This window comes from Patagioenas fasciata, chromosome W (genome assembly GCF_037038585.1).
Source record: "Patagioenas fasciata isolate bPatFas1 chromosome W, bPatFas1.hap1, whole genome shotgun sequence".
In the NCBI taxonomy this organism is placed as follows: domain Eukaryota; kingdom Metazoa; phylum Chordata; class Aves; order Columbiformes; family Columbidae; genus Patagioenas; species Patagioenas fasciata.
The window spans coordinates 3,323,661-3,445,556 of record NC_092559.1 but is presented as its reverse complement, the minus strand read 5'-3'; the positions used below and the strand labels follow the sequence as shown (position 1 = coordinate 3,445,556).

At 43.5% G+C, this 121,896-nt stretch overlaps 1 protein-coding gene across 1 annotated transcript; it reads right to left on the bottom strand.

Moving 5' to 3' along the window:
- Nucleotides 1–445: 445 nt before the first annotated feature.
- On the bottom strand, nt 446–84,874 carry LOC136114593 (zinc finger protein 462-like). Its single transcript, XM_065859973.2, has 12 exons — nt 84,630–84,874; nt 78,689–84,135; nt 74,916–75,080; nt 73,206–73,477; nt 64,962–65,080; nt 51,525–51,716; nt 25,377–25,638; nt 21,704–21,840; nt 14,125–14,348; nt 10,328–10,454; nt 8,513–8,627; nt 446–2,781 (listed from the first exon to the last, which is right to left on the bottom strand). The coding sequence occupies exons 1-12, from the start codon at nt 84,847–84,849 to the stop codon at nt 2,583–2,585; spliced, it is 7,479 nt and encodes a 2,492-aa protein (XP_065716045.1). The 5' UTR covers nt 84,850–84,874; the 3' UTR covers nt 446–2,582.
- Nucleotides 84,875–121,896: the final 37,022 nt, after the last annotated feature.

Here is a 121,896-nt window from a genome sequence, read left to right as displayed (position 1 = left end):
ATGAGTCAATGCTAAGGGAATTAGGCTTATCACTTAGCATGACTGACCATGTTTCATTCTCATCATTGCCTCCCTTATCATGTCAATCAGGTTTGTGGTTCTGTATGTTCTTGTTTATGGTTTCCTCCTTGTCTTATTATTCCTTTTTGTGCTGAAAAGATCTTTGACCTAATGGAGCAGATGCTCTCTCCGTCCACATACCCTTACAGTTTATATTAATTTCCTTTTTTTAAAAAAAGAACAAACCTTTCAAGCACAACACTTCAACATTCTCCTCCTGTTCCCCATCAGAAATCAGTAATTTAAAAGTCAGGAAACACCAAGTGCTGAAGCCAATGGGTTAGCATTTTGCTATTTATTTCCTTCTGCCAAACTCTGAAAAATTCCTTTGTATAAATTAAACAATGAAAAAAAAGTTATTTTCAATTCTATATCATTACAGTCAACATAACAATGCATCTAAAATGTGTATCCACAATATATCAGGTATACATTTTTAGGAAAAGGAAAGAAAAGTCTTTCTGGGATTGTTAAAAGGATTATGGTCTCATATTTTTATTAACAAGTTAGCAAAAAAAAATCCAGTGCATTACAATATTTACATGTCATTTGAAAAACAAAGTAGTGATTAAAGCATGTCACAATTGTTTCATTTTATTCATTTTTGATAACTATTACAAACACTCAATCCAGGTATGAAACTTTTTAAAGACGTTTGAAATGAGGCCAATTATAAATCAAATGCAGGCACAAAAAAAATACTTTTCCCTTCAGTGTGTTTTCTACATGATACTCCCTCCCTCTTCCAAAAAAAGCAACTCTCCACAAAACAAAACCAAAAAATCCTGCAAACCCACAACTGACGAATCTTTAAAAGCAAAACACTATGCTTCTCAAATAGCACTAATTCAACAAATGCAATTTTTGCCATCAATTTTATTTGAAGCTGTCTAGGGCAACATTTCCTCAGCAGCTTCTTTACCCCTCCCCAACAAACAAACAAACAAACAAACAAAAAAAACCCAAACAAGACAAAGACACATGCATTTCTAAAACTAGGTTTTAGTCAAGTATTTCCTACTTTTTGGAAAGAAGTTCTTTGTTCAAAATCAGAACATACCATGGGTACTGGATCCTGTATTCCTTATTCAGGCAAAATTGCTGTTGAATCGAGTAGGATTTCCATCAAAGAAAAAGTGCAGGATCAGTCACAAGGTATGTAGATTCCTATTCATTCTATACTGCTCCCCTCATGTTAAAAGCTAAGGAGTAGGGGGAAAGATTAGCAACTCCTGTTAGCGCTCTCCAGAATCAATGTAGTATGTAACTATTTCACTTCTGCTTGAAAAAAGATACAAGAATTGACATCATTCTCTCCCACTATACCGAAACAAAAAAAGTACACCCACTCACCCCACAAACTGGGGAGAGTGGGGGTGGGGGGGAAGAGATTATGACACCAATCTTGACAGAAAGTACTGGTGTGAGATAAATAGATGCTCATTGGAAAACTGACAGAATAATTAGGAGGACCGATGGTTTTGGCCCATAAGCTACATAGCTATGCTGTTAGTTTGGTTCTTTAGTTTAAAAAAAAAATTTTTTTTTTAATGCTAAACACAGAAATAACAAGTTTTATATTCACAGGAATTATTTTCCCTGTCCCCTTCCCCTTTGGAAAAAAATAACACCACCACTCATTTTGCATGAGAAAGTTAATTGTGTCATTTTTGCAACAGTTCCAGCTGATAAGAAATAAACATATGTCAAACAAAACCACACAGTCAGTCACATTAAATTCTATCAAATACTAGAACTGTAGTTGAATACTAACAAACAGCTTACCTGGAATAAAGGATGGCAATTCACAAAACATTATCTAGAAATTAAAGACTCTCTCATTATTTATTTATTTATTTATTTATAAAAATCACAGTATTTTAAGAAATAAAATCCACAGTGGGATTTTAAGCACAATTTGTTTTCCTTTCTTTAAAATTTTGTTTCTTCCTCCTTTCAACACCTTGCCTAGCAGTTTCTCTACTTTAATCATAATGACAACAGGCAGTACTAACAAATGCAGATATGTTCCTCTGTAATTTTGAGGTATTAGGAAACAGGTAGCTGTTTTAAGTAAAGCAGTTTCTGACTTGGTTTTGGTTTATTTTCTAAAGCAGTTGCATTTGGTCTGGAAAATCATAATATATTGAAATTTGCATGTTGAAAAGTTACATCACTCCCCCCAACCATGCTCATTATGCTTCTGTTTGTAAACAGTACAAGTCTCTACTGCAAAGCACATTGTGTAATGTAGAGATGCAAGGAGTTTCATTAGTCCAATATGAATGTAACTTCCCATTGTCAAGATCCAGAAGAAAAGATGCAGTGATATAATGGAATAACTTATTCCATAATTTAAATAACTTTAATATACACATATTCACATAGGTACCAGTGCTTTGAAATATAGATCATTCATTACTAAAAGTAGCTTTGTTTCTTCCTTCTGCCCACCCCACCTGCCCATCCCTTCCCATTCACCACTGTTCAAGCAAGTTGATTAAAATCACACCAATTTTTATTCATTTTTTGGCCTTTGAGGTCTCTTGGAGAGGTTTGTCAGCAGCTACAACACTGACTGTAGTTTCACTGTTGTTGAAGACCACCACCATTTTATTAGTGTTTCCCTTTTCTTCTCCTGTCAGTGTATTAACAGTTTTTTCTGTGTTCTCCTTCAGTTTTCTGTCCTCTCCGGTCCCTTGCTTACTTTCATTCAGAGCCCTGAAAATCCAAGCAGCAGAAAATGGAAACCTTTACAATCCAAACATGCTTTGGATACAAGGGAATAGGGAGAGTACTTCTCCCAATCAGTAAACAAACCAATAAATATTACTAAAGCTTGCAACATTTCAAGTATTTTTATTTAAACAGACAAGAAATAATACTTTCTCTTATCCTTTATCCCTCCACAGCCTAGCTACAATATTGCATTGAAACATCTTCCATATGCTGGAAGACAGTCCTGGCTGAGATCTTGTCTTTGAAGAAACTCTGGTCAGCAAAGACAGCCTAGAACCTGGGCAGAATCAAGGAAGACTATAAAGCCCTGGAGGTGGAAATGAAAAATATTGGTGCCCAAGTTATTTTTTTCCTTCATTTTACCAGTTGGAGGAAAGGGGGCAGCCAGAAATAGATGTATAATGCACATCAACTCCTGGCTTCGTGGCGGGTGTTGTCATGAAGGTTTTGGCTTTTATGACAATGGGACATTCTTTGATGACTATAATCTGTTAGGGAGGGATGGAATCCACTTGTCTAGAAGAGGCAAGGGAATCTTTGGCAGCAGGCTGGACAACTTGGTGAGGTAGACTTTAAACTGAAGGACTTGGGGGAGCAGGGTCCAAAGTGGCAATGCTCACACCATTGCAACCAACTGGCAAATAAGCCAGGCCAATCAGAGCAGTGACAAATGTTCCTTAGCTGCCTCCCAAGATGAGAACCAGAGGGCCAACCACCTCAAAGGTGTGTAAGGCTATGGTGGATCCTCTTGCACCCCTCCTGGGAAACCTGCATGCTCAATTACTTCTATGAAATGCCTGTATACCAATGCATGCAGCATGGGGAATAAACAGGAAGAATTAGAGATATGTGTGCTGTCGCAGGGCCATGATGTCATTGAAATTACAGAGACATGATGGGATAGCTTGCATGACTGGAATGCTGTCATGGATGGTTATGTACTTTTTTGGGAAAGTCAGGCCAGCAGGGTGAGTTGGTGGAGTTGCTCTTTACATGAGAGAGCAACTGGAATGTATTGAGCTCTCTGGGGGGATGAAGAATGAGTCAAGAGCTTATGGGTAAGAATTAAGGGGCAGGCTAATATGGGCGACGCCGTTGTGTGTGTTTACTACAGGCCACCTGATCAGGAAGAAGAAGTCGATGAGGTCTTCTACAGACAGCTGAAAGTAGACTCACGATCACAGGCCCTGATTCTCATGGGGGACTTCAACCACCCTGATATCTGCTGCAAAGACAACACAGCTAGACACACATAGTCCAGGAGGTTCCTGCAGATCATTGACAATAACTTTTTGACACAGGTGGTAGAGGAGGCAACAAGGAGAGATGTGCTGCTGAACCTTGTACTAACAAACAAAGAAGGACTGGTTGGAGATGTGAAGGTTGGGGGCAGCCTTGGCTGCAGTGACCATGAGATGGTGAAGCTCAGGATCCTGCAAGGAGGAAGAAGAGCAATAAATAAGATTACAGTCATGGACTTCAAGAGCGCTAACTTTGGCCTCTGCAAGGTCCTACTTGGAGGAATCCCATGGGATAGGGCTCTAGAAGGCAGGGGGTTCCAGGAGAGCTGGTCAATATTCAAGCATCACTTCCCCCAAGCTCAAGATTGGTGCATCCCTATGAGCAAAAAGTCAAGCAAAAAGAGCAGAAGACCTGCATGGATGAGCAAGGAGCTTCTGACAAAACTCAAATGGAGGAAGGAAGTTCATGGAAAAGAGACAGGCCACTTGGGAGGAATATAGGAACATTGTTAGAGTATGTGGGGAAGCGGTGAAGAAGGCTAAGCTCCACTTGGAAGTAAATGTGGCCAGGGATGTCAAGGACAACAAGAAGGGCTTCTTCAAGTACCTAGCAGCAAAAGGAAAATTAGGGAAAATGTGGGCCCACTGCTGAATGAGGTGGGTGCCACGTTGGTGGAGGATACAGAGAAGACTGAGCTACCGAATGCTGCCTTTGTTTAATTCTTTACAACTAAGGCGGGCCCTCAGGAATCCCAGACCCTGGAGGTAAGAGAAAGTCTGGAGAAAGGAAGTCTTTCCCTTGTCTGAGGAGGATCAGGTCAGAGATCATTTAGGGAAACTGGACATCCACAAATCCGTGGGCCCCAATGGGATGCACCCACGAGTGCTGAGAGAGCTGGCAGATGTTCTTGCTAAGCCACTCTCCATCACCTTTGAAAGGTCATGGAGAACAGGAGAGGTGCCTGAGGACTGGAGGAAAGCCAGTGTCACTCCAATATTCAAAAAGGGCAAGAAGGATGACCCAGGAAACTACAGGCCAGTCAGTCTCCCCTCCGTCCCTGGAAAGGTGATGGAACAACTCATTCTGGATGTCATCTCGAAGCATGTGGAGGAAAATAAGGTTGTCAGGAGTAGTCGGTATGGATTCACCAAGGGGAAATCATGCTTGACCAACCTGAGAGCCTTCTATGATGGCATGACTGGCTGGGCAGATGAGGAGAGAGCAATGGATGTTGTCTACCTTGACTTCAGCAAGGCTTTTGACATTGTTTTGCACAACATCCTCATAGGTAAGCTCAGGAAGTGTGGGTTGGATGACTGCAGAGTGAGATGGATTGAGAACTGGCTGGATGGCAGAGCTCAGGGTTGTGATGAACTGTGCAGAGTCTAGTTGGAGGCCTGCAGATAGTGGTGTTCCTCAGGGGTCAGTACTGGGTCTAGTCTTGTTCAACCTGTTCATCAACAACCTGGATGAAGAGACTGAGTGCACCCTCAGCAAGTTTGCTGATGATACCAAACTGGAAGGAGAGGTTGATACACCAGAAGGTCGTGCTGCCATTCAACAAGATCTGGACAGGCTGAAGGACTGGGCAGAGAAGAAACTGATGAAATTAAATAAGGGCAAGTGTAGGGCCCATCACCTGGGGAGGAATAACCCCAGGCACCAGTACAGGTTAGGGGTTGACCTGCTGGAAAGCAGCATTGCAGAGAAGGACCTGGGAGTCCTGGTGGACAACAGGCTGACCATGAGCCAGCAATGTGCCCTTGTGGCCAAGAAGGCCAATGGAATCCTGGGGTGCATTAAGAAGAGTGTGGCCAGCAGGTCAAGGAAGGTTATCCTCCCCCCCTACTCTGCCCTGGTGAGACTGCATCTGGAGTACTGTGTCCAGTTCTGGGCTCCTCAGTTTAAGAAAGACAAGGAATGACTGGAGAGTATCTAGCAGAGAGCTACAAAGATGATTAGGGTCTGGAGCATCTTTCTTATGAGGAAAAGCTGAAAGCGCTCGGTCTGTTCAGCTTGGAGAAAAGACTGAGAGGGGATCTTATTTATGCTTATTAATATCTTAAGGGTGGGTATCAAGAGAATGCGACCAGACTCTTCAGTGATGCCCAATGACAAGGTAATCAGCACAAACTGAAAGATAGGAAGTGCCATCTGAATATGAGGAGAAACTTCTTTACTTTGAGGGTGACAGAGCACAGGCTGCCCAGAGAGGCTGTGGAGTCTCCTTCTGGTGATACAAACAAGTGCCTGGATGCATTCCTGTGCAATCTGCTCTAGGTCTATCTGCTTTAGCAGGGGAGTTGGACCTCCAGAGATCCCTTTCAACATAAACCATTCTGTGATTCTGTTGAAAAGATCTTTGTCAAGAGAAGGAAAATTAATGTCTCAGACATGCCTATTATTTCACAGCATGGACTGATATTTATTAGTATGAAAGGAAAAGATCTTTGCTATTAACTTCTCCATGTGCTTTTTGGGGAGCACACTTATTGAGATTTTCCTTCACTTGAAGCCCTTATAACTTCTCTGTACATAATTCTTTGCACTGCAACTCCAATTTTAGTTTAAAGCATGCTAGAAAGAAATAATAAGGAAGAGAAAAAGCCAAAAGAAACCCATATTCCATATAATTTGCTGCCATTTCCATGTTGCTTTCCTGGCAAGCAAACATCAACAACAGACACAAGTAATGTTAATTTTGGACCAACAAACTGCTACTCACCCTCAAATGAAGTTTAAGCCTTAGGATCATAGCACAGAACATTTATGTGCTACATTTGGATTTGATCACGCTAGATTTTAACTCCCAAACAGAGGGAATTTCTGGAAGGATCTGTATTCTGGAAATGACCATCTGTAGATAAAGGTTTCTTTCAGTTTGAGGTCTGCTCTAGACCTCAAGCTGGAAGGGTGTTTGAACATACAGATATATTCAGGTACAGGTTTAAAAACAACCATTACCTTGTGGATTCCTGGGTCAAATAGGATGGACAGAAGCATCTATTAGTTTGGTGCAAAAGGAATTGCAGTTTTTGCATTGTTGAAATTTGCCATTTGGTATTGGAATACATTCTTAAATAAATGTGGTTATGTTATACATAACTTCAATGTGCCTTTCTTGCTTTGTTTTTTTTTTTTTTTTTGGTTACTGACTTATTACTTGCTGTTTATTTTATATTTCTTTTAGACTATGAAATAGTGTCAGACAAAAAGCCAATTCAAGCAATTTTCTTATTCAAGTTCAAAATGGAGACAACTTGCAACATCAACAATGCATTTGACCCACGAACTGCTAACGAACAGTGCAGTCATGGTTCAAGAAGTTTTGCAAAGGAGACAAGAGCCTTGAAGATGAGGAGCATAGTGGCCAGCCATGGGAAGTTGACAATGACCAAATGAAAGCAATCATCGAAGCTGATCCTCACAACTACACAAGAAGTTGCCAAAGAACTCAATGTTGACCATTCTATGGTTGTTCGGCATTTGAAGCAAATTGGAAAGGTGAAAAAGCTCCATAAGTGGGTGCCTCATGAGGTGACTGAAAATAAAAAAAATCATTTTGAAGTGTCATCTTCTACTCAACAACAATGAACCATTTCTTGATCGGATTGTGACATGCGAAAAAAAGTGGATTGTATACGGCAACCAGTGATGACCAGCTCAGCGGTTGGACTGAGAAGAACCTCCAAAGCACTTCCCAAAGCCAAACTTGCAGTAAAAAAAGGTCATGATCACTGTTTGGTGGTCTGCTGCTGGTCTGATCCACTACAGCTTTCTGAATCCCAGCAAAACCATTACATCTGAGAAATATGCTCAGCAAATCCATGAGATGCACCGAAAACTGCAATGCCTGCAGCCAGCATTGGTCAACAGAAAGGGCCCAATTCTTCTCCATGACGATGCCCGACCGTATGTCACACAACCAGTGCTTCAAAAGTTGAACAAATTGGGCTACGAAGTTTTAACTCATACACCATATTCACCTGACCTCTTGCCAACCGACTACCACTTCTTCAAGCATCTCGACAACTTTTCACAGGGAAAATGCTTCCACAACCAGCAGGATGCAGAAAAAGCTTTCCAAGAGTTTGTTGAATCCTGAAGCACATATTTTTACACTACAGGAATAAACAAACTCATTGGCAAAACTGTGTTGACTGTAATGGTTCTTATTTTGATTAATAAAGATGTGTTTGAGCCTAGTTACAGTGATTTAAAATTCACAGTCCAGTCAAAACCACAATTACTTTTGCACCAACCTAGTTGTTGAGTAAATGCATCTCATAATTGCATCCAACAATGTTTGTGTTATGCAGAATTCTTCCCTTTTTAGAATAATCTGTCATATTCCCATGTTTGCTTTCATTACAGGTTTCTTGGGTGGGGAAGGGAGGAATGGGTGGGGAGATGCACAAAGATCAACTGTTACATTTAGCAGTTATGCAAAGGAGTCTGCAAACCAACTTACATGCCATGCCTCAGCACATGTCGTTCCCACTCAGAGCTCTCTGTAAATGATCGACCACAGAACTCACATGGAAAGCGCTTCTCTGGAGCTCTACTGTCAGGATACACGATGGTCTCTGGGAGAGAACAATATTATCTGCACATTCATGAGCATCAGGGCAAGAAGGGACCTTTATGATTATACTATGATCTTCCCTGCTGCCCTTCAGGGAGGAAAAATGTCCTGAAGATGATTTTCCTTTAAAAAGTAGGTATTTCTGAAACTGTTCTCCCTATCCTAAAAATGCAAGGTGTGAAAGTTCTATAACCACCACTATGAGAAAAGGTCAATTAACTACAATATGGAAAGGGGAGAGGGGAATAGGACTTTCAAAATAATGGAGTGCTTCCCACTTAGACACCTACATAAAGAGCCAAGGTTTTGTATTGTACTTAAAAGGAAACTGAGGTTCTCTGAAGTGACCAGGATTTCAAGAAGGCACAGAGCCATCCTGAAAAGTCACAACACACATTGCAGCTGAAAAATCCTATCCTTCATTTTAAGTCTGTTATATCTATTTGTAGAGATGTTTTATTGCTCTCTGTATTTAAAAAAGCTTGGAAATTCAATATTGGGTTTGTATTATTTTCTCTCATTATTAGTATTATTAGTAAAGCTTTTTTTTAACTTTCAAACTTGTAAATCTCTCTCCCTTTTCCTCCTATTCCCTTTCCTTAGTGGGGAGGGTGAGGGTTAATAGAGAGCATCTGCCATGCTTTCTTGTTGCCCTGCAATAAATGGTGACAAGAAGGGAATAGGTAAACATGGCAGTATGCTTTTAGTTTTAAGTTCATAGAAATTTGGCAGCCTGCAGCCAGCATCAGGAGGTTAAATGACCCCTGTAACCTGATGATTAGGTATGACAAAGCTCACTGCAGTTATGAGTCCAAATCAAGCTCTTTTTACTGTTGAACAAGAATTGCAAACATATTGCATTTGATTCATGAAGTCATGCACTATAGAGCAGACTGTGAGAATACATAGAGTATTCTAGTCAGGACCAGATTTTTGCAATAAAATGATTTTAATATTAAAGGCAAAAAAAACCCCAAACAAGCACAAAAACACACACAACCCCCCCACAGTCCAATTTACCAAGAACTACCTTTCTTTATCCCTACTCAGCTAACCATCTGAACAATAAACACATGAATAAGACTTACTAAACTCAGTGGGATTATTCATAGATGTGAATTTAGGCACAAATGTAAAGTACACAGTTGGAACAGTGATTTGGAGGTAAGGAATGGAACTACCCTAGCTTCAGAGTTGCCAATCAAAGTGATGGCAAAAAGGTCATCTCTCACGAAGAAGAGGGAAGGAATGCTTTGTAAGTGCTGGGCAGACAGTGGGCAGACAATTGCCCCAAAATAAACTTGACCACTGAACTGTATCCCTCACTGGTATAATGTGGAGCAACAAAGCTGAACATGGGTTTCCAACACAGAATAATCTGAAAGCCAACTAAAATACTCCATTTATGTATTTTTCTAAGCCCTCATAGATGTTATCTGCACAGACACAGATGTTACTAGTATTTTCTCATAACATTTTTATTTGTAGCATGATTTAGTTTTCTTAAACTGAAATCTTGTCATAAGCATTAGAAACACAGAATTCCTCCAGGAAGTGTCTTGATAAAAGCTCCATTTTGCCCATACTGACAAGCTTCCATGACTTAAGGAATCTGCTGTTGAGTCAACAGTTGATCTTGCTTGATGGAACTGTCAGGGTCCATTACAGTATCCAACAAAAAAGGAAAAGCACTATACTGACCTCTCCTTTCAGTTTTGCAGCTTAACTCTTTTTCTTCCTCATCACTGCTGGAGCTCTCTGTTTTTCCCTTCATTCGTTCCAGCTGATCCAAGTTAACCCATCCAACCAGCTCAAAATTACGACTCACCTTAAAAGAAATGGTATTGTCAGCAATAAACATGATCATCAACTATTAAAAAAAACAATCCACCAACAAAGATATAGGCTGAAATGGAAATTTATCAGGCACCCAGTCAAATTAATAATTGTTTCTCCTTCAAACACAATTACATTCACTGTTAATGATTCTTCTTTCCTCTTTCATACTAAATTTCTCCATTTTGCTTCTCAAAATGATCCTATTATTTGAGAAACTTCCCTCATTTTGAGGTATAGGAAGTAAAAAAATCCAAGCAATGCTAAGCACTCTGTTGTATCCCACCTTTCAAGGGAGTGTAAAACCAATAGGATCAAACATCACTATTGCACAGCATAACTGCAGAAAAATCCTTTGTGAATGTTTCATTCAGCTTCATGTGTGAAAAGATGGACCTGAATGACCACTTTGACAGACAGAGCCCAAGTCATCGACTGTTCTTATGGACATTTGGGGATGGGGGCCATGGAATGGGGGACTAGCTGCCCTGGTGTGGGTTCTCCACAGACTTGAGTCCCTTTGAGAGTATCTGCTCCACCATGGAGCACCTCCTACTCCTCTGTTGTTTCCCCCAATTCCCTCCTCCTCTCAATTTCCTCATTCTCTCTGCATTCCCACCTACTCTCTCCATCATTTTCTGCCATTTTTTAAGTATGTTTTCACAGAGGCACCACCAGCTTAACTCATGGGCTCATCTTTGGCCAGTGGTGGGTCCATTATGGAGCTGGCTGAAACCATCTCTGTCCGGCACAGGGCAGACCTTGAACTTTCTCCACAGAGGCCACCCCTGCAGCATTTCCCTTCCCGCTCCCCCACTACAAAAATCTTGCCACATCCACCCAATACAAGCATATAACTTAAGGCAGTACATATTGTGAGATCAGGACCTGCCCTGTGCCAGACAGAGCCAATTCTAGTCAGCTCTGCAATGGGCCCACAGCTGGCTAAAGCTGAGCCAATCAGTAAAGACAGTGGTGCCTCTATGATAGCATATTTAAGAAAGGGTAAAACACTGCATGACAGTGTGAGGAATGAGGAAAAAAAAAAGTGTGAGAAACAACCCTGTAGACACCAAGACCAGAGAAGAAGGAGGGGGAGGAGGTTCTCCAGGCACTAGAGCAGAGATTCCCCTGCAGCCTGTGGAGAAGACCACACCAGAGCAGGTGGATATTACCTGAAGGAACTGCAGCCCATGCAGAAGCAGATTCTCCTGACAGGAACTGCAGCTTGTGGAGAAGACCCATGCTAGAGCAGTTTGTGAAGGACTGTGTTCCCTATGGGAGGGACCCTATGCTGGAGCTGAGGAAAAGTGTGAGGAGGAAGGAGCAGCAGAGAATAACTGTTATGAAATTACTGCAACCACCATTCCCCATATCCCCTGCACCACTCAGGGTGGGTGAAGAAGATAGTGGAGCTGCAAAGGAAGGAATGAAGTTGAGCTTGGGAAAAATAGGTTGGGGGGGAGAGAAGGTGTTTAAGGTTATTTGTCTTTGTTTCTCACCATCCAACTCTGTTTTAATTATAAAAAAATTAATTTTCCCCAATTCAAGTCTGTTTTGCCTCTGACAGTAATTGGTAAGTGATCTCCCTGTCTTTGTCTTGACCCATGAGGAGCTTTTTCACCATATTTTCTCCCTGTACTGGTTTTGGCTGGGACAGAATTAATTTTCTTCATAGTAGCTTGTATGGGGCTATGTTTTGGATTTGTGCTGAAAACAATGTTGATAACACAGGGATGTTTTAAATATTGCTGAGCAATGCTTACACAGAGTCAAGGCCTCCTTTGCTTCTCATGCTGCCCTGCCAGTGTGCAGGCTGGGGGTGCACAAGAAGTTGGGAGAGGACACAGCTGGGACAGATAACCCCAGCTGATCAAAGGGATATCCCGCACCATATGACATCATGCTCAGCAATAAAAGGTTTGGGAAGATGAAGGAAGAGGGGGATGTTTGGACTTATGGCATTTTGTCTTCCCCATTTACTGTTATGCATGATGGAGCCCTGCTTTCCTGGAGATGGCTGAACATCTGTCTGCTGATGGGAAGCAGTGAATGAATTCCTTAGTTTGCTTTGCTTGTGTGTGTGGTTTTTGCTCTCCCTATTAAACTGTATCTCAAGCCACAATTTTTCTCATCTACCCTTCTGATTCTCTCCCCCATCCCAGTGCAGAGGGAGCAAGCGAACAGCTGTGTGGGGTTTAGCTGCCCACTGGGGTTAAATCACAACACTCCCCCTGTCCTATATGAGGAGGGGGAGTGAGACAGTGACCGAGTGGGCCTTTCCCTGCCAACCAAGATCAACTCACCACATAGTGGTATATCAGCAAATAGTGAGCTACCCTAAATTCAGCAGTGCATTAGTATCATGTTCCTGGAACTGACAGCTGTGTTGAGGTGCTCTGACTTAACAAGTTACCTATGAGATTTAAGCAAAGGTGGACACATGCATGGCACTTACTGTGACTCAGTTTATGCACAGAAACTCTTTAAGATGTAGTAAGCCAATTGTGTACCTGAGCCCAGAGAGTGGGCACAAATTGGTCAGATAACATTTAGAAATGATTAAAGAAAGATGGGAGGAAAATAACCCTTACTACTGGGAGTAATCACTTCAGGTTTTTATTGGAGAGAAGAGAGACCCAAGTAGAGGGAAAATCTGCCCATCCTGATGCACTCAGTCAGAGGAGTGGAGAATAGTGCTTCTTGGATCTCCTAGGACCCTTACTGTGGTCACTGGGAGGTGTGCAACATCTCAGACACCAGTCAAACTGCAGAAAGATTCTCAAGTAGCAATAAGGAGCAATAAAGGGAGACAAGCATACCAAGCTAACATAAGTTCACAGTGTTCATTTTTAAAATGCAGGCAGTTTTGCTGGTACTTTTGACACTCATTTTGTCAATTTTTTTTTTTTTGGGGGGGGAGGGGCGAAATGTTGTTCAGTCAACAAAGTGTGAACAAGTTTTTAGTGAGAATCAGGCAGCTCAGCTCCTGATAGTTGGATTCAATGAGTTCCCTCCCCACAAACTGACAAAAAAAATATTCTGTAAACATGCCTTAGATCTAGAATTTTGTTACTCTCACAGCAACACAGCTGAGAACTACAGAAATCCAAAGCAGACAGAAGTCTGTGGAAAGCTTTCTAGTGACTTCTCCAAGTATGGATCAGGTCTGCACTCAGAAGGTTCAACACAAACACCAAATCAACCTTAACTTAAGCAGTAAGTATAACAAGTTTCTCTCTTTCCCTTGTTAAATGTAAACTGGAATGTACTGACTTATGTTATTAAAATATGCATGGCATGTCACTTTGCCCAAGTTGCCAGAGGAATCTTATGCTTTGGAAGCTCCTGTGTCTTATGAGTATCTGAGTCACACAGTCTTAATATTGTTTCATAACTTAAAAATCTCACAATATATACAAATGCTTTTACCAGATAATCATACTCTACATTTAATAGTCAGTGAATTCTGATCAATCTCAACAGCTTCAGAAACACACAATCTTGAATTTCTGAAAAAATACAGAACTTGAGAGAAAGAGCCTTCTCCAAATTTTGAAAAAAAAAAAAGTGGGTTTGCTATTCAGAGTGGGCATGCAAATAAACTAGATAAGCATTTGCAAGAAGTGGATTGTTACAAATTAAATCCCTTTGGATGTTACCTTGTGCTCATCTCGAAGATGAGTGTCCAGCTCCTCTGTGTGTTTGGTCTCATAGTAGCAGAGTTGACATTTGTAAGGTTTAAGTTCATTGTGCTTCTCTGTGTGTTGCTGCAAATTCTCATCACTGGAGCAGGTAAAGGTATATTTATCACAGCAGAAAACAACTCCCTGCAAGTATTTTGACAGTTTGGAACGGCAAACTTCAATAGGAACAACCCGTTCTTCTGTGGGGAGAGGGGAATGTTTATTAAGTTTTAAGAGTTAAAAACCATCAGGCAACAGCTTGTAACATACCACCCACGCAAGAAACAGGATCTGCTATTTGTGTATGTAATCCACCTATCTAGTTAAAACTGGACCAACAAAGAAATACAAGAAAATTCCCTTTCTATACAGAGTTAATCCTATATGACTACAAATGCAGGTGTCCTTGCAAATGTAACCACTCATTAGGTGAACAGGATAGGAAGAAAAGATTTGGGGCAGATAAGAGTGCCAGGGCAGATTTGTGAGACAGAGTAGCAGAGCTTAGGAATATAAAAGCAGACATAAATCAGTCAGACCAAGCTCCATTCTGATTCAATACATGATAGAAGCCAGTAAAAGGTGCTAGAACTGTAATAAACAGGGAGCATGTAAGGTGATTTCTAATACATTACCCTCCCAGCTTCTGATGATCAAAACTGGTATTCTCACCATTACATTTAATGCTACTCCCTGTGGGACTGAGAATTTGTGTGCAGCAGCATCTTCTCCTGAAGGTGGTTGTGCAGAGATCAGCCAGGGGCAGAAACTTTCAACACATCCTCAGTTTTTTAATAGCTAAGATTCAAAATCCACACATATTTTATTTCATGCTTCCTGAAATTCTGATTATGCTACAAATGTATTGAAAACACTCTCACTGAGTTATTAAACTCTCTATTTCCTTTGTCTCATGCAAAACCCACACTTTTAATAGGGTGGCACAATTAATTTCAATCTTTCTTTGGAGATAGAATTCTGATGTGTGCAACATTCATCCACTGTGTTTCTCTGAGCTGTCCATGCAGGAGAAATCCCAAATTTGACCTTTCAGTAGAGGGTCACCAGAAGATCTTCACTACAGCTTTTGTTATTCAACTGTACTTTTGAAGTAGAACACTGAAATGTAGTACTATTATTCCTTATGGACTGCAGATTAAACAAAGAGTTTGATCTTCCTCATGAAGATCATAATTAATCAAACAAACAAAAATAATCCCAGGTCTGATTCTTAGAGGGTAAACATGAAGGGTAGGGGACTTCTGTGCATTGACATATCTCTTATAATTTCTATAGGGAGGCAAGAGCTGCAGAATTCATCCATTTATCTTTGGCTAATGCATATTCATATGCATATATATTCATGAGCCTAATTTTCCACAGCCCATCTAAATATTCCACCCTCCTCAGTTTGTTCTTGTCCCTGTCCTCCTTTTTTAAACAACTAAGTTTTCCTACCTCAGAACTTTCTCTTTGTGCACTTTAAAAAGTGGAAGTTTCCCCCAAAGCTATATCTTAGTCCTTGAAAACTTGTGGTTCCTCTCCAGCTAAAGAAGTTGTTGCAAAAAAATGTTGTGTCCATTCAGGGTCAAATGGGAAAAGGGACAGGGGTGCACATGCTCTAAAAAGGGAACAAGAGTTAAAAGTTGTGATTTTGAATGCATAACAAAAATGTTTTCAGCTCTGTGCAACTGAATTCACTAAAATAAGGTAACTTGTTTTTAAAAGTGAAAAAAGTTCCAACAAAAAGTTTTTAAAAGAGAAACACTATTTAAAGTATTTGAAAATTAGGGGTTTTTTTTCTGGCACATGATACATTTTAAAAAACGCTAAAACAGGGGATGATATAAAAGGTTTTTTTGTAATTGGCAAAATTGCAACAAATGGTGAGTCCTATCCAGAAATTGTGAAACTTAGCTTTGACTTCTGTACACAAATTTCATTAAAATTCAGCAGTGTCCACAAAGGCTACCATGTATGCACTGTAAAAAGATGACATGCTGTAGAACAGTTTAGCAAAAGGACTAAGGGGACCTCTGCCCCTCCTTCCCCCAGCATCATCTCTGAAGAAATTTAGTCACTGCTTCAGACCGAACATTTGGGATATTTGTAATACAGATCTGAGATTAAATAGAAAAGCAATTAATGCACTAAATATTGACAGTATGTAAAGTCAAAGCAAGCATATGTTTTGCTCACAACATGGAAAAAAAAGCATTACTATTCCAGAGAAACAGATGACAATTCTATGAAATGGAAGGAGAAAATAATTTATACTAAGAAATAAAAGTAAAATTATTCCTGAAAAACAAATGCCTTGAGGATTATAAACAAGGAGCCCTACTATTGATCTTGGCGGGTTGCATTCAGTGCTGGAAAAATATCGAGGCATTTCACAATGGGAAAATTTGCTGGAAAGGACAATCAAACCTAATTGCACCGCCTGGACTAAATGAAAGGTCAAGATCTCTGCTGAGCATGGTGCAGGAGTTCAGTCTCCACTATGCAACTTTCAAGAGCTCAGAAGATTTGCCTGTTATGAAGGCCAAGAGGAACTCAAGAGCCAAATCTCTTCTAATTGTTTGCCTGTAAAGTAGCTACTGGTTTTGTAATTTCCATATTCACTCCCTGCTTCAGCCCACAAATGATGAATCGTACTTGACCAACTGGACTGACTTCTATGATGAATTAACTTGCTCAGTGGATGAGAGGAGAACTGTGGACATCATCTACCTTGAATTTTGGCATGGTCTTTGATGTGGCCTCCAAGAACAACCTTGTTGACAAGCTGGCAAGATTTAGACTAGAAAGATGGACCACAAGATGTATAGAAAACTGGCTAAAATGAGCCATTAACTATCATCTTTTGAGGTAAGAACAGTCAGATTGGCAGCTAGTCATGAGTGGAGTTCCTCAGAGGTTGATTCTGGGTCTGGTACTATTCAATATCTTCATAAATGATCTGTATGACAGTATTGAATACACACTCATCAAGTTTGCAGATGACACCAAACTGGGGGGAGAGGTAGATAGACCAGAAGGAAGAGCAAACTTACAGAGAACTTGACTGTCTGGAAGACTGGGCCAGCAAGAATTGATTGAGGTTTAACAAAGATAAATGTCAAGTCCTGCACCTGGAACAGAATAATCCCAAGTGCAGTACAGGCTGGGGTCTAACTGGCTGGGGTGGAACTCTGCTGTAAAGTACTTGGGGATCCTGGTGGGCAGCAAACTGAATACAAGACAGCAGTGTGCCCTGGTAACAATGAAGGCAAACCAATCCCTAAAAGGTAGTTAAAGAGAAGATGGAGGTACTTCCTTCATAAGGATGTGTGGTGACACGAAAAGAAGCAATGGGCACAAGTTGCTTCAGGGGCAATTCCATCTGGATACAAGAAAATTCTTCACCATGAAAAAAATTAAACATTGGAATAGGTTATCCGGAGAAGTGGAATCTCCCTTGCTGGAAATATTCAAGACTTGGCTTGACAGGGCCCTGGATAACCTAATCTAAGGTACTGCTTCAAACAGATGGTTGGACCAGATGATCTCCAGAAGTCTCATCCAATGTAGACTTTTCTATGATTCTATGAATCAAAGTCAAATCACTCTGAGGAATTGACTCAGCAGAGTAGGCGACACATAACAGAAGGCTCTCAGTGGCAAACTGGCAACATCCTGCTGGCCATAACAATGATGTTGTAGCTTGGTAAGAATCAACTTCTGTAGCTATTCACTAAGAGGCAAATAGTCTTCATTTCAACTGCATGCTGCCAAATTGGGGACTTGGGATGCCACCATTTTGAAAGTTAAATTATAAGTGTCCTGGTTTTGTTAAAAACTAGACCAGTTCTTTTTTAGTGGGAGGGGTGGATGGAACGGGTGATTTAAATTGACCAATTGAGTATTCTAGCCCATAATCGTCATACCCCCTATATAAGAGGGTGATTACGAGGGTCAGTGTGCTCTTTGACTATGGCTGGCATCCAGAGAGGACTTTGTCTGTCTGAGATTCTACAGGCCTCAGGCCCTGCATCCCTGCAACCGGTTTCTGGTTTGCTGTGAAGTCCCACCCATGACTTCCAGGGGCCTGACCTGCACCTGCTGACTTTATACAATGTACTGCTTCCTCTGCCTGGAGAACAAATATGCTCAGACCACAACTTGAGACTGTTTTATCAATCCCAATGGCTGCAAGAAATGAAGTCAATTTGAGACTGTGCAACATCCTTCAGCCCTGTCTGCACAGTAGCACTTACTTTCTGTGCACATTAAACCCCATCAAAATCCTCTACTTTAACTGCCACAATTAGACACATAGAATTACAGAAAGGTTAGGGTTGGAAGGGGCTTCTGGAGATCATCTAGTCCAACCCACCTGTTGAGGCAGGTTCACCTGGAGTAGATTGCACATGAATGTGTCCAGGTGGGTTTTGAATGTCTCCAGGGAAGGAGACTCCACAACCTCTCTGGACAGCCTGTTCCAGTGCTCTGTCACCCTCAAATTAAAGAAGTTTCTCTTCATATACAGATGGAACCTCTTATGTTTCAGCCTGTGCCCCTTGCTCCTCATCCTATCGTTGGGCACCACTGAAAAGAGCCTGGTCTTATCCTCTTGACATCCACCCTTGAGATATTTATAAATATTGATGAGATCCCCGCTCAACCTTCTCTTTTCCAACCTGAACAGACCCATCTCTCTCAGTGTCTCCTCATAAGAAAGATGTTCCAGACCCTAATCATCTTTGTAGCCCTCCACTGGACTCTCTCCAGTAATTCCTTGTCCTTCTTAAACTGGGGAGCCCAGAACTAGGCACAATACTCCAGATGCAGCCTCACCAGGGCAGAGTAGAGGGGGAGGATAACCTCCTTCGACCTGCTGGTCACAATCTTCTTAATGCACCCCAGGTACTGTTGGCCTTCTTGGCCACAAGGGCACATTGCCGACTCACGATCAACCTGTTGTCGACCAGAATTCCCAAGTCCTTCTCTGCAATGCTGCTTTCCATCAGGTCTGCCCCTAACCTGTACTGGTGTCTGGGGTTATTCCTCCCCAGACGCACAACAATAGGTTTTAATCTGGATATATACACCAGAAAAAAAAAAAAAAAAAAATTAAAGGACCTTAGCTCCTTTGTAGTCTGGGTACTGCGTGTCTGAGAAAAAATCCTTGCCCTTCCCTCAGGGGCCTATAAAACTCTTTAAAGGCTAAATTTTGATTTGCATTAAATCCTTTATTCTGTTTTACCTCCCCCAATACTCTAGTGAGTGTATAATCACATCCCTTCCTACTACAGTTTTGTTTCAACAGCACAAGGGCTCAAGGGTGCTTTGTGCAACTGAAGCTACAGCTATACAAAAGCACAGATCTGGTGTCACATATTCAGGGGGTAACCACCCATGCTTCCCAGCATTTGGTCAGAAACAGCTCTCTAAAGCCAGCACAACTGCTTGAACCCATCCATGATGTGCTACTCCATTGTTGCATTTCAACATTCTTAGCATTTTCTACTTTTGCTGGAAGTTTGACTAACTAGGCCCAGCAAAATCTCTCTCTCTGTTTATTTGCATTTGAACTGTCAGACTTTCTTTACTTGATTTTGGGCACAACCACAAATCAGAGAACACTATCTCACAAAATGTGCCGAAGTCAGTATTTGGAGCCCCAGGGTTTGCGTTCCCTGCCCCCTCCCCCGTCCCCGTCCCCCCCCCACCCCGCCCCCACCTTCCAAACTCACCTTTTCTCTAGAGGAATAATCCTGAAGCATGCCCTAAAGCTGGACAAATACAGCACTATGATACCTTCAAGGACAATCTTGCACCTAAGTAAAAGCACCGTTACACTTACTAAGACAACTTCGTTATACACCCTTTGGGTCCTTGAACAGTTCTTAGCCTTTTCCTCAAATGCTCCTTCAAAATAGCCTTTAAAGCAAAAAGAATCACAGAATGATATACATCTACTTCACTACTTTAGTACAGGAAGGACCCTAAATAATCACCATTGAAATGGAGTTTGCTACAAGGGATTATGACAGTGGTTGCAATGCCACAAGCTCCTCCAAGAAAAAGATGGCATGTGAAACGTTTGCTCACCAGCAATACAATACTCAAAAACTCTGCCCAACCTGCAAGCAGACAGAGAACTATCCCAACACACAGGTTTGAATTCTGGTAGCCAACAGACCCTACAAGCATTGTGTGATAGCTGTGGGCAGGTGTACTAGGTCTGGCTGGGATGGAGTTAATTTTCTTTACAGTAGCTTGTATGGGGCTATGTTTTGGATTACTGCTGAAAACAGTGTTGATAATAAAGGGATATTTTAGCTATTGCTGAGCAGTAAAATCTGTTAGGGAAGTTTCTTTTCCCTAGGTTTCCCACAGCAGTCTATTCCCTAACACACACAGTCAAGGCCTTTTCTGCTCCTCACGTTGCCTCACCAGCAAGTAGGCTGGAGGTGCACAAGAACTTGGGAGGGGACATAGCTGGGACAGCTGACCCCAACTGACCAAAGGGATATTCCATACCATATGATGACACACTTAGCAATAAAAGCTTTGGGAAGAAGAAGGAAGTGGGGGGACATTTGGAGTTATGGCATTTGTCTTCCCAAGTATCCATTACACAAGATGAAGCCCTGCTTTCCTGGAGATGGCTTCAAACATCTACCTGATGATGGGAAGTAGTGAATGAATGCCTTATTTTGTTTTGCTTGTGTATGCAGCTTTTGCTTTCGCTATTAAACTGTCTTTATCTCAACCCACGAGTTTTCTCACTTCTATCCTTCTGATTTTCCCTCCCCATCCCACTAGAGGAAATTTCAAGCAAGCAGCCAAGGGATATTTTTAAGCTTGTAGAGTTAATTGCTACATCCTATCACAGTGTTTATGATAGCAAGCACTTCAGAAACACATACATGGAAAACAACCTTAGCCTAGGTCCAAGTTGTAAATTAATCTAACTCTTGCTAAACAGGTACTTGACAACTGCTGACCTCTCTAGAGGAAAAGCTTAAAAAGGATTTTAACTCTGTGGGACTACGGTGGGTCCGTGGATTCCCTGATGGAGGGCATGGGAACAGAAATTAGCCTTGAAGATATTAAGGCCTACCCATAAGAAAGATGGGAGTAAAGGAGTATCCGGAGATGTTAAGGATGTACCCATGAGAGAGAAGGGAGTAGAAGAGTAACATCAATGACAGCAAAATTAGCCAATGAGATGTTACTGCTGTAACTTGTAACCAATAATGAAGAGAGACACGAATTGGTAAAACTGTATAAAAATGCACTTGTGGCAATAAATGGCATCTACTACTTTCATCCTGGAAGAACTCGGTCTATGTCATTTGTCCGTCTCAACCGTGACAAACTCTGTCCCACTTCTACATTGGTAAGCTATATATCACAGAAAAGAAATAGTATGTACTTATACCTGATCTATTCAACATATCTGAGCTCGCATACAGAGAAAAACCTTAATGGATCAATCTGAAAGAGTGATGTTCTGTTCAGCATTCTCTTTGTCAGATATAGATGTATATAGGGACATCTTTACCTCTGTGCAGAACTATATGATCAATCATGTTACATTTATATTTGGTGTGATATAGGCAAAGAGGACAACGAAGGTCTTTGGGTCCTTCCTCAGGAACTGACGAATGTCCAGCTTCAACGTGCATAGTAAAAGCAGATCTGTGAAATGTGAGGGAGACATGGAAGCAGTCAAAAGAGGTGTGTATGGAACGCTGAAGTGTCACAGCTCTGTTACAGAACTGTTGTATAAAATGGTACAGATACTACTCAGCCTTCTCTTCATAAAGCCACGTGACATTTCAGCAGGACTAGTCACATGGATATCACATGAGCATAGGTATTTGCAGGCTCATATCCCTAAGTTACTGAACACACATTCTGCATAAGATATTCTTTTGCAGTGATTGCTCTATAGTCACATTGCTATAGTTAAGATGGTAAAAGTATTTACAACTTCTGTGCTCATTATTTGCTTGCCTTTGGCAAAAAGAGACATTTTAGCAGGTTGAGTAAAATCCTTTCAACTGTCCTAGACTTTGAAGGGTGAAAAAACCCTTATTTCTGATGGAAAAAATCCTCAATGACCTCTCTCTTTGTAGGACTAGCCCCACAACAGTTGAAATGTTCAGATTTGAGATATGAAATAGACTTGCACCTACAGTAAGTTTGACACCAAGTTGATAAGTTTAAAAGCCGTGATTATGAGGACCTGAAAATTCAAGACTGAGAATACGCCACAAATGAACAGTACTTTTGCACAACAAATCTCGTACCATTAGCTGCATACTTAAAAGATACAAGAGACATTAATGCAGAGGAAATTAACAATTATCAAGACACAAGGTCAAGTACTAAAATGAGAGGTGTTTGTGAACTTGAGGGAATTAGGTCATTTTTTTTCCTTTTGTAAGAGTGAAGTTGCTGACTGCATTAAACTGCAGAATGAAAAGACCTTTTGAGAGTTCTCCAAGTCTGTTAGCTTTAACACAAAACAGCTTACTAACACAACTGGCTTTGGGCCTGATCCAATGGTCATTGAAGCCAAGAGGTGAGTTTTTATCAACTTCAGTGGATATTTTGTCTGTTTAATTCTCTGTGGTGATTGGAAGTAGTTTTTTAAAGATAACTCATCTGTGTATGTTGTACATTTAAAGAGAAAATACTTAATCCCAGAAAGTTTGAGACACCACAATAAAGAACATAACTCTTTGTACCTATGAACATTTGTAATTACAGCTTGATTTAAGGCAATTTTGTTTAATCTTGGTAGGAGAAAAGGACAATGTGAAAAGATACATTGGACCTGTCGAGAGTTGGAAATGCTTAAAACAATAATCTGGAGCAGCGATAGTAATAGTAATCTGGAATTAACCAGCAAATTATGCTATGTAACTGGCAAGGAGCTGAAGCAACAAAGCCTGATCCCTTATGGGCTACTCTTGTATGAGGTCTCTCATGTCTAATGTCCAGTATACAGTTAGACATTTATACAATACAATGGGTGAACAATCGTCTGAAGGGTCAGGCTCAAAGAGTTGTAGTAAATGGGGTAACATCTGGTTGATAGCTAGTCACTACTGGAGTTCCCCAGGACTCAATTTTAGGGCCAGTTCTCGGTGGTTTTATCTATGTCCTGGACACGGGAGTTAAGTGCACACTAAGTAAGTCTGCCAATGATACTAAAATAGGAGGAGTTGTTGATTTCCTTGAGGGCAGAGAGAACTTACACAGAGATCTTGATAGATTAGAGCACTGGGAAATCACCAGCAATATGAAATTTAACAAGGACAAATGCTGGATTCTGCAACTGGAAGGGTGCAATCCTGCATGTATGCATAGACTGGGGGAAAAGAGGCCGGAGTGAAACCCTGCAGAAAGGGATCTGGGGGTTTTAGTTGATGGTGAGCTCAATATGAGTCAACAACTCAGGATATTCTGTGATTCTATGATTCCAATAGGAAAGGTTGAGCATAATTCTTCAACAGTACCTCTCTCCTTTACCCAACCATACTATCCATTTACACAAATCTCCTAAGGACATAATAGCTTTGAGACCTTGAATGTCAGCTAAGGGGGTTATGACTGAGGGTTCAAAATATCAGAAGTAAATTGAGAAACAGCACAACTGCATAAACCTTTTTTTCCTTAGGGCACATGGCTAAACATATACATGCACCCCTGAAACTTTACATTTTGAAATCACAGAATGTTAGGGATTGGAAGGGACCTCAAAAGATCATTTAGTCCAATCTCCCTGCTGGAGCAGGAACACCTAGATGAGGTTACACAGGAAGGCGTCCAGGTGAGTTTTGAATGTCTCCAGAGGAGACTCCACAACCTCCCTAGGCAATCAGTTCCAGTGTTCTGTCACCCTCACTGTGAAGAAGTTTCTTCTCATATTTAAGTGGAACCTCCTGTGCTCCAGTTTGTACCCATTGCCCCTTGTCTTATCATTAGTTGTCACAGAGAAGAGCCTAGCTCCATCCTTGTGACACTGATCCTTTACATATTTATAAACATTAATGAGGTCACCCCTCAATCTCCTCTTCTTCAAGCTAGAGACCCAGCTCTCTCAGCCTTTCCTCATAAGGGAGATGCTCCACTCCCTTAATCATCTTTGTGGCTCTGTACTGGACTCTCTCCAGCAGTTCCCTGTCCTTCTTGAACTGAGGGGCCCAGAACTGGACACAATATTCCAGATGTGGTCTCACCAGGGCAGAGTAGAGGGGAAGGGAGGACAACCTCTCTCGACCTACTAACTACACCCCTTCTAACATCCCCCAGGATGCCATTGACCTTCTTGGTCACAAGGGCACAGTGCTGGCTCATGGTCATCCTGCTGTCCACCAGGACCCCCAGGTCCCTTTCCCCTACACTGCTCTCTAATAGGTCATTCCCCAACTTATACTGGAACCTGGGGTTGTTCCTACCCAGATGCAAGACTCTACACTTGCTCTTGTTATATTTCATTAAATTTTTCCCTGTCCAACTCTCCAGCCTGTCTAGGATGGCAGCACAGACTTCTGGTGTTTCAGTCACTCTTCCCAGTTTTGTATCATCAGCAAACTTGCTGACAGTGCACTCTATTACCTCATCCAAGTAACTGATGAATATATTGAATAGTACTGGTCCCAGTACTGATCTTTGAGGGACTCAAACATTTAATTGGATTTGCTGAAATGTTTCTATATGCTATCAGGCACTTTGGAATATCCTTTATATTTCAACCAGATAAATCACAAGGGGAGGTGTGGGGGGCAGGGATTATGAGAGCTTTCTTCATAGAGGGAATAGAAATTCTATAACCTACCTAGAATATTTGCCCCATGCTTCATGCTACTTTTTCCAAAAATATGCCTTATTTTTGGAGAGAAAACTCCTCATACTTGATGGTAAGGATCAGCATTTAATTACAAATTGTGAGAGGGGGAAAAAAACCCCACTCCTTGTACTACTGCAAGTGTTTCTCATGCTTTTCTCTTCAGAAGATACTACAGGCTGTTGTAGGAATGAAGAAAATTAATTACATGGATACTGCTGTGATCTGGTATGGCATTTCCTATGTTTCTCTCCCTGGTCACCATTGGTCATGTGTCTGTTAGTTACGGCCAGTTCTCACAAAGATTTCAGAAGTCTTTTGAAATGCTAAAAAAATCCCATTCAAGTTAATTTTATTTCTTTTGCACAATACTTACTTAAAGCCTGTATAAAAGGCACAGTCTTTGCACTTGAAGAGTTTCTTCCCTCCATGTTTGTCACGATAATGACGTCGAATGCTCTGTATGTAACCCGAGGAGAATCCACAAAATTCGCAGTTAAGGATTGCTTCTGTTTTTTCCACTCCTGCAGCACTCCCAGAAAGTGGGATTCGGTTGATGTTGTTGTTCCTGGCCAGAGCTGCAGACTGGTAGTGGTTCAACTGTTGCTGAACATCAGGAGGTTCTGAGTATGAAGAGTCTATAAAGAAAGAGAGAGAGAAGTTGTCATTCCAGGTGGGTCAATGAAATTTAAAAAGTTTCCAGGCCTGCTCCAGCAGGCAACCTTCTGAAGAGATAAGAGGATTACCATTTCTTCATCTAACTTGATTTATATTCTACAACGTAAAAGGTGGTCATTTGAGATTAGGCTTTTTAAATCTGATATGGGGAGGGATAAATATATGAGAGTAACCTATTAAAGACAGAAAGAAAAATTAAATGGATACAATATTTCCCTCCTCCTTATACAACCCAAGAAAAGGCTGTCACACCATTTTAATGATATTTAGAAAAACACAGACTAGATATGTTTTTGCACATGAACTGAAAACTAAAATACTTTATTAAAAAAAAAAAAAACACAAGGGAGGGGAGTCTTGGAAGTTTCCCAATATGTTGATTTGAATGTGAAAGTTAGGAATTCAGCTATTGTCCTATATAATCCACAACTGCCCATGAATGGTACAAATGAAAGCAGACAAAGCACAAATGGATTTCATTGTGACATTCCTGAAAAGATAACAAAAGGGTTTTTGAAAAGGAAAAAAAAATATTATTAAAAAAAAATCAGAATGCAAAGTGTACCAGCCACCTTCTGTTTTGATGGATGCTTAATTTCCAAAGTATAATTCCCTGAGGCTGCATATGTAAGAATTCTCTTAAACACATGTTTGTTGGAAATTAATATGATACATTCTAACTAATTGGTAAAGAGAAACAAAAGGCAAACAGGCTTGTACAGCACTCAGTGTAGGAACTTCATCTGTCTTCAAGAGAGTACAATGGTTGCTTTCTTTTCTCACTTCCATAAAAATAGTTATATATGCTTTAGAAATTAAAAACAAACCAACAGCAACAACAGAAAGTACCAAAAAAACCCAAAACATAGGGAGGAAAAATGTCTTCAGGCTCCCCAGCTTCATCATCAGGTGTACAGCTGAGACCTGAAAGCTTCTGGTAAAATGATTCAAGGGTTTTTTGTTTGTTTGTTTCTTCTGAGTCACATGAGCAGAGACTGGATTACAGTATATTTATCCTCTCTGTTCTCAGCAGGTTTGCTCACCGCAGACAGCTCACAATGAGTTCTATCCATTCAAATCTTAAGGCCCTGTGTCACTCACAACTGCTTCTAGCTTGCCATGACGCAAATGAAAGCAACTGTGGGAAAGATAAACCACACTTCACACTAAATTTTTATCCAATAAAAGAAGTACATCGTGCTCCTGCTAAAACATATTTAAGAAATATACAGACAGCCAGTGGTGGCTGGAGAGGCACTTTGTGTCAGGGGGTGGTACATGCACCTCTGAAGGGAACGCAACCTGTGGACAACCCATGCTGGAGCAGGCACACAAGGCAGAAACTGTTACACATATCACCTCAACCTTCTACACCAAACATTTCCTTATTAGAGGAATTTTGACAGACTGAGAGTAACTTGTGAAAATAAGGGGAGATGAGACTGGGGAGGGGAGAGGATAGGTGTTTATGTATTTATCTACTTGTCTTTTCTTTTTTCTCAATGCCCAAACCAGCAATGGGAGGTTTGTGTTGGTTGGCAATAAATTAACACAAACAAAATTCCCCAACTTTAAACTGTTTCATCCATAACGGTAATTAGCAGAGAATGTGGGCAACACTAGGAACTGTCATGGGCTGGATCTGGAATAACTGGAATAATTTTGAGTCTCCATAAGAAGTCCTGATTCTGCTATTGGGAATTTGTGGTGGTGTACTGCAGTGTGAGTGGTGGGCCCATTATGTGTTTGGGGGTGAGTGTGAACAATGAATAGTTTGGAAAAAAAGGGTCCAAAGGGATCCAAGAAAATGGTACTGGGATGGTGCATGCTTCAAACCCATGTTCTAGTTGCCTGGAAGCTGGACCACCTCCCAGTACAGACTCCAAGAAAGTTAGGTGGGCCTTGCAGAGAGAAGAGGATACATATAAAACACTAGGAAAGAAATGTGCTGCTTTCCATGAAGGTATGCCAGCATGTTGTAGGTAGACTTCAAGCAGAGGTCAAAAAATATTTGCAGCAGAGGTTGCAAATCAAGCTAACATTCTCTCCCAAAGCAATGGTTTGCTCAAGGAAGCAGTCATAAATGCTCAGTGCAAAACAGAGAGCCTTATTCAGACTTTAGTAACTAGTGGCATTAATTATCCAGCTTAAAGACTATGCACTGAGCCAATACAGGAGTGGCCAGTGAGCACAAAATGTCTGGTGTGACTGCCATTTACTGGACTGGGATCCTGAAACCTGGGATGATGATACTTGGAATTTTAATGATGAATTAATAACAGAAGTCAGCCCCCAGTTACTGTAACTGAGTAGATCTATGCAAACAGGGGCATTGTTCCCCAGAACATGATCACTCAACAGGTCCTTTACTCAGAGCAAGATTAAGGCTGTGTGGGAAAACTACAGCAAACACCCTCAGGAAACTGCCTTGCAATGGCTATAGAGGTGCTGGGAAACCAGAGGAGGTGTCTCAACAGAGCGAAGCTCTTGGTTGTTTGGATCCTATGCCACTTGTAAACACGGCCCTATGTAATGTGGGTGGACTTGGGGATCAGTTGATGGAGGGATATGTTGAGAAATGGTCTGATTTTGCTGATCTCAAAAATAAGATATCCCCATGAAGGGACTGGGAAGAAGAAGGTAATTGACTGCAATTGCTTGAGTTGATGGGATGTGTTCACAAGTAAGTGGGGAGGGAGCCTAATAATGCTGTGGCCACTGACACCATGGTCCAATAGCTCTTATAGTTAGACAGAGTTACTAATGTCCTTCTGGTATCACTTGACAGATTGGTGGGATGCCCTGTTGATCAACAAGTGACCTATATGTACTGTATTAGGAAGAGCATTGTTAGAAATGCCTGAAGTCCAGTGGTCTGGATGACCTCGGAAAAAACATCAGGAAGATATGGGAATTCTCCATGCTCATGCCCTATACACTAGGACTTAAGGATGGTCCTGAAGGAAAAGAGGGGAACTACGACTGAGTGGGACAAAAAAACCTCATTAGATATCTAGCACTGTGAGTCAAGGAATTGCAAGGGCAAGGCAAAAGTCAGAGTTCAGTTAAATCATTGGCTCATCCTCCTCTGAACTCCAGGACACAAACTGTTTGGGTAGCTGAACTGAATTTACTGCATTATAGGGGACTCACCACTGGCCTGGCAGCAAATCATAGAATCACAGAATTGTTTGGGTTGGAAGAGACCTTTAAAAGTCATCTAGTCCAACCGCCCTACTTCTTCAAGTAGATCAGGTTGCTCAGACATCTGTCCAGCCTGGTCTTGAACATTTCCAGGGATGGGACATCTAACACCTCTCTGGGCAATTCGTTCCAGTGTTTTACCACCCACACTGTAAAAAATTTCTTCCTCGTGTCTAGCCTGAATCTCCCATCCTTTACTTTAAAACCATTACCCCTTGTCCTATTACAACAGGCACCGCTAAAAAATCTGTCCTGATCTTTCTTATAGGGCCCTTTTAAGTACTGAAAGGATGCAATAAGATCTCCCTGGAGCCTTCTCTTCTCCAGGCTGAACAACCTCAACTCTCTCAGCCTGTCCTCACAGGAAAGGTGTTCCATCCATCTGATCATTTCTGTGGCCCTCCTCTGGACCTACTCCAACAGGTCCATGTCTTTCTTGTGCTGAGGGCTCCAGAGCTACATGCAGTACTCTAGGTGGGGCTTCAACAAAGCAGAGTAGAAGGGCAGAATCACCTCCCTTGACCTGCTGCCTACACTCCTTTGATGCAGCCCTAGATATGACTGGCCTTTGTTTGCAGGGCTGCTCTCAATCCTTTCATCCCTCAGCCTGTATTGATACTGGGGGTTGCCCCTACTCAGGTGCAAGACCTTGCACTTGGCCTTGTTGAACCTCATGAGGTTCGCATGGGCCCGCTTCCCAAGCTTGTCCAGGTCCCTCTGGATGGCATCCCATCCGTAAAGTATGTCAACTGCCCCACTCAGCTTGGCGTCATCTGCAAACTTGCTGAGGGTACACTCAATACCACTATGTCATTGATGAAGATGTTAAACAGTACTGGTCCCAATACAGACCCTTGAGGGACACCACTCTTTACCAGGGTTCATCCAGACATTGAGCCATTGACCACTACCCTCTGGATGCAACCATCCAACCAGTTCCTCATCCACCAAATTCATATCTCTCCAATTTAGAGGGAAGGATGTTGTGGGGGACTGTGTCAAAGGCTTTACAGAAGTCCAGATAGATGACATCCGTAGCCCTTCCTTTGTCCACTGATGTAGTTACTTCATCATAGAAGGCCACTAGGTTGGTCGGGCAGGACTTGCCATTGGTGAAGCCATGTTGGCTATCCCAAATCACCTCCCTGTCCTCCATGTGCCTTAGCATAGCTTCTAGGAGTATCTTTTCCATGATCTTCCCTGGCACAGAGGTGAGGCTGAGAGGTCAGTAGTTCCCAGGCTCTTCCTTTCTACCTTTTTAAAAATAGGTATAATGTTTCCTTTTTTCCCATCACCAGGGACTTCACTTGACTGCCAGGACTTCTCAAATATCATGGAGAGTGGCTTGGCAACTACATCAGCCGATTCCCTCAGGACTCTGGGATGCATCTCATCAGGTCCCATAGATTTAAGTATGTTCACATTCCTCAGGTTGTCTCAAAACAGATCTTCTCTTAGAGTGGGAGAGACTTTGCTCCCCCAGTCCCTGTTTTGCAGTTCATCCACTCGAGAGGTGTGGGAAGAGAGCTTGCCAGTGAAGAATGAGGCAAAGAAGTTGTGGATTACTTCAGCTTTCTCCTCGTCCATTGTTACCATTTTGTCGGCTTTTCTCATCACAGGGGGTATGCTTTCTTTGTCCTTCCTTTTGTGGTTGACATACCTGTAGAAGTCCTTCTTGTTATTCTTTGTGTCCCTTGCGAAGTTCAGCTCCAGCTGCGCCTTGGCCTTCCTGATCCCATCTCTACACAACTGGGCAGTGTCCCTATTCTCTTCCCAGGATAACTGTCCTTGCTTCCACTGCCTGTGCATTTCCTTCTTGCCCTTTAGTTTGATTAGCAAGTCTCAACTCAGCCATGCCAGCCTCTTGCCTTCCTTACCTGATTTCTTACACCTGGGGATCAAGAGCTCTTGCACTCTATGGAAAGCATCCTTAAAGATCTGCCAGCTCTGTTCTGCTTCCTTGTCCCTGAGGGCAGTTTCCCAGGGGGTCCTAATGACTAACTTCTTGAAGTGCTGGAAGTTGGCTTTCATAAAATTCAGGGTCCTGACTTTACTCTTCACCTGTCCCACATCCCTCACTCCATGAGTGCATTATGTCTTCAGCCCAGGCTGCCTCCAATCTTGACATCACTGATTAGCTCACTTGCACTGGTGACTATCAGGTTCAGTGTCACATCCCCTCTGCTAGGGCTATCTATTACCTGGCTTAAGAAGTTAACCTCAATGCATTCCAGGAGTCTCTTGGATTGCCTAGAGCTAACTTAATCTACTGGACTATCCGGGTATCTGAACAGTATTATGCCCTAGCACATGCTGCCCTCACCATGCAAAAAACCTGAAGTTCTGATGTATGCACATCCCTGGTTATAGCCAGTTGACCAAATCTTTATATCAAGTAACCTGGAAAGAGTCAGTTTGAACAGGCAGAGGAACAGCAGCAAGCTTTTGAGCAGATCAACCAGGGAACAGGCTATGAGAAGGCATTGGGACTTATCTGGTGTTGTGGTTTAACCTGGCAGGCAGCTAAACACCACACAGCTGTTTGCTCACTCTCCTCCCCTTGCAGTGGGATGGCAGAGAGAATAATAATAATAATAAAAAAAGTAAATGTTGTGGGCTGAGCTAAAGAGAGTTTAATATTAATAGAACAAAAATGGAAGGGGAAAAATAATATTAATAATAATGTTAATAATAATAATAGAATATACAAAACAAGTGATGCACAATGCAATTACTCACCACCCACCGACCGATGTTCAGCCAGTTCCTGAGCAGTGCCCCCCCCAGATAACTTGTCCCCAGTATTATATTCAGCACAATATCATGTGGTATGGAATATCCCTTTGGTCAGTTTGGGTCAACTGTCCTGGCTGTGTCCCCTCCCAGCTTCCTGTTCACTGTCAGCCTCCTTGTTGGTTAGGCAGTATGAGAAGCTGAAAAGTCCGTGACTTGGTATAAACACTGCTTAGCAACAACTAAAATATCAGTGTGTTATCAACCTTATTATCATCCTAAATCCAAAATACAATACCATACCAGCTACTAGGAAGAAAATTAACTCTATCCCAGTAGAAACCAGGAGATCTGGGAAGGTAGTGATGTAAAACATTTGTTATATACCAGTGCAGGAAAAAATAGCATCATGGGGAGTTTTTGGCAATAAGTCCCTTGGGATGGGAGGGTGGCCATAGAAATGCTGAAGCCAGAGTTACAAAGGGGTAGAAAATAATTATAGCCCTTTGGAACAAGAAGTCCTGACTGCGCATGGAGGTTTCGGAGTGCCACTGAAGTATTAGGCACAGAGCAGGCACTGTGGTTATGCCCCAGACTATTGGTCCCAAATTCTATGTTATGGCATTTCTGATTTAGAATATATAATCATAGAAACATTTAGGTGGGAAAAGACGTTAAAGATTATCGAGTACTTTGAGCGGCGGAGGAACACGCAGGTCGACCCAATATGAGTGATGAAGCATAGTTCGATTTATTAGCCCAAATAGCATATACTTATACAGTTCATGATAATTATGCATACCTGTCACCTACTAATTGGCTTAAGCTCTAACAGTACACCGCGGCCTAACCTTACTACTTGTACTAAAGTCTTCAAAATGGGCTCTGCTTGTACAACCGGTTCACAGATCCATGTCCCTTATCTTTAAGCCATTCCTCAACAATTCCCCCTTTTTCTTTTTGTACGAGTAGAGCCTGATTCGCTATTCGTTCAAACATTCTTTTAAAGCAAGAGAGAGTACAGCTTAAACACAATAACCCTATAGCTACTATAACTAAGATAAGCAACACACTTTGCAAAAATGCTCTTAAACCACCCTTTTAACCCTAGCCAATTTGTTAACCCCTCCAAGCCGAAAAGCCCTATATCTTCTTTAATCCTCTCGGTGTGGTCCATAAGTTGTTGAATTTCCTTATGGATTGGTTTTGATTTATCTTCTAGGTCCATACAACAGAGACCATCAAACTCCTCACACCCATGCCTGTGGACTAAGAGCAAAAAATCAATGGCCATTCGATTTTGCAGCACAGCATGCTGCACTGTGGTTATGCTGTCTGCTAAATCTGATAACACCCTGCTGGTGAGATTGGCCTGTTTTACAACCCAACAAGAAAGTGTTTATAGATTTCAATGGGCTCGAGCTGCAGTAACACCTGGGACAAAAAGGGATGAAAAAATTACTTCCAATTTATTCCAAAGTTGAACATTGTCATCACAGATGCTGGCAAGGGTTTGAGTTAAACCTCTCTTCCATCTCACTGGGTTTGATTTGTTTGGATGATGATGTGGCAAAGCAAGGCTAAGTTGGCCAATCGTACAAGGCCCCCCTATAGCTTTGGCCAGGATACCATTCCAGGCACGATTGCCACAAATAAGAAACCACCCCGCAGGTAAGCGTTTAGGGAAATGGGAGACACCGGATGGATGAGTTCTATTGTGCAGAATTTCCCGACACCACTGGCTTTCCCATTGTATCTCATTACCTATTGGGGAGACTGGAGTTGACATGAGATTGCAGTGCCAATTTCTACCTAGTGTGCATTTGGTTTTTGAGCTGTTAAGGTAAATACAGTAAGAGGCATTTAAAGAATCTACTAACTCCATTTCCTGTGGTTCAGGACCCTCAGGGAGCTTTTCCCAGCCTGAAGGTTGACTGAGAAAGTCTCTGAACTCAGACTCTCCCAGGCTGGGACGGTTCCATTTTTGCTGATGCTCAGAGAGTGATTGTTTAAACTGACCGTATGAACTGTCATTTAGTGGTACACCGACTAAGCAGGTAACAAAAGGTGCGCTCGGCGTTGCCAGGCTTGCACAGAAGGTAGTGGTATTTGCAGCTCTCCCAAGAGTTACCCATACATTTTCCCGAGGGTCAAAAAGCGATCTTGATATAAAACCTCTAGCTGCACAAATACATATGGCTACAATAACAACTCGGCAACCCATTATCCACTTATCTCTCAGCAGCTGCTAAAAATGTCTCATTTAAGCCCTTTTATGTCCAGATGCGGCTGAAGAAGAGTTGTCTACAGCTGCTTTGGTCCATTGAGCGGGAATCCACTGTGGTCCTGAGGGGGTAAGAACACACATGTAACCCTTACCAATGAATTGTACTTCTACAGGCCCTTCCCATTTTCCTGTGCATAAGTCTCTGTAATACACTTTCATGGCCTGTTTTTTCGTAACATCAGGAACTCCAGAATGGCGTTTCACTGGCAGTATCTCAGATTCTCCAAATATACACAGATAGTTCATCACAAATAAGGTTTTTGAGACTCTTTCTTGGACATCTCTAAGATCTTGGAATTTTTTCAAGTATCCTTTTAAAGTTTGGTTAGTCCTCTCTACAATAGCTTGTCCTGTTGGAGAGTGAGGGATATCGGTAGTGTGTGTGACCCCCCACATTTGGCAAAATTTTCTCATTTTTTCACTAATATAAGCTGGCCCATTGTCTGCTTTTAGCTTTTGAGGGACTCCCATTACTGCAAAGCAACTTGTTAAATGGCGGGTCACATGCCCGGCTTTCTCTCCTGCTTGGGGCGTTGCCCATACAAAATGACTGTATGTATCTACTGTGACATGTAAATATTTAAGTCTACCAAACTCTGGTACGTGAGTAATGTCCATTTACCAGATTTCACATGGACCTAAACCTCTGGGGTTAACTCCTACGCCTAGGCCCGGTCCATGATGACTGCACTCGGGACAAGCTCTTACTATTCCTCTGGCTTCTTCTGTTGAAATATTGAACTGCTTCCTTAGTCCCTTAGCATTCTGATGAAAAATACTATGTGCCTCTCGCGCTTTAACAAAGTCATTTAGCGGCACCGTGAACGCTACTAGTTGATCAGCTCTGTGATTTCCTTCACCTAAGCCCTCCGACCACATATGGCTCCTTATGTGGATGACTGCATACGGATGTCGTCTCTGTCGGAGTGCAGATTGTAGTTGACGAAAGAGTTTGTAAAGGCGAGGATTCCTAACTTACTTGAGTCTGGCATCTTCTCTTCTTTGGAGAATTCCAGCGACGTAAAGTGAATCAGTTACAACGTTGAGGTCCTGATCATGTCACCGAAGGACAGCCCATACCACCACAGCTAGTTCCAACGTTTGCAGCGAGTCTCCCGGCACAGCTGAAAGGATGTGGTGGTGCCACACCCCCCCGCTTAGCCAGGTGACAGCTGCACGTCGCGACTTTCTTCCCGCATCCGTGAATGCCGTGATTGCATTAGGTAGGGGCGTTTCACTTCTTTTGGATGGCATGATCCAACTGTTTTGGCTAATCCACTGAAGGGTTGATGACTTAACAGAATCTACTACAATGTCATTTGCTGTTGATAGCAAGCTGATCTGAAGTTCCTCTGATTGTCGAATACACCATTCTAACATTTCTCTTTTTATGGGCAACCTAATAATTCCCGGTTCAGATCCTGTAATTTGTAAAATGCGTGTTCTGCCTTTCCTGACCAATTCAGCTAAATTTTCAGTCTTTTGTTGTAGCGTTTTCTGTGGTTGCAGCTTTGTATACAACCATTCTAAAACTGGAACCTTTTCCCCCTTTTTCTTTTTGCACTGTGTCAGTGCACCTATGAGTTGAGAGGGCCCATTGAGAATGGTCAGATCCACAGGAATATCTGGGTCGCGTCGATTAACCCAGCGTTGAGTGATTTGTTCTGTAATGCGTTGAAGGGTCTCTCTTTGTTGCGAGGACAAATATACAGGTTTAGCTGGACCAACCCCCTGCAACAGAGGCCGTAAAACATCAAGGTCGTCAGTAGAAATTCCTGCTACTGGCCTTAGCCATTGCAGGTCGCCCATCAGCTTTTGGGCATCATGTAGCATACCGATGTCAGTCTTTATTTCCAGTTTCTGAGGCCGAATTTGTGAATCTGATATTTGCCAGCCTAGATACTTCCATGGGGCTGTTGTTTGAATCTTTTCTGGAGCAATTACCAGTCCCTCCTGTTCTAAAGCCTGCGATAAAAAGTACTGTTGATGTTCAGTAAAGGGGCCTTCTTGAGCTACTAGTATATCATCCATATAATGGTACATCACTGCTTTGGGCCATGCAGCCCGGACTGGACGCAATGCATTATCTACAAAAAGTTGACATAACGTAGGACTATTTTTCATTCCTTGTGGGAGCACTGTCCATTCGAATCGTTGAGCGGGCGACTCCTTGTTAATTGACGGCAGAGTGAATGCAAATCGCTGAGTATCATCTGGGTGTAGGTGTATAGTAAAGAAACAGTCCTTTAAATCCACTATTAATAAGTGCCAGTGTTCAGGTATCATCGCAGGATTGGGCAAACCTGGTGGCAGAGCTCCCATTGCTTGCATCTGTGCATTCACGGCTCGCAGATCATGTAGAAGTCGAGATTTTCCTGATTTCTTCTTAATTACAAATATGGGAGTATTCCATGGGCTTGTAGACAACTTAAGATGGCCCTGTAATAGTTGTTCTTCTACTAGTTGATGTGCTGCTTCAGGACTTTCCTTTTTTAATGGCCACTGCTCAATCCAGACCGGGGAATCAGCTAACCAATGCAGTGGGATCGGGAAAGTCCATGTTGCAGTGACCGTTACTAAAAAGGCCTTTTAGTGGTGAGAATAACTCCTAATTGGTCCAGGACATCACGACCAATTAGTCCATTAACTCCATGAGGCAAGGTCATAACAGTAATATGAGTTGATACTGTCCTTCCATCTATGATAACAGAAATATGATCGCTCCTGCGCAAAACGGAGGAGGAGCCCCCTACTCCTTCTACTCCTCTGGCCATGGGCAACAATGACCAATGACGAGGCCACCGCTCTTCTGCTACGATGGTAAGGTCAGCTCCTGTATCCAGGAGTGCCTCCAAGATGATCTGCTCTCTTCCATTGCATAGTGTAATCAAGGTTACTGGTCGGCGACTCATAGTCATTGTTAACATGATTAGGCCTCCTGTTGATCCAAATCCAGCTGTTCCTCTTTCCTTTGGAGACAACGCTTCCATGCTTTCTGTCAGTTGTGGAATCGGGACCAACTGTGCAATTTTACTTCCGGATGGAATATGAATAGGGGGAAACGATGTCTGTACTACTATAGATATTGTCCCTTTAAAGTCCACATCAATAACTCCAGGCAAAACAAAGAGTCCTTTTATTCCACTTGACGACCGTCCAAGTAGCAATGCACCTTGTGGTTTACCATTGATCATTATAGGTCCGAATGTGGTCGTGTTGATTTTTTGCGGTCGTTGATCTATCAATGTGCAGTCTACTGCTGTTGCCAAGTCGAGGCCGAGGCTCCCTCTTGTGGCTGGACGCAAGGAGTGGGCAGGAACGGGTTGGAGCTGGGGCTCGACGCTAGATGGTGCTGTTGTTGCGCTGACGCTGGCATTCCACTGACTTGAACGGGACCGCTATTGTTTTCCCCACGCGACGGTTCTGCGCGCTCGGACAGCAGTTTCCCGTTCGCTGGTAGGCTGCAGTACTATGATTGCTCATATTGCAATTTTCACACCAAACTCGGGTATGGCAGTGTCTTTTGTAGTGTCCCTCGTGTCCGCAGCGGTAGCGCTTAATTACTCTCTGCATCGGGGGTCGGGGCTGCCTACTGGGCTGAGGCAAGGGTGCCAAGGCTGCGAAGGCTTGCTGCTGTACTTGTATAACATCTTTTCCTAACTCCCGCACTGCTTCCACTAGCATAGCCTGGGGTCCTACCGGCACTCTGCTCATGCGTTCTATCATCTGTTCTATGGTAGCGTCTCCTGGCAGCATTAATATAATGGATTTTGTGGAAGGATTAGTATTTTCTAAGACACACTGCCCCAACAAGGCTGGCTTCATCCAGTCTTGTACATCAAACTGATCTATGGCTGCAGTTACTCTGTCTATGAACTGCGCAAAAGTCTCATCTCTGCCTTGCTTTATTGCCATATATGATGGTGAGGGAGGGCTTGTTTTGACTGCTGCGATTGCTAGCCGCGCTGTTCGCATTGCCAACTGGTCCCAACTGAATTTGTGCATCTACGGTAGCATATCTACCCATCCCCATTAATTGCTCAACTGTAACCCCCAAAAGGGGATCACCTCGCTGTCGAGGCTGGTGACAAGATACTTCACAATAGCACTGCCAACTTGCCTGCCATAATAAAAGCTGCGACTGAGTCATAACCATTCTAACAATTCCTTTAATATCTTCCTGACACAAAAGAGTTCCTCCCCATATATAATTCAGCAATTGCTTTGTAGGCTCACCATGTAATCCAGACTCATTCGCAGTACTCCTTAATTGTGATAACAACTTCCAGTCTAATGTGTTATGCATGCCACACGTCTCTCTATCATTCACTACCTCATACCTTACCGGGAATGCAAGACTTTCAGAAATGCTGCTAGCAATGTCAAATTGTCTTTCTTCCGCTGCTTGCCTCATAATATTTTTCCAATTCACAGGAGTCATTATAGGATGACCCGTGTGAACTGAAGCTACATCTTTATTAATGTTTTCTTTCACTTTATTTGAGGAACGCTCAATTCCCTCCTCCTCTGTTTCAGGAGATGGGGGGGCAGAGGGTTCTGCAGGGCAGTCACTAGATCGTGAGGGCACTGATCGGGGAGGTTCTGTATTTGACCCCTTTAGGCCATGACTCACTGGGATGGGACACCCAGTAGCAGGCACAGGAATATGATCATCTCCAATAGACAAACGGCCCGCTGTGGGCACATCACCCCCTAAGCGTTCAGTGGCTACTGCTGCCAAATTTTTCTCTAACTTATATCTTTTAATACTATTAACTACTTCGCGCCACGGTTTCATAAGTTTTTTCGCAGTTTTATCATCGTCTATTACCATATCCCATAAAACATCACTGTATTTTTGCCACTCGCTGACCTCAAAAAGGGAATCAGGATTTTCAAAACACCCTTTCAGTTTTCCTAACGAAACCAACTCCGGTAACTGTTTGATACAATCTACACCCCGCTTTTCTAAAAAGCGCTGTAATAGATTTAGGGCTACCTCAAAACCCATGTCGCCGGCTGGCGCTGCAACCTTTCCCGTTATCCTTGTTATCCTTGTTATCCTTATTATCCTTGTTATCCTCATTATCCTCGTTATCCTTGTTATCCTTATTATCCTAGTTAACCCTGTGGCAACCAGTGCATTACAATATTTACATGTCATTTGAAAAACAAAGCGCTGTAATAGATTTAGGGCTACCTCAAAATCCATGTCACTGGCTGGCGCTGCAACCTTTCCTGTTATCCTTGTTATCTTTGTTATCTTTGTAATCCACCTTATCTTTGTAATCCTTGTAATCCTTATTATCTTCGTTATCTTCGTTATCCTGGTTATCCTCATTAACCTAATGATCCTTATTATCCTAGTTAACCTTGTGGCAGCCTTTCCGGTAGCCCCTGCAGATGGCAGACCCCTTTTGGACGGTCCGGGCTTCGGAATGACACGTCGCGTCGAACAGCGTTTGGTCGATCTTTGCCTCCTGGTTCGCTGCTAACGGGTGCTTCTCTGCATCCGCCGCTCCGAGTGGAAACTTCAGCTCCCCATTCGGGCGCCACTTTTGAGCAGCGGAGGAACACGCAGGTCGACCCAGTATGAGTGATGAAGCATAGTTCGATTTATTAGCCCAAATAGCATATACTTATACAGTTCACGATAATTATGCATACCTGTCACCTACTAATTGGCTTAAGCTCTAACAGTACATTTGCCTGGTCCTCCTACTTGCAGTTGCTAGCTATGCTTATTCTACATTCTTGTGCTGTTGAAAGCTGTTTGTGAAACTCTGCCAAGGTCGCAGTGACCTTGCTGATTTTACTGAAACAGTCAGTGGTTCCCACCGTGGCCTAACCTTACTACTTGTACTAAAGTCTTCAAAATGGGCTCTGCTCGTACAACTGGTCCGCAGATCCATGTCCCTTATCTTTAAGCCATTCCTCAACAGAGTACAACTGTTAACCTAACACTACCAAGTCCACCACTAAACCATGTCATTTAAATACCTCCAGAGATTGTGACTCCACCACTTCCCTGGGCAGACTGTTCCAATGCTTGACAATCCTTTCACTGAAGAAATTTTTCCTAATATGCAGTCTAAACCTCCCCTGATGCAACATGAGGCCATTTCGTCTTGTCCTATCACTTGTTACTTGGGAGAAGAGATTGACACCTATGGAGGGGTTTCTGTTAGAAGAAGATTTATTACTGAACCAGCCAGGAATTTCAAGGCCAACTCAGATGCTGAGAACAGGACCTGCTGTGGGAGAGAAGCATTTCTATGATAACAGGGCCTCAACATGACGTGGATCAGCAGACCTATCATCAGTGAGACTCCAGTGTGAGGACAGCTCGTGAACATAGTTGATAACCTGGGGAAAAGGTTATGTTTGTGTCATTACAGGCCAAGGATTGAAGTGGATTCCCGCGAAATGGGTCAAGCCATGGCTGAATAAAGACAACAAAGATTCAATGGATGCAGATGGACAGGAGGGAGATAAGTTGTGAGGACTGTTTCAGATGCAAACCATGGATCCTCACAGACCTGGTGGTCCAGAAGCCTATTAGCAAGCAGGTGGTGTACCTTCTGTGGAGAATGGCAATTTGAACAAACAGCAGGAGAGTCAAAAGGGCGATATTACATTTAGATAGTCAATGCAAAAATGAGGTAAAATTATGAGACATTCCTACCATAGTACCTACTGCACTCTTTCTCACTGATCTAGCAGCTGGTAAAGCTTTAGGAGATATATCAAAGTTAAGTTATTGGTCTTTTAAATAGGTTAATTTAACTCTTGAAATACTAATAATAGATGTTGATGGTATTAGACATGTTACTCTACAAAATCATGCAGTTATTAATTTTCTACTTTTAACATTAAGATTATGATTGTGCTCTATTAACTTGTTTGATTATTCTGAATGTATTAATAAGTGCTTTAGGCAAACTAGAACAGTACATTAATAAGATTGCCGTAGTAAAGTTAAGGTTTGACGTATAGCTTATAAGTTTTGGAATAAGTAGGTAGTTGTTTGATCTTATTAAATAAGGCTTAATTGCATTATATGTAACTGTAATTATTGTGTTAATCATGTGCTCTGTATTGCAGTGTATTTCAAAGATGATTCAGCACGCTGTAAATGGGGCCTGACTGGTTCAAGAACAAAAAGGGGGAATTGTGGAGGGGTTTCTGTTAGATGGAGATTTGTTATTGAACCAACCAGGAATTTCAAGGCCAACTCAGATGCTGAGAACAGGACCTGCTGTGGGAGAGAAGCATTTCTACAATAACAGGGCCTCAACATGACGTGGATCGGCAGACCTATCATCAGTGAGACTCCAGTGCGTGAACAGCTCGTGAACATAGATGATATCCAATCAGTGAATGCATGCTTGCAGCATGGATGCGTGATCAGAGAATAGTTGCATATATAAGGAGGCTTGTTTCTGTAATAAATGGCTTTGTGTGATTCACATTGAATCGGAGTGCTGAGTCCTTGATCATTCCAGCAAATGGTGACCCCGACATGATACTCTGAATGGCGTCTCACTATGATCAGGGAAAAGCCTGGAGCGGCCCAGTCGGAGGCGGTTCAGCTGGACTGAAGACCAGACAGAGGTATACGGATGCCCCAGGGATAAATTCGTCGATGGATCACCAGAAAAGATGAGCGGCTGGGGGCAGGAGGAGGGAAGAGTGAAGTTATGGAGTAAAACGTATTTTCTGAAGAACAAGCCGTCGTTAAGCTCCTCCTGCATATTCTCTCTGTGAGAGGACTTAAATAGGAAGAAAGTAACATACGTAGACTGTTAGTTTGTTGTAGAACTAGTGGCTACCCGGGAGAAACCGAGGAGGCTTTTAAACGTGAACTTTGGGACGATAAGGGCAGAAATTATGGGATAAGGTCAACAATGGAGATGATAAATAAGCTAAATCATTAGTAACTACATGGAAGCTTATAAAAGATTTTAAGGCTGAACGGTCTGCTGTTGCTGGAGTTTTTGTAGCGTTGCAGCCTGATAAGAATCCTGAAAGTCGCCGTGAAGTTTACCCGGTTTGTGTCTTTGATACCTTCTCTACTCCATCCCCTGCTGTGCTTTCGGCACCCCCGATTGTTCAGCAGTCCGGGGTGGGGGGAGGAAAAATGCCGAGCGGGTGTCCTCCTACACTATTACCCAACCCTGATGAGAACAGCAAGTCCAAAGGATTGGAATCAGACAACTTGCCCAAAGAACCTGTGAAAGCTGAGAATGCTAAAGTCGTAAACAAGTCCTTTTACCAATTTGTATCTGCTTTTATCGCCTTTTAACCCTCCAACTTCCATGAGAGAGCAGAAGGAGTCGCCAGATAAGAACTGGGCAAAAGAACTGTGTGAAAGATCAGATCAGCTATTAGTGAGTGAATTCAACAGTCAGCAATGAGGTCATGCTGATTGTGATGGGAAAGGGGATGCACCTGGGGACTCGTTGAAAGGGGCAGGTATTCCACAACTCTTGGAACAGACACTAATTGACACACCACAATTACAGGCGCTATTAGTTTCTGAAATCCTGAGGCAGTCAACAGACCTTGCATATCAAGCTATGATAGAGGTGTCTGAAACCAACAAAGCAGCCAAATCTTTTATAACTACTATCAGGGTCCCAGTGAGAATTACATGCAATTTATTGACCATTTTCAAGAGGCCATCAATAAGCAGGTTGAAAACTTAGAAGCTAAGGAAGCACTGGTGTTGAAATTAACAGTAGAGAATGCTAATGTTTACTATCAACATGTTATCTGGGAGTTTTACAGTACAGTGTTTCTGTGTATTGCCTCTCTGAAAATCAAGAAGATTGTCAGGAATGTGAGTTAATTGTTTTACTGGTTGTTGTTAGAATTGTTTCTTTGTGGTATAAGTGCGCTGTAAAATCTTCTCCCCACTTTTCCCACTCGCGCTGCAAGCAGCCCTGTGCTTCCCCCCCTCCCTCCCTTTTCTCAAAGTTTTTACTTGCAAGATGGGGTCAGGAATGTCTGTTTTCAGTCGTCTTCCTAAGAAATCAGTATTGGGAGGTGTTTTAAAACATAGGAAAGCACTTGGAAATATGAGGAAGGAAGATCTTGTGAAATATTATGATCAATGTTGGCTGCTGTGTCAGTTAGATGAATGGGAAAAGCAGCCCGAGGATAGAACCTTGAAGTATAATACTTTGTTGCAATTAATCTTGTTTTTAAGGTGAGAAGAGCAGGACAAAATAAATTTCTACAAGAGATCATTAGATCATTTAAGACAGTTTTACAGGCAGAATGGTTTGAACTTCAACAAGCTGAGAGAGAGTTAACTGATAACACGCAGGTCACAATAAACTTGCTGTAGTCTGCACGATGCTTTCCTCATTAACATGTTTTCTTTGTGGGTATCTGTTTAAGCATGTTGCAGTTTTAGTAGGTCTTTTTTGTGTGGTACAGTGACTTCACAGACTGTTAAATAATGAGAATCCATGGACTCAAAATGTGCGTTTTGTGATAATACAGAAGATCATGAGCAATTTAGTTCTTTACTGCATGAATGTGATGGTAAAATTTTGTGTGTAGTTGCTGTTATTTTTCCTTCTAGCATGCTAGCTTTATTCTGGCATTCAGACTTCTGCAACTCTGTGATAGGCTGTGTCTCCTCTCGATGTGCTGGATTTGGCTCTTTTGTATGCACAGTAGGTAAAGAATCCTGGTTTTGGGATAACAGTTGTAGCACCCCAGATGAGACACTAATAAAAGCCTTGCTCAGTCCAGCTTGCTGCGGTGTCGGGGGGCAGGTGCCAATTGGGCTCCAGTGCGCACTGACCTGTTTTGTCAGGGAGACCCGGCGGCACCTCTGCCTGGCTGAGCAGTAAGCAGTTCAAAGGTGCAATGCAAAAATTGAGATATTGTCTTGAATAAGTGTAACTGTAATCCATCTGCATATTTTAACTCGGTATTTGGTTTTCATATCTGAGCTCAGTATTTTAATTTGCATATTTCTATTTCGTACCAAAAGAATTTTGTTTGGGGAGATAATTACAAAATGGGAACCGGTTCCACTGCTAAAATTCCTCCTTGCTCCCCCTTAGGATGCATCCTTATGCATTAGAGTAATTGCTTATATTGTCATCTAGTAATTTTGAGACCAGAAAAGAATTTAAATTGTTAAACTCTGCTTTTCAAAAAAAAAAAAAAAGAAAAAAAAAGAAGACAAACAAACACCTAAATGCTATGATGGATGTGAGCTTGGTATTGTATGAGGTTGTATTTAAAAGTTGCTAGAATATGAACTGATTTGGAATCTAGGAAAATGGAATAATGGATTACGCTTAATATACTGGTTTTTGACATCTGTAAATTGTAAAAGGTAAATGGGGCTGAGGAGTGTGGCAACTCTTGAGCTGGTTGGAATTGTGTATGAAGTGTGTTATGGTTGGAGTGAAATGGGAGAACAAAAAAGCAAAATATCCCAAGCCTGGATGCCTGAACATGGATTTTGGGCCTGTGTTAAGCTGCCAGATAAACTCAGGTCATTGCAATCGAGTGATTTGCCAGAGCCTCCCACTTCATACCAGCGATTATGCCAGCTGCGTGGCCTTGAACCGGTTCCACTGCTAAAATCCACCTTGCTTCCCCTTAGGATGCATCCTTAAACATTTGAGTAATTGCTTATATTGTTATCTAGTAATTTTGAGACCAGAAAATAATTTAAATTGTTAAACTCTGCTTTGCATTGAAAAAAAAAAAAAACCAAAACAAAGCACAAAAAAAAAAAAAAAACAAACAAAAAAAAACCAACACAAGAAAACCTAAATGCTATGATGGATGTGAACTTGGTATTGTATGAGGTTGTATTTAAAAGCTGCTAGACTATGAACTGATTTGGATCCAGGGATTGATGCTTAATATACTGTTTTTTGACATCTGTAAATTGTAAAAGATAAATGGAGCTAAGGAATGTAACTATTGCTGAGCTACTTGGAATTGCGTATAAAGTGTATTATGGTTGGAATGAAATGGAAAAACAAAAGAGCAAAATATCCCAGGCATGTGTTGTCCAGTTTGAATATAAATATCTTGCAGCTTGACACAGGCCTGAAAAACTCAGCTCATTGCAACTGAGGAGTTTGCCAGAGCCTCCCACTTCGTACCAGCGATTACACCAGCTGCGTGGCCTTGTCTACATCTGAACTGCAGCAAGAAGAGAAAGAAGAAAAAGAAAATGGAAAAACCTGTTTTCCCGCTGCTAAGCGGAGAAAGGGGGGCTTTACTCCCCCCACTCTGTCTTTTTTTTTCCCTGGAGTATTGTCACCCATCCTTGTTATGGCACTGCGTTGCTTCTCGGCTTTGAATCAGGGGTTGTTGGTGTTGTTTCTTTTTGCTTCAGTCTTGTTTCCTAGGTTTTGACACATCTGGGGAAAGAGCTCATCATTTTACCTCCTTGCTGAGGTCAGTCTTTTCACACTGGTCAGCTTTGGGGGGGTCACAGTATCACAGTATCACAGTATGTTTGGGATTGGAAGGGACCTCAAAAGATCATCTAGTCCAATCCCCCTGCTGGAGCAAGAACGCCTAGGTGAGGTCGCACAGGAAAATGTCCAGGCAGGTTTTGAATGTCTCCAGGGAAGGAGACTCCACAACCTCCCTGGGCAACCTGTTCCAGTGCTCTGTCACCCTCACTGAGAAAAAGTTTTTTTCTCAAATTTAAGTGGAACCTCTTGTGTTCCAGCTTGATCCCATTACCCCTTGCCCTATCATTGTTTGCCACTGAGAAGAGACTGGCTCCATCTTCATGACACTCATCCTTTATATATTTATAAACATTAATAAGGTCACCCCTCAATCTCCTCTTCTCCAAACTAAAGAGACCCAGCTCCCTCAGCCTTTCTTCATAAGGGAGGTGCTCCACTCCCTTAATCATCTTTGTTGCCCTATGCTGGACCCTCTCCAGCAGTTCCCTGTCCTTCTTGAACTGAGGGGTCAGAGTGCTCAGTGCTTCTCTGGGTCAGACTGGTACTAATTTGAGTGTGGAGTGGAGCCTGTTTGGTTTGATGTGGAGTTGGAACAGATTTGTTTTCATGCTGGGCTGGACATCTTGCCATCTCAGATGGGGGCGAGAGGGAGGTTTTATTCCCCCCTGTGCCCCTCCCCCAAGCAGTGTTACTGCTAGAGACCTGTAATACTGCATGAAGGAGTCTGAGCGTAAAATTTAAAGGCATCACCAGTGGATCCATAGTTCTATTGAAGCTGGGAAATTAAAGCAAAAAAATATTTTGCTTGTATATATAGACTTATTCTGTGGTAACTAGTTGTAAGAGATTTCTTAGTAAATTCACTGTGCTAGTTTTTGACGTCATGGGAGAGAATGAAAGAAAGGCCGTTTTTTGAGACCAATGTAATGCCAAATTTGGAACAAAGTTTTAATACATGAATTCTTGTATTTGCTAGAAAGCCCTATACCTCTCTTGGGTCAAGATTTGTTAAGTAAATTGTAAGCTCAAATAATGTTTTCTGAGAATTCTGTTTAGTTGCATGTCCCACAAGAAGCTGCTTGGTTGGTGCAGATCTGCTTGCTGCAAGTGAGAAATCTCCAAGGAAATTTTGAATGCTGTATTTCCACTAGTATTAACAACCAATGTCTCGATAAAGCAAACACTACACTGATAGAACTGAAACAGGACTTGATCCGGTAAGGGGAAACAATATCCAATAAATATGACAGCCAAAATGAACTTAGTGATTTTGAGGAATAAATTTATGACAACCTTACAGGTTGACTGCATTCGATTGGACTTGCAGATTTGTCTGTTTATAGCTGCAACATAGAAAAAACCTGTGGCTATTGTGGGACAATATGACGAGATTGCTAACAGGCCGATATACTGATTGTTACTCTGATCAAGCAAAGCAGGGAATGAATTTAAGTAAGTCTCAATAGGTCATGATCCTTTTGTCATATATGTACCATTTGTGAAATTTAATTTTGATTTTTTTGAAGTCTATGTCTTTGTAAATTGCACTAGCTTATTTTCTTAATAGCACAGCTTTTGGCATGCATAAATGTAAAATGTAAATTGCTGCAGAACCTGCAAGTCTTTAACATCAGGTCACAGACCATACTTGTATCTGGTCTGATCCTACATACTTGCACAGGTTTTTTTGATGGTTCTGGGAAGTCTCATAAATCTGTAGTGGTTTGGTGTGAAGATAACAATTGACATAATTCTGTAAAAATTATTGAAGGTTCAACCCAGTTAGCAGAACTTGGTGCAGCTTTACATTACTTAGAGCTTTTTAAGGAGGAGTCTCTAAATTTGGTTTGTGATTCTGAGTACGTAGTCAAGGTCCAACGCACGTATCTGATTCTGACCTGTTTTTTTGTTTTTGGTTTTTTGTTTGTTTGTTGTTTTTTTTTTTTAAAAACCAAACAAAAAGGGGAGAGAAGTAGGGAAAACACCACAAAACCAATTGTCAAAAGCATTGTATGTGATGAATCAGTTATATCTAAGTGGTGCAGCCCAAATTTGCCCTGTGATGAAACACTTCGCAAGTATGACCCAAAAACATGCTAAATCAGAAAGAACCTACATTAGTTATGGTCAAATCACTAGTTAATGATCAGTGGAAAAGGCCACATCAATTGATAACCTGGGGGAGAGGCTATGCTTGTGTCTTCACAGATCAAGGGCCGCAATGGTTGCAGGCACGACATATGAAACCTGTGTTATCTTCCTGACAATGACTGCTGCAACTGCTGCGTTTTGGCTGTCTGCACAGACAAAGACTAACATGTGGATTACTTTAGCCAGCATGACTGACCAGGACTCCATATGCCTAGCTATGGCATCTCCAGAAAACCCGTTCCACACATGCTTGGTTGGCATCCCCCTTGATGACTACAGCAGCATCACACGACTGTTTCAAAATAGCGGTTGGTGCAAAGGCATTGCAACAAACTGTAATAATACCAACATGGCACTTTGGATTAATTGCCTCCCAGAAGCAGATATCAAACCACAGGAACTGGAATTGCTGGGATCTGTGCCCATGGATGCTTGTATCCAGCTGCTTTGTAAGAAGTGTCAGAACAATATACAAGAACATGAATGGATAAAACTGCAAAATGTTAATGCTACCCTTGGTGACTATAGAAATGAAACTCGATGGTGTAATGCCTCGCAGAAGAATCCAAGGGGTGTCATTGATAATGTGGGAGAGCGACCCCAAAACCTCCTGTATGGTGTATTCTTGATGTGCGGAGATAGAGCCTGGCAAGGAATTCCTTCTAATGCTGTTGGAGGACTGTGTATTTTGGGACGATTAACTCTCTTAACACCCAATGTATCTATGATAATAGATCACAGAAGAGCAAGATGAAAAAAACACTTCTTGCACGTATATGAGTCAAAATGTGATGATAATGTAGATTTTTGGGGTTCAGGGCTAAGGGTTTTAGGATCCCTCGTATCTGGTGTTGGCACAGCTACAGCTCTAAATACTTTAGAAAAATTAGGATGCTGGTTAGTTAAGCAAACTAACAGAACTTCTAAGGCTTTAAGTGGACTTTTGTTAGATGTAGATTCTGTAAGACATACCACACGGCAGAGTAGAGCCACAATGGACTTTTTGTTATTAGCTCAAGGACATGGGTGTGAAGATTTTGATGGGATTCGTTAAATAAATTGCTTAGTGGTTGGGGGTTTTTAGGATGGTTGTTATCAGTAGTGAAAATGGGACTGATTGTTTTGATGATTGTTGTGGTTGTGTTACTAATGTTGCCATGCATGATTTCTCTGCTGCAAAGGGCCCTGCAGTGGACAATGAAGGCAATTTTTTTAGCACAAAAACGAAAAGGGGGAATTGTGGGGGACTACAGTGGGTCCGTGGATTCCCTGACGGAGGGCATGGGAACAGAAATTAGCCTTGAAGATATGAAGGCCTACCCATGAGAAAGATGGGAGTAAAGGAGTATCCGGAGATATTAAGGATGTACCCATGAGAGAGAAGGGAGTAAGAGTAACATTGATGATAGCAAAATTAGCCAATGAGATGTTACTGCTGTAACTTGCAACCAATAATGAAGAGACACATGAATTGGTAAACCTGTATAAAAATGCACTTGTGGCAATAAATGGCATCTACTACTTTCATCCTGGAAGAACTTGATCTATGTCGTTTGTCCGTCTCAACCACGACACCCCCCCCCATCCAATAAAGGATGAAGATTTTCCTTAGCCCTCCTTTTGTTGTTAATGTATTTATAGAAACATTTTATTGTCTTTTATGGCAGTAGCCAGACTAAATTCTAGTTGGGCTTTTACCCTTCTGAATTTCTCCCTGCATAAACTCACACCATCCTTGTAGTCCTCCTGAGTTGCCTGCCCCTTCTTCCTAAGCTCATAAACTCTCTTTTTTTTTTCCTGAATTGCAGTCAAAACTCTCTGTTCAGCCAATCCTCTTCCCCACTGGCTCATCTTTTGGCAGATGGAGACAGCCTGCTCCTGTGCCTCTACGTTTTCCTTCTTGAAGAATGTCCAGCCTTCCTGGACTCCTTTGCCCTTTAGGACTGCCTCCTAAGCGAGTTTGTCAACCAGGCCCCTCAACAGGCCAAAGTCTGTCTTCTGGAAGTCCAAGGTAGCAGTTCTGCTGACAGCTCTCCTTACTTCTCCAAGAATAGAAAACTATATCATTTTGTGATTGCTGTGCCCAAGATGGTCTCCAGTCATCACATCACCCACAAGTCCTTCTGTGTTGACAAACAACAGGTTCAGCAGGGCACCTTCCCTAGTTGGCTCACTCACCAGCTGTGTCAGGAAGTTATATCTTCCACACACTCCAGGAACCTCCTAGTCTGTTTCCTCTCTGCTGTATTTTATTTCCATCAGACATTTGGTAAATTTACGTTCCTCATGAGAACAAGGGCTAGCAATCATGATAATTCTCCCAGCTGCTTATGGAATATTTCATCTGCCTCTTCATCCTGGTTGGGTGCTCTGTAACAGACTCCCACCAGGATATCTGCCTTGTTGGCCTTCCCCCTGATTCTTACCCGTAGACACTCAACAATCCTTAAGCTCTAGACCGTCAAACCACTCCCTAACATACAGGGCTACCCCACCTCCTGTCCTTCCTTTCCCATCCCTCCTAAAGTATTTATAGTCATCCATTGCAGCACTCCCATTGTGAGTCATCCCACCATATTTCCTTGAGTGCAAGTATATCATAGTTTTCCAGCTGCAGAATGGCTTCCAACTCCTCCTGTTTGTTGCCCATGCTGCATGCATTGGTACAGATGCACTTTACTTGGCTTCCTTCAGGGCATATCCACCTGCTGCCTTGTGGTCCTCTCCATAGGCTGCAGGTTGGATATCTGCTCCATCTTGGACCTCCAAGGACTGCAGGGGGACAACCTGTTTCACCATGGTTTTCACCATGGCCTGTATGGGGATCTCTGCTCTGGCATCTGAAGCACCTCCTTCCCCTCCTTTACTGACTTGGTGTCTGCAGGGTCGTTTCTCTCACATTTTTCACACTTCTCTCTCTCACAAATGCTGTACATTTTTTTACCCTTTCTTAAATACATTATCATCACAGATGCATCACCAGTGTTGCTGATGGGCTCAGCTTTGGGTCCGTTTTGGAGTCATCTGGAACTGGGTCTATCTGGCACAAAGTCAGCCCCTGGTCTCTTCTCACAGAAGCCACCCTTTCAGCACCCCTCTACCAAAGCCTTGCCATGTAATCCCAATACATTTTCCTACAGTTCTTCAGCTAATTTTCCCCAATTATAGTTACTTCTATGCTGAGCACAATGCTCCCTTTCTAAGCCATGGATGTTCTGCCATTTGCTTCCTTTGTAACGGCAACTCCAGGCCAGTATGGCATTCTTTCCTACAGCCTGCTTTGTCCACTGCTGCTTTTCCTCACAACACAGATAATCCATGTGGAGTGCAGTATGTTCCCCCTCTCCTGGCATTTACAGTATCTGTATTCCCTGTCATCCATTTAAAGTAAGAACATTGCATGTTGAGTCTGCTGCCATGCATGTAACTGGATGACCATTTTTTTATGTCAGGTTTCAATCCTGTATTCTCTTCATTTGTTGTACAAGCAATAAAACTCTGTAGCCTAAATACCAGGAAAAAAAAAAGCCATCCGTCTGTATTTCAAATATCAGGATCTGTGTACACACCCATTTCCATAAAAAACAAAATAGAAAGTTGCCTAGCTATTCCCTCTACTTTTTACACTTAATCTTTAGTGGCTTCACTAAATTGCTCTGTTAACAAGATAAAGGGTATTTTTCAGAAATGCAAATGGAATTAGATGCTCGCTTTCCCACTGATTTTTAATGGGAGCTCTGCCACTGAAAATTTCCTATGTTGTAAATCTTTGCTGAAAAGTAAGGTCAGCTTGACTTATTCCAAAGGCCAACCATTGGCAGTATAAGTTGGAAATGAATAAACTGATGAGATTCTGCTACAGGTCAAGTACTAGAACACCACCATTATTCTTGCTTTTCATGCAACTTTGGATTTTTCTTAATTGCTGCCTTATTTTTTTTTTTTTAATAAATGTATTAAGTAGCATTTTAGACAATTAGATTATTGCTTTTGAAGCACCTCTTACCATTAGAGTCCTCCACCTCTTCAGCAGAAGTGTGTTTCTTGGAGGTGTGGTAGCCAAGTGAGGCTGAGAGGTTGACAACACGGGGTCTTGGTAGTGTCAGTGCTTTCCCATGCACTCTCAAGGAATGCTCTTTCAGCTGGCTGATTGTCATGGTTGAAAATGTGCAAGAAGAACATTTGTAGGCATGTTCACCTGAGTGAGCAAAATACAGGCAAATCATCAGCTCACAAAAGAAACAAAATGGGATCCCCATTCTTTTCCTGATGAATGCAGCAGTAAAATTCATATTGCCTATTTCAGTGTGAGACTTATTCCAAAGAGAAGAAACTATGTGCATCTCCCTGTTGAAACAGTCTGGAGTCTGCAGATAAAGACATCTGCTTTGGGACCAAAGTTTTGTTTTCTGATAACTCTAGATCCTTGTTAAATGATTGATTCTAAAAAACAAAGACCAGACTCTTAGCATGCCTATGTTGCATAGTATATGAAGAAAACAGAATCTTGGATGAAAATAGAACCACTTGACTAGAGCATTTCCAGATTTATTTAGGAGGAAAGCAAGGGTGAAGTTCTCCGTGTTTTTCTGTGTAACACATCCAGAATCACTACTAAAATAACCCAGAGGGAGACTATAAAATGTTAACTAAGGTTCTTAAAAAAACTGAAACAAAACAAAAAAAACGATACTCACTGCCTCCCCCTGCACTTAATTTGAGGAGGATCCCATTTTCCTTATATGAAACCTGTCTCCAGGCAGGAATGAACTCCATAGAACTAGTAACCAAGTCAAGATTGATTTACTACAAGGAGTGGACATGGCAACACCAAGAGCAGTGCATATTTATAGGGCTATGGGAAAGCATATTATAGAAAAATATTACAAGTGAAAGAAGATAAATAATGAACAGTAGTGAATTTGGTTTTAAATAATACATTCCAAGTCATAAAGACAGAATACAATAGGAAACAAATTCCCAAGACTTGTTCTGTGTTAAGCATGGAGGCACCTGAAAGAAGTGAAATGTCCAACATAAGTGATGTGATGTTATATATGTGGCAAGAAATTGTTCTGGAAGTGTAAAAGGTAAAAGGACTACATTGACTAAATCCAAGTTGTACATGAAATGACAAAACTAATACAAGAGTGAAATATTCATGAGCACTAAAGGAAGGATAAGAGTTCTGGTTATGAAAGAGTCAGAAAAAAAAATTTAACAAACAAGGTTCCAGAATAGAATGGTTTCAAACATCAGAAATAAGTGAACAAAAAGAGAACAAGAGAAAAAAAGTGTTACAACCAGTCATAACAAGCACATAAAGAGATTAGCAATCATTCTACATGAAAATACCCCCCCATACACCAAAATTTCTATTTAATCACAGGGACAAAATACAGACACTTAGAAACCCACATTGGTGTATTTGAAAAAGACCAGAGACCAGAGTATGAAATGGTGAAACAAAATGTCACACATGATTTCTTTTCAAATTACATTCTGCATATGAATATTATTGCCATAGAGGTATTGTCAGTTTACAAAGATAAAGAAAATGTTTTTCATAAAGCATGTATGATGGACTGATAAATGCAAAAGAATGAACTAAAGACAAAAATATATACCCCCCATTTGCTAAATTCAAGTGATTCCTGGCAGGTACCAGTTGACTCTTAATATAAAATCACAATAAGAAATTAAAGACAATTGAAGACTACAATAAATTAATAAATTAGAAGACATCTAGTAACTGTATTCCCTATTTGTCAATAATAGTTCAGGTGGACAGCATCATGTGAAAATGTGTTTGGTTTTAGAGGCAAAACTATAGATTTCATTAGTGTGACTCCACAGAAATGTTAGGAAATTTTCTACTGCTAGTTTTGCATCACATAATTATTATTTTGAAATATATAAATAAGCCATAGCCATGTGTCTGGTGTCAGGCTTCCCCAAACTGAGTGTACATGGGGGGGGGTGTATTCGCTAGCAAACTTCAAGCTGGACTAATTATTGGTCCCAGTGACTGGGCAGGAGGAAGTCCTGGGCTGGAACTGCTGGAGGAGGCAGTTGCTTCTAACATCCCTTAACAGTTCTAGCTATTATTCAAGAATGCATTAAATAATAAATGGAGTCACTCCCCAGAAGATAATGCACATGAGGAAAGTGAGAGAAAGAGACCTGGATTTTTACAACCAGCAATGTGCCCTTGGGGCCAAGAAGGCAAACGATATCCTGGGGTGCATTAGGAAGAGTGTGTCCAGCAGGTTGAGGGAGGTTATACTCCCTCTCTACTCTGCCCTGGTGAGACTGCATCTGGAGTACTGTGTCCAGTTCCAGGCTCCCCAGTTTAAGAAAGACAAGGAATGACTGGAGAGTGCCTAGCAGAGAGCTACAAACTTGATTAGGGGTCTGGAGCATCTTTCTTATGAGGACAGACTGAGAGAGCTGGGTCTGTTCAGCCTGGAGAAGAGAAGATTGAGAGGGGATCTTATTTATGCTTATAAATATCTCAAGGATGGGTGTCAAGAGGATGGGACCACATAAGAATGGTTATGCAGGGAGAAAATAAGAAGGGTCAAAGCCCAATTAGAGCTGAGCCTGGACACCACTGTGAAAGGCAACAAGAAATGTTTCTATAAATATATTAGCAACAAGAGGAGGGCTAAGGAGAATTTCCATCCCATGATGGATGCAGAGGGAAACATAGTTACAGAAGATGAGGGAAAGGCTGAGGTACTAAATGCCTTTTTCGCCTCAGTCTTTATATGGTTGTGCTCCAGGTATCCATCCCCCTGAGCCTAAAGACAGGGATGGGGAGCAGAATGAAGCCCAAATTAGCCAAGGGGAAATGGTTAGCAACCTGTTACACCACTTGGACACTCACAAGTCTATGGAGCCAGATGGGATACACCCAAGGGTGCTGAGGGAGCTGGCAGAGGTGATCGCTAAGTCACTTTCCATTATCTATCTCAGCAATCTTGGCTAACTGGGGAGGTCCCAGCTGACTGGAAGTTGGCTAACATGACACCCATCTACAAGAAGGGCCGGAAGGAGGATCCAGGGAACTACAGACCTGTCAGTCTAACTTCGGTACCTGGGAAGGACATGAAGTAGATGATCTTGAGTAACATCACACAGTACTTACAAGAGAACCATGTAATCAGACCCAGTCAACATGGGTTTATGAAAGTCCTGTTTGACCAACCTGATCTCCTTCTATGACAAGGTGACCCATCTAGCAGATGAGAGAAAGTCTGTGAATGTTATGTACTTAGACTTCAGTAAGGCCTTTGACACCATATCCCACAGCATTCTCCTGGAGAAACTGGCAGCTCATGGCCTGGATGGGTGTACTCTGCGATGGATAAAGAACTGGCTGAAGGGCCAGGCCCAAAGAGTTGTGGTGAATGGAGCCAAATCCAGTTGGCAACCGGTCACAAGTATTGGGGCAAGTTCTGTTTAATCTCTTTATCAATGATCTGGATGAAGGGACTGAGTGCACCCTCAATAACTTAGCAGAAGACACCAAATTGAGTGGGAGTGTTGATCTGCTGGAGGGTAGGAAGGCCATAGAGAGGGATCTGGACCGGCTGGATTGTTGGGCTGAGGCCAATTGTATGACATTTAACAAGGCCAAGTGCCAGGTCCTACACTTGGGTCACAACAACCCCAGGCAGCTCTACGGGCTTGGGGAAGAGTAGCTGAAAAGCTGCATGGCAGAAAGGGGTCTGGGGGTGTTGATTAACAGCTGGCTGAATATGAGCCAGCAGTGTGCCCAGGTGGCCAAAAAGGCCAACAGCATCCTGGCTTGTATCAGGAATACCGTGGTCAGTAGGACTAGAGAAGTGATTGTGCCACTGTATTCAGCACTGGTGAGGTTGTACCTTGAATACTGTGTTCAGTTTTGGGCCCCTCATCATAAGAAGGACATTGAGGTACTAGAGAGAGTGCAGAGGAGGGTGGCAAAGCCGGTGAGGGGCCTGGAGCACAAGTCTTATGAGGAGCAGTTGAGGGAACTGGGGCTGTTTAGCCTGGAGAAAAGGAGGCTGAGGAGAGACCTGATTGCTCTCTACAACTACCTGAAAGGAGGCTGTAGCACACAGGGTGTTGGTTTCTTCTCCCAAGTAGCACATGATAGGATGAGAGGAAGTGACCTCAAGTTGCACCAGGGGAAGTTTAGATTGGATATTAGGAAAAATTTCTTCACGGAAAGGGTTGTCAGGCATTGGAACAGGCTGCCCAGGGAAGTGGTTGAGTCACCATCCCTGGAGATGTTTAAAAGGTGTTTAGATGAGGTTCTTAGGGACATGGTTTAGTGCTAGAGTTAGGTTAAGTTATGGTTGGACTCGATGATCCTGAGGGCCTCTTCTAACTGAAATGCCTCTATGATTCTATGATTCTTTTCAGTGGTACCCAGTTATAGGGTGAGGGGCAACTGGCACAGACTGAAAATAGGAGGTTGCATTTGAATATGCAGAGAAACTTCTTTATTTTGAGGGTGCCAGAGCACTGGAACAGGCTGCCCAGAGAAGTTGGAGAGTTTCCTCTGGAGACATACAAAACCCGCCTGGATGCATTCCTGTGTGGTAGCAATGACACAAGGGTTATAGATGTGTTAGAAACCATGGAAGCACCTGAGAAGAGTCACAAAGGAATTAGGGCTTCTCACTGCAATAATGTGGCAGGATCAATAGCCCAGCTGAAGTGCATCTAGACGAATGCACATAGCACAGGCAACAAATGGGAGGAGCTGGAAGCCATTGTGCAGCAGAAAAACTACGATGTAGTTGCCATCACAGAAACATGGTGAGATGACTCCCACAACTGGAGTGCTGCATTGGATGGCTATAAACTCTTCAGAAGGGAGAGGCAAGGAAGGAGAGGAGGTGGGATAGCCCTGTATCTTAGGGAGTTTTTTGATTGTCTAGAGCAGGGGTGTCAAATTCTGTATAAATGTAACTACTCTTATATTTCTACAGTCCTAAAATTACATTCGGCCCTTTGAAGGCAACCGCGAGGCTGATGTGGCCCCCAGTGAAAAAGAGTTTGACACCCCTGATTTAGAGCATGATGAGGGTGACAATATGGTTGAGTGTTTACGGGTAAGAATCAAGGGGAAGGCCAACGAGGCAGATATCTTGTTGGGAATCTGTTACAGACCACCCAACCAGGATAAAGAGGCAGATGAAACATTCTGCAGGTAGCTGGGAGAAGTCTCACAATCACCAACCCTTGTTCTCGTGGGGTACCTGAACTTACCAGATGTCTGCTGGAAATACAACACAAAAGAGAGGAAACGGTCTAGGAGGCTCCTGGAGTGTATGGAAGACAGCTTCCTGACACAGCTGGTTAGTGAGCCAACTAGGGAAGGTGCCCCACTGGACTTGTTCTTTGTGAAAAGAGAAGGACGCATGGATAATGTGTCGGTTGGAGATTGCCTTGAGCACAGCGATTATGAAATGATTGAATTTTCATTTCTTGGAGATGTAAGGAGGATGGCCAGCATAACTGCTACCTTGGACTTTCAAAGGGCAGACTTTGACCTGGTTAGGAGGCTGTTTGGCAGAGTCCCTTGGGAGACAGTTCTGAAGGGCAAAGGAGTCCAGGAAGGCTCGTCACTCTTCATGAAGGAAATCTTAGAGGCATAGGAGCAGGCTGTTCCCGTGTGCCAAAAGAAGAGCCAGTGGGGAAGAAGATTGACCTGGCTGGAACTCTGGAATAAAAAGAGAATTTATAACCTTTGGAAGAAGTAGCAGGCTACTCTAGAGGACTATAAGGATGCTGTGAAGTTACACAAGGAGAAAATTAGGATTAATGCTCAGTTAGAGCTAAGTCTGGATACTGCCGTAAAGGGAACAAAAAATGTTTCTATAAATACATCAGCAACAAAGGGAGGGCTAAGGAGAATCTCCATCCTTTAGTGGATGCGGGGTGCAGTATAGTGACAAAGGATGAAGAAAAGGGTGAGGTACTGAATGCCTTCTTTGCCTCAGTCTTTAATAGTCAGAATAGTTGCGCTCCAGGTACCCAGCCCCCTGAGCCAGAAGACAGGGATGGGGAGCAGAATGAAGCCCAAATAATCCAAGGGGAAATGGTTAGCGACCTTCTACACCACTTAGACACACACAAGTCTATAGGGCCAGAGGGGATCCATCCATGGGTACTGAGGGAGCTGGCGGAGGTGCTCACCAAGCCGCTTTCCATCATTTATCAGCAGTCCTGGCTAGCCCGGTTTGTCCCAGTTGACTGGAAAGTAGCAAATGTGACACCCATTGTGGCAGTTGCACATCTCCCTGAGATCTGGAGCCTTCAATGGGGCAGTTGATGGCTCTTTTAGCACCTTTTGTGCCCCACTGTGCCTGTCCCCATGTATACACCTAGGGTGGTACCAAGGTGTTGATAGTCACATCCTCCCCTACCCTGGGGCAGGGTGACTTCACCTCCACCAGCTGGTGGGGCAGGAGGGGTGGGACCCTGGATCAATTGACAGGATCCTTAATGGGACCCTGTATCAATTGACAGGGTTGTTAACAAAGAAGGTGCCCAGAATAGCTGCAAAGCTTCTGGACTATGTTGTCCAGAAGCCCACAGCCAGATCTGACCAGACTATAAAATGGGGTCCCCGTCGAAGGCCCCCTTTGGAGTGGTCTTCTCAGAGCAGCGGATCTGTGAACTGGAGTCCTCCCTTTAGACTGGGACACCATCTAAGGAGACTCCCCAGGATTGAGAGCGCCTCACCTCCTCATTTGGGTGAGTGGTTATTTACTGGATACATGCTTGAATGAATCCTTGCCTAACCCAGGCAAGTGAGAGTCCTTGCCTAACCAGGCAAGTGTGAGTCCTTACCTAACCCAGGCAAGTGATTATTTCTTGTGGGTACCCTGGGGTCAGAGGGCTCTGGTTTTCTTTCTTGTGAGTGTATGCATGCACACTGTGGATCCTCATTATTCTTATGTTGTTGCACCCCAATAATCTCCTCAACAGTTATCTGAACCTGTATTTTATGTTGTCGGAGTGCTAACTGTTTCTAGTCAGTTTATTGGGTGAACTTTTCTGGCTAGAATAAAGTCTGTTTGGGAACTTGTTGTCCACCTAAAACTGACTTTGGGGTGACACCCATCTACAAGAAGGGCCAGATGGAGTATCTGAGGAATTACAGGCCTGTCAGTCTGACCTCGGTGCTGGGGAAGGTCATGGAACAGAACATCCTGAGTGCCATCATGTGGCACATACAAGACAACCAAGTGCTCAGGCCCAGTCAGCATGGGTTTATGAAAGGTAGGTCCTGCTTGACCAACTTGATCTCCTTCTATGACAAGGTGACTCAGTGGATGAGGTAAAGGCTGTGCATGTTTTGTACTTAGACTTTAGAAAAGCTTTTGACACTATTTCCCACAGCATTCTCCTGGAGAAACTGGCTGCCTATGCCTTGGATGGGTACAAACTTTGCTGGGTAAAAAACTGGCTGGATGGCCGGACCCAAAGACTTGTGGTGAATGGAGTCAAATCCACTTGGTGGCCAGTCAGAAGTGGTGTTCCCCATGGCTCAGTATTTGGGTGAGTTCTGTTTAATATCTTTATGGATGATCTGGACAAAGGAATTGAGTGCACTCTCGATAAGTTTGCAGACAACGCCAAGTTGGGTGGGAGTGTGGATATGCTTGATGGTAGGAAGCCTCTACAGAGGCATCTGGACCAGCTGGATTGATGGGCTGAGGCCAATTGTATGAGGTTCAACAAGGCCAAGTGCTGGGGTCCTACACTTGCGTCACAACAACCCTGTGCAATGCTACAGGCTTGGGGAAGAGTGGCTGGAAAGCTGCCTGGCAGAAAAGGATCTGTGGGTATTCATCGATAGCTGGCTGAACATGAGCCAGCACTGTTCCCAGGTGGTCAAAAAGGCCAATAGCATCCTGGTTTGTAACGGAAATAGTGTGGTCAGCAGGACTAGGGAAATTATCATCCCACTGTACCTAGCGTTGGTGAGGCCACGCTTCAAATACTGTGTTCAGTTTTGGGCCATTCAGTACAAGAAAGACATTGAGGTACTAGAGAGAGTACAGAGAAGGGCAAAGTAACTGGTGAGCGGTCTGGAGAATAAGTCTTATGAGGAACAGCTGAGGGAGTTGGGGCTGTTTAGCCTGGAGAAAAGGAGGCTGAGGGGAGACCTTATTGCTCTCTACAACTATCTGAAAGGAAGTTGTAGCATGGAAGGTGTCAGTCTCTTCTCCCAAGTAGCAAGTGACAGGATGAGAGGAAATGGCCTCAAGTTGCGCTAGGGAAGGTTCATATTGGACATTAGGAAAAATTTATTCATGGAAATGGTTGTCAGACACTGGAACAGGCTGCCCAGGGAAGTGGTTGAGTCACCAAGGTGTTTAAAAGATGTATAGATGAGGTTCTAAGGGACATGGTTTAGTACCAGAGTTAGATTATGTTTGGACTTGATGATCCTGTGGGTCTCTTCCAACCAAAATGTTTCTATGATCTGCTCTAGGTGAACCTGCTTTAGCAGCTGGGTTGGACTAGGTGATCTCCAGAGATCCCTTCCAACCCAAACCATTCTGTGATTCTTTGATAGCCCAGAGAAAGTGATCCAGAGTGAGAGTGAAAAAATTACCACTGCCTGGAGCAAGCGACCCCCCATACATAGGGGGTAACTCAGAGAATGAGTATTTGCTACTCAGAAAGAAAGGGAGGAGCAGCTCAACACAGAAAAAGAGACAGAAGGATTCACAAAGAGATGGTGGGAGATCCAGAGGAAGAGAGAGCTTGCTGGACAGAGAGAGGGAGTGAGGATGGCCAAGAATAAAAAAGGGCGGGGAGTAGGATGTGAACCAAAGGGAAGGAGATAGGGCAGGACACAGGGTTGGTGGTATGGCAACCCAGAGAGAGAGGAACCAAGAGATCCACAAAGAGACGGTGGGGGAGAAAGAAGGAGAGGGGTGGAGAGAGAGAGGGAGGAGAGGAGAGAAAGTTGTCAGGCGGGGGTGGGGCAACCAAGAGAGAAAAGCAGAGGTCAACCAAGAGAGAAAAGCAGAGGTCAACCCAGAGAGAAAAAGAGAGGGGCGGGTCAACCGAGAATGAGACCCAGAGAAAGAAAGAGGGTATCCGAGAGAGAGACAAAGAGCACGCCAGAGAGGTCAACCCAGAGAGAAAGAGCAAAAGGATGATCCAAAGGAGGATGACCCAAAGGAGAGGTACAGCAACCCATAGAGAGAGGGTAACCCACAGAGAGGGGAGAAAGAGAGAGAAAGTGAGAGCAAGAGAGGTTGGCTAAGTAGGGAGGGGGCATGGGGGATGCAGGGACAGAGAAGACAAGCCAAAAAGGGGGTGGAGAGCCAGAGCGACCAGGGTAAAAGTCAACTGGAAGAGAAAGAGAGAGAGAGAGATTAACCCAAAGGGGGATGGTATGGGATGGGGGATGACAAAGAGGATGATCTAGAATGAGAGAAAGAGGGCAGCCCAGTAAGAGAAAAGGAGAGAGAGCATGTTGCCCTGAGAGAGAAAATGACCTGGGGTGGGGGAGGGTATATACATGCATGCAACCCAAAGCTTATGACCCAGAGAGAGCATTTGACCCAGAGAGCAAGAGTGAACTCTCTCTCAAGGGAGATCTTGGGCAAAATAATATATAATTATAATATAATATGAGGGTTGCCCATGACACGCTCTGGGACGACATGGTCAGTGTTAGAAGAACGAGGTGTTAGCAAGGGCCCTCAACCTGTTGCTCTGAGATGTGCTCGGTAAACTGCAGCACACTTGAAGTATTACAGAGATAAGCCAGGAGCGTACCTGATCTGATGAACACAAATGGCAAACTGGTAATGGACAAGGAGAAGACTGAGGTACTCAACAACTTTTTTGCCTCAGTCTTCACTGGCAAGCTCTCTTCCCACACCTCTCAAGTGGAAAATGAACAGGGACTGGGTGAGCAAAGTCCCTCCCACTGTAAGAGAAGGTCCAGTTTGAGACCACCTGAGGAATCTGAACATACATAAGTCTATGGGACCTGATGAGATGCATTCCAAAGTCCTGAGGGAATTGGCTGATATAGTTGCCAGGCCACCCTTCATGATATTTGAGAAGTCCTGGTAGTCAGGTGAAGTCCCTGGTGACTGGAAAAAGGGAAACATCACACCCATTTTTAAAAAGGGTAGAAAGGAGGATCCCAGGAACTATCGACCTGTCAGCCTCACCTCTGTGCCTGGGAAGATCGTGGAACAGATCCTCCTAGAAGCTATGCCAAGGCACATGGAGGACAGGGAGAGGATTCAAGACAGCCAGCATGACTTCACCAACGGCAAGTCCTGCCTGACCAACCTAGTGGCCTTCTGTGATAGAGTGACTACATCAGCGAACAAGGGAAGAGCTATGGATGTCATCTATCTGGACTTCTGTAAGGCCTTTGACACAGTCCCCTACATCTTTCTCTCTAAATTGGAGAGATATGAATTTGGTGGATGGACTGTATGGTCTATGTGGAACTGGTTGGATGGTCACATCCAAAGAGTAGTGGAAAACAGCTTAGTTTCCAGATGGAGATCAGTGACAAGTGGTGTCCCTCAGGGGTCCATATTGTAACCAGTACTGTTTAATATCTTCATCAGTGATATAGACACTGGGATCGAGTGCACCCTCAGAAATTTGCAGATGGCACCAAGCTGGGTGGTATGGTTGACACGAGTGAGGGACGGAATGCCATCCAGACGGACCTGGACAAGCTCAAGAAGTGGGTCCATGTGAACCTCATGAGGTTCCACAAAGCCAAGTTCAAGATCCTGCACCTGAGTAGGGGCAACCCCTGGTATCAATACAGATTGGGGGATGAAGGGACTGAGAGCAGCCCTATGGAGAAGAACTTAGTGGTACTGGTGGATGAAAAGCTGGACATGAGTAAAAAATGTGTACTTGCAGTCCACAAAGTCAACCATATCCTGGGCTGCATCAAAAGAAGCATGGCCAGTAGGTTGAGGGAGGTGATTCTGCCCCTCTACTCCACTCTGGTGAGGCCCCACCTGGAGTACTGTCCTCAACATAGGAAAGACATGCACCTGTTGGAGAGGGTCCAGAGGAGGGTCACAAACATGATCAGAGGGATGGAAGACCTCTCCTGTGAGGACAGGCTGAGAGAGACTTGGTTGTTCAGCCTTGAGAAGAGAAGGCTCTGGGGAGACCTGATAGTGGCCTTTCAATACTTCAAGGGGGTTTATAGAGAAGATGGGGACAGACTTTTTAGTAGGGTCTGTTGAGATAGGACATGGGGTAATGGTTTTAAACTAAAAGAGGGTAGATTTAGACTAGATATAAGGAAGATTTTTTTTTTTTTTTACAATGAGGGTGGTAAAACACTGGAACAGGTCACCCAGAGAGGTGGTAGATGCCTCATCCCTGGAAACATCAGGCTGGACAGGTCTCTGAGCAACCTGATTTATGTGAAGATGTCCCTGTTCATTGCAGGTGGGGCTTGGACTAGATGACCTTTAAAGGTCCCTTCCAACACAAATTATTCTATGATTCTGTGTGAGCCAGAGAAAGACAGAATGCATGCCCCAGAGATCAGAAGAGGACACGTGCCTCGGAGTCTGACTCCAAGAAAAGCATGCATGACAAAATGAGTGAGCGCACACATGATCCAGATAGACCAAGCAGGAAGCCACCACCCAGACAGAGCGAGCATGAGTGTGCAGAGCAAGAGAGAGATTGCAGCCTAGACCAAGAGCATGCACGACCACGTGCATGCGACCAGGGGAGAGAGAGAGAGCACATGTTACCCGCAGTGAAAATGCACATGCACAACCAAAAGGAAGTGCATGTGTACATCCCATAGAGAACTTGCATGGCCCACAGAACAAGCACATAACTCAGAGAGATTATGCAAGAGTACACACACAACCCAAGGAGGCAGAGTGTGTGCCTAAAGGGAGCAGAGCCCAAAGGAGTGCACAATGTGAAGTGCACAGTCAAGAGTGCACCAAGAGACAGAGAGAGCGTATACCCTGGAGAGAGCATGTGTGACACAGATCAAGAGAGGATCACACAAGGCAGAGAGAGCACAAGACCCAGAGAGAGTCTGTGAGAGCCTGCAACCCACAGAGCAAATGTACAATCCAGAGAGAGCATGAATTACTAAGAGAGCACAACCCAGAGAGGGAGAATGCAATACAGAGAGAGAGTGTGAGTGTGCAATTCAGGGAGTGCAAAATGCAGTAAGAAAGGAGCATGCAATGCAGGGAGAGTACGTGCACACACACATGTCCCAGGGCAGGGGGCAGGGAGAGAGAAGGAGCAAGGATGCAACTCACTGAGGGAGAGTGTATGCATACAAGAGTGCACAACCCAAAGAAAGAGCAAGAGTGCATGTGACCCAGAGTGGGCAAGTGTGAGAGTACGACCCAGAAAGCACAACACAGCGCACACTAGTCAGAATGAGCCCATGCATGAGCCCATACTGAGAGCAACAGGAAGACCAGCACAGACTGAGACACTGTGTTCCAAAGAGAGAAAGAGTGCATGACCATGCCAGAGAGAGGAAGATGAAACTGATAGAGAGCATGTGACTGCAAGGAGTGCATGACTGAGAAAGAGAGCGCAAAACCTTGACCAAGAGAGGAAGGAGAGAGCAACAAAGAGGGACAACAAGCATGTTCCCCAAGAGAGTGTGACAGAGAGAGAAGTAGGGATCATACACAACCACATATGAGATATGGGGAAAATGTGACCCAGAAAGGGAGAGCAAACATGACTGTGCATGAGGGAGAGTATGCAACGATCTGTGAGAGAGAGCACACATCTGTGAGAGAGGGAGCCACAGACATAAAGAATTGAGTGACCGAGTGAGGGAGAGCATGTGCCATCACACCCAAGAGCACACACAGCCTAGAGAGGGAGAGTGAGCACAACCATACATAAGGTTGAGCAACAGGGAGCACATGACTATGAGAGTGAGAGGCAGCAAGCAAAAATCAGCTCATGAGAGCACAGTCACACATGAAGAGGGAGAGAAAGCACAATCATGAGAGTGAGCAAGCAAGAGAGAAAGATAACACATGACAGAGGCCACACACAACCACATGAGAGAGGGAGATCACAACCTAGAGAGGGAGAATGAATGTGACTGAGTGTGAGGTAGAGAGGGAAAGCAGGAGAGCAAGTGCAATCATGCACAAGGTTGATTGAAAGGGAACACAACAAAAGTGAGAGGGAGCACGTGACCACACGTGGGAGAGGGAGAGTGCACAACCGCACAAGAAGAGCTTGTGACCACACAAGAGAGTGCGGAGAGCATGTGCGATTGCCCATAAGAGAAAGAGAAGGAGCATGACTGTGTGTGAGATTGATCAGGAGGGAGCACAAAAGAGCAAGTATGTGTGCCTGAGTGCAAGAGAAAAAGACTGAGAGAGGAGAAGTATGAGCAAGGAATTGATTGACTTACCAGCATGAGTTTTGAGTATATGGGTTTTCAAGCGGCTATTGTAAGAGGACTTAAATGGACAGAGCTTGCAACGGAATGGCTTATGGTGTCCATGATGAGTCTGCATATGGCGATCCAGACTGATCAAAAGACAGACAAAAAAAGAGAAACAAAATAGTAAATCATTTTAGCTATTCCTTCAGATGCAAGCCAAAAGCCTATTAACAAAAATAAATTTTAAATAAGAGCAGGCCAGGCTCAGCTATCCTTCTCATGCTGGTTCTTTATATCAAACAGGTCTGTGTACAGAACAAGGCAGAATCTGATATGAGGAAGAAAGAGATCTGTGACCAATTTTATCACACAGAATGCAAGCCACTTAAACTCAATAAGGCAAAATTACTATCAATTAAATTATACCAAATCCAGACTAACAAGAGAATCATTAATAGTATAAAGGATATTTGAGAAAAATACAAAACAAACAAGAAAAACCCCAAACAGAACAATAAAAATATTAATACAGGATTTTTCTGTGAAGTGTTTTTGTGAAAATATGAGTCTTTTTCTCCTCTTAAGGAAAGGAAAATATTTTTCTAAGTCTATTGAAGAAACCTTCATTTGGTTACAGCAGCAAAGCAGATTAGAGAGCCCCAGAGAGGGAAGGTCACAGCCAAGCTGTCTATAGTCAATGAATTTTAGGAGTAAAAGGAGGCAGAGTTTCAGATGTAATGGACTGGGAGACCCTGAATGAAGCTCAACAACAGAAGAAGGGGTGGAAAAGACCAGATGCTATTTTTCTGTGGGGGAAATCAGAGCAACAGAAAGCCTGACATAGAAGGGGAAGAGAATTTATCACCCATCTCCATGGCTTCGGATCAGGATGGAGACATTTCCAATACAGTCTCTTCTTTGGGAATATTAATGCTTTGTGATATAAGAGTAGTCTGAGCCTGTTTATGCGCAGCAGTGAAACAAGAAAGTATGGACAAGTTTGGAGAGGGTTGGTTTATTTATCTTCCTCCCTGTCCTGGTTTTGTTAAAAACAAGTTTCTCTTTTAGTGAATTTGGTTGTCAGCTAAAGCTTTTATATTAGCTGCATTTTCCTGGAGAACCAGATACATGTTTTGGTAAACATAGCAATGGAGTGCGAGGTTATTGATAACGAATTGATGCACCTCTCGTGAGAGGGGCAACGAGAAACAGGTGACCAAGAAACCGACCAACTGAGTATAACATCCCATTCATGTGAATAGTTCATATAGAAGTGGGAGATCACGAGGATCTCGTCCCTTCTATTCCTTATGGCTGACATTAGGAGAGGACCTTGCTAGTCGTCCCTGCAAACTGAGGCCTAGTGAGAGACTGAATCCAGCTCCGGTTGGCTGCAGAGTCCAATCCAGGACTTCGGGTGCCAGCTCTGCAGTTGCTGGGACTTACAAGATTGTTTTTGTATATTTTGTATTATTTTCTCTATTCTTATTAGTAGCATTAGTAAAACACTTTTTATTTTTCCAACTCTCTTCTCTCTGTCCTTCTTTCCCTCCCAATTGCCTGTCCTGAGTGGGAAGGGGGGAGAGGGAGGGGCAGAAGGGGGGAGAGGGAGGGGTTGAAGGGGGAGGGGGGGACAGAGGAGGTTAACAATACATCTGCCATGGTTTTATTGTCACCCCACAATCAAAACCTTGACACTCCCAAACCACCATCCTAATAGAATAGTTCCAGGCATACTATAGCTTTATTTCCTATTAATTTATCTAAATTGTCCTGTTTTTTTCTAGTGAATATCAAGATTTAGATCAAATAGAGTCTACTCCAGCCCCTCATGCTACACAGGGTCTCACAGGATCTTCAGTCTCAGACTGACAGAGCCTGAGCCAGGAAAATCCCTGTTTACCAGTGCTGACACCAAAGTCTGTGTATTCAAAGATCTAATGATAGCAAACCCAAAAAACAGACCATATATCCAGTTTCAGGGCTACTTTCATCATAAATCTAACAGGGAGTTTGTGGTAAGATATTTTTTCCCTATTTCTCTGGAGTACCAGTATGTCTCCTAAATAAGAGAGGCTAAACATTTGTAGTCAGTATTTCATTTAAAAAACCCATATTTTAAATAGATGATAGAAAATGACCTGGTATAAAACTAAAACAGATTACCAAAGATGTATACAATACATATCTCAAGCTCAGCACTGACTTTAACAACTACTTCCAGCACATCATAAGCTTGTACTCAAAGAGTTCCTGAGGAAGGATGCAACTTTACATATTACAAGCAAGTTACTGTGTGGAGCTGTTAGAGGAACCCCTCCTTACCCTCTCAGCTACCTTTAGAGTACATATATGAGGCTCTGGGTATGGTAGATGAAGGACATGATGAGAAAGAAGTGGAGGAATCCATGTAAGTACTCCCACCAAGGTCAGATCAACCCCTCACATCAAGACCTGCATTAAGACCAGTGCAAAAAAGAAACAATGGCGAGTTACGGTCATCGGCGACTCTCTCTTGAGTGGAATGGAGGTATCCATTTGCAGACAGGATCCTTTTTTTCCAGGGATGTTTGTTGCCTCCCTGGGACCCAAATCAGGGATGTAACCAGACAACTGATGAGCTTAGTACAGCCTTCAGACTATTACATCCTGTTCTTTCATGTGGGTACTAATGAGCACAATGAAAAGGTCAAGGTCAATCAAAAGAGATTTCAGGGCCCTGGGAAGAATGCTAAAAGATTCAGGAGCATAGGTAGTGTCTTCCTCAGTACTCCCAGTGATAGAGTCAATGGAATAAACAGATGTGCCCAAGACAGCAATACCTGGCTCCAGGACTGGTGCCTCCACCAGAACTTTGGTTTTTATAACCATGGAAGAGTCTACAAGACATAAGGTACACTGGGGCCTGACAGGATCCACCTGTCCCGATGGGGAAAATGCTTCTTGGCTTGTAAGCTGGCAGAACGATTTGAGAGGGCTTTAAACTAGAATTGATGGGGGAAGGGGATACCATCAGGAGAGCTGAAGGTAAGCCAAGGGTTAGCATGGCATTGCCTGAGGGTGGTAATGCTAATGGGAATATTTACACTGCTCCAGGGAGCACGGAGGGTTTAGAAGCACATCTGAAATGCTTCTACACCAACACATGCAGTATGAGAAACAAACAGGATGAACTGGAAACATTAGTCTGTTCCCAGACATATGTCACTGATATTAGTGAGACTTGATGGAATGAATTCCATGACTGGAGTGCTGGGATGGAGAGCTACAGGCTATTCAGGAGGGATAAGCAAGGCAAGTGAGGTGGAGGTGTCACACTATGTGTAAAGGAGAGGTTTGACTGGACAGACCTTACAGTTAGTGATGATACAGTTGAGAGCCTCTGGGTGAGGATTAGGGGGATGGAAAACAAAGGAGATGTAGTAGTGGGTGTCTACTACCAATCGCCCAGCCAGCATGTAAGCGCTGATGTAGGCAATTAGGAGAAATCTCTGGATCAGTAGCCATGGTCCTAATGGGAGATTTCAACTTCCCAGGCATCAGCTGGGAATATCATACTGCTGTGAAAAGCAGGTCTTGGAAATTCCTGAAGTTTGTAGAAGAAAACTTCTTGTCCCAGATACTCAGTGAGCCAGCTAGGAAAGATGCCCTCCTAGTCTTGCTATTTGTGAGTAGAGAAGGACTTGTGTGGGATGTGATGGTAAGTGGCTGTCTTGGCCACAGTGATCATGAAATGGTTGAGTTTAAAATGTAACGCAAAAAAATGACAGCAGAATTGCTACCTTGGGCTTCAGGAGAGCAAACTTGAAGCTATTCAGGGAGTTACTTAGCAGTGTCCCCTGGGGATCTGCTTTTGAGGGCTTAAGGATCCATGAGTGCTGGTCAGGTTTTAAGAATGACACACACAGGCAATTCCGCTGTGTCAAAAGTCAAGCAAGTGGGGCAGAAGACCACCTTGGCTGAACAGGGAACTCCTTGTGGAGCTCAAGAGGAAAAGAAATTGTATGATCTTTGTAAGTGAGGTCAGGCTTCGCAGGCAGATTACAAAGCTGTGGTTCACATATGCAGGGAGAAGACATGAAAGGCCAAAGCTCAACTAGAGGCAGTGTTGTGTCAAACAACGAGAAAGGCTTTTTAAAGTACATTAACAGCAAGAGGAAAGCCAGGAAAAACATTGAGCTGACACTTGATGATGGTCATCTGACTAATAGGGATGAAAAAAAGGTGGAAGCATCCAATGCTTTTTTCCCACAGAATCACAGAATGTTAGGGATTGGAAGGGACCTCAAAAGATCATATAGTCCAATCCCCCTGCCAGGGCAGGAACACCTAGATGAGGTTGCACAGGAAGGTGTCCAGGCGGGTTTTGAATGTCTCCAGAGTAGGAGACTCCACAACCTCCTTGGGCAGCCTGTTCCAGTGTTCTGTCACCCTCACCATGAAGAAGTTTCTTCTCATATTTAAGTGTAACCTCCTGTGCTCCAGTTTGTACCCATTGCCCCTTGTCCTATCACTGGTTGCCACTGAGAAGACCCTGGCTCCATCCTCGTGACACTGACCCTTTACATATTTATAAACATTAATGAGGTCACCCCTCAGTCTCCTCTTCTCCAAACTAAAGAGACCCAGCTCCCTCAGGCTTTCTTCATAAGGGAGATGCTCCACTTCCTTCATCATCTTTGTGGCTCTGTGCTGGACTCTCTCAAGTAGTTCCCTGTCCTTCTTGAACTGAGGGGCCCAGAACTGGACACAATATTCCAGATGCAGTCTCACCAGGGCAGAGTAGAGGGGAAGGGAGGAGAACCTCTCTCGATCTACTAACCACCCCCTTCTAATACACCCCAGGATGCCATTGGCCTTCTTGGCCACAAGGGCACAGTGCTGGCTCATGGTCATCCTGCTGTCCACCAGGACCCCCAGGTCCCTTTCCCCTACACTGCTCTCTAATAGGTCATTCCCCAACTTATACTGGAACCTGGGGCTTTTCCTGCCTGGATACAAGACTCTACACCCATGACAACCAGGGCCTGTAACTGTGAGGCTGCTCTCAGCTGCCTGTAGAAGGCCTCATCAACTTCCTCACCCTGATCTGGTGGCCTATAATAGACACCCACAATAGTATCAGCCTTGCCAGCCTGCCCCTTAATTCTCACCCACAGACTCTCAACTCGCTCCTCATCCACCCCTGAACAGTACTCAATACATTGCAGTTGCTCTCTCACGTAAAGAGCAACTCCACCACCTTGCCTGGCTGGCCTGTCTTTCCTGAAAAGGACATAGCCATCCATGACCACATTCCAGTCATGTGAGTTGTCCCACCATGTCTCTGTAATTGCCACCAGGTCATAATCTCCTGCCCTAACACAGGTTTCTAACTCCTCCTGCTTATTCCCCATGCTGCACGCATTGGTGTACAGGCATTTCAGGGAGTAAGCTGAGCACACCGACCTCAGTCTTTACTAATACTGATAGATCTTTGGCTGCCTAGTCCCCTGAGTCAGAGGACTGTGAGTGCAAGAACAGTGACTTTCCATTTGTGGACACTGAAATTGTAAGGGCCCAGCTGTATCAGATGAATGCTCACAAGTCTGTGGTGCCAGATGGGATTCATCCCAGAGTACCAAAGGAGCTAGTGGATGTTACAGCAGGACCTCTCTCTATCATCTGTCAAAGGTCTTGGGAGTCTGGGGAGGCCCCTGCTGACTGGAAACTCACCAGTGTTATTCCAGTTTACAAGAAGGGCATGAGGGAAGACCCAGGAAACTATAGACCTGTTTGTCTAACCACAGTTCCTGGAAAAATTATGGAGAAGATCATATTTGGTACTATTGAAAGGTAGTTAAAGAACAATGCATCAGGCACAGTCAACATGGGTTCACAAAGGGAAAGTCCTGTCTAACTAATTTGATGCGATCACTTGCCTGGGGGATGATGGGAAGGCGGTGGATGTATTTTTTCTGGATTTCAGTAAGGCTTTTCATACTGTCTCTCACAGCATCCTTCTGGATAAGTTGTCAAACTGTGGGATGAGCAGGTACACAGTGCGCTGGGTGAAGAACTGGCTGAATGGCAGGGCTCTAAGGGTTGTAGTGAATGGGGCTACATCTGTCTGGCAACCACTCACCAGTGGTATTCCTCAGGGCTCAGTTCTAGGGTCAGTTCTGTTCAATATTTTTATCAGCGATCTCGATGCAGGAGTTGAATGCACCATTAGCAAGTTTGTTGTTGATACCAAATTGGAAGGTGTTGTTGACTCTCTCAAGGGACAAGAGGCCTTGTAGAGGGATCTGGATCGATTGGAGCATTGGGCAATCATCAGTAGCATGAAATTTAACAAGAACAAATGCCTGATTCTGCACCTGGGATGGAGTAACACCAGACATAAGTAAAAATTGGGAGAGGAGTGGCTGGAGAGCAGCCCTGCAGAAAGGGATCTGAGGGTGCTAGTTGAGAGCAGGCTCAATAGGAGTCAGCAGTGTCCTCTGGCAGCCAAGAGGGCAAACCACATTCTGGGGTGCATTAAACACACCACAACCAAAAAGAGGTGATGATCCTGCTGTATTTAGCATTGGTGTGGCCTCACCTTGAGTACTGTGTACAGTTCTGGGCCCCACAATTTAAGAAGGATGTTAAGGTACTTGAATGCATCCAGAGGAGGGCAACAAAGCTAGTGACAGGGCTGGAAGGCATGTCCTATGAGGAACGGCTAAGGACTCTGGATTTGTCTAGTTTGGAGAAAAGGAAGCTGAGGGGCGACCTCATTGCTCTCTACAGCTTCCTGAGGAGGGCAAGCAGAGAGGGAGGTGCTCATCTCTTCTCCCTGGTATCCAGTGATAGGACGCATGGAAACGGCTCAAAGCTGTGTCAGGGGAGGTTCAGACTTGACATTAAGAAATATTTCTTTACCAAGAGGGTAGTCAAACACTGGAACAGGCTTCTTAGAGAGATGGTCGATGCCCCAAACCTGTCAGTGTTTAAGAGGCATTTGGACAATGCCCTCAATAACATGCTTTAACTTTTGGTCAGCCCTGAAGTGGTCAGGCAGATGGATTAGATTATTACTGCAGGTCCCTTCCAACTGAATTTATTCTATTCTATTCTATTCTATTCTATTCTATTCTATTCTATTCTATTCTATTCTATTCTGTCTGGGGCTAAAGGAAATGTCTGAGAATTCTCACTGAGGATGGGGCAGAGGAAAACTGTCTCCTTGCCTACAGAAAGTGCGTGCTTGTGGGAGATTTGAGGGATTTTCTTGAAGTTAATGTGTGGATGGGTTTCTATTAGATGGAGATTTGTTATTAAACTAGCCAGGCCCAAAAGAATTTCAAGGCCACCTCAGAAAGCTGAAAACAGGACCTGCTGTGGGAGTGAGGCAGTTCTACAATAACAGGGCCTCAACAAGACATAAATCAACAGACCTATTAGCAGTGAGACTCGGGCATGTGGACAACTCAAGAACATAGACAATATCCAATCAGCTAATGCATGCTTGGAGCGTGGACACATGATCAGGAAATAACTGCATATATAAGGAGGCTTGTTTCTGTAATAAATGGCTTCGCTTTAATTCATATTGGATTGTGTGGAGTCCATGAGTTTTCACCCTCACATGTACTGATTGAGGAGCTATGTTACCAAGTTAAAGGAGCTGCAGGAGGTCAGACAGCTGCACAGCATCAGACTTAATGAGAAAAAAATTAACGAGATCTTCTCAGATATCCTCCAGACACAAGAACCCAAATTCCCAGTTGTACTGAAGGAGGGAAAGCCAGTGTCTGTGTTTATCAGGTTGGGAAATGGAGACTACCAAGATGGAAAAGGCTGGATATCTGGCACTGGGAGGATGGCTCCTGCTTCACCAGCATATCTGCAGCTACAGAATAGGCTCTATAGTTCTGCATCTGGTTGCAAATGAGAGGCTGGGAGCTCTATCCAATGAAGCATCAGAGCTGGCTGCACCTGAACCATCAACAGCACTGGGGGAAGCGGTGAGTGACAGCAGTGGGAGACTCCCTTCTACAGGGTAGATGACAACCTGACCTGTACAGGGAAGTTTGCTGCTTGCCAGGAGCTCAGATCCAGGATATTAATGAGAGACTGAAAAAGCCTGCCCAGCCCTTGGACTATTATCCCCTGCTGCTCATCCACATAGGAACCATGTTGTGATACTGACAGAAATATAATTGATTGTGCTCTCCTTCAACATCAAGCAACATAAAAAACAGCCATGCTAGTCTGTGCTTCTGTTGAAAACAAACCATAACTTACTTGTGCCTGAAAGCAGAGACAAAGGAGCAATACTGGCAGCTGTACTTGTCTTCTTGGGTAAACATGGCCAGAGCCAAGTGACTCCTCTCATGAGATCGCAGACCCTGCATAGACATCAAAACTCGGTCACACTGCCTGCAGTGGTAGCCTCCAGGCCTGGTTTCATCTTCTAAGGATGCTCCAGATTCAGCTTCTGTAAATTCCACAGTTCCAGGGTCTTTGGCTCCCTCAAAACCCTCCAAAGTTGTGCTTGAAGAATCTTCAGCTTCCTGCTAAAAAACACACACCCCCCACAAAGCCATCAGTTCTCTCTCCCTTCGGCCCCTCAGTCTCTCCTATTTTAATATCTAGGTTTCCCACTGCATTCACTTTCTAAATGTATCCCTACCATACTACACTAATTACTTTTTGTATAAAGAGAGCCTAGTCTTTAATTATAAAATGTATATACATTAAAAAACAAGCAACCCATCTCTTGGTCCCTTTCCTAAGTGTTAATTAGCATAGCATGCATTTTGCAGCAATATTAAAACTGAAAGTATATTTATATAATGTTTTTTGGGTCTTGGATTTTAGTTTTTGTTCCCTACTGTTTAGTATCTACTTGTTCAAAAGATGGTATTGACCCCACATAAACTGTACTTGAGAAGTGGGGAAAGAGCAGGAATCACTTGATAGAAGGAAAGCATCCCATACTGACAGTAGTACTGGATAAGCTAAAGGAAGGTCAGTGGAAGGACAATGAAAGCTCTTAGGCAGAACCATTTTGACTCTGAAGGACTCAGCTACTTTACATAGCACACAGTTGATGTCATTAAATAAGTATGCTTTAGGTCACATTCTGAGAAGTGCAGAATGAGATTTTGCTGAGTACTCACTGCAGCAAGAGAAAAAGAATTACATAACCAGTTCCTGCAGCCTCACCACACCTGAACTCCCTCTGCTGATATCCTGTAAAGCTGACTTTGGAGCACAGCCTTTTCCTCATTCTAGGTGGTCTCCACTTGTATAAGGAAGAAACAGCAGCATGTTTACAATTAACCACTTGAATTGGACCCCTGGCTCAGCTGGTTATTTGAATATCATAGAATAGTTTGGGTTGGAAGGGACCTATTTAAAGGTCTTTTAGTACAATCCCCCTGCAATGAGCAGGGACATCTTCAACTAGATCAGGTTGCTCAGAGCCCCGTCCAGCCTGGCTTTGAATGTTTCCACAGATGGGGCATCTACCACCTCTCTGGGCAACCTCTTCCAGTTTTACACCATCCTCATTGTGAAAAATTTCTTCCTCAAGAAATATGTGTTTGCAGCACTAAAATTTCACTTTTGCATATGGGTTGGAGAAAAAAAAAAAAAACACAACACAGTTAAGGTTCTAAGAAAGCAGAAAAGTAGCTCAGAACAGCTGAGGGAGAAGCTCCTGCTCATAAATCAAGTCTTTGAGTAATCCATGATAACAATTCCTTTGTGACAAATAAGAAATGAGAATTAAATAGTTTTTGTGCCTCAGATGAAGAGCAGAAGAAAGTCAAAACATCTTAAAGTAAACAAAATGTGCTGCAGAAACCTGAAGAACTAGATTAGGATGTCATGCTTAACTGTTTAGAATATCCAAACCAAAACACATTTGACTCCATCGGAGCCCTCTATGAGCTTTCAGTTAGGCCTTAATATCAAACAAAAAATGCTGTCAGTTCACAGAATTCTCACCTTTACTGTAGCTGACACAGAAGAAACGTTCCCATACTGGACATGCTTACGGAGGTGATTACAGATGGCTCGAAGCGTTGGATGAACTTCCACACAAAATTTACATTTGTAGCCAACTACTTTCCTCTCCTTAAGTTTCGAAGCATCTTCCAAGTATCCAAAAGCCTATTGAAGCACATTAGTATTAATCAGTCATACTAACATAATACTGAAACATGCTTCTGATATCTCACTTTTAGGAATATACCCAGACCAGATTTTGCACCATAAGCGAAATTGCATTTAGTGTACACATGTGTATTGGGTCTGGCTGAGATGGAGTTAATTTTTCCCATATCAGCCTTCATAGTGTTGTGTTTTATATTGGTAACTAGAAAGGTGTTGATAACTCACCAGTGTTTTGGTTACTGCTGAGCAGTGCTCCCACAGCATCAAGGCTATCTTTCCAACATTTCCCTCCCTCACCCCCAACGGCCAGTAAGCTGGGGATGGGTAAGATCTTGGGAGGGGACATAACCAAGATAACTGAACCAAACTGACCAAAGGGATATTCCATACCATATGACATCTGCTCAGAAATAAATGCTAAGAGAAAGGGGGGGGGGGGATCGTTATTTCGGTGTTAGTCTTCCGGAGAAACCACTACATGTACTGAAGCCCTAGTTCCCAGGAAGTGGCTGGACATTGCCTGTTGATGGGAAGTAGAGAATAAATCTGTTTTCCTTTGCTTCCATGCATGGACTTCGCTTTTGCTTTATTAAACTGCCTTTATCTTGACCCACAAGTTTTTTTCCATCTTATTTTCTTACCTCCTGTCCTGCTGAGGAGGGGGAGTGATAGAACGGCTTGGTGGGCACTTGGTGTCCAGCCAAGGTCAGCCCACTACAACATGCTATTGTGCAAAACTTCAACCTCAGTTGTGTTGACTTCTATGGAAGTCCTCAAAATAGGTGGACAGAACATGCACAGAAAAAAACTTGAGTTTCTGCATAATAGTAGTCCTCTGTAAGACCATTTATTTTTAACTTACAAGGCCAAGACATGCTCTTTCATGGTTCCCCCCTGTCCCCAATTGTATGCTTCTCTACAGCAAGCAGAGTTACTCCAGATGGGGAGAAGGGTCTTGTGTTCACAGGAACACTTGCCTGAAGCTTGAAGATATTGGACAGATGCACATAAACATCAGTTTCTTTATCAGAAAATCTACTGAAATAGATAAGCTTGAGAAGTAAATTGATGTGTTATTTCAGGCACATTGATGAGTAGTAAAATGGGCCATTTGCTAAAAAAATCTATGAGAAAGCAAACAGCAGCCTTGCAATAAAAAAAATAACTGTCAGGTACAGACAGCCATCCATAAGACCATAGAATCATAGAAAGATCGTAGAATCACTTAGGCTGCAAAAAAACTTTAAGATCGTCAAATCCAACCATTAACCTAACACTGCCCAGTTCACCTCTAAACCATGTCCCTAAGAACCTCATCTACAGGTCTTTTAAATATCTCCAGAGATGGTGATTCCATAATTTCCCAGGGCAACCTGTTCCAATGCATGACAATCCTTTCACTGAAGAAAATTTTACTAATATCTAGCCTAAACCTCCCCTGGTACAACATGAGGCCATTTCCTCTCATCCTATCACTTGTTACTTGGGAGAAGAGACCGACACCCACCTCACTACAACCTCCTTTCAGGTAGTTATAGAAAGCTATACAGTCTCCCTTCAGCCTCCTTTTCTCCAGGGTAAATAACCCCAGTTCCCTCAACCACTCCTCATAAGACTTGCCCTCTGTATACTTCTTTGCCCTTCTTTGCAAAATCTCCAGCACTTCAATGTCTTTCTTGTAGTGAGAGGCTCAAAAATGAACAGAGTATTCAAGGTGCAGCCTCGCCAGCACCAAGTACAGGGGTATGATCACTTCCCTAATTCTGCTGGCCACACTATTTCCATTACAAGCCAGGATGCTATTGGCCTTTTTGGCCACCTGGGCACACTGCTGGCTCATATTCAGCCACCTGTTGACCAACACCCCCAGGTCCTTTTCTGCCAGGCAGCTTTCCAGACACTCTTCCCCAAGCCTGTAGCACTACATGGGATTGTTGTGACCCAAGTGCACGACCTGGGACTTGGCCTTGTTGAATCTCATACAATTGGCCTCAGCCCATTGATCCGACCAGTCCAGATCCCTCTGTAGAGCCTCCCTACCCTCCAGCAGATCAACACTTTGTCCCAACTTGGTGTTGCCTGAAAATTTACTGAGGGTGCACTCAATCCCCTCATCCAGATTGTTGATAAAGAGATTAAACAGAACTCGTCCAAATACTGAGCCCTGGGGAATACCACTTGTGACTGGCCACCAACTGGATTTGACTCCATTCACCATAACTCTTTGGGTCTGGCTATCAAGCCAGTTTTTTACCCAGCAAAGAGGATGCCCATCCAAGCCATGAGTAGCCAGTTTCTCCAGGAGAATACTGTAGGGAAATAGTGTCAAATGCTTTAACTAATGTTAAGGCAAACAACATTCACAGCCGTTGCCTCATCCACTAAACAGGTCCCCTTGTTATAGAAGGAGATCAGGTGAGTCAAGCAGGACCTGCCTTTCATAAACCCTTGTGTACTGGACTTGGTTCGCCTGGTTGTCCTGTACGTGCCGTGTGATGGCACTCAGGATTATGTGCTCCATTAACTTCCCCAGCACTGAGGTCAGACCGACAAGCTGACTCCAGTTCCCTGGATCTTCTTTCCTGCCCTTCCTCTAGGTTGCTATCCTCCAGTCAACTGGGACCTCCCTGGTTAACCAGAACTGCTGATAAATGATGGAAAATGGCTTGGTGAGTACTTCTTCCATCTCCCTCAGTACCCATAGGTGGATCCCATCCAGTGCAGTAGACTTGTGTGTCTCTAAGTGGTGTAGCATGTCGCTAACCATTTCCGCTTGCATTATGAGGGCTTCATTCTGTTCTTCACCCCATCTTCCAGCTCAGGGGGTTGGCTGGTCTTACTACTGAAAACTGAGGTAAAGAAGGCATTAAGTACCTCAGCCTTTTCCTCATCCTTTGTCACTATACTTCCCCCCCCCATCCAATAAAGGATGGAGATTTTCCTTAGCCCTCCTTTTGTTGCTAATGTAGTTAAAGAAACATTTTTTATTGTCTTTTATGGCAGTAGCCAGATTAAGTTCTAGTTAGGCTTTGGCCCTTCTAATTTTCTCCCTCCATAACCTCACATCATCCTTGTAGTCCTCCTGAGTTGCCTGCCCCTTCTTCCTAAGTTCATAAACTCTCTTTTTTTTTCCTGAGTTCCAGCTGAAGCTCTCTGTTCAGGCAGGCCAGTCTCCTTCCCTGCCAACTTGTATTTTGTCACATGGGGATAGCTTGCTCCTATGCCTTTAAGATTTCCTTCTTGAAGAATGTCCAGTTTTCCTGGACTCCTTTGCCCTTTAGCACTGCCTCGCAAGGGACTCTATCAGCCAGGGTGGGAAGGAGGAAGGAAGAAAGACAGGGCAAATCCTGAAGTAAACAGTTGGAAGGAGCAGAGCTTCCCATGGATCTAGGAAGAGATGGAGAATGCTGGAAATTAAAGCAGAATATATAGCCGACTTATAGAGCTCATTGACATGCTGAATCACTCATTAAGCTACATTCATTTGACTGACAAAGAGAACATGAGTATATAAGGAGCCTCTTGGGGTATAGAAGAACAGCTTTTGATTTGCTTTTCTCCCTGGGGGAGAGGAAGCAGAGGAGACCAGACACACAGATCCTTACCCTTTCTTGTTTGAAATCTGTAAAAGCATCATCTGCATATTTCTGCTTGCTCAAAAGCTTTTTCCTCCTCTCTTGATGTTTGGCACGCTTCTGGAATTCCTCATTGTGACTATTCAAGTGTGAGGTCAGCTCTGCCATACTATGCAATTTAGTATCACAGTGCTTGCACTGGTAGACAGCATTATGAGAGTGGGTGCCACTTCCCACTATGGTAAAGTCTCTCTTCAAATCCTTGTTGTGGTGATCAGCGTAGTGCATGCACAGCAGCTCTGCTGTACTGAAGGATAGCTTGAAACATTTTATGCATCTGAGGGGAAGCCACTCAGTTTCCTGAGCCTTGCTCTCCACCTCAGGCTTTTCAAAGTAATTCCTTTCCTCAGTTGGAGTTAATTTTTCATGCTCATCAGCATACACGACAGTGAAGTAACCCCCCAGCTTGCTAGCATGCTGCTTCTTTGGGAAAACACCAGGGTGACGCTTCATGTAGTGGGATACAATACCTTTTTTGCTAAAAGACTGAAAGGAACAAAGTGAGCATTTCTTCTTTTCCACAGCCTTCCTCAGCTCCTCACTTAACTGAGTAGTGTCATCTTTGGGAGGAGATGGAATGATCAGTTTATTGGGTTTGTTGTTTACTGTCCTGGAGGCTGCTAAACAATGAGTGTAGTAAGCATCAATGTCATGCCTTTTCTGGTAGTGTGCTGCAAGCCCTTTACGGATAGGGTTGGTGTAGGAACACAAAGCACACTTGAAGAGGTTGCTCTTGCCTTCTGGTTGTGCCCGAACATTATTATGTTTGATGCGGTAGTGCCTGGCTATCCCTTTCCGGGTAGAACAGAAGTATTTGCAGAGCTGACACCGGAACACGGTGTGAGACACTAATTGAGAACTGGAGAAATGAGGTGTTGAGATAGAGACTTCTCCAACACCATCAGCAGCAATTTCTGGGGAGGCCTTGATTTCAGTTACGATGCCTGGCTCCATTGAGGCAGACACCTTTGGTGGTGACTGAGCAAAAACATCAAATTCAGGCTGATTATGGTATTTCTCATAGTGAATTTTGAGCTTCTCCAGTGTGCCATGGGTGTAAGGGCATAGTTTGCACCGGTATGCACCATAGCCTTGCTTGAAAATCCTACTTGTCTCTTCTATGTAATTCTGGGCGATGTCATTCGATTGTTCCACATCATGCACAAAGTCTTCAGCAGTGACCTTTACTGATGGGTGCCGTTTCTGGTAATGTGTGAGGACACCATGAATGCGTGTGTTAATGTATGGACAATGTCTGCACTTGTACACAGCCCCTGGGTTAATGTCTATGTCCTGTGCAAAGTCAGAAGCTTTCACTTTCATTCCAGGATGCTTTTTGCCATAATGTGTTAGGAGGCCATGCAAGTTATTGTACTCAGACTGGCAAACTGTACATTGATATGGAGTGGAGGAGATGGTAGGGTTTGCAGAAGCCAGCTGAATAGTGTTTTCCTGGGAAAGGCTGGGGTCCTCCACATCCTGGTCCATCTGTGATGTTACCTGGTTTTCAGAATTAATCCTGGCCCTAACTTCATCAAGCTGTATGACAATTTTCTCATCAACATGTTTCTCCTTAATGATATCTAACAATACAGATTCATCCTCATTCATAGCCCAAGGGTGCAAAGCCTGATAGTGATTAGTAATATCCAAAATGGAAGATGCTTCAAAAATGCAGTCTCTGCATTTATAGGTCTTTGCCTCTGTTGGCATCACTAAGGTAGGAGGGGAAGGATCTGGACCTGCCCAAAGTTTAGTTGCCATATACGTATAGTCAACATAATGTTCAGGATGCCTCCTTTGATAATGCACAAGCAAACCACTTGGTTCTGTATGTGAATAAACGCACCATTCACAGTGATAACCAACTTCTATCAAGCCATCCAAAAATGCCCATCTCAAAATGGACGTGACCGTGGCCTTCAGATTCGGGTGGTCTTTCTTAATATGCTTCCTCAATACATAGAAGTAAGGTGATGTGTAGCTACACTGCCTGCATTTGAGGGCTCTCAGCTTTGTCTTGTCCTGTTCAGTGCTGGAGGTGTGAGTAGGCAGGCTGCCAGATGATTTATTCTGGTTACGATCACAAAGGCTTCTAATGGTGGCTGTATGCTGCCTAATCACATCTGCATTGGCTTTGAAATCATGATGCTTCTTTTGATAATGAATGAGCACACCTTTCACGGTCTGATTTCCATAATCGCAGTGTTGGCAGAAGAACATTTCATTCTCAAGGGGAATCACAGAGCTCTCAGAACTGCCCTGGCTCAACTGCTGCACTGACACTGAGAGTTTCTGAATCCCAGGTGGCAGCTCACCAGCCTTCATCATTCCCGCAGTAGGGGGTGTCTGCCTGATGTACTTGGCAGTGACCTTTATTTCCGGATGCCTTTTCTGGTAGTGGACAAGCACTCCCACAACTGAACGGTTGCTGTATGAACAGTGTTTGCAATAATAGAGTTCAGGAGCAAGGTCTGGAGGCAGTGGTGGGGGAGGTGGAATTTGAGAAGCCAAGTTGGACAGTTTTGAGGAGACAGACAATCCCATCTCAAAAGACATTTGAGCCAGAGCAGAGCTCCTGTCAACAGAAGCTATATGCGTGGTCTTCTGAATTCTGAAATATGATGCTTTTTCTTCAGGGTGTTTTTTCTGGTAATGCACCAGAACTGAATGCATGTTAGGGCTTGCAAATGAGCACAAATCACAGTCATAAACAACCACGGAATTGACTGAAGGTGCCTTCTGATTTTCACATTCAGGACTAAAACTCTTTGTGGCACTTTTGTTAAAACTTGCTGGCACAGTAATTGTATGAGCAATGGGGGTGGAGGTTGCCATAGTTTTTGGAGCAGAATTCAAGGTCTCTCTCAGTGTCTGAGACTCTGTGTTTAGTCCTTCTTGCTGCTCAACAACATAGCTTGAAAATATCATTGCATTGTTAATTTTCACTGTTGGATGCATTCTTTGGTAATGCGGCATCAGGCTTCTAACATTTGGGCTAGTGTAAGAACAGAAGCGACAGCGGTAGATCAGATCAGAGTGATCAGAGTTCAATACATTCATAGCTTCAGGGTGATGCTCTCCATAGTGTTGCTGCAGGTCTTCAAAGTTCATATAGTCAATATAACACTCAAGGCACCTGTATACTGCACTGTGATCATTTGGATCCAAGATATATCTAAAGCTGAATTTTATGTAGGGGTGCATCCGTTGGTAGTGGGTGCTAACACTCCTAGCAGATTTGTTGCTAAAATCACAGTGTTTACAACAGTAAAGTTTTCCAGAGTCATTAATCTCCACATTTTCATTGTTCTGATCAGGGCCATACATATTTGGCTGGCTTCCCAGAACAGAGGCATTAGGGCTCTGCTGATCTTTCATGTTAATGGAAGAAAAATAATCTTCCTCATCTTCAGATAAAGTAAGTTCAATCTCTGCTCCATTGGTTGAATTGTAATCATGATGCATATTTTTGAAGTTTACATCCTCCTGGGAATCATTAGTCTTTCTCCTCCACATTTGCTGGGGCACATAAGAACTAGAAACCTCCACCACTGGTTCTGTTTGTTTTTCTTCTCTGTCTAATTCCACTTCTATCTCCACCTCATCTTCCTCTTCTTCCTCATCATCCTCTACATTAATCACAGCATCTTCTTGCTGTTTGTTTTGGTTTATTTTGCTCTGCAGGTTGCTTGCTATTTCATCAATTCTAGTTTTTTTCTTCACTGGTGAGAGATCCAAAGGGCAGTCATTTGATACCTTCCGAGCAACCTTAGCAACAAAGTTATTTTTAGATGAGAGACCAAGAATTGACGTCTGGCTTTTCTTCACTGTGCTGACAGAGGTGAGAGCATCTGCCTCACTCTCTTGTGGCATGTTGGATGGCAGTCCATCATATTTTGGTAAGTTGTCACAAAATGAGTGCTTGTGCTGCTGATGAACTCTGAGGCCTTTCAAAGTAGTGGTAGAATAGTTACACATTGTGCACTTATAAGGATGCTGTAAATGGGGTTGAGACAACTGCTGCTGTTTCTGCTGCACTGTTTCTGTCATCCCAGCTGACTTCCTTTCATTTATATTTCCACTTTCATAAGAAAACATGTTGTCATTCAAAGAGGAGACAATGTTTTCACTCTGAGAATTCACAGTGTCCCAGTCTGCTGTTGTACCTGCATGACATTGCCTATGAGCTCCAAGCTTTAATGAACTCTTACAGGTGAAAGGGCATTCATTGCATTTGTATACAGTTGTCTTTCCAGATAGGTGGATATTCTCAATGTGACGGGAGATGCTTCGGCGGTGCATTGTGAGAAAAGGGCAAAAAGGACATTGGAACCTGTTCATGTATCTTCTAAAGGGAATTCCTTTTGTTTCCAGTAGTTTGTTGCCATCAGATCCCATCAGTTGCTCTGCAGATATTCCTGAAGTCTGGTGGTCCACAGAGTTCAAGTCATTTTCACTGTCTACTTCATTTAGCTCTTCATCTGAGCTGGAGTCATTTAGCATTCTATTTGTTTCCAAGTCAACAGAAGAATTTGTCATGTCAGCAACTCCATAGTGGGATCTGTCAGATAAATCAACTATGCCCGAGTTGTAAGGTAATTTAGACTTAATTTGAGGATAAGACACAGAAGAAAACTTAGAGGATATAGAAGAGTTGAGCCTGATAAGGGAATTGCCCATAGAGCTTCTGAAGTTTGAGATATTGGCGTTCAACATATCACATCCTGTCATATTCATAGAGATATAATTAGAGTTTGGGGAGGCATTCTGGGCACTCTTACTCTGCACACACGTTCTGTCTTGTTCCTGCCTCAAACCTGACAATATTTTTACCATGCTGCGGTGCTTCTTCATCATATGGTCACACCAGCGCTCCCTTCGAGGTGTCTGGTAACTGCACCATTCACAGCAAAAGTTGCCTCTGGACTTAGTTAGAGGCTTGACCATGGACTCCAAAATGCTCCGTTCTATCACCTCTGCAGGCAATTCCTTGCAAGGTTCCTGCACTGGCACAGAAGCAGATGTCAATTCAGATACAGCAGATGTAGCACTAGGGGTTAAACTCTCCTTCAGATTGTTTTTGTGATACATTTTCTGGTGCTTAATAATCCTTGCACGCCTTGGTGATTTGTAGGTGCAGAACTGGCAAGAGAAAACTTTGCCAAACCCCTCGTGCATCATGATATTGTAATTTAAGTATCCAGCAGCGTGTGACCCTACTGAGCTCCCCCCAACTTGTGCTCCATGAACCTTGCGAGTGTGCTCTATGAGGAGATTTTTAGATCGGAAGTAACGCACACAGAATTTGCACTGGAAAAACTTGTTGTTTGGTTTAGGATTTGGAGCCATATGTTGACCATAAAAACTTTGGCTCTTGCTATAACTTCCGGTCCCCATCTGAGTTGTATTTTGCCCTAAAATAAGAATTAAAAAGTAAATATGTAAATAAGCAAAATTAAACAGTTTTCCCCCATCTATCCTGTATGCATATGATACACACACACATCTTGGATATGCTAATCACACCAAGATTCCTTCATTTATAATTAGACCTGTGCATACAAGAATGATCAGAAAACTAACAGATGGTACATAATTTGGGATAGACAATTTCCAAAATAAGTTTCTTGAAATAAAAAGGTACACTAGTAGAGTTCAAAACTCTTCTAGAGCTCATGGTGGTGTAAAGCAAAGGAAAAGAAGCAATATGAAGAAGCATGTGAAAAATAGCAAGACAACAAATCCACATATTTGCATTTACAGAAAAAATATGGCTGTAACTAAACATCATTCACTTCACTACCACAGTGATAGAGATAACAGTTTTTTAAAATTACACTGGAACATACTAATTAAAATGCACTGAAATAAGTCACATGTGAGATAGTGGCTTAGGGTTGAGGTTTACCTGCTATTTCATCTGCAATTGTAAATTCATCCTTTACAGAAGAAAATTCAATCTCAGTCTGGTTGCTAGCATTCATGGAGCCAGACTTTAGCTGGCTAGGGTTTTCATCAGAGACATCTGTTGGCTGCAGAAAAGCAGTATGAACATCCTGAATGTGAGCTTTTAGGTCTTCATAGGATGGAGCTCGGAAATCACAGCTATCACACTGTAGCACCTCCATGGTTCAGGAATGATCTTTTGCAGTAGAAAATTCTGCAAGAAAATCAAGGAAAGAAGAAGGAAAGAGACAGGGGTTTGGTTTGGTTTGGGTTTTCCATGTTTGGTTGGTTTGGGGAGTTTTTTTGTTTTTACACAAATGCCATTCAGTGAATTCTGAAAATACATTAACACCAAGCTTCCTATCACATGACTTAATCATTTCCAGAAATACCATAATGACTGTAGCCTAAAGCTCAATATTAATGAGGCATCAAGGTAACTGTGATTCAAAGAAAGCCCTATATTGAAGAGAAGCTGCCAAATTCATGTATGCTGTGATTAAGTTACAAAAGACATATCCATCATTAACCAATTGACATGAGATAAATGCTTTCTGATCACCTGCAAAATGAGGGGATATTTTTCAAGTTTTAGATCCTTCTGCATGACAAGAGGGAGACAGAAGATTAAGTGATACATTGTTTAGAAGCAGAGTGCTTAGTTTATATTTAACTAATAATTAATAGATGTAAGTAAGAAACTAAACAATTGTAACTAACATCATCAATTATTTCTTAGTATAGATGTATTGTATGTCAAATTTTTCAAAAATTGTAATGCATATGTAATAATTATGTGAACATAAGCAATGCAAGAGCATCCAGTTGCTGGAGCACTTATGGAGGATGATCCCCAGTGTTCCCCAGCACTGATAAAATAAAGAATGCCGCTTAACAGTATAATTGACTCTGCTGTTAAGTTTATTTCCTTGTTTCAGTATAGATAACTTGCAAGTTGCTGTTTTCAGTGCTACAGTCAGCCTTCTGACAAATTACTACTGTTTCAATGGACTTTGTCCTCTAGACTTCTCCATTACTCAGGAGAGCTGTTGTTAGGAAGTTTGACTCATTCAGAGCTATATGCTAGAAAAACCAAATTACTCCCAAACATTCATGCACTGAAACTTACAATAGATGACAACAGTTTCTGCTTCTATAAGACCCACTCTAACATTCTTGGAAGCTGAGAAAACCCTGCCAGTTTTATTACCAGTAATTAAAAAATCCCTTAAAATGGAAACACTTGTCTTTCTTTTCAAAATCCTATAATTCCTGACTTCAGAGGAAAACATAAGCATAACTGCAAAGTGAGATCTAAATATGTGTATCCAGAATAGAATGCTGTGCATTGGAATAAATTCCATCAAACGCTGAGAACATCTCTACTCTCTGCCAGATGTCAACTGGGAATATCATACAGTTGGCACCAACAGGTCCAGAAGACTCCTAAAGCATCTGGACGATAACTTCATGGTACAGGTACTAAGGGAACCAACCAGGAAAGGTGCCTTCCTAGATTTGATTGTCAATAACAGAGAGGGTCCCGTGGGTGAAGTGGCCATTGGTGGCCCCATTAGCCACAGTGACCATGAAGCAGTCAGGTTTAAAATCCATGCTAATGGGAGGAAAACTGACACCAAGACCTCAGCTCTGGATATGTGGAGAGCAGAATTCAGGTTGCTCAGAGAACTACTTAATAAGGTCCCCTGGGAAGAAGCTTTTGAAAGTGCTGGGGTCCATCAGTGTTGGTTGCTTTTTAAGTACTACCTACTAAAAGCACAAAACCAGGCAATTCCAAAATGCTGAAAATCTAGCAGGCAAGGCAAGGTTAAGCAGGAATCTTCTTCTAGAACTAAGGCAAAAAAAAAAAAGTATATGATCAGTGGAAGCAAGGTCAGGCGTCATGGGAGGACTATAGAGATGCTGCTCACCACTGTAGGGAGGAAATTCATGCGGCCAAAGCTCAATTAGAATTGAAGCTGGCCAGAACTGTGGCGGACAATAAAAAGGGTTTTCTTAAAAATGTTAATGGCAAAAGGCAAACCAGAAATAACATTGGCCCATTATTCAATGACCATGGTCACCTTATAAACAGGGACATAGACAAAGCCAAGTCGTTTCATTGCCTTGGTCTTCAACACAAAGATGGAGTCGGGGGCCCCCATAGCCCTGGGCTAGAAAACCATGGCTGCAAAAATGATAAACTCCCAATCAATACGGAATTTGGAGGGGATTTGCTACTCCAGCGAGATCCCTACAAGTTGATGGGGCCTGATGGGATTTATCCAAGGGTACTTAAAGAGCTGGCTGATGTCACAGTGAGACCTCTCTCCATGATTTTTCAATGCTCCTGGGAATCTGGAGATGTCTCAGTTGACTGGAAGCTGACAAACATTTTCCCAGTCTACAAGGACAACAGGGATGACCCTGGCAACTACAGGTCCGTTAGCCTCACTCATGTTCCTGGAAAAATAATGGAGAAGATTGTTCTGGGAGTTATTGAAAAACATCTGAACAACAGCGCAGTCATTGGTCCCAGCCAGCACGGGTTCATGAGGGGAAAGTCTTGCTTGACCAATGTAATTTCATTCTATGACAAGATTACCAACCTAGCTGACCAAGGGAAGCCTGTCGACATGATCTTTTTGGATTTCAGGAAAGCCTTTGATACTGTCTCTCACAGTATCCTCCTGGACAAAATGTCCAGCATACACAGTATCACAGTATCACAGTATCACAGTATGTTTGGGATTGGAAGGGACCTCAAAAGATCATCTAGTCCAATCCCCCTGCTGGAGCAGGAACGCCTAGGTGAGGTCGCACAGGAATGTGTCCAGGCGGGCTTTGAATGTCTCCAGGGAAGGAGACTCCACAACCTCCCTGGGTAGCCTGTTCCAGTGCTCTGTTACCCTCACTGAGAAGAAGTTCTTTCTCAAATTTAAGTGGAACCTCTTGTGTTCCAGCTTGATCCCATTGCCCCTTGTCCTATCATTGTTTGCCACTGAGAAGAGCCTGACTCCATCCTCGTGGCACTCACCCTTTACATATTTATAAACATTAATAAGGTCACCCCTCAGTCTCCTCTTCTCCAAACTGAAGAGCCCCAGCTCCCTCAGCCTTTCTTCATAAGGGAGATGCTCCACTCCCTTAATCATCTTTGTTGCCCTACGCTGGACCCTCTCCAGCAGTTCCCTGTCCTTCTTGAACTGAGGGGCCCAGAACTGGACACAATATTCCAGATGGGGTCTCACCAGGGCGGAGTAGAGGGGAAGGAGGACCTCTCTCGATCTACTGACCACCCCCCTTGTAATACACCCGAGGATGCCATTAGCCTTCCTGGCCACAAGGGCACAGTGCTGGCTCATGGTCATCCTGTTGTCCACCAGGACCCCCAGGTCCCTTTCCCCTACACTGCTCTCTAATAGGTCATTCCCCAACCTATACTGGAACTTGGGATTGTTCCTGCCCAGATGCAGGACTCTACACTTTCCCTTGTTAAATTCCATCAGGTTATCCCCCGCCCAACTCTCCAGCCTGTCCAGGTCCCGCTGGATGGCAGCACAGCCTTCTGGCGTGTCAGCCACTCCTCCCAGCTTAGTGTCATCAGCAAACTTGCTGATGGTACACTCAATTCCCTTGTCTAAATCATTAATGAATATATTGAATAATATTGGCCCCAGTACTGACCCCTGAGGCACTCCACTAGATACTGGCCTCCAACTGGACTCCGCACCATTGACCACCACTCTCTGGCTTCTCTCTTTAAGCCAGTTTGCAACCCACCTCACTACTCTATTGTCTAGACCACACCTCCTCAATTTAGCTGTGAGGATGCTGTGAGGGACTGTGTCAAAGGCTTTATTGAAGTCAAGGTAGACCACATCCACCGCTCTGCCATTATCCATCCACCTTGTTACATTCTCATAAAAGGCTATGAGGTTGGTCAAGCATGACTTACCCTTGGTAAAGCCATGCTGACTGCCCCTAATGACCCTCTTATCCCTGATGTGCCTTGAGATGACACCAAGGATAAGCTGTTCCATTACTTTCCCAGCTGGATAAACACACAATGCAGTGCGTGAGCAATTGGCTGAGAGGCCAGACTCAAAGGGTTCTAGTAAATGGGGTTATGTCAGGCTGGCAACCAGTCACTAGTGGGGTTCTGCAGGGATCCATCTTAGGGCCAGCACTCTTCAATGTCTTCATAAATGACTTGGACACAGGACTTGAGGGAATACTAAGTTCATCAATGACACAAAATTGGGAGGAGCTGTTAACACTCTCAAGGGCAGAGAGGCCCTGCAGAGGGATCTGCACAAATTGGAGAACTGGGCATTCACCAACCGCATGAGGTTCAACAAGGGTAAGTGCCAGATTTTGCACCTGAGACATGGCAACCCTGGCTGTACATACAGACTGGGAGAGAAGATGCTGGAAAGCAGCTCCGCAGAGAGAGATCTGGGGGTTCTGGTCAATGGCAAGTTGAACATGAGCCAACAGTGTGCCCTGGCAGCCAAGAGGGTCAACCGTGTCCTGGGGTGCATCAAGCACAGCATTGCCAGCCAGGCAAGGGAGGTGATTGTCCTGCTCTACTCTGCACTGGTGTGGCCTCACCTGGAGTACTGTGTGCAGTTCTGGGTGCCACAGTATAAAAAAGATATTAAGCTACTGGAGAGTGTTTAGAAGAGATCTACAAGTTGGTGAAGGGTTTGGAGATGAAGTTATATGAGAAGCGGCTAAAATCACTTGGTTTGTTCAGCCTGGAGAAGAGGAGACTAAGGGAATATAACAGAAGATTGGTGAGGAGGACTATAAACACACTCAATGACTTGCAGCTGGGGTATAGAAAAACACATATACTAATTGTCATTTAATCTTGGGTGGCTGACAAGTAGAACCTCTGTGTTTAGATAACACAGGCCTGTGACAGACTCAGAGGCACCCTGTTGAACATGCTTGAGATTCCTGCTCTGTTGTGGGAAAGATCAAAGCACAGTGGTAAACTATACCTGCGTGAATCCCTGATATACAGACAAAAACAGCAGGTTGAAGAAACTCTCTGGCAAGGACCAAGCTCCATGGTACCTGCATTCCCACTTGTGTGTTTCTGCCTGGGTGCTGCTTCAGAGATCCCCCAATTCATGAGGTAAAGAAAATAAATTTACTCTTTGCATTTCATCTGTGGTTTTGTGGTTGTTCCTACATCCTGCCTGTTTCAGCCGAGTTCAGTATGTGACCAATTAATCCTGCATCACAGAACACCAGGGAGGAATTTATCACTAGACTCTTAGCTTATGTACTACCTTAAACAAGAGGACACAGAAAACACAAGAAATGCAAAAGGCTGAGACCCTCCTGCCCTGTATAGCAATTGGGCAAAAAAACAACCTATTATTTTAAAGTAATAACTCATTTATTAATTACTCACACATTGCACAGGGCCAAAATAACCTAGGAGTTCCAGAGGTCCAAGATGCAATAGCAGACAAAAACACTTTATTGTGAAAATTCCATGTATTTACTGTAGAATGTAAAACTACTTCTATTGCAAGATGAAAACCTGTCACAGGCAAAACAGAACTTTACTTCGTTTAGTTTATTATCAACTAACATGAACATTTAATTACTGATTTGGATATTGAGAGAAAGAGAAACAAACAGGGAAACACCTAAACACCTTTCTTCCCCCTTCCCTGGGGTTAACTACAAGCCAGACACTTATCCACCACCACTCCCTTAGTATGAACTCCCCTTGGTTTTGCCACATGTTACACCCAATCAGTTCCAATTCCTTCAGCAAGGTGACAGGCAGCACAGGAGACTGGGATCAGCACATAATGGTTTCTTTCTGCTCCTCCTTTTTTCTTACTCGGCTTCCTCCACTGCTCCTTGCTACTTACTGCTCTGCTCCAGTGTGGGTTTCACCATGGACCGCAGTCCCTTTTGAGGGTGTCACCGCTCCTGTGTGAAGCACTTCCTTCCAAGAGAGCACCTCCTACCCCTATTGGCAACTGTCCTTTATTAAATATGTTTGAGCAGTGGCATCATATACTCCTCTGATTCTTTGAAAGTTTGTTTCACAATGGATTCTTTCCATTTGTTTCAGAACTGGCTGGAACTGGCTGTTCATGGCCTCTTCCCACACTCTTGATACCAAAATCCAGCCATTTATGCCAAATATAAACCCCAAAAAGACTAGGGCACAAAGAGAGGACACTACATAAAATAATGCTTTGTCTTACAGTCTGCTAAAATAAACTTCTGGCAAGTCTATTTCTGGACAGCAAGCACACAGACACTCCACATTTTTAATCTACATTACTGTGCTCACTGCAATATGTGTCCTCCAGCACCTCCAACAACAACAAAAAACCAATAAATCTGTTCTGAGACCAAATTACAGTAGTGAGTGAAGCCTCACTCTGTGTCTCTTTTAGCACAGTCCATTAGACCTCAAAACATTTTTTTTTTCCATGAAGCAAATGACTCCTGCATTTAGAGCACTTCACAGAAAAGGAGATAATCCATTTTTCACTATCTGTTCCCCAAGTTTAGTCTTCTCATCGCAACCAAACAAGCCACAGCTCTGCTAAATGTGTTGCTAGACAGGCCAAAAGACCTGACCATAAGGCCTAGTAGTAAGTTAATAATGGACTAATAATAGATGAGATGTCTAGCAGTAATTAACTTGCAATTGTAGAACAAAACCTAACCCAAAACTGAGAAGTCAACCATGGACAGTTGATTGAGGATCTAGTGATTATTGCAAAATTTTGTGGACGTGCTTAACCTAAAGTAAACTTTGCTCATTATAATATCATTTTAATACAAAGACATAGCCAATAATCTCACTGAACTGCCTAAAGTGGGAAGATATAAACACTTATTAGTTATAATAGACTAACTAATGCACTGGGTGGAAGCCTTTCCTGCCACGAGAGCAATTTGTAGTTAAAACATTATTAGAACAAGTTATTCTGAAATTTGGGATGATTTTAGTTATTGACTCAGACCAAAGTACTCACTTCATTTCTAAAAGTTTTAAAATCCATAGTGTCTGCCTTAGGTATAATATGAGAAAACCATACCTCGTAGCACCTTTAAAGTTCTGGGAGGGTGGAAAAAATGAAGCAAACCTTAAAACATCAGTTGTCTAAACTGAAGGTTGAAACAAGATTATCTTTCCAGCACTATATCACCACTCTGAGTAACCCCGCGATGGGAAGGGCCTTTTCTTGTTTTGTAGACTACAGAAACAGCTGTCCGCACCAAAGAACAAAGATGGACTCATGTATCTCGTGTTAAAGGACTCGTAAAGATCAAAGACCAGTGGAAGTAATCCAAGGATCAGGAGAACTGCGAATGAAGATCACTCAGACGCCCAGGAACCCGGTGATATAACTGTATTTTTGTCTAAATGAGTGTTGATAGCAGGCGTATTCACCAAGCAGTTACGTGTTTAGAACCTAAATGTGTTTGTAACCCTTTTGCATGTATTCTTATGCATGTCTATATTGTAAAGAATTGTGGTATAAGCACATACTTGGAGGATATTTGCCATCAGGATTATGTTTTAATTGTCTGAGAATAGAACATAAAGAGACAGAAGCCCAGCTAAGAGTATTGATATCCACAGGGAAGATAGAATTAGATAGCCAAGAGTGGTGAGAATTGTTTTTAAATGGAACGAAAGGGGGTTTGGGAAGTGAACCCGTTATAGAACGAATTGAGTGTAGAAAGAAAAATCGTGTCCCATGTTGTTCCTGTCATTCGTAGAATGTTAAAGCCAAGAGTTGGGAAAAGATAAAAAACCGCCTTTCAAAAAGGCAGGCTAAATGGGAAAGGCAGGGACACTACCCTTGCTGCCGAGAAGACAAGTCACTCGGCTGCCAGTTGCAACCCGGTAGGTCAGAGATGCAGAGGGTGTAGGAACCTGAACCTGTTCCCTCTGCTATGGCTGGTGTGCTGCTTCCATCTTAGCTCAGCCAATACCAATTAAAACGGGATCACAATATAGATTAAAATTGATAATTGTAATTGTTTGGTTTTTTTTTTTGTAAAGACTGAATGTAACGTCTGTAAGGAGAAGTAGTAATTACCATTGCCATAGGAGTTATCCTCCTAGAGGGTTGTGTCCACTGTGTGAACGGATTAAGCAAAGAACATATTGGGGGAAAGGAGTACAGAAGAGAATAATAGAGTTAGATTCTCAGGAACAGTAGCAATTGTGAGACCATGGGATTAGCGAAAAGTTGCAAAGTAAGGCAAAAAATAATACAAGTAGAGTGTAGAAAACAAAATCGAGTGTCTTGTGGGTGTGCGCTGGTAAGAACCAAAACTTGAGAAACCTTTTAAGTCAGGCATTTGAAATGCAACAGCTCCTATGGATCCCCTGAAGACTATCCTTGCTGCCAAGAAGATAGCTTGCCTCGCTGCTGGAAGCAACCCAGTAGGCGAAGGAGGTAGAGGGATACTAATCATGTGGGGACTAATAACCCTACTCATGAGTCTGCCCCTGGGTGGGATCATGAATCCATGCTTAAAATGCTTCTAAAATATTGGATATAGCAGAAAAACGAAATTGGTTCTCCGGTATCACATCCACACAAATTTAAGATGCTATAGTCAAAAGAAACTGGGAAAATGTATGTTTCAAAGTTTGCAGGTATAGGTAGTACAGAATATAGGAAAAAAGAGGTTTTGGAGTAGGATCTAGAATGAGAGATATTCAGATAGAGAAGGTGTAGGGCCTAAACAATTATTAAGATGAAATAAAACACACATATCAGGAGAAGCTAGACCAGAAAGATAAGTTTTAAGTTATGAAGTAATTGGGCAAATATGTATTTCACAAGTGGAAAAACTTTATAAATATATATATATATATATATATACTCCTTGTAAAATGGTACTTACTACTAACCCTTCTAAATTGGAACGTAGGTCTAAGATGGGAGTTGGAGACATTGGAGATATCGTATCCTGATGTACATGTTAAATAGAATAATCTGATTACAGGCTGTAATAAAAATAATATCTAACCGGACAGCTGAGGCTCTAAAACTAATAGCAAAACGATTATCACAAACCTGAGCTGCAGTATATCAAAATCGAGTAGCCTTAGACTACCTCTTAGCAGAAGAAGGAGGTGTTTGTTTAAAGTGTAATACCTCTGAGTGTTGTTTAAAGATAGATGGTAATGGGTATGCAATAATGAAAATGGTAGAAGAAATCAAACGGGTCATACATATATCGGTAAAAAAAAAAAAAATTCTTTACTAATAGATCATTAGTGTAACTGATTGTTTGGGGAAACCTAGTGGAAAAATTAAGATTTATGTTATTATGTGTACTTTTAAGATTGTTATTTTTACCATGTATGATTCCGTGCCTTATTTGGTTAATGCACTCAGTAGTTCAAGGAATGCAAATTACTGCAATGCCTGTAGGCCCTGAGATGGCAACCCAAGGTAAAACACATAAATTGCTCGTCCTGAAAATAACACAGTCACGAGACAAGTGTTAGCAAAGTTTGAAGCCAAAGCACAAATCAATAGGATAAAAAGAGGGAATTGTGAAAAATGTAATTATGATTTGTGCTAAAAGAGCACAGCTATTCTGCTTGCATGGAAAGTTACAAAAAGGACATTACGAAAGTTACAAAAGACATTGCTATTGCTGATAAGACTCCCTGTTAACCGAATAAAGCATGAAACTAAGACAAAGGAAATAATGGCTAAGCTTTGAGCAAACTGTGTGGCTAACTATAAACCTGGCTTGCTTTAAACCAACTGTAAGACTAATTGTGAAACTAGAAGGTAATAAGAAAGAAGAAGACAGGGAGGAAAAAGAGGAACTTCCTCCAGAATGACCAACCGCAAGAAGGCCTCCTGAAGACCGCAAAGGAAAGGTCACAAAATACCGAAGAAACGAAAATAGGCTGAAACTAACCAAAATGGGGAACTCAAGGACAATAAAAAGGGGCCAGTTTGGAGATCTTGGTGTGCGTGTTTGTGGAGCGCAGAATCCCCGTGCACCCAGCGCTGTTTTGCTTATGCTATTATCAAACACATTATAATAAATTGCACAATTGGACTTAATCAAAACACAGTTACTTCCCAGCAGGAGGACATGGAAGCAGAATGGAGGCCTGCCTACAGACTGCCCTGTCCTCATCCCTTGGGAATCGTCCTTCTTCCAACAGAAGACACCCTCCTCCCTTGCCAGATTCTGAAGTCTAATGACCTTTGTTAATCACCAACCAGCCTGTCTGCATCAGCAAACCCCGACAGCAGACACACCTTTCAACACAAAGGCTGTAACTATGCCTTTTAAAAGAGTTTCCCTGAAAGCTCTATTATGTAGAAGAGGGGGGGAATCTCTCGTTTTTAAACTTTGGCCCCTTCAGAAACAACACAAAAACCTTTCTGTGTGTCTTTAAGGAAACTCAACCAGTTTACAAAGTAAGAACCAGAAGTAGAGAGGAAAAAGAAAAAATTGAGATTTTTGGAAGGATAAACAAAACTGTTTCTGCCTGGCACAATAAGAGTAAAAAAGCAACTATCACTAGAGTATACTGTTAACATTCTTTAATATTCTGTCACTGTATAGGCAACAGCCAGCAACCTCGAGGATAACTTCAGAAAAATCTCTAACCTTTCTGCTACAAAGTAAAATAAAGAATTGAGAAATCAGTAATAGCCATTTATAGAAAAGAACCTTTCTAATGAGTTCTAGCTTTAATGTCACAACAATCTCTCCCACAAAAGCAGCACAGAATCATAAAAGAATCTTACAGCAGCTAAGAGCAACAAATATTAGGTACAGCTGAATAGCCTTCAATTTCATGTTTTTACCAAGCACCATATTGAAGTCAGGATGAAGCATTTGCTAAGGAATACTACTTTAATATTTACACATTTTTCTGTAACATTCAGATATTGCTCTGTGCTGGATTAACTGAATCGAGTTAATTTTCTTCATGCAGTTAGAATATTTTCTTAGTAGCTAGCACAGTCTTTTGTTTGGGATTTAGCATGAGACTACTATGATAACACGCTAGGTTTCAGTAGCTAGTTGTGTTTTGGAGTTGGTATGAAAAGAATGTAAGAACTCAATATCTTGGCTGTTGTAAAGGAGACCAAGGTCTTTTTCAGCTGTCCAGTTGCAGGTGCAAAAGAGCAGTTGGGAGGGAGCATAATGGTACTGCACTTTTCCGTTCTCTTCCCTATCTCTCGCAGAGAGGGGTAAGTGAGCAAGCAGTTACTGTGGTCCTAGTTGCAGGCTGGGGTTAAACCACAACATGCTCAAAGGAGTAGCAAACACAGAAACTGTTAGTTCGAGCTACACTATCAAAAGAAACCAAAACATGTGTGCCTTTCTCTCTTTTTTTTTTCTCTCCTCCTTTTTGCCTATGTAACATATAGAACTGAGAATGGTGGCATATTTTCAGATACAATGTTAATATCTGAATTATCATCTAGAGAGGTTTACTGCTTGCCAGGCGGCCTGAATCTGGGATATTGTAGAGAGACTGCCAAAGCTCATCCAGCCTTCTGACTACTACCCCTCCTGTTCTTCCCTGTCAGCACGAATGATATTGCTAGGGGCAACTTGGAGAGTATCAGAAGTGACAACAGAGCTCTGGGGACAGTAGTTAAGGCATAAGGGCCCAAGAATCCTGTTGGTGAGGGGCAAGGGTTTGAGGATAGGGGCACTGGTAACGCGCATGCCAATAACTGGCTGCAGACCTGGTGCTGGCAACAGGGTTTTGTGTTCTATGTCCATGGGGTCCTGTTTGCAGATCAATGTCTGCTTGGGAGAGATGAGATGTACCACACTAAGAAAGGGAAAGCTATTTATGTCAAGAAAAAGGTTGACCTCATAAGGAGGGCTTTAAACTAAGAATTATGGTGTAGTCATTACCAATTAAAAGAATTAATCGTGGCAGCAATTACTAACCTAAGGATATGCAAGCAGTGGACCAGTACTGGGTCAATCTGCTCCTTAAACAAAGATTAGAGTGATTTAAGAAACTCCTTATCAGGAGTTGCTGTCTCTGCAGTTTGAACATCCTGAAACATGTGTAATTAGTTGAGTTTGTTTAACATATATCTTAAGACTGTCAGATAGTGTCCTTTAGATGAACTTTGCTCATCATAAGCTCATTATAATACTAAAAATCATGCCCACAGGTGCAGAGACCCCTGCCCAAGTGAAGACCTTAACCCATGAGCGTGCATAGTACAAGAAAATGATTGTGTAACCATATTTAAATTACTAACCAATCCTGGAAAGGGGGTGGAAACCTGGGGAGGTACTAAGCAAAATTCAAAGTATAAATGATGTAAGTACTGTGAAGGAGATGTGCTAGCTTTGTGATTTTATCACCTAGCCCCTGACATTCCACAATCTCGTAATAAAGTGATATCTCGACTCTGTGTGTATGTTCGACTGCTTGCACACTGGGCAAAGAACCCTGCTTTTGGCACAACAATGGGAGAAGGACAGAGTAACCAGCATTCCTGTGAGAGAGTTATGGACAAGATCCACAAGCAAAGGACCTGGGGTGATGTTAAAGGAATGGTAAATAAAAACAAAATGTGGCTAAAGATGGATTACCTTCTGTACTTGCCTGTAAGCGAGGAAGTGCCTACAAGGCATCATTACCAACAAGTCCCCAAAACCCTTTCTAGGAAGTCAACATGACTCTCTGAAGTGCCTGTACACTAATGCATGCAGTACGGACGATAAATATGATGAATCACAGAATCACAGGATGTTAGGGATGGAAGGGACCTCGAAAGATCACCTAGTCCAATCCCCCTGCCGGAGCAGGAACACCTAGATGAAGTTACACAGGAAGGCGTCCAGGCAGGTCTTGAATGCCTTCAGACTAGGAGACTCCACAACCTCCCTGGGCAGCCTGTTCCAGTGCTGTCACCCTCACTGAGAAGAAGCTTCTTCTCAAATTTAAGTGGAACCTTTTGTGTTCCAGTTTAAACCCATTACCACTTGTCCTATCATTGGTTGTCACCGAGAAGAGCCTGACTCCATCCTCCTGACACTCACCCTTGACATATTTATAAACATTAATAAGGTCACCCCTCAATCTCCTCTTCCCCAAGTTAAAGAGACCCATCTCCCTCAGCCTTTCCTCATAAGGGAGATGCTCCACTCCCTTAATCATCTTTGTTGCCCTGCGCTGGACTCTCTCCAGCAGTTCCCTGTCCTTCTTGAACTGAGGGGCCCAGAACTGGACACAATATTCCAGGTGTGGTCTCACCAGGGCAGAGTAGAGGGGAAGGAGAACTGCTCTCCATCTACTGACCACCCCCCTTCTAATACACCCCAGAATGCCATTGGCCTTCCTGGCCACAAGGGCACAGTGCTGGCTCATGGTCATCCTGCTGTCCACCAGGACCCCCAGGTCCCTTTCCCCTACACTGCTCTCTAATAGGTCATTCCCCAGCCTATACTGGAACCTGGGGTTGTTCCTACCCAGATGCAAGACTCTACACTTGCCCTTGGTATATTTCATTAAATTTTTCCCTGCTCAGCTCTCCAGCCTGTCCAGGTCTCGCTGGATGGTGGCACAGCCTTTTGGCGTGTCAGCCACTCCTCCCAGATTGGTGTCATCAGCAAACTTGCTGATAGTACACTCTATTCCCTCATCCAAATCATTTATGAATATATTGAATAATACAGGCCCCAGTACTGACCCTTGAGGCACTCCACTAGATACAGGCCTCCAACTAGACTCTGCCCCATTGACCATGACTCTCTGGTTTCTTTCCTTCAGCCAGTTCGCAGTCTGTTGCTTTTTCCATGCGAGCCACGGAACCTGACACACCAATATGATGTTCACAGAGTTCGCTTTATTGTCGGACCGGGCTAGCTTTATAGCAAAGCTGCCCGGTCCACGCGCCTTACAACAATGTGATTGGTTGTAACTCGTGTCATACAATAACATGATAGGCTGCATGTACTGTCCACGCGCTCTGCACGCATGTGTCCGGCGATTGCTCACTCATTATTACCTTCTAATGGTGCTCCTTTAGTCTCTTTTGTCTCTGGCTTCACCTCTCAGCCAGGCTGGCGACAACCCCATCCCCCTGGGGCGGGGGGGGGCTCTGCCACTACATCTCCCCCTCTTTTATTTAATATTAACAATACGCCGTATCATGCTTTAAATACAGTGTGAAATACAGGGTAAGAACATTAAGGCTAATACAATTACAGTTAACAAGAACAGACCTGTTTTCAATATTCCTTTTAACCAAACAAGGCATTCACCCCAAAAAACCCAATATCTTCTGTTATTTTCTTGTTCTGCAAATCTTCTATCTTTTTATCTTTTAAGTTCAAACAACACATACAATCAAACTCTTCATAACTGTGAACATGTCCAATAACAAAAAATTAATTGCTGCTCTGTTTTACAAAGTGGTATTCTCAACATTGGCTACATTCGTTGCTTAAAGCGATAACATGTCTGAGGTTAAGGGTTGTCATCACTGCAATCGGTTTCTTCTCTGTTAGCTAGCCAAGGTTTCATCCACTTTGCTGGGATCCATGAATTTTTGTGGTTACCTGTAGAAACACAAGCATATCCCCTTCCCCAGGTTATTAGTGACATAGGACCTTCCCATTGTTCTGTTGTCGGATTAAACACACTAACCCTAGGCACATTTTCGGGAAAATCTTTGACATTTTTGATATGGTGCATAACAACCGGTTCCATTTCAGTTTCACTTTTAGGATTAAGCCAGTTCAGCACATACAATGCCTTCATCAATACCTCTTCTGGGCTCACATCAATTCCCCCTTGTTTTTTCAAAACAGACAAAAGATTTTTTAATGTACGGTGTGCACGCTCAATAATTGCTTGGCCAGTAGAATTATAAGGGATTCCAAACAGGTGCTGTACCTTCCACTGGGCGAGGAAGGTTGCAAGTCTGTCAGAGTGGTATGCAGGACCATTATCTGTTTTGATTTGTGTAGGGACACCCATGACAGCAAAAACTTGTAGTAAATGACGTTTTACTGCCTTTGCATTTGCTGAGGTCAAGGCTGTAGCCCACAGCAGTCCTGAACAGGTATCTATGGAGACATGAATGTACTTTTGTCTGCCAAATGGTGCAAATTCAGTAATATCAGTTTGCCATAACTGACCTGACTGCAAGCCCCGAGGATTTACTCCCTTTTGTTGGAGAGGTACTATGCCGGCACAATCAGGACAAGTTGCAATAATGGCTCGAGCTTGTTCCTTTGTAATTGTAAACTGCTTTTGGAGTGCTGCTGAGGATTGATGAAAGAATTCGTGAGCTTGTCTGGCTTTTTCAAAAGGGGATATATCTGCTACTGCCACAAGTTTGTCTATAATGCTGTTTCCTTCTACTAGACCACCTGGTATGTTAGTATGGCTTTTTATATGCATGATAAATACTGGTGCTGTCCTATAATCTAATACGTTCCACAAATCTAACAATGCTTCAAACAATAAGGAATTGGAAACTCACTGCAAAAGCGCTCTATGTATTCTTTGTACAATTCCCACAACATAAAGAGAATCTGTTACCAGATTAACTGGTACAAAAATGTCATTTTTGTAATGCTGCTAAGCATACTGAAGGCAGTTTCTTTTAAGATGTCCTGTCTGTCCGCAAGTAAAACACGCTAGGCCACAAGAAGGGCTTCGGCCTTTCATTGCAGGCTTAAGTGCTGCAGCCAAGGCTGCAGCGTGGGCTTGAGCATGTATTTTTGCTTTTTCTACCTCCTGTTGCATCATCGATACCTGTGTGCAAGCTTCCACCATCTCTGTTAAAGAAGCAGTTTTTCCCAAACCGGCTAGTATCTGTTGGCATTGGGTGTTTGCATTCATCATAGCCAAATCTTTCCCCACAGCAACTTTTGCCTCTGGAGTCAAGTTAGGAGAGGCATCTATCACTTCTTTTAAATGATCCACAAACGTCATATATGGTTCCCCAGGATCCCACTCTATTGTAGAATAGGGTGGCACAGGGTTACCTCTATTTGGCAATTCTTTCACTGTCACCATGGCAAGTCCTTGCGTTTGCTGCAAAATCCTTGGATGAAGTGCTGCCTGAGTAGCACCATCCGCATATTGCCCATGACCCAGTAACTGGTCCATGCTAGTTAACCGCAACGGATCATCAGCTGGTAAATGAACATTTTCTAATACTGCCAATTCCACTTTTCCCTGCCACTTGTCCAAGAACAGCAAATACCCCGTTGGAGGAAGCAATAACTCCATCAATGCCCTAATATCTGTTGGAGTTAGTACTTGCCCCTTGAAAAATGAATTGATTAGGTGCATCACATGCTTATTATCCATACCATATTGCATAACTGCACTTTGCAATTGCTTAACCGTTTTCCAATCAAAGGGCGACCACTGCCTTTGTCCTCTATTATCTATGTGCACTGGCATTGCTGTAATACTACCAGCTAACATAATCCCTTCAATGGTTGCATCTCTGATTACCCCTTGCCAACGTTGCCCTGCATTACAAGAATGATCTCGAGGAATATCTCTACCCTGATGCACAGAGGCAGCACCCAAATTATTATTATTATCACTGCTATACAATTCCCTTGTGTTTCCCTGTGGACCAGTAAGTCGACGCATATTTGCAAACCGACCTGCTAACCCAGTCTCCAGCCCTTTTGCATATCGCGCTCTCAAATATTCATCTGCTTCTCTTACAGACCACATCTCATCTTCAACACATTGTCTAGCCCATTTTTGTATTCGCTCCCTTTTAATACGGAGCTCCTCAGGAGTGAGGTCTAATTCCGCCCCCTCCCTTTCCTGTTTTCCCCGTTTTTCACATTCCCTGCCAATTGCCTCCAGCCCGTCCTTAATTGCATCTGACGCCTTTTTATATGCTATTAACCGCGAAGTTTTACTGTTACCCGCCATCTAGTCGTTTCATAGCTTCTAGAACTTCTTGCATCTGGCTCTCCTGCCGTCTCAGTAAGTCCTTCAGGCTCTGCACGTGGCTCTCCTCCTGGAAGTCAGGGCGATTCTGCGGTGCTCCGTCCTGGTGTTCCATCGGGTCCTCCGGCAAAGGCACGTCGGCTGGATTAACTTGTCCTGGCTTGTTGAAACTTGCCGGCTGCTGCCATTCGTCGTCGGAGCCAGGCAATGGCTCAGCGGCTGCAGAGGGTATAATTTGCTCTCCGCCCCAGAACTCCAGATCTGATACGGGACATACCAGCGGTGTTGATTCTTCGGAGTTCTCGGAGTGGGGGTAGCTCGCGGCGGGCGGCTCCGAGGGGACGGCACACAGCTCCGGCTCCTCTGAGACTTCCTGCATTAGCTGCCTGACCTCCCGCCAGGGTCCGGCGAGATCGCAAGCCTCGCAGCTCCCCCTTGTAACCGCTTCCCATAGTTAGGTCCCTATGTCCTCCCATGTACCAGGAGAAAAAAATTCGTCCGTCGAACGAACACAGCCCTTACGCTGGGCGAATAGTAAAAGGCGCTCCACCGCGTCTTTTTCCAAAATTCTTCCTGTTCTTGCAGCCAGCTGCAGAATACGTTTCACTATTATTTTTTCTTCCACGGATGCCGTGTTTCCCATGCCACCTGCTTCCTCGTAGGTCTACTTTCCGCTATGATTGAGCGCCGGGCTGGTGTCGGCCCCAGGTGGCGTCCTCGCGTCTTCACTTCCGACGATCTTGCTTCGATACGAAGTATCACGTCGGGGTCACCAAAGTGTTGCTTTTTCCATGCGAGCCACGGAACCTGACACACCAATATGATATTCACAGAGTTCGCTTTATTGTCGGACCGGACTAGCTTTATAGCAAAGCTGCCCTGTCCACACGCCTTACAACAATGTGATTGGTTGTAACTCGTGTCATACAATAACATGATAGGCTGCATGTGCTGTCCACGAGCTCTGCACGCATGTGTCCGGCGATTGCTCACTCATTATTACCTTCTAATGGTGCTCCTTTAGTCTCTTTTGTCTCTGGCTTCACCTCTCAGCCAGGTTGGCGACAACCCCATCCCCCTGGGGCGGGGGGGGGGCTCTGCCACTACAGCAGTCCATCTCACTACCCGATCATCCAGACCACACTCCCTCAATTTAGCTGTGAGGATGCTGTGGGAGACTGTGTCAAATGCCTTACTTAAGTCAAAGTAGACCACATCCACTGCTCTGCCATCATCCATCCATCTTGTTATGTCCTCATAAAAGTCAATGAGGTTGGTCAAGCATGACTTCCCTTTGGTGAAGCCATGTTGACTACCCCTAATGACCCCCTTATCCCTGATATGCCTTGAGATGGCATCAAGGATAAGTCGTTCCATCAGTTTCCCAGGGATGGAGGTGAGGCTGACCAGTCTATAGTTACCCGGGTCCTCCTTCTTGCCCTCTTTGAAAACTGGAGTAACATTTGGTTTCCTCCAGTCCTCAGGCACCTCTCCCATTTCCCAAGACTTGGCAAAGATGATGGAGAGCGGTCCAGCAGTGACCTCAGCCAGCTCCCTCAGCACCCGTGGGTGCATCCCATCCGGACCCATAGATTTATGGATGTCCAGATTGCCTAACTTCTCCCTAACCCAGTCCTCATCAACCAAGGCAAACTCCTCCATTGTCCTGACTTCCTCTGGGGCCTCAGCGGTACGGGGCTCCTCAGGACAGTTTCTGGCAGAGTAGACAGAGACAAAGGCGGCATTCAGTAACTCTGCCTTCTCTGTATCTTCTGTCACCAGGGCACCCACCTCATTCATCAGTGGGCCTACATTGCCTCTGGTGTTAGTTTTATCTACTACATATTTGAAAAAGCTCTTCCTGTTGTCCTTGACCCCTCTTGCCAGGTGTAATTCTAAGGAGGCCTTAGCTTTCCTAGTTGCCTCCCTACACCCTCTGACAACAGCCTTATATTCTCCCCAAGTGGCCATCCCCTCCTTCCATGATCTATAAACTCTTCGACTTGAGCAGCTCCCTGTTTAGCCACGCAGGTCTCCTGGTTCCCTTCCTTGACTTCCTACGTGTCAGGATGCTCTGATCTTGTGCCCGGTAGAAACAGTCCCTGAGTTAGAGATCTGTGTGCAGTTGCAGAGCTATGATATTATTGGGATTATGGAGATGTGGTGGGATAGTTCCCATGACTGGAGGGTTGCAATGGAGGGTTGAAGGCTCTTTAGGAAGGACAGGTTGGAAAGATGAGGAGGGGGAGTTGCCCTTTATGTGAGAGAGCACCTGGAGTGCATGGAGTTCTGCCTGGGGATAGATGAGGAGCCAACTGAGAGCTTATGCCCCCCTCAGCAGGCAACTAAAACCTCATGCCACTTGCTCACCCCTCCTGCCCTCTGGTGGGATGGGGAGGAGAATCAAGAAACAAAAGGCAAAGCTCTTGGGTTGGGATAAGGACAGTTTAATGGAGCAGAGAAACAAACAAACAAACAAATCCAATAATGATAATTAAAAAATATAAATAGCAATGGATACACAGCGCAGTCTCTCACCACATGGGGATCCTGGTTTCGTCATTCACCTTTACTGAAGCATTAGTTGTGGATTCCCGACCACGGCCCGTGCCGAAACTTCCCCCCAATTCCCGACAGTAGCTCACGCCTGAAACACACTAGCACCAAACTGCACAGTCCAGAGAGAACCGAGAGTGTCCCGGACCACACAGCTCCAGGACAGCGAGAAAGAAAGCCTCCCTCACTGACTTGCCCCCCTTTTGTAAGTGAGCGTGAAATTATACCATATTGAATACCTCTTTGGCTCGTTTTGGGTCAGCTGTCCTGGCTGTGTCATCCCCCAAGCTACCTGTGGAAGCTAACCCTACCTCAGCCAATCCAGCACATTATGGGTTAAGATTAAAGACATGTAAGGGTGACATCACAGAATAATATAATCATTTAGGTTGGAAAAGACCTTTCAAAATATGAAGTCCAACCGTTAAACTAACACTGCCAAGTACAGCACTAAACCATGTCCCTAAGCCCTACACCTACATGTCTTTTAAACGTCTACTCAACCACCTCCATGGGCAGCCTGTTCCAATTCCTGACAAATCCTTCAGTGAAGAAGTTTTTCCCAATATGCAATCTAAACCTCCTCTGGTGCAATATGAAGCCATTTCCTCTCATTCTATCACTTGTTACTTGGGAAAAGAGACCGACACCCACCTCACTACAATCTCCTCTCAGGTAGTTATAAAGAGCTATAAGGTCTCCCCTCAGCCTCCTTTTCTGCAGGCTAAACAATTCTAGTTCTTTCAGCTGCTTCTCATAAGACTTGTTCTCTAGACCCTTCACCAGCTTCGGTGCTCTTCTTTGGAAACTTTCCAGTACTTCAATGTCTTTCTGGTAGTGAAGGGCCCAAAACTGAACACAGTATTCAAGGTGCAGTGCCAAGTACAGGGGGGTGATCGTTTCCCTAGTCCTACTGGCCACACCATTTCCTGATACAAACCAGGATGCTGTTGGCCTTTTTGGCCACCTGGGCACACTGCTGGCTCATATTCAACTGGCTGTTGACCAACAGCCCCATGTCCTTTTCTGCCAGGCAACTTTCCAGACACTCTTCCCCAAGCCTGTTGTACTGCATGGGGTTGTTGTGACTCAAGTGCACGACCCAGCACTTAGCCTTGTTGAACCCATCAATCCAGCCGGTCCAGATCCCTCTGTAGAGCCTTCCTACTCTCGAGCAGATCAATACTCTTTCCCAACTTGGTGTTGCCTGTAAATTTACTGAGGGTGTACTCAATCCCCTCATTCAGAACATTGATAAAGAGATTAAACAGAACTGGCCCCAATACTGAGCCCTGGGGAATACCACTTGTGACTGGCCACCAACTGGATTTGACTCCATTCACCACAACTCTTTGGGCCTGGCTATCAAGCCAGTTTTTTACCCAGCAAAGAGTATGCCCACCCAAGTCATGAGTAGCCAGTTTCATCCGTAAGAATGCTGTGGGATACGGTGTCAAAGGCTTTCCTAATGTTCAGATAAACAACATCCACAGCCTTTCCCTCATCCACTAAGTGGGTCCCCTTGTCATAGAAAGAGATCAGGTGAATCAAGCAGGACCTGCCTTTCATAAACCCTTGCACACTGGGCCTGCTCACCTGGTTGTCCTGTACATGCCATGTAACAGTACTCAAGATGATCTGCTCCATAACCTTCCCCAGCACTGAGGTCAGACTGACAGGCCTGTAGTTCCCTGGATCCTCCTTCCAGCCCTTCTTGTAGACGGGCAACATATTTGCTAACTTCCAGTCAACTGAGACCTCCCCGGTTAGCTAGGACTGCTAATAAATAATTGAAAGTGGATTAACGAGTACTTCCGTAAGCTCCCTCAGTACCCTTGAGCGGTTCCCTTCCAGTGCAATAGACTTGTGTGTCTCTAAGTGGTGTAGCACGTTGCTAATCATTTCCCCTCTGATTTTGGGGGCTTCATTCTGCTCTCTGTCCCTGTCTTCCAGCTCAGAGGGCTGGGTGTCCAAGAGGACCACTGGTCTTACTACTGAAAACTGAGGTAAAGAAGGCATTAAGTAACTCAGCCTTTTCCTCATCCTTTGTCACTATACTTCCCCCCGCCATCCAATAAAGGATGGAGATTTTCCTTAGCCCTCCTTTTGTTGCTAATGTAGTTAAAGAAACATTTTTTATTGTCTTTTATGGCAGTAGCCAGACTAAGTTCTAAATTTCCCCCTGCATAACCTCACATCATCCTTGTAGTCCTCCTGAGTTGCCTGCCCCTTCTTCCTAAGCTCATAAACTCTCTTTTTTTTTTCCTGAATTGCAGCCAAAACTCTCTGTTCAGTCAATCCTCTTCCCCACTGGCTCATCTTTTGGCAGATGGAGACAGCCTGCTCCTGTGCCTCTACGTTTTCCTTCTTGAAGAATGTCCAGCCTTCCTGGACTCCTTTGCCTTTTAGGACTGCCTCCTAAGCGAGTTTGTCAACCAGGCCCCTCAACAGGCCAAAGTCTGTCCTCTGGAAGTCCAAGGTAGCAGTTCTGCTGACAGCTCTCCTTACTTCTCCAAGAATAGAAAACTATATCATTTTGTGATTGCTGTGCCCAAGATGGTCTCCAGTCATCACATCACCCACAAGTCCTTCTGTGTTGACAAACAACAGGTTCAGCAGGGCACCTTCCCTAGTTGGCTCACTCACCAGCTGTGTCAGGAAGTTATATCTTCCACACACTCCAGGAACCTCCTAGTCTGTTTCCTCTCTGCTGTATTTTATTTCCATCAGACATTTGGTAAATTTACGTTCCTCATGAGAACAAGGGCTAGCAATCATGATAATTCTCCCAGCTGCTTATGGAATATTTCATCTGCCTCTTCATCCTGGTTGAGTGCTCTGTAACAGACTCCCACCAGGATATCTGCCTTGTTGGCCTTCCCCCTGATTCTTATCCATGGAGACTCAACCCTATTGTCACCATCATTAAGATCTAGACAGTCAAAACACTCCCTAACTTACAGGGCTACCCAACTTCCTCTCCTTACTTGCCTATTCCTTCTGAAAAGTTCATAGCCATACATTGCAGTGTTCCACTTGTTTGAGTCATCTCACCGTGTTTCCGTGATTGCAACTATATCATAGTTTTCCAGCTGCACAATGGCTCCCGACTAGTCCTCTTTCTTGCCCATGCTGCTTGTGTTGCTACAGATGCACTTCAGTTGGACTGTTGATCCCACCATCTTTTTTGGGAGAGAAGCCCTAATTCCTATGTGACTGTTCTCAGGTGCTTCCATGCTTCCTAGCACATCGATAACCCTTGTATCTTTGCTGCCGCATGGATCTCTATTCCCTACCTCCACTGAGATGGCAGACCGAAGGACCTCGCTAGCACATAGTGGGGGTCTGCTACAGGTCTCCTGACCAGGAAGAACAAGTGGATATGGCCTTCTACAGGTGGCTAGGAGCAACCTCACATTCACAAGCCTTGGTCCTCATGGGGAACTTCAACCACCCCAGTATCTGCTGGAGGCATAAATACAGCAGGGCATAAGGGATTTTGGAGGTTCCTGGAGTGCACTGATGATAACTGCCTCCTCAAAGTGACAGAGGAGCCAATGAGGGGAGGTGCTCTTCTGAACCTCATACCACCAAGGAGGGACTTGTTGGGGATGTGAAGATCAAAGGCAGCCTTGGCCACAGTGGCCATGAGACGGTGGAGTTCAGGATCCTGAGGGTAGCGAGGCGGGTGAAAAACAAGCTCACAGACCTGGAATTGAGGAGAGAAGACTTAGGCCTCTTCAAGGTTCTGCTTGGACGAGTCCCATGGGCTAAGGCCCTAGAGGGAAGAGGGGTCCAAGAAAGCTGGTTAATATTCAAGGATCACCTCCTCCAAGCTCAAGAGAGTTCCATCCCAAGGAGTTGGAAGTCAGTCAAAAATGCCTTGAGGCCTGAGTGGATGAACAAATAGCTCCTAACCAAACTCAAAGCACAATAAGGAAGCCTACAGAGGGTGAAAGCAAGGATAAGCAGCCTGGGAAGAAAAAGTATCCGAACATCCAAGGCCAAGTTAGACAGCTAAAATTCAAATCTAATTGAATCTGGCCAGGGATGTCAAAGACAAGAAGGGCTTCTCTAAGAACACAGGTAACAAAAGGAAGGCTAGGGAAAACGTGGGCCCCTTACTTAATGAGACAGGGGATCTGGTGACACAGGACATGGGAAAAGCTGTGATACTGAATGCCTTCTTTGCCTCAGGCTTTACTAGGAAAACCAACCTTCAGGAATCCCAGGTCCTAGAGACCAGGAGAAAAATGTGGAGAAAGGAAGGTGTATACTTCGTGGAAGAAGATCAGGTCAGAGAATACTTAAACAAACTGGACATACATAAGTCCATGGGCCCTGATGGGATGCACTTGCAAGTGCTGAATAGGCTGGCTGATGTCATTGCAAGGTCACTCTCGATAGCATTTGATCAATCGTGGTGACTGGGAGAAGTGCCTAAAGACCGGAGGAAAGCAAATGTCACTCCTGTCTTTCAGAAGGGTAAAAAGGAAGATCCAAGGAACTACAGGACAGTCATTCTCACCTTGATCCCTGGGAAGGTGATGAAGCAGCTAATTCTGGAAACCATTTCCAGGCACATCAAGGGCAAGAAGGCAATCGGGAGTAGCCAGCATGGATTCATTAAAGGGAAGTTATGCTTGACCAACTTGATAACCTTCTGTGATGAAGGGACTGGCCTGGTAGATGAACATCCCTGCCTTCCTTTTTCTTCCCTGGCATAGTCAGAAGTGAATATTGTCTACCTGGTCTTCAGGAAGGTCTCTAACACTGTCTCCCTTAAGATCCTCATAGAGAAGCTGGTGAAGTATGGGCTGCATTAGCAGACAGTGAGGGGGAGTCAAAACTGGTTGAAGGGTCAAGCCCAGAGGGTGGTGATCAGTGGCACAAAGTCTAGTTGAAGGCCAGTCACTAGCAGTGTACCCCAGGGGTCAATACTGTGTCCAGTTCAACATCTTAATTAATGATCTAGATGATGGGGCAGAGTGTACTCTCAGCGAGTTTGCTGATGGCGCAAAACTGTGAGGAGTACTTGATATGACAGAGGGTTGTGCTGCCATCCAGAGGGACCTCAACAAGCTGGACAAATGGGCTGACAAGTCCTTGCACAGTTCAAACAGGAGACAGTTCGTGCAGTAGCCCTTGGGTCCATCTGTACAGGACCAGCTGTGAGAAACATGCTCTACACTGGAACTGGGGAGCATGGCCTCACCTGGAACCTCTGGCAGAAAGCATACAGAGACACCCAAAGTTGGCCTCTAGGGTTTTGGAGTCAGGGGTATGGAGGATCCAAGGCCCACTACACGAAAACTGAAAAGGAGATACTAGCAGCATATGAGAGTGCATGGGAATATAGCAGAAGAATGGTGAGGAGGTTAGTTAAATGTAAATACACTCAAATGACTTGCAGCTGTAGTGTAGAAAAAGCACATACATCACACTAATTGTTTTACTGACCTTGTGTGCTTGACAAGTAGAACCTCTCTGTTAGGTAACATAGGCCTGTGAGAAACTCTAAGGCCCTTGTCATTGTGCCTGAGATTCCTGCTTTGTTGTGAGAAAGTGAAAGGCTGAGCCTGCATGAAACCTTGAGATACAGGTGAGCGCAGCAGGTCCAGTGATCTTCCACCAGGGCTGAATTGCTGCAGCGCCTGCGTCCCCGCTTGTGTTACCTCTGCATGGGAGCTTAGGTGCTACTTCAAAGATCCCCCGTAGAGAGGTAACTAAAATAAAACTTAATCTTTGCAAATGCATTCGTGGCCTCTGGCTCTTCTTGTGACGTGCCTGCATTGGTTCACACAGAGAGGGTTTGAGCCACTACAGAAGCAGTTGGTACTAAACTACAGCTCCTATTGGCACTGCAACTGCCCATGCTGTGCTGGATGTTCAAAGGAAACATCCCTTCTACTTTTCATGCGACTGATGCTATGTGGAGTAAGTGGGCGGTGTTGATCACACAACAGTCTTGAATGGGGAGCCTCAGCCAACCAGGAATCCTGGAAGAGGTCATGGACTGGCCAGAAGGCAGAGATTTTGGACCATCACCCAAAGAGGTGACTTGTGCCCAAGATGTGCAACCGGACAATGACTCATCAGAAGGGGAAAGCTGCTGTGTGGAGTCCCACATGACAAGTTGCAGAAACTATTGTAGGAAAAGGCTAGTCAAGTGAGTCTGCAGAAGTGAAAGCCATCCAGCTGTCCCTACATATTGCTGAATGAGAAAAGAGGCCAAGGATGACTCAAGGATGGTGGCAAATGCACTGTGGGTGTTGTAAGAGTCGGTTCGAACTGTAATAATTAAATAAGAGTGAGATAGTAAAGATTAAGTTAGAGATCTAAATGGTGTGTTGGGGACAGGATTGGAAGTCCTAAATGGTATTGATTCAGAATTATTAATGAATAAATTGGCCACCAAAAGTAAATGTAAAAGACCACGAGCTGACAATAGATGCACTTGGTGTGGTCCAAAATAACCTTTTTTTGGCCCTCGGTTGTATTCAGGCACAACTGTGGATGCAATCAGTGGCCGCCTTGATCATAAGAGAAGGTGAAGAAGGCACTTTCCCCACCAAAATTTGGAAAATTGTTTGCGACAGTGTCACTGAATTTGAGAGAGAACTCCAGTCCCGGTAGACTTCCGTAAACTTTACTTATAACCCCATCACAAACACTGCCATGACCTTTGTGTTAACCACACACAATGCTTCAATATATATAATTTACCCTATCATTGCATTAGGGTTGAACCACAACAGAGCTGTACTCTATCCTTTTGAGCACAGAGTACGGGCCTGAAAAGTGGATGCATTTTGAGGTTCGTTCTGATAATCGAGAAACGGTATTAGTGTATATTGGCAAAGGTTGTGTGTGCTTGAGGACTGCTCGTAACTCTATATTAGTAGATAGAGTGATGGTAAACATTAGAAATCATTCAAATTTTTGTGTTTGTAATTTTGTCAAAATTACTGGATGTGATTTTTCTGATTTAGCACCAGTCATATCTCATCAACTTATACAATCTGATTACACAATGATTCACAAATTACTGCCTACACCTATCGAGATCAATCTCGCATTGGTAAAGCAATTGTTGCAACACCAAGGTTTGATCAAGATCTTGGAAGAGGTTCAAATAAATGGACAGAAAACCTTGATAACTCTTCATCACAATGCTGAAGAAATTCACCGTGTGTTGAGAAGAGTAGAAAAAGATGCTGAACATAAGTGGTGGGACACGCTTTTCGGGTGGTCACCTACTGCTACAAGCATCCTGAACAAGTTGTGTCACCCCATTGTTGTTCTCTTGGTATTAGTTTTGATAGGTTTTGTTCTGTCCGCGGTATTGTATGTTGTAAATTGGAGAATGGTAAAGTGTTTGACACATTTGACATCTGTACTTAATGCACACAATTTGTTTAGTGTGCCCTCCAATGTAGACATCCCTAAAACCATTGATACAAAGCGGATCACATGGATATAAACCACTTTTCCTTTCCCTTTTCTTCCTCCTTACTTTCTGTCTCTCTTTGAGGATTGTGTTACTGCCATGAGTTCCTGATAACAATGTTCAGCCACGGGGGTAGTGTAAGAGTTGGTCCGAACAGTATTTGCCTGACCATCGCCATCAGGGAACAGATGCCCTGATAGAAAGAATTGGACAATGACTTGGAGAGAGGCCTGAGGAGAAGAATTGTGTTGCACAGATCGCTCCGACCCGGGGGCTACCAGTAACAATAGCTGCTGTGTGGACTTCACCTGCTGCCTCAGCCAAACTTGCCCCCACCTCCTAAAAGGAATTGTGTTATACAGGTCTCTCCAACCTGGGGACAATAGCTGCTGTCCAGAAGAAGGATTTTCACCTGCTGCTTCAGCCAAACTTGCCCCCCACCTCCTCCCTGTTACAAAGGCCAATGAAGAAGAGCATGCCCAGAAGCTCACCAAGGGTCTTGAGGTCACCCAACGGACCAGAAAGAGACCCCTGAATGCAAGGCGACACAGGCACAGACAGGTTCCGGCAAGCAAAGCGAGGACTTTTCGAGCCTGCGCAGTTAAGCCTGGGTTGCGAAACAAAGGCAGAGATTGGCCTCAACTCATGGGAGTGAGGTGGGGTGAAGAAGCATAAAAGATGGTTCCTGACTGGACATCGTTGAGATCTCCCCACCAAAGGATCCCAAATCACAACGGAGGACCGGCAGACTCTATGGGACGGGAGATCAGAGGGATGCCTATGGGACTTGTTTGGTGGTACTAAATCCTCTTTCCCCCTTTTCTTTTTCTTTCCCTTTTTCTCTACTCTATCGTGTGCCGCTTTATGGGCAAAATAATAAAGTAACACTGTTTGATTGAATTATAACCCCTTGGCATTTTGGTTGCCTTAATTTTGCGCTTCGATATCAAGGTAAACGAACCATCATGAGTCTATCACCGAATGGACCGTGACAGGAGTAGATACAGCAATGGAAGCAGATCAACTGGCCATGCAGAGGTAAACCCATGTGGACTGCTACATTGTCCCAGGTCCCCCAGGAATCTGTTTTTGAAGGTATTAGGGTCCATGAATGCTGGATGCTTTTTAAGAGCCATCTCTTAAGAGCAAAAGAGCAGGCAATTCCAAAATGTCAGAAGTCAAGCAAGGGGAGGGTAGAAGGCTGGCTTGGCTGAGCAGGGATCTTCTAGAACTTAGGTGGAAAAAGAAAGCATATGGACATTGGAAGCAAGGACAGGCAACACAGGAGGACTACAGAGATGCTGTTCACCACTGTAGGGAGAAAATTCATGCAGCCAAATGTCAAGCCAGGCCTGAACTGCCCCCTGATGTTGAGTTTACTGAAAGATTATAAGGTTTGCCAGAGTCCTGAGGGTCTTAGGTGGGCTTCTGGACATTGGTCGTCTCCAGATATTGTAACTGAGCAAATAAGGGACTTGGCAAAAGAAAGCAGATTTGAGATTTCTGCTGTTTTGGAAGCAGCATTGATAGCTGCCCCAAAAGACAAGCAAACTGTGCAAGAGATCATTAAATCACTGTAGACAGATTTACAAGCAGAATAGTTTGAACTTCAGCAAGTGGAGAGAGAATTAGCTGATAACAAATGAATCACAGAAAAACTTGCAGAACAGTCTGCAAGATGCCTTTTAGTACTAGTTTTTTTTTTTTTCTTTTTGGGTATCTGTTTGAATGTGTTGCAGTTTTGTAAGTCTTTGCCTGTTGTATGGTATAGTAAGATCCCAGATGGACCCAAAATGTACATTTTGTGACAATGAGCAATTTGGCTCTTGACTGTGTGAATGTGGTGATAGGGTTTTGTGTGTGATAGCCGTTGCTTTTCTTTCCCAGGGAAGTGGTCAGGGCACCAAGCCTGTCAAGAATTCAAGGAGCATCTGGACGATGCTTAGTCATATGATTTAGTGTTAGGCAGTCCTGCGAGGAGCAGCAAGTTGGACTCAATGATCCTTATGGGTCCATTCCAACTCGAGATATTCTATGGTTCTATGACAGCAACCTCATGCAATTTAACAAGGGGAAGTGCCAAGTCCTGTATCTGGGGAGGATCAACCCCAGCACCAATATATGCTGGGGGTCATCCATCTGAAAAACATCTTTGCAGAAAAAGCCCTAGGGGTCCTGGTGGACACCAAGTTGAACATGAGCCAGTCATGTGCCCTTGCCACAAAGAGGGCTAATGATATCCTGGGCTGCATCAGGAGAAGTGTTGCCAGCAGGTCAAGGGAGGTGATCCTTCCCCTCTACTCAGCACTGGTGAGGCCACAAATCAAGTACTGTGTCCAGTTCTGGGCTCCCTGAAACACAGGAGGTTCTGTCTGAACATCAGGAAACTCTTTTTTAACTATGAGGGTGATTGAGCATGGAACATGTTACCCAGAGAGTTTGTCAAGTTCTCCTCCTTGGAGATATTCAAAAGCCATTTGGACATAGATAGTCCTGGGCAACTGGCTCCAGGTGGCTCCACTTGAGCAGGGGGTTTGGACCAGATGACCTCTAGAGGTCCCTTCCACCCTCAACCATTCTGTGATTCCATGCCAAGACACAGCAAATAAGGGAGACAAAGAGCAAGATTTGCACATTTGTGCACTGTGCTAAGGTCATGCTGTCTGTGCATTTCAATTACTTAAATAAAACCTGCATTCCTTAATAAATGTCGTTTCCAGATAGTACTAACAGTAAAATTTGGGGAAAGACTGGAAATGGCATGGGATAGTGGGACACTGGAACACATTATCCAGAGAAGCTGTGAATCCCCCATCCTTAGAAGTCTTCAAAGTAAGGTTGTATGGGGCTTTGAGCAACCTGGTCTATTGAAAAATGTCCATGCCCATGGCAGGGTGGTTGGACTAGATGATCTTTAAAGGTCCCTTCCACCCCAAATCATTCTATTATTCTATTATTTGCCCACTGACTCACTGGTGGAACAGCAGCCAGCATCTTTGTCCCAGGTATGAGAATATACACTTCTGCAGTATTTGACAAATTGCCTTTAACAATTATCTCATACCAGTGATTATCACTAGATTGCTGTGCTGGTTTGGTTGAACTGAGGTAATTTTCCATGATGTTAGTTAATTTTCTTGTTGATAGTTAACATAGTCCTTTGTTTTGAACGTAGTTCAAGAATAAGAAGATAGCACCCTGGAATAGAGTTAATGTTTTCTTCCAGAAACTCTCCAGTGTTTGGGACTTAGCATGAAACAATATAAGAACTCACTGATGTTGATACTTATTGATAGGGAAGCCATGGTCATCCCTCAGTTTCTCATATTTTGCAAATACACAGGTGTATAATGCAGGGAGGAGTGGATCCAGGACACTTGACTCAAGTTGGCCAACAGAAGTATTCTATACCCTGAACATCCCATTCCATACATAAGTAGGAAGTTGCTGGGAACAGCCCTCTTTCCTGGATAGCCACCATCCCTGAGGGGTTCCTGCTCCTGCTCCTGCTCCCAGGGCCTGGTTCCAGTAACTTCCCTGCACCCTGCTGTTGCTCTCTGTGCCTTTACTGAACTCACTGTACTTGCAGTGTCCACCTTCTGCCGTTTATCACTGGGAGCATGCATTCTAGTGGTCATGTATTTGCTCTGCATCTTTTTTGGTTTTCTATTATTTTATTAAATCTGTTTCTATTTCAACCCACAAATCTTTCCTCCTCTTTCCCTTCCTTCCCTCCAGAGAAGGAAAGGTGAGTAAGCAACTGTTTTGCTGTTTAGCTGCCGGCCCAGTGCTAAACAGCAACGATTGAATAAAAATCTCCTTGCTCCCAAAAAATTCTCTCCCTCTGTGCAAGTGCAAGGCCTCTGTCCATTTGGGACAGTGATAGCAATCTGCTGGTCACAGCTTTCTTGAACAATGACATACCTGAATGGAAGGAACAGCACTTTGCCACTAACATTTACATGTTGTGCAAAACACTTAACCATGTCCCAAATTTTAATTTCATATATACACACACTGAAACACAATACATTGGGAAGAAATAAGAACCTTGCTTCTTATTCTTCCCTCTCAACTTCTGTCTCCACCCACTTGCTACTTTCAAGAAACACTATTTTCTTTTAACAAGCCCAGGTATAAAACATTTAAAATAAAGGCAAATATATTGGCTCAACCATCATTTATGTAATACACAGATATTCATATCTAGCAGAAACTAAATGGAATATCCACAGTGCACTTCAAGAAAAAGTCCTGTCTATAAAAGAAGCATTTTTTTATGCAGGAAACAAACCAACCCTCTGTTAACCTTGCATCTCATGTTTCAAATAGCATACTAAACTTGTGGTTGCTGCTCTTTCCCCTGTTCCAGCATTCAAATTAAGGAGAGATCTATTATTAAAGTTATATGAAAAGTGGCAAGATGTTAAATATTCTAATGGTGGTTTTCCATCCTAGTTCATTACTTCTTGCTTTAAATAAGCTCTTTGAGGGTTAATCACCAAGATACAATTTCTTTTTCTTCCTTCTGAGAAATACCAAACAGGAAATGGATTCCAAAAAAGGAAAAAAAAAAAAAAGACAAAAAAAAAAGACAACTAAGACTTTCTTAATGTAAATGAGGTACATAACTAGGAGGACAGAAAGCTACAGTCCCTACATGTAGACACTAGAAATATATTGTGTCTATTTTCCCCTTTTTACAAATTCATTGTATAACACCTTATTTTTCCTGTCATTATAAATACTTCACAATTTCAAGTATTTGAACCAAAGTAGTAAGAAAAAAAAAATTACTGCCTTAGGATTACTTTCACTTTGAGAATAGCAGGACTACATTGGTTTCATCCTCAAAACATGGGTAAAAGTTGGGAAAGAGAAAATTAATGGCAGTTTCCCAAAAACTTTATTCCTGGTAATATGTATAAATAATCAAACTACATATGAGGAAAATTACCTTTCTTGTCACAAAGAGGGTTAAGATCAAGACTAGTTTATCAAGAAAGAAGTATCCTCCCCCTCCAATTCAGAATATATTGTTCTTACTTTCTACTTAACCCTGTTAAGGAAGTTTCCCTAACAACCCTATGAACTAAAACAGCTTCTTGTAATTTACAAATGGATCACTATTGATCTTAGCTACCTCAGGACATCACCAACTTCAGTTCTGGCCCTCATATGTTTTATTTAAATTCTCTGAAGGAGAAAGGCACATTATTATGGTAAAAGAAAATCCTGGGACAGTGAACTTCAGAGAAAGGTCTTGGATTAAGTCTCCTTAACCTTAGGAAATGTGTCATCTGGAGATGATTACCCCAAAACCTTGATATTTTAAAGGCAGAAAAAGCCAAAAATCCAACACAGTTCCCCAGATAGCACTTAGTCTTAAAGCAAGGTAAATACAGGAAGAGATTTTCAGTTTTCCAGGCCTAAGAAGAGAGGCTGAAAGAATGAGTCTCAGGAAGAAGGACTTTTTTGAAAGCTCACATGAATATGTTTACTTGACAATGGGAACTTCTCAAAAGAAGGAAAAAAATGCCCCAAAAATACATCAAGGTATTTAGAAAAATTCAAGAAAAGTCAAAGGGTTCAAAGGCAGGAAAACCCTAAACTCGACTAGGATTTTGCTTTTATATCTATTTATGAAGAAGCAATGTACTGAAATCTAAAGAGAGGCACTACATAAAATGTCAAGAAAAATCCTTCTTAAACTTTGGTTTGAGAAAGTCCCTTATTTTACTGCAACTCCAAACATGTATTACAGTAGAAGATACAGTGCTGCTTGACATAAACTCTTTGCTGTCAATGCTGTTCACCACCACCAGAGGTTCATCAATACTTGGAAAGCAGACTAAGCAGTAGTTCTACATGTCCACTGCCATGTTAGAGTCATGGCTTTATTTGGATTGATAGAAACAGAGGGAGGGATGAAGGAGGGGGAGGATGGGGAGGAAAGCCAGACAGAGCATGTGTGAGGGAGGGCATGCATGCAAGAGGGAGGGAGGGGCAGAGAGAAAGGGAGCCCAAGGGGAACATAAGAGAGGCAGGAAGAGGGAACTGTTTATGGAATACCAAAGGGAAAAAAGATAATATGATGCAACTCAGATTTCCACTCATGTACTACAAATAAACTATTTAAAATACAGTAAAACAACAGAAATTGCTATCTCTAAGAGACAAAACCTGGTTTTCAAACAGCTTCACATTATCAAAGATAATCTGAAGACTCATAACCTGTTGGTAGTATGTGAGAAACAAAAAGGCAAAATTTTACATTCTAAGTAGTGCATGTAATATTCCATTTATATTCTGTGCGGTTAATATCCACTTATTTGAATGATATAGGTTGAGCCCATACTTGTGCTAGATTTTGTGTGAAAAACAAGCTAAGTGAGCATCTTTACCATGAAGTCTTACTCCTTCAACTAATCAGACAGAAGGACAGACTGGTGAACTGGCCTGGCTCCACATCGCACAGCTGGTCTCTGGTAGAGGCAGAAAGTAAATGTGGATTTCCAGATTCCAGACCCTCCCTGTTACACCACTTAAACTTTCTGTGCCTGGATCTCCAAAATCCCAACATTAACTTATTGCAAGTCACAAATGGAGGCTTCTGAAGCACAATGAAAGTTTATAGTTTGGCAGCAGATAGGTAAATCACACACCACACACAAAGTAACAACTTTTCTTCTTTGTGGTGTTTTGTGGTGGTTTTTCTGTTTTATTTTTTTTGTTTTGATTTCACAGAGTCACAGAACCACAGAATGTTAGGGATTGGAAGGGACCTCGAAAGATCATCTAGTCCAATCCCCCTGCCGGAGCAGGAACGTCTAGACGAGGTTACACAGGAAGGCATCCAGGTAGGTCTTGAATGCCTCCAGAGTAGGAGACTCCACAACCTCCCTGGGCAGCCTGTTCCACTGTTCTGTCACTCTCACTGAGAAGAAGTTTCTTCTCAAATTTAAGTGGAACCTTTTGTGTTCCAGTTTAAACCCATTACCCCTTGTCCTATCATTGGTTGTCACCGAGAAGAGCCTGGCTCCATCCTCATGACACTCACCCTTTATATATCTGTAAACATTAATGAGGTCACCCCTCAGTCTCCTCTTCTCCAAGCTAAAGAGACCCAGCTCCCTCAGCCTTTCCTCATAAGGGAGATGCTCCACTCCCTTAATCATCTTTGTTGCCCTGCGCTGGACTCTCTCCAGCAGTTCCCTGTCCTTCTTGAACTGAGGGACCCAGAACTGGACACAATATTCCAGATGTGGTCTCATCAGATTTGAGTGTTTGTTGTTTTGTTTTGTGGTTTTGTTTTGTTTTGGTTAACGATCATCTTACCTAATGTTCGCTATCTACAGCTAGAGAGCTGTCCATGTCTAACCTAACATTAACAGTCTCAAGTATCAGGCATTGTGGTGGGTTGACCTTGGCTAGCTGCCAGGTTCCCACCAAGCCACTCTATCACTCCCCCTCCTCAGCAGGACAGAAGGGAAAAAAGAAGATGGGAAAAAAAACCTCATGGATTGAGATAAAGTCAGTTTAATACAGAAAAGCAAAGGCCACAGATGGTAGCAAAGAGAAACAAAAAGATTTTATTCTCTACTTTTCCTCAGCAGGTGATGTCGAGCCACTTGCTAGGAAGTAGGTCCTCGGTACACATAGCAGTTGCTCCCCCCACTTCCTTTCTCTTATATATTATTGGTAAGCACGATGTGATAAGGTATGGAATATCTCTTCTGTCAGTTTGGGTCAGTTGTCCTGGCTATGTCCCCTCCCAGCCTCTTGCCCACCTCCAGCCTACCGGCCTTTGGAGTGGGGGGTTTGGTGAGACCGCCTTGATGCTGTGTGTATTGGGTTTATGTGGCAAGGTTTTGGTAGTGGGGGAACTGCAGGGGTGGCTGCTGTGAGAAAATGACAGAAGTTGCCCCCATGTCCAAAAAAAGACAGTTCCAGCCAGCTCCAAGACCCACCAGTGCACAAAGCTGAGCCAATCAGCAATGGTGGTAGTACCTCTGAGATAACATATTGAAGAAGAGGGAAAAACTGCTGCACAACAGCAGCTGGGAGAAAGGAGTAAGAATATGTGAGAGGAACAACTATGCAGACACCAAGGTCAGTGAAAAAGGAGGGAGAGGAGGTGCTCCAGGCAATCAGAGCGGATTCCCCTGCAACCTGTGGCAAAGACCATGGTGAAGCAGGTTGTCACCCTGCAGCTCATGGAGGTCCACGGTGGAGCAGATATCCACCCTCCAGGCTCATGGAGGACTCCATGTCAGAGCAGGTGGATGTGCCCTGAAGGAAGCTGTGACCTCGTGGAGAGCCCATGCTGGACCGGGCTCCTGGTAGGACCTGTGGTCCCATGGAGAGGAGCCCATGCTGGAGCAGGTTTGCTGGCAGGACTTGTGACTTCACATGGGACACATACTGGAGCAGTCTCTTCATAGAATCACAGAATTATTTCAGTTCGAAGAGACCATCAGGACTATCTAGTCAAACCATAACCTAACCTAACTCTAGCACTAAACCATGTCCCTAAGAACCTCATCTAAACACCTTTTAAACACCTCCAGGGATGGTGACTCAACCACTTCCCTGGGCAGCCTGTTCCAATGCCTGACAATCACTTAAGTGAAGAATTTTTTCCTAATATCCAATCTAAACCTCCCCTGGTGCAACTTGAGGCCATTTCCTCTTGTCCTATCACTTGCTCCTTGGAAGAAGAGACCAACACCCTTCATGCTACAACTTCCTGTCAGGTAGATGCAGACAGCGATAAGGTCTCCCCTCAGCCTCCTTTTCTCAAGGTTAAACAGCCCCAACTCCTTCAACCGCTCCTCATAAGACTTGTGCTCCAGGCCCCTTACCAGCTTTGTTGCCCTCCTCTGCACTCTCTCTAGTACCTCAATGTCCTTCCTATAATGAGGGGCCCAAAACTGAACACAGTATTCAAGGTGCGGCCTCACCAGTGGCACAATCACTTCTCTAGTCCTGCTGGCCATAGTATTCCTGATACAAGCCAGGATGCTGTTGGTCTTTTTGGCCACCTGGGCACACTGCTGGCTCATATTCAGCCAGCTGTCAATCAACATCCCCAGATTTCTCTCTGCCAGGCAGCTTTCCAGCCACTCTTCCCCAACCCTGTAGCACTGCCTGGGGTTGTTGTGACCCAAGTGCAGGACCTGGCACTTGGCCTTGTTAAATGTCATGCAATTGGCCTCAGCCCAACGATCCAGCCAGTCCATATCCCTCTCTACGGTCTTCCTACCCTCCAGCAGATCAATACTCCCACCCAGTTCAGTGTAATCTGCAAACTTACTGAGGGTGCACTCAATCCCCTCTTCCAGATCATTGATAAAGAGATTAAAGAGAACTGAACCGAACTGACCCCAATACTGAGCCCTGGGGAACACCACTTGTGACCAGCCACCAACTGGATTTGGTTCTGTTCACCACAACTCTTTGGGTCCGGTCCTCCATCCTGTTCTTTATCCATTGAAGAGTACACCCATCCAGGCAGGCCATGAGCTGCCAACTTCTCCAGGAGAATGCTGTGGGATACGGTGTCAAAGGCCTTACTGAAGTCTAAGTACACAACATCCACAGCCTCTCCCTCATCAGCTAGGTGGGTCACCTTGTTGTAGAAGGAGATCAGGTTGGTCAACCAGGACCCGCCTTTCATAAACCCGTTGACTGGGCCTGATCATATGGTTCTCTTGTATGTGTCGTGTGATGTTACTCCTTCGTGAAGGACTGAAGCCTGTGGAGAGGACCCATGCTGGAGCAGTTTGTGAAGAACTGCAGCACTTGGGAAGGGTCCACATTGGAGAAGTGAGTGAAGGACTATCTCCTGTGGGCAGGACCCCATGCTGGAGCAAGGGAAGCATGTGAGGAAGAAGGAGTGTCAGACACAATGTGTAATGAATTGACCGCAACGCTCATTCCCCATCCCCCTGCACATATGGGTGCAGGAGGAAGAGAAGTCAGGACTGCAGTTGAGCCTGGGCAGAAGTGAGGGGTGGGGGAAAGGTGGTTTTAAATTTGCTTTTATTTCTCATTATCCTACTCCATTGTTAACTGGTAACAAATTGAATTAATTTCCCCAGGATAAGTCTGTTTTGCCCATGACGGGAACTGCTGAGTGTGGAATAATTACCGAGAGGGCAAATTATTGAAACTAAATATCAAGGATATACTTATTGAGAATAAAGCTGTATCCATATCTTCAGCATGTAAGTCAGCTGTACAGTGGGGAAGAAATCC

Excerpts from the sequence above, each read along its gene's own strand:
- LOC136114593 (XM_065859973.2), bottom strand. The coding sequence starts at position 84,849 with ATGGAGGTGCTACAGTGTGATAGCTGTGATTTCCGAGCTCCATCCTAT. Across the intron at positions 73,478-74,915 it reads CTGTGTCAGCTACAGTAAAG|CAGGAAGCTGAAGATTCTTC; the intron begins GTGAGAATTCTG and ends TGTGTTTTTTAG. Across the intron at positions 2,782-8,512 it reads CATGTGCTGAGGCATGGCAT|GGCTCTGAATGAAAGTAAGC; the intron begins GTAAGTTGGTTT and ends TTGGATTTTCAG.